Source organism: Pollachius pollachius (assembly GCF_949987615.1).
Source record: "Pollachius pollachius genome assembly, chromosome: 1".
NCBI lineage: Eukaryota > Metazoa > Chordata > Actinopteri > Gadiformes > Gadidae > Pollachius > Pollachius pollachius.
This window is the reverse complement of record NC_136934.1, coordinates 44,880,168-45,020,167: the sequence shown is the minus strand read 5'-3', so window position 1 is coordinate 45,020,167 and position 140,000 is coordinate 44,880,168. Positions and strand designations below refer to the sequence as shown.

At 44.3% G+C, this 140,000-nt stretch overlaps 5 protein-coding genes across 5 annotated transcripts in view; 1 reads left to right on the top strand and 4 right to left on the bottom strand.

The window, feature by feature from the left end:
• The window catches only part of col14a1a (collagen, type XIV, alpha 1a), a 104,578-nt gene extending 97,811 nt beyond the window's left edge, over positions 1–6,767 (bottom strand). The window contains exons 1-2 of the mRNA XM_079758318.1: positions 6,638–6,767; positions 4,056–4,144 (exon numbers count right to left, since the gene is read on the bottom strand). Of these exons, the coding sequence (XP_079614444.1) occupies positions 4,056–4,143 (88 nt within the window). The 5' untranslated portion in view covers position 4,144; positions 6,638–6,767. The remainder of the gene's footprint in view (positions 1–4,055; positions 4,145–6,637) is intronic.
• Positions 6,768–13,155: 6,388 nt separating this feature from the next.
• deptor (DEP domain containing MTOR-interacting protein) lies at positions 13,156–33,510 on the bottom strand. The gene is made up of 10 exons (XM_079753249.1): positions 33,230–33,510; positions 32,905–32,997; positions 30,600–30,778; positions 29,907–30,030; positions 26,196–26,374; positions 23,516–23,695; positions 22,803–22,940; positions 20,622–20,692; positions 19,521–19,625; positions 13,156–15,494 (listed from the first exon to the last, which is right to left on the bottom strand). Exons 1-10 carry the CDS (start codon positions 33,241–33,243, stop codon positions 15,366–15,368), a joined length of 1,212 nt encoding a protein of 403 aa, XP_079609375.1. The 5' UTR covers positions 33,244–33,510; the 3' UTR covers positions 13,156–15,365.
• A 3,296-nt stretch (positions 33,511–36,806) lies between these two features.
• On the top strand, positions 36,807–65,541 carry mtbp (MDM2 binding protein). Its single transcript, XM_079735923.1, has 23 exons — positions 36,807–36,947; positions 37,540–37,623; positions 37,744–37,817; positions 38,496–38,647; positions 38,778–38,836; positions 40,985–41,129; positions 43,432–43,546; positions 45,767–45,874; positions 52,143–52,237; positions 52,625–52,691; positions 53,185–53,302; positions 53,417–53,596; positions 54,003–54,104; positions 56,650–56,796; positions 57,149–57,242; positions 57,433–57,597; positions 58,694–58,789; positions 60,290–60,571; positions 60,842–61,008; positions 62,492–62,604; positions 63,588–63,701; positions 64,594–64,659; positions 64,768–65,541. Exons 1-23 carry the CDS (start codon positions 36,881–36,883, stop codon positions 64,819–64,821), a joined length of 2,664 nt encoding a protein of 887 aa, XP_079592049.1. The 5' UTR covers positions 36,807–36,880; the 3' UTR covers positions 64,822–65,541.
• A 5,022-nt stretch (positions 65,542–70,563) lies between these two features.
• Positions 70,564–99,750, bottom strand: sntb1 (syntrophin, basic 1). Its single transcript, XM_079747848.1, has 8 exons — positions 98,737–99,750; positions 94,077–94,332; positions 88,355–88,472; positions 86,936–87,025; positions 83,049–83,185; positions 79,400–79,599; positions 74,002–74,207; positions 70,564–72,539 (listed from the first exon to the last, which is right to left on the bottom strand). Exons 1-8 carry the CDS (start codon positions 99,308–99,310, stop codon positions 72,447–72,449), a joined length of 1,674 nt encoding a protein of 557 aa, XP_079603974.1. The 5' UTR covers positions 99,311–99,750; the 3' UTR covers positions 70,564–72,446.
• Positions 99,751–126,731: 26,981 nt separating this feature from the next.
• On the bottom strand, positions 126,732–131,478 carry has2 (hyaluronan synthase 2; the record flags this gene model as incomplete). Its single annotated transcript, XM_079738709.1, has 3 exons — positions 126,732–127,661; positions 127,885–127,986; positions 130,852–131,478. The coding sequence occupies 3 exons, from the start codon at positions 131,476–131,478 to the stop codon at positions 126,732–126,734; spliced, it is 1,659 nt and encodes a 552-aa protein (XP_079594835.1).
• Positions 131,479–140,000: the final 8,522 nt, after the last annotated feature.

Here is a 140,000-nt window from a genome sequence, read left to right as displayed (position 1 = left end):
TGGTAAGTGGTTACACCAGCTACCAAACGGCTGTGTGCCAATCACGCTAGCGGGAGACTCTTACCAATTTAACACTCATTGGTAAAACAAGAGGGAATCACACACAGCGTACGTCGAGGAGACAAAGGATAGGCAGAGGGGCAGGTGAGGCAGGTGTCTCATCGCCCTTTTCTGCCTCCTCCCTCTCTAAGCTCTCCATGCCACGGGGATATTCACTCCCCGTTCTCACTTTCTGTCTCTTTTCAGCTTCCATCTCTTCCTCCTTCTCTCTTCTCTATTTTATTCCCTCTCTCTTTTCCCCCTAGTCTCTCTCACGCCGTCAGCCCACACTTCCATCCATCCAATCCATTCTCTGTCTTCCTCCTTTGATCCCTTTCGTTGAAACTCCCTTCCGTTTGCATTTCTCCACTCAACCTCATCTCGTCTCCTCCCCCCTCGTCTCCTTCTACCTTGTCTCCTCCCCCTTTCTCCCCTGCCTGATAGGTTGGTATCATCTCTGCCACCGCTGTTACGTTCCCACCTGCGAGCGACTAAAGCTGTGGATTTGGGGATGACAACTCTGTGTGTACGCTTGTGTGCGTGTGTATGTGGATGCGTGTGCGTGCGTTTTCGCTAAAAGGCGTCTGCGTGCAGTCTGTCTATTCAATAAGGCGGCTCTCACGGCCCAGCGTGGCGCGTTGCTGTGCGTTTGATGTGGTGTGTCTGTGAGCTAAAAAAGCGCTCTGCTCCTGGAGATAAGGCTTAACCCCAATCCTCTCCAGGCCCTCCGTCTCCCCACCTATCTCAGCCTCTTTTAATGCATTTTATTTACTTATCTTAGCATGTCCTTTTGGTGTTGACCCCAGTCGCCTTAGTCTCCCCAACTCTCTCCTTGTACATCTACCTCCCTCCCCTCCCCTCCCCTACCGACAAAGCCCAGAACCTAGACCAGGAACAGTGTTTTTCTCCTCTCCTCCTTGCCTCCTGTCATCTCCTCTACCTCCCCTATTCTCCTCTCTCCTCCTCTCCTTCCTCCTCCTCTCTCTTCTATATCCTTTCCCCACCTCTCCCCTCCAGTCCCCTCTTCTCCTCTCTCCTCTCCTCTCTCCTCCTTCATCCTCTTTCCACCCATCCTCATCCTCTTCTACTCCCCTCTGTTTCAAGGCAAATACTCCACCCCACCCTTTTTTGCTTTCCAGCCCCCCCCCCCTGCACCACGACCATAACTACCACCACCACCACCATTACCACCCACACATACTTTTGAAATGTTTGCATGGGTGCCTGAGTGCATGGATGTCACTCCAGCTAAGTGAACTGCCTAAGTACTGAGATGTGGCTGGCCCTTGCCCATGTATGGCATGGTAAACCGTGTCCTAATGTGCTCAGAGGCTGGCAGTGGGAACCGAGCATAACCAAAGCCATGATTGATCTGATGGAAATAAAATAAAGAGAAAATGAAATATTCAGCAGGTTTCTCATCAGAGAGTGTGATTCAGTGTGTGACTTCAGTGTGGTTCTCTGTCTCGAGCAACGGGAGAATGCCTTTACACTGTTACACTTTATCGCAGGGAGTTGCTAGCGAGATAAGTATTTTCTGCTGCACACCACAAGTGTTTGTGTGGCATCAGGCAGTCAACTTCTAATTTAGAAAACCTTCCAATCTGTAATTGTGTGGACGCTGAACGCCACATAATTGTTTGTATTTTCGGTGTGGGTCATTGAACCCAAATGAATAGCCATTCCACTGGAAACCGTTTTGTTTTTCCATTCTCACAGCTACTAATGCTGCTTTGTGTAAAAACAATCTTGATAGGCAATCTTTTAGACAATGCTAGATTTTGCTATAGCACAAGCATTATTCAGTTCCCGTGGCCAAACGTTTTCATTATTTCCCTTTAATTTGTTCCTCAGTTTGAGAAGTAGAAGAGAGATAATGTGAGGGATCATCCATTGAATGATTTGGATGTCTTGTGCGTGGACTGTGACTGTGTAACGTTGTCCTGTGTAGATGGCGTGCATGAGCTAAGTATGACATTTCTTATAGTGCCAAATAGGAAACCTCACACATTGAACCATGAACGTCCCCAAACGTGCATAAAACAAAGCAGCAGGGTTTATGGAAGTGAACTCAAACCATTAGAATAACGCTGCTTGTTGTCAAATGTAATTGATCCTTCTGATGACTCAAACCAGTACCAGGTGATCAGGTGATGTCATTTGTCAAGCTAGGCATATTGGGCGGTAGCATCTGGCTTGCATTGGAGTATAGAGGAAACAGATTAATTGCATTAGGAGCTGTCTTTAGAGCTGTGTTTGGGCAGCAGTAGGCCATGGAAGAGCATTTTGCTCCTTTGTGATGGGGGAGCTCTACGTTAACCCGCTGGCACCCCTAGAGCCAGGGGTGGTTAATACACTTTCTGTTCAAGTCCCTTTTCTCTCAAACTGGACTTCATCATTAAGGTCATTGAAGATTCTTCTTTTCTGTTTGCATATTTGTATACACTTCTTAATTCTAATATTGGTAGTATAATTATTATTATTATCATATGTGTTATTAGCATTAACTTTATTATCAGCATAATTATTACATTTATTTAGACTATTATCATTATTGTTATGATAATTCCCCAATAAGAATCTTTAACAGCTATGGCCACAGGTTTGGCTGGTGATTGTCTCCTTGCCTGAGGAATGAAGGATTTTCTATTGTTTACTCCATTCCCCTTCCATTAGAAATGATCTTGCTGGCGACCCTCCTGTTCATAGTCATTTACTGAACTGCCGCTCAACGCCCACACACACACACACACACACAACTACACACATATATACACAAACACACACACACACACATACACACACACACACACACACACATAAACACACACAAACTCGGGTTAATGTGGCCTGAAGCGTTCATTCTGAAGCCAACATTTGCAAACATTCGCAAGAAAGAAAATAAGATTAAACCAAAAATATTCAAACTCAAATATCTGGAAACGGGTTTGGCAGATCAGGACTCATGAAAGAACCAAGAATCCAAATCGTAAAACCAGACCTTGCCCCTCGTTTATAGAGCTGAAGCAACAGCAGTGGCTCGAAGGTGTGTCTCTGACAATCTCCAGACTGTTGTCTGTGTTGTCTACACAAACATCCTCCCAACACCCACTGATCCTTTGGGTCCTCCTCCAGCGCCCCACGTCCTCAGCAGATGCTAAAGCTTAAAGGCTGACTGATCAACCTTATTTTCTTTGCTTCGTTTTTTTTGTTTTTGTGGACAGACTCAACCAAAAAGGCTGATGCCTCCCTCCTCCCTGCCCATCTGGCAGGAAGTCCGGTACGGTAACAGGGCTGACTGGGGCTGATGGTGGGTGGTGGTGACAGGGGGGAGGGGGGGGGGGGGGGGGGGGTGATGCAATCACAGAATGAATGGATTTGGACCGCGGGGATGGAGAGGAGGGGGGGGGGGGGGGGGGGGGGTAGAGCATGAGGGAGATGAGCAGGAGGGAATAGAGGAGAGGAAGATGAGAGGAGAGAGGGGGAGAGAGAAGGGAGAGGAGAAGGAGAGAGGAGGGCAAGGAGAGGAGAGGGGAGTTAAGGAGAGCAGAGGAGAGAGGAGAGGAAGATGAGAGGAGAGAGGAAAAGAGAGGGGGGAGAGGAGAAGGGAGGGGGAAGAGGAGAAGAGAGGGGAGGAGAGAGAATGAGAGAGGAGGGGAAAGGAGAGAGAAAGGAGAAAGGCAGAAGAGAGGAGAGAAGAGGAGAAGAGAGGAGAGGAGTGGAGAGGAGAGGAAGGGAGAGGAGAGGAGATGAGAGGAGAGAAAAGGAGAGGAGAAGAGAAGAGAAGAGAGGAGTGGAGAGGAGAGGAGGGGAGAGGAGAGGAGATGAGAGGAGAGAAAAGGAGAGGAGAGGAGAAGGGAGGAGTGGAAAGGAGAGGAGGGGAGAGGAGAGGAGATGAGAGGCGAGAAAAGGAGAGGAGAGGAGAAGAGAAGGGGGGATTGGAGAGGAGAGGAGGGGAGAGGAGAGGAGATGAGAGGAGAGAAAAGGAGAGGAGAGGAGAGGGGAAAGCCACTCACCTAGATTCTGCTCCAGCTCCAGGTTCTGGGCCTGGCCTGGTACTATGAAGACAGTGAGCAGCAGCACAGCGAACCTCAGAGCCCTCATCCTGTGGGTGGAGGGGGAGGGGAGGAGGACATGGTTAGAGAGAGTCACTGCAGGAGGGAGGATCTGTTTACAATGTGAAATAGGAGGAGAACAAAACCTTCTGACGAATGGTCAGAGAGTGGGTCGGACAATAAGGGTTTGTGTAAATACGGGAGAATGCAAAAAAATGAAATGTAGGTTGAGATAGAGAGGGGGAGGCAGGCGCTCGGGGAATAGAGTGGCTAAACATTTGCACACTTTGAAATATCCTCATAAAAGCCTTGGGTGCATTGGTCCAACAAAAAAAGCCCTTCCCTCGCACACGCACACGGACACACAGACAGACACATACACACACACATACACACGCGTACACACATACACGGACACACAGTAATGTAACAATCTACAGACGCCCACGGAACAGCCCATAGGTCTCCGCCTCCATAGTGTCAAGTGAAGACGGGACAGACGATGGCTTTGTTAGAGCCAGTGTGAAATGAAGAGAGGAATGAGGATGAGGAGGGAGAAGGACAAGTAAGAGAGAAGAATGAGAGAGTCATGGCCCTGGCCTGGGAAATAGTTTGATCCCCTCACCCCCAACCATTATCTCGATATGTGATGTGATAGCACTTTTTCACTGAACACATTTAATTGTGTAATGTATTTCAAGTTTGGAGATTTAACCTCATTTTTTATATATATATATATATATATACATATTATTAATAATAAAACAATTATATTGTTTATATGTTATGTTGTGTCTTATTTTATTTTTGTGTTTTTTGGCAATGTTCCGCTTTACACGTAAAGAGAGAGAGAGAGAGAGAGAGAGAGAGAGAGAGAGAGAGAGAGAGAGAAGCAGTGTAGATCAACAGCTAGCAGCAAATTAGGATTTCTTAAGGCAAATGTTCTCAAGCTTAGCAATATATCTGATAGCTGTGTATGTTGTGTCTTATTTTACTTTTGTGTTTTTTGGCATTGTTCCGCTTTACACGTAAAGTGAGAGAGAGAGAGAGAGAGAGAGAGAGAGAGAGAGAGAGAGAGAGTGAGATATTGAGCACCAGCAATTGAGCACTAGAGAGAGAATAAACAAAGCAACAGAGAGACCAACATAAAGAGCAAGTGTACAATAGAGGAGGAGAAGAACGGAGGAGAGAAAAGAGAAGAGAAAAGAGTCGCATTCAGAAAGAGCGGAATGCACAGACACTGCAGACCGAGCGCTGCTGGAGAGAGAGAACCAAAGAATGGAAGAAAGAAGGAAGGGAGGAAGGACGGACGGACGGAAGGAAGGAAGGAAGGAAGGAAGGAAGGAAGGAAGAGGGAGACTGTTTGTGGTTTAAGTTTACCACAGGGGGAGCTTCTCTCTCTCTCTCTCTCTCTCTCTCTCTCCATCATTTTCTGCATCTGTTGCCTGAGCCTGTTGCCTTGTCACACATGATTTTCTCCCATGCCATGTCTTCAACTCCTCTCTACTAAATCACGCGCGCACACACAAACACACACACACACACACACACACACACACACACACACACACACACACACACACACACACACACAAACTACGAGGAGCCTTAAAACGGGGAGCCTAATATTGCGCATTTACCTGGCAATCGATGCACCGGTGCAAATGATAATTAAAATAGAATAATGTCGAGGCCCGATGGGAGTTCAAACGAGGAGACCAGTCTGTTCAACGTAACAGTTTCTCACAGTTATCACGACATATTGACGATGGCTTTGGAAACAATCGTTTGTTGAGGTTTGAACCCTAAATGAAGAGCATTTAGATCATTAACACAATGCACAGAGGCCCGCCCGCAGGTCTGTCCTCTATCTGGATTCGTTTAGGGTTTCAATCATCATTCGAGGTTTTTTGTTTGTAAAAAATAACTTTGAAAAGTAAGAAAATGCTCTGAATGCCCTGACTTTAAGGTTATATTATGTTTTAACGCCACTTAAAACCAAATATCTGTCGCATTACCCAACCTATAATATAAAGTTTGTGAATGAAATGAGATCAACATGTCCTAAGTGGCCATGTACCTTCATTAGTCTGGTCGAGGTAAAACAAAAATATCAAGCTCATAAGACGGCAATTCAATTAGATTTTTGAGTTTGATGCTCAAAAGTTTTCCTTAAATTGTTTATTTGTCTTATATTGCTTATAAAAAAAGGTATATTTGACCTTTTACTGTTGCTGTTACAAATATAATATATCAGACTAGAATAAACTATAGACTATTATATTCTAGAATATCACTTTATTCCCCCCTATAGGTGCTCTCTGTCTAAACTCTATGTGAAGCGACTGATCCTGTGTCCTTTACTGCAGGCTGAAGTGGAGGTGAGCGATGTGCGGGATGGAGGTGAGCGATGTGCGGGGTGGAGGTGAGCGATGCGCGGGGTGGTGGAAGTGAGTGATGTGCGGGTTGGACTCACGCTCCTCCACGCTATCAGCGCTCTGCTGGACGCTCAAAGAATGAATGGAATCGCACCCGGAGCCTACCTCTTAAATCATCAATGCAAAGCGTCCTGCGTCCCCAAATCTCACTCTCTCCTTCCTTGATACGATCCTTCTGTCGTTTACGTCCGTGAAATGTTTTCTTTCTTTATCTCTCTCTCTCTCTCTCTCCTTGTCTCTCCCACTATTTCGGGTGCGTTCCGGTCAGTCGTCCAGACAAGAGCCCTTGAGGTGGTGGGTGTTTCTTCCTCTCCTTCTGGATTCCCTCACCCCCTCCCTCCCCGTCCCAGCCCTCCACTCCGCACAGATTGCTCAGGGCGCAGCCGGGACGCCAGAGGGAGGGCGCAGGGGGACACGAGGGATACTTGAGTCACCGCAGGGCGCATCGAGCGTGCTCTGCTCCCCCTCGGGGGGGCACTTCGGTGTCCGTCTGCCCACCCGGACACTTGACGGGGAGGGAGTAGACGCGAAATAGTCGAGGGGGTTTCAATGGGAAAAAAGCAATGAAAAAAACACCGACTATAAAAAAAACAGGTTTGTGACTCCGGCCGCCCTCAGGTTAAGTGGATGTGGTTGTCGTGCTCCGGTGAACGGAGCTCCGGTGAACGGAGCAGGTGCGGGGGATGAACTACGATGCGGTGCTCCGCTCTGCGCGCCTCCTCCGATTTGGAGAGCACGGCAGCGTCCCCGTTTAAACGAGCGTTTAACGAGAGATAAATGATGTTGATAGTGTCTAACAGACGTGTGAGAATGGCATCGTTTATCTGCATCAAGGGCTTTTTGCCAAGTGTTGCCGCTTCGTTGAGACTTGAGGACGGACCACTCTGCACATCTGCCCCATTACTCCGGTGAGGTGCCTTTTCTTAGGGGGCGTCGAGCTAATATGCATATGAACGATTGATTTTTGAGAACGTTTTAAGATGTAACCTTTGACATGAATATGATTCTTCCTGTCTGGAATAAGGATGGAGATATTTAACACGTTTGAAAACGCAGTTCATCGATACGAGTTCCTCCACTTCAGCAGACAAATAAAGACTGAGAAAACTTCACATGAAAGAGATCACTAAATAAGAATAGACTAAAGAGAAATTCTGCTAACTCATATGCCTTGGTGTAGAAGCCACTCATGCTGTCACTTGCCTGGGGGCAGAATGGTGTGTGTGTGTGTGTGTGTGTGTGTGTGTGTGTGTGTGTGTGTGTGTGTGTGTTAGTGTGTGTGAGAGAGAGAGGGGAGGAGGTGGGTAAGGGGGGGATGGGAAACAGGGACCAAGTGAATTGTGCCACAGGCACGCAAGTTGAAACACTGAACAGCTTCACTCCAGGTGTGTCTTTGGGGCACACACACACACACACACACACACACACACACACTCACAACCACACACAAAAACCATCCTTCTCTTAGCTAAACAATTGTCCAGATGCTGCACACACACTATAATCAGGTAGGTAATTATTCCAGCCCCTCTCCCCTCTCCCTCTCCCCTCTCCCCTCTCCCCCTCGGCCACCGGCTCCTTCCTTCCTTCCTTCCTACCTTCCTCTCTTCCCCGCCTTCTACTTGATCTTCAACCTGTCTTCCCGAGAAGCCTTGTCTTCCCTCCACCTGGGATTTGAACACAAACCCCCACACACACACATACATGTGCACGCACACACCTTCACAGACACGCACAGACACAAACGCACACACAAACGACACGTGCACACACACACACACACACATACACACCTTCACATTAACACTCACAGACACACCCCTACACATACACACACGCACACACAAAAACAGACACACGCACATAAACACCTACAAAGACACACACACACACGCACATACACACACCTACAAAGACACACACGCTCAGACACACACAGACACACACACACACAGACACACACAGCATTTTGGAGCCTGGTTGATTCAAGGTATGATTTGTCTTAATATTACCCCTGTTACCTACTGATTAAAAATAATTACAATAACATCACCCAAGAATTTCACTTGAGACGACCTTTGCTGCCGTTTAGGATGATGATTATGATGATGTTAGTCGAGACTCGCCTTGCTCAAGCACATTCTAACACCCTTGCAAGGAATATGATGGTTATTATACAAATGATATTTAAATGAAATATGTAATTAAGTGTAATAGGGTATGCTTCAACCCTGGGCGGTATGTGTGAACAGACAAAGGTGGAAAAGTGGAGATAACCCTAACCCTAACCTCAGGCTTTGTCCCCAACCACCACCATTACTACCACCACCATTACTACCACCACCACCACCACCACCATCATGAATCTATGCATCGACTGGTGCCCTCGGGAGGTACCATATAGACCAACTCTAAACGGGATCATGTGGTTTGTTCTTGAGCCACCGCCATGGAAATGACAGAGGAGATTGAGGAGGTCCTTAACCATTGGACTAGACAATTGGTTATTTCTGCGCCATTGACAAACAAGCAATGTTGCTCACTGAACGTTATAGGAGGAACTGTCCAAATACTACTTACAATACAAAGCAGAAAAAAGGGGGATGAGAGATAAGGGAGCTTTTCAAAGAACAGGGAATGTTTCTATCGTTCAACCTAAAATGTAATAGATTGTTACCAGGGTTTAGGTGAAACAAAATGTCAGGATTACGCCAATCTCCGTTAGTATTTCAATGTGTTTGATGTAACAATTTACTGGGTTATCATCTTACTGGCTGTCAATCTCTCATTACAGATTGCACTGAATGTTAAAAGTTACATGATGCACTTCTTTTTGCTACACAAACAGAAAGTCAACTAAAAGAGAAGCTTCACTTGGTCCGTGTTGATGTCTTATTGTAGACACACACATTCACATAAACACAGATACACACACACACACAGATACAATACACGCACACACACACACACGCACACATATAAATACAACCACACACACAAACACACAGAGCACAAACACATTCAGACACACACACACAGATTCACACAAACGCTGTGGTAAATAACTAACTTAGGTTTCCTTTGTAGAAACAGATAAAATGTGTTTATGGGTCAGAAATGTTGTGAGGGGCTTCAGTCTTATCTACCGATTTGGCCAGACATGGTCAAACATGAAGCAGGCAATCCACACTGTCTCTCTCACTCTCACACACACACACACACACACACACACACACACACACACACACACACACACACAAACAAGCAGAGTGCTAAAAGCCAGCATTCTCCGACCTCAAATATCAGTTTGTTCTGTTTGAACCCACTCTTTAGGATTTCCTTTGTACCCTCAGGATGTGTGCAACCAAACGCACACACACACACACACACACACACACACACACACAGCCCCTCTGCTCTTAGCATACTTGAGGTGACAGAGATAACCCAAGGCGCGGATCTCGGCACTCCGGAGTGACAGATGAGCTATAGATCAGGGTGACCCTCACTAGCACACAATGCACCACAGAGAGAGAGAGAGAGAGAGAGAGAGAGAGAGAGAGAGAGAGAGAGAGAGAGACGTTGTTTGCTTTAGAAGCAATGGAGTCCAGCTCCACAGTTTGTAAAGAGAGCAAAGCTGTGTTGCTGTTAAGAGCCACATATGTGTACACAGACCCCAAAACACACACACACACACACACACACACACACAAACACACACACACACACACACACACACACACATCTGCACACATAAAGCGAGAACTGGTCCTGAACCCGCAGCTAATAACAAGCGGCGGGTTAATAGGGGGGCCTGGAGGTCCAGCCTTCTGATTAGACAACCAGTCACAGTTATTAGTCAGCTTGTCATCTGTGCACTCCCCCCACCCTCACACACACAGACACACAGACAGACAAACAGCTGGAACACATACCAGGATCTGATGGAAGAATGTTTTCACCAGTTAAAGAGAGAATCCAGGCTCACTCACTGTAGTCATTGCGGTGTAGGTAACGGCACACACACACACACACACACACACACACACGGCTTGTGTTTGTCTGTGTAGTCTAGAAGGTTAGTGGTGTATGATGGATCCTTTGCTTGGGGGATGTGTGTGTGTGGGGGGGGGGGGGGGGGCACTGTTCTGCTCAGTGTCAGCGTGTTATCAGGAAAAACCCAGCGGTAGGATACCCTGACCCGCTGAGAGAAACCAACAGAGTTGCATTTCTGAGGTGGTGAGGTGAAGAGGCGATAACACTGGGTTTTAATGAGGGGAGGGGAGGAAGCATTAGCAGCTACTCTTGCAAGGAGATGCTGATAAGAGAAAGGCAAGAAATGACAGAAACAGTTGTATTTAATCATTTCAACGCAAGTACGGACGGGAGTCCTCTCACTCGTGGCCTGAGTGAAATAACAAGACGCGGATAAGCAAGTGGTGAACATAATTAGCTTTTCACGCATTTTTTGAGAAAAACCTTCTGAAATCCTGTGGGATCTCTGCAGGTGTTCCTGAGCGGTCATGTCCCAACCCGTCCTACTGCTTTGTCACTCCGGTCAGGAATTTGGAGGACAGGAGATGAGCGACAATTGAGTGGAAAATCCCCTCCTGTCATCCCGTTCCAGGGCTCTTTGAGGCCAGCAACCTCAGGAAGCAGCCTCGTCCGTCTTTTAAAGTTTCAAACTGTTACGTCTCCTCATTGTGAGGAACTTCTGATTAACATAGGCTGGGATTTTTGATTTGAATGAAGAGATATTTATTATGGTTGACATTATTTAATTTGAGCATTTTCTTATAATTAAATACTTTTTTGTATCTATTGTATATAATTGAATATTATTTATATATAGAAAATGCATACAGGACAGCTGATGAGTATATAGTAAAGTTTTGTTAAAAACAACTTTGAGAAAATCTTCATTTAAAGCCAGTTACAAGTCCAAACAGCAAAAGCTACCTCTGGAGCTGTCTGATCACATTCGTGTTGTTTCCCTTGGCTCGGCTCTATTGAATTATCCACGACGGAAGCATAAATTATTCCAATTCAAAATAACTAATAAATACGGATATAAAGAATATAAAGGTCGGTTTAGTCTTGTTCTGTGCCTGCGGGGAAAGTAATGGGGTAAAACAACTGCTAAAGTAATATCCTGTGTGTGTGTGTGTGTGTGTGTGTGTGTGTGTGTGTGTGTGTGTGTGTGTGTGTGTGTGTGTGTGTTCCCGCATACATGAAGCAGAGAGACGATGGACAGCGTGGAGGAACAACAGACAAACGGAGGAGTGCAGGTTGGACAGATGGATATCAGACTGAATAAATGACCAGGAGAGATGGGGTGGATATGGATGGACGGCTGGATGGGTGGGTATGGATGGATGAATGGCTGACAGAAATGGCCCTGTCTGATATATGTCCGATAAGGGCCTATTCCTGTGATGAATGGTGCTGAAAAAGGTGAGAAAGGCGAGTGCAGAAAGAGAGGTGTGGAGATTGGAGAAAGGAACACAGCGGTGGGTTTGGGTAAGGATTGCCGCCTGTGGGAAGTGATAACAGCATTTCACCGGAGTATCAGTTGTAGACTTTGTTATTATTTATTGTGTAGGCCTATGGTTTGTATGGCTTCAGTCAGTTTCCTGTCATAGCCCAAGTTTTGGATTCGCAGATTTAAACTCAAATCGACCAAAGTCAAGTTTATTATATATATATATATATATATATATATATATATATATATATATATATATATATATATATATATATATATAACGGAGGCGGAGAATAGTACAACACTGCTCTCTGGTGGTAGTGTTTATTTTCCCTCACCTTTCCACTGACCCGTGTGCGGTGAGCATTCACTACCTTCCATCACCATCACCAGACTCGTAATGGATTACATGATCCGATAACCCCCCCATCATGAAAGGTAAAGGACTTTGGGTGCCATGTTACATATTACTATTATCAATTATTATTTATCACAAAGGGACCTTTAATAATCTGTACGTCAGATGTTACTTTTAACAGTAATTAACCGGACCATTCTATTCTACTTAAAGAATACATGGTGGCGAAGTAAAATGACAATAAAGCCAAAAACATGACAAAAACCAAGCATTTTGAACTCGAAAACCCCAATCAAATCACATACTGATCAAACCGGTATGTTTATTAAACACATGATGAACCTGTAATACGTCTGAACGTCAGAATGCCTTGAAGCTGCTTCATTAAAAACAGACTACGGTACCGTGAGATCCTTGTCTTCACCTCCCTCTGACAGTGATCAAACAGCCGTGAACATCGCTGCCTGAATGCTCAAACCCCAGCTCACCCAGTCAGGAAGAGTGTCTTTTAACACATTTGTCGAAATACATTTGGTAAGTAATACAAGAAATAAGAAAAATAAGAAAAAGAGGACAGAATGGTTAGTGTCAGGTAGACGGTGAAGTCATTGTTTCATCGAACAGGATGGAGGAAAATTTATCAAGAAAAAAAAAGACTAGATTGTCTTTACCTATTATTTAAAGACTTTCATCTTGCCCAAGGAATACATCACTGATTTTATGTCAAAACTTCAAAAGAAAGCGTAGATGAATAATTATTTTTTAGAGAGAGAGAGAGAGAGAGAGAGAGAGAGAGAGAGAGAGAGAGAGAGAGAGAGAGAGAAGCAGTGTAGATCAACAACTAGCAGCAAATTAGGATTTCTTAAGGCAAATGTTCTCAAGCTTAGCAATATATCTGATAGCTCTGCGAACTACAGTAACCCAGCAATGACCAAACTAAATACTACTTCAAAAAGCTACTTTTACAAATAACATGAATGATCCAAAATAAACAAAACTGATCCACTTTTTTAGCATGAAAAACAAATGTTAATTTAAGCAAACTTAAACAAAAGATAACCTTCAAATAGGTCAGCATTGGTAAAACCGCAAAAGCAGAGTGTTGCGCTGTGGAACTTTAACCAGAATATTCTGGAATGTATGGCAACAGCTGTAACAAAATGGAGGACGGGTTTGGCATCAGCAAGCATTAAACAACCAAAACATTCACCGGTCCTATGAATAGCTTGTACAGTGTATTTGCGCACCTCACATACATAGTGGGATTTGAATTAAAAGCAAAAAAAAAACGGAACAAAATAATCTACCCGAATCATAAGTGGCAGAAGTCCTTCTGTACACCTCTTGTGCTCTGAACCCCCACTATGGGAGGAATCTGTTTTTACCGTCAACAAATAATTGCTTTATTTCCCGTCAAATTCTTAAATCCTCTTGGAGATGAATATGTCCTCCTGGATGATTAAAGGAAATGCTAATGAACAAAGTCTACATACAAAAAATACGCTACAACGATGCTAATAGCCGCAGCATGACTCTGGGAGCTAATGCTAATGCTGATGCTAATGCAAAAATAAAAATAAAAACATAAAAAAAAGCTCAGTCTACATGGTGTTCATCAAGACCAATCAACTTTAGGAAGCTTTTGAATATGTAGGCGACGGTTTTACATTGTCGTATTCTATGTACAAAGATTTTGTTATGCTCCAATGACACATTTAGATATATTCATCCTAACAGTCAGAATTGAACCAAAATTCAACATAATATTGGATACGATAATTGTCTAATTATAGCCAATTACCATGAAATGCTAAATGGACTTTTAAGTGCTTTGCTTCAAAACAAAAATCTGTCCCACAAAAGCTTTCACATTCAGATATTTTAGATTATTTTTTGTGTGGGAGATTATTGACTTGCAAAGCCTACCACAATCTAGGCTAGGAGATTTTTTTTGCAAACCTGAATGTGATCAGGAACAAAAGAAATTGCACTTCAGATTTTTAACCAATGTATTTGAAAGTGCCCAAAATACAATAGGGACAGATAATATTGGAGGAAATAAATGAATGGCATAGCAGAACTAATGCTATTGTATAAAACCATACATTTCTTCACCGATTAAAGTTTATATAAAAAAGGAACCACATCAACTATGCGTAACTATTTTACAAATCTGCTCCAAAAATTCACATAATAAGTTTTCAGAGATTTTCTTTTGGATTAAGTGCTTTAGGTCTTTCTGTATGGACGTCTTTTATAAATTGATTAGAAGATTATCATAACACAGTATGCCATGTTTCAATATGAAGGGATTCTTTCGGTCTCTTATCTAATACATCGTCCGTTCGGGATTAATACTTGGGATTGACTCCGAGAGTGGAAACATCTTCGGAGCTTTTGTGGAAACTCCCCAAAACCAATCAATGTTTTCCAGAGTGCGATAGATTTGGTGACAAGCTTCAATAAAAAGCGGAACCGTCACCTCCTCCCTGTGTGTTTATGCCCAGCAGAGGGCAGTGTGGAGCCAGTTTCCCTTTTTCTGAGGGAAGGTCAACTCAACCTTTCCACCCCGAAACGTGAATGAGAACTTACGGTTTTGAGTACCACCATTCACAGAGAGGGGGAGGCGACAGGAAATGCACCTTCCGAGAGAGTGAACCACAGAATACAAAGAAAAGGCTATGGAGGTTTTATATGAATCTCCATTCTTAGAGAGGAACACAATGAGCAACATTGTATGGCCTTCTGTGACCATTTACGGCCATTAAAGAGACACCAGCCTTTTACCTCATTGTTTATGGTGATTTATAAAGTTACCTGGCTTGGCAGGTTTTTTTTCCCTTTAAATACACCTTCATACGCCAGCGTTTCTTGAAAAGGATAGCATTCTGGGAAGAAAATGATTATGGAGGGGGGGGTGGGGAGAGGAGGGGGGTCAGAGTCTGCATGATGCACACCACGTCCATAACTCAAGTCCAGAAGGTGGGCTCTCAGCAGGTCGGCTCCTCCATCACCTCCATCACCACGGTGCGGGGGCCGGTCAGGATGAGGTCGCTGACGGTGCGGTAGTCCAGGGAGAGGACGCTCTGGCCGTTCACCGACACCACGAACTGACGCACCTGAGGAGAGGAGGGACCCGAGTTAGGAGCCTTTCGGCGGCGCCTTGGGTTGTGTGTTATAGGTCGTCGGGGTGACCCGGGTTCACACCTTTTTACCGCAAGCTACCTCTCATGCACGACAGACGAGCAAACACAAAGACGATTTCACAGGTTCTCTACGACAGCCTTCAGACAGTTTTCGCCATTTCCAAACAATCAAGGTACCTCTCCGAGGTTACGTCAAGACAACTCGTCACCCAAAATATAAGGAACGTAAACAGGCTTCAGACACAAAAACTGCTTCAGTCAGCTGAGGCAGATAAATGTATTCTTCTCGGTAGTCACATAAGGCAAACTAAAAAACAACCCAAAAAATTCAAAGTGTTGAGTTGCACCCTTTCCTAGAAATCGTTTGAACCCGTGGACACGTTTGGAACAGTGTCCTAGAGGCAACCTAAACAACAAGTTTGTTTAGGTGAACATGAGCATTCCGCAGCAACGCCCGAGGCCTTATCAATGTGTCGTCAGGGCTCCAACATGGCAGCTCTGATTAAAGATAACAGACATATAGACGTGTGCTTCTGGTTAAAAACACGGTTGAAAGACTTCCTACGTTGGGTCGATACAGCGCGGCGAGATATGTGAGCCTGCAGACGCTTCTAATTCCTTCAGCGACAGTAAAGGCGATTAGAAATATGGAGGACTGTCAGAGATAAGAGTCAAGGAAAGCTGATAAGGATAGTAGTTAAACGCTGTGCATGTGATCATGCATGTTTATATGTATTGGTTGGTCCATGTGTGTGTGTGTGTTTCTGGTTACAGGGTTTTTATGGGGGAAAGATCTGCAGTCTGTGAAAGAAGGTTAAAATTCATTCATTACAAACTTAATAAAGAGGAGCAGCGATTATTAAGGTTTTCAGCTTGAAAAAAGCTCCCGTTTAACTTGACTGACTGCCCTTGTTCACAGAAGCAGAGATCAGAAAGAGAGACGATAGAAGGCGAGGAGAATGAGGGAGTTGTGGGGGGGTCACAGATACGTCCCGTAGAGATAGTGCGAGTACTAAAACTAGTTAATTCTTATCACATCCGATCTTCACATCATGCTCACGGTTCCATAGTGCAACCAGACAGTCCTGTTCTCCCTTCCCCCACCGTCTTCTTATCTTAACACCGCTTGTTCTCCATCCTCCTCCCCAGGCACTCCTCGTGTTTCTCCACTCTTTAAGAAAATGATATATTTTTAACCCCCCCCCCCCCCCCCCCATCCATATCACTTCCCTTCCCGTTTCCGCCGGGCTTGCATGTTGTGCTTGGCCCCGGTCCAGCAGGACACAGAAGTGCCTCACAAGCAGAGCCTGTAAGGGTTAAGTGAGGTGGGAAAGATACTGTTGCATTCGGCTACAGGGTCTAGCATTAGCAGTGGCTCCGTTCACAGTACGGACCCCAAACCGGACCTCCTGTGTCCCAGGACCCGGATGGAGACCGGCGCCTAGGGAGTGAGGGTCTAGCTGCCCCCCGATGGGAGACCTCTAACACAGTGCTCCCCCATCAGGCATGGTCCTGGGCCAGTCCTCCTCGCCCCCACCCCGGGTTGTTTTTGTCATCGCTGAACGCCTCGACCAATGAACGAGAGAGAGAATAAAAATTGTTTTACAACTCTGGACGCGTGACTGGAGATATGGCGTCCCAGTCACAAAACACATGAACAATATGGGGTCAGGAGGAAGTAGGTGAAAGAGTAAGGAGCAGTTGGAAGAAGAACATAACAGCAGTATAGTTCAGTATGTGACACAGTAACAGGAGCAGCACATACATAAGAAGGGGGGAGGGATATTTTTTTCCCCCATAGCTTGTTTCCTCTTTTTGATCCAATCGTCTTCGGCTTTGCACCTCCTACTATATCTACCGGTCCTCATGTTGCTGGCTTCTCTCTATTCCAACCATACACTGTAAATGATATGTACACAGCTTTCCTGAGCTCCCCCATTGGTTTACACAGAACCATAGGAAGACTTGGCTTCTTCACATGTTTGACGTTATGGGCACCACCATTGCTTTTCTTTTGGACGCAGCACATTCAAGGGTCGAAATGGAATGGCCGCCTCACAGATGTCCACGGGGGAAACTCATTGATAATAACATTGATAATTAAGTAAAACGGGACCTCTCGAATAAAAAATATTAATATAGGCGATATTAAAAAATATCCATCTAAAAAGGAAAATAAAAATATCTTTATAAAACATCTATAGCCCTATACAAAAATATATTAAAAGTAAAAAAATATATATATATCTATATATGTCTAATATATATATCTATATGTCTGTCTTTATATAAAAAGTATCTATCTATCTATCTATCTAAATATAGACAAACAAGCTACTGAAATCAAAACAAACAACAAAAACATCTATGCGCTATGTATTGAGAGAATAAAATCCCTATTATTATTTTTTCATTGACTAAGAATGGACAATGGTGTTCGTTTTGCATCCAACCACTGCGAGCCGCCTACAGGCCGTTAGGTGAACTACATGTTAGGCCCTTCTGCATGGGCTTCACAACCAGCTGGCTATGGCTGCCTCTTGATAATAACACACTCCCCCAGCCTATTTATACACCACTTCCCTGTTTTTTTTTTTATAACCTGGGTGAAGTAAAGTTTAACAAGTAAACCTCACACTCGAAAAGGTTGCCATGTCGTTCTGTGTTGCTCAATGATCAGTCTCCTTTGATCCCAATCCAAACACAGACCAGGTCCGCACCCATCGGTCCGGCCGGCATTGAAACACCCAACGCACCAGTGAACTGAAAAAACCTACACTGCAAACCACAGCATACACATGCTGTAGCTGTAATGTGTCAAACAAGCAGGACTCTCAACGTCTTCCTAGATGGTCCCGCTCTGTTCAACTATCCACTCTTCCAATTTCATTCTGCTGCCTCTGTGTTTCTTTTCTTTTTCCTTCAATACTTCTCTGTTCCGGCCATCCTTCCTAATCATTAGATTTGCCTCCCTGCCTCTCTCCTACTTAATGCTGTGGGTTCGGTGACCGCTACTCCACTCTGCATTCCCAGCATTCCTTGCAGCCAATGTGTGTGCATGCCTTCATGCCAGCATTGTGGTGAAGTCAGGGCCTCTTCTGTTCCAACCCGGCCTCCTCTGCTCTTCCAATCCATTTCTTGAATCAACAGGGTTTCTTTTAAACACCTTTCACTACTCAACTATCTCTTCTACCATCATACGAAAGGTTATTAACAGTGACAATCATGGTACTGTACTTGTGATTTCCATCCATCTTCACCCCTTTTTCATTCAGATCTCTTTTCTTCACCCATGCGATGCACTTAGCTACCAGCACTTTACATTTAAATTTACATTAAGGTCATTAAGCAGACGCTTTTATCCAAAGTGACTTTCAATAAGTTCCTTTTTCATAAGAAAGTTAAACAATATATCGCTGTCAGTACAATAAGGATGTTCATAGTACCAAGTGCAAGGCACCAACAATCACTAGGTTAACCCATTCCCCTTATACAACAAAGATAGCTAGGTGAAGATGCTACATAGCTAAGTACTATAACTAAATACGACATACATTAAGTGCGTACAGAAGTGCCAGGACGTACAACATACAACAAATAGGAGGGAAGGGACCGGGTGGCAGTGCGGTGTCTAGGTGAACTCTGAACAGGTGAGTCTTGACTTTGTGTTCCTTCTTTCTGCTGCTCTGGCCTATACATACATCAGGGCATATACCATATAACCTATATCTTCTATGACCTATCTATCTCATACATATAAGGTTTCTCCCTATCTCCCACTTATATCCTATGTCCCGTATACTATATCCTACCCGTACATTATATAATTCTCATTATTTCTATTATATTATACTTGTATCCTATAGCCTACATCCTACCTAGATCCTATTTATTGATGATATTCTCTTGACACAGTCCAGAGTCCAGGTGGGGCCGGATCCTCAGCCAACCTTAACACGTGGGGGCCCCTAAACCCGTGCCCTCCCCAGGGCCCCATACCTTCATCCCGGCCGCTGCCGCCGGCCCGCTGGGGTCGACCGCCTGGATGTGGCACGGCTTGGTGCCCCGCACCACGAAGCCCCAGCCCACCGCGTCCCCCACGATCTGCCGGGGGGGTCATAAACACAGCAGTGTGACGACCAGGCAGGTAATGAACATGATGAGGCAGAAAACGATAAGAATTTATGACTGGAATATTATCCCAATCTATGTGCTGAGGATTCAAAGCTGTTTGCTGAGGAATTTGACTTGGTTTGTTATATACATATTCAGATTATTGGTTTGAATTAAACCAAGCAGAAAGTTCTTGAGGCGGACGACTGAAGAGTTTTAATAGTGGAAGCGTTAAGCTAAGTCATGCTAGTAATTCCAATACTTTTGACAATCGCAATTTGAACGAACCAAAAGAACACATGCAAATTCCAAAATAAATGTATAACGATTTCTGGTCTTCACGCGAACATTACAACACCTGTGCATGGTGCTGTCTCAATTCATAGATTAGAGTCTCAACGTCATTATTGTTTGACGTACACAATTAAGGGTTCATCATCGGTTGTGTTTCCTGTTCCTGTTTTAGGACTAACTGCTAGACATGGTGTCCGAACACACCAACAGGAGGTCTCTCCTTCACACTTTGCCTGCACAGAGACCCCCTCTTGATTTCATTATAGTTCAGCTTATGCACGTTCCATTTAAAATGAGTCAGTGGATTGGGTTCATCTACATTCACACACGTGCACACACACACAGCTGTTATCTTCTCGATGAGATGAGCTTTGAATTTAGTGACGTCCCCACACTCTATCCAACATTAACCCGGTTTAATGATTATAGCAATCAAACAAACCGCATTGTGTATTCTGTCCAATGGGTGACCTAGTGTGTGTGGGTGTGTGCACAGACGAGGCACATGCGCAGGCCCCAGAGGAGCATGCATGTGACACAATTTTGTGACGGTAATCAACCGACATTTTCAGAGAGAGTAACCCTGTGTGTGTGTGTGTGTGTGTGTGTGTGTGTGTGTGTGTGTGTGTGTGTGTGTGTGTGTGTGTGTGTGTGTGTGTGTGTGTGTGTGTGTGTGTGTGTGTGTGTACGCACAGTGACAGTCTTCTTTGTGAAAGCCCCTCCCGGGGCCTGGAGCTCCTCAGGGCTGATTTGTCTCTTCAAGACTAAACAGAAACAGAAGAAAAGCACACGCATTAGTTACTAGATACATAGTTAGATCATGAGGTGTATGACACACAATCCCAACGGATGACGTCATTTAAGAATGGTGAACCACACTGAGTGCTTTGTTAATCAGTGTTATAAAAACTAAAGCCATTCACATAACCAATCCATTTCAATTTGTTTTGAAAGCCTGGCCCAATATGGTACTATAAAGGCACATTATAAATAGATTTAACGGATTCGCCAAATTGAAGACTAACCAAGTATAAGTGGCAGTCGTAAAAAGCTATGAGTGAGTGAGTGAGTGAGTGAGTGAGTGAGTGAGTGAGTGAGTGAGTGAGTGTCAATGTTGCTTAACCGAGGCATACAACTTCCTGACCCACTCATGAACATTCACAACCTGTTATCAGGGCCCCTCAACATCATCACAACTAACTCGAGTCCTCTTAGATCTTTTCTGTTCACCCATGTTTTAGGCGATTTGAGCTATTTCTCGGGTGAACCGTCATTTTCCGGAAAGTACAACAGACGACTGGATTAGCTGCTATCACGCCTAGCCTAAGCCTCAGAGGCGAGCATGGGGCAGACATTTTCTAATTTGAGGTTCCAGATGGTTAGGTTTCCATGGAAACTTCCAGTTATTCATAATCAGTTTTCATGTTAGATATTGTATTGGGTGTTATTTAGGCATGTAAAGATCCAATGGAGACATTGCAGACGTTATGTGGTTCTGTATGGTACAGAAGGGTCAGTGTAGAACTCTGCATTGATCGAAGAAAAGCCAGTAAGCTCACAAGACACACAACAGCACATTTTGTCCAGGACAATTGCGTCTGCAGGGATGAGGCAGATGTTGGAGGGATTACAGAGACAATTCACCTGATTTTGGGTCTATTTAAGACCCATGTGACGTGCGGGAAAGCCAGCATTGACCTGCGTGATCAATATAAATGAATAGCACTACTGGGAATATAGACCGGCATTGGCTTGTGTTATCAAAATAACACTAGACTATATTTCAATGTAGAATCAGAGATGAAGCAGAATGGAAAAGAGTGAGCCAGTCTATCTTCACCGACAAAGTGATCCTCCCACTTGAATAGCCTCTTCATTTGGATGTTGGATGCTCTAACACAATGTTCAGGTCAAAGCAACAGCCTTGGATAGTGAGTGTGTGAGTTTGAGTGTGTTTGCGTGTGTGAGACATTGCCTTCCTTTCCTGCCTATTGTTACTTTCGGTTGGACAAGGCCCAGAACGAAATTTGGGAAGGAACCGAATTACACATCAAACACCAGGTAACCATGCTGAACACACACACACACACACACACACACACACACACACACACACACACACACAGTCCATCTTAGCAGTCTGAGGGGGAAAACATATAAGAATTTAATGTGTATAGAAGTTCAATTTAGCAGCTTTCCCCAGACAAATCTTATATTGCACCCATTTCAACTCGGTCTTTCAATCATTATAGCAGTTTGAAACTTGTAGCAGTATAGAGTCGAGTGTTGTCTGCATAAATAATAAAAAAGGGTGTAAATCTCACTAGAGGAGAATAGTTTTAATGTAGTATCACAGTAGGGGGGGGTTCTAGATTAGACACACACACACACACACACACACACACACACACACACAGATACACACAGTTAAATGTCAAGGACACTTCATTGGGCAGAGGGGCCTCGCAGTAGGAGGGCCCTTGAGCTAGATGGGCCTCCACTTCTGCTTTTGTGTGCGTGTGGGCACAAGATGCCAGGCCAAAGCATTAAGCTATTGTTGATCTGTCTTTGCCTCTCAGGGGGACCTGTTGGATGCATGCGGGTTTGTGAAACTGACTGTACTGTGTACTATTGTTTTTTTCCAAATGCAGAAAAACTGAATTCTTGCTACAAACGCAGTGCATTTAATTTAAATATAATAACAACAATAATAATAATAATAATAACAATAATTACATACAACATAATGTATTTTTATAAATGAGGCTGAGGCACACCGATGCCTTTACAAGTCCAGAAGTAAGCCTGCAATGGAGATTAAGTTGTACCCCTGAGTGTTTGTGTGTGTGTGCGTGCGTGTCCCCCCCCTCTCACCAGACTTGGGGTTGCACAGGACTGGGGGGCTGCTGCTCAGGGTAGGGCTGCTGCTATAGTAACCGCTGGAGCCACAGCTGCTGCTCATGCTGCTGCGTCTCGCCCCCCCCACCACCTTGATCTCCTTGGTGGGACTCACTGCAGGGGGGACGGGGACAGACAAGATAAGACGTAAGCATTAATCAAGTCACGTGTACAGCCAGGAGCACACAGAGCACGTAGTTCGTTTCATATTCGTTTCAAGATGAACACGGAAAGCGTGAAGGTAGTGTTCTCTCACTTCGCAGAGGAACCGATTCTATTTTTGAAATTTTCGAAAAACTAAAAAGGTGACCTATCGCACCACCAGGTTACAAGCCGTTTTGAAAATCCGCCTCTTCTGACATCACAAGTGGGTTAGCGCACATCTCGGTGGACATGCCCACTTGTGATGTCACAAGGGGCGGATTTTCAAAACTGCTTGAAACGGCTAGGTGCTATAATATGTAGCCTTTAAAATAAGATTACTTTGCGTCTGCCCCGCCCGTCCGCGTGCCTTGGGACATACAGCAAATTAACAAACGCTAGAATAGGAATACAATACATACACAAAAATAAAACACAATAATAATCCCATCAATACATAAAGAAATGTTTAACAGCTAAATTGTACGGCAGGCTGCGGAGTGCCGTCCCCACTCCCCATCAGCCCAGCAGCAGCAGATCACACCCACCAGAGAGGAAGCTGGTGTTGCCCCCGTCAGAGTTCTGCTTCCGCAGGCAGAAGGGGCTGTCGTGGCTCTCTGGGATCCGACCGCGCTCGGCCAGCAGCTCCATCAGCCGCCTGCGCCGACGGAAATTCATCCTGAACTGGTAAAGCAGAGGTCCGTCGCCGAAGTGGTGCTTGTTGGTCACTGGAGAGGTGGTGGTGGCGGTGGAACGGAAGCGAAAGATGGCGGAGAGAAGGGAAAAGGAAGGAGAAAAGTTAGAAGACTTTATGGGAGTAGTAAAGGCATAGTTATGGTTCCACGTTGACGCAACTCATGGGGTCTTACGGACCCATTACGTCCCTGCGGACCCTCCTTGCGTCAAAGCGACGCAGCAGCAAAAACTGAATGGACCGCTAACGTAAACCCGACTCAGAACCAAAACAGGTTCACCACTGCGTCAAAGCGACTGCTTGGTCATTGCGTTGCGTCAACATGGAACCATAACGAAGCCTTAAGAGAAAAATAATTACAGCAACACAGTGTATGGAATGGAACAATAAAAGCAGATCTCAGGTTAAATGCTGGTACCCTTACCATACAGGCTGTGGGTTAAATTGTAGCGATGGCTTACCGTTGAGACCTCTTTTGACCCCTTTACAGAGGTTGCAACCCATTTTCAGTACGAGCTTTGTTCAACCAAGTATACCGAGTGGTGTCATGTGAGGGTTGTTTGTCTATTATTCAGATTGACCGTTTGACAGTATGTCATCAGAATGGTTTTGCGCAGCCAAATAAGAAGGATTTAGTTGAATTTTGAGCAGTGTGTGTGTGTGTCTTTCTTCTGTTAAATCTGCTGTGAATTTAAATGTGTTTTTCCTGAGTTGCAGCTGCTTGTGTTCTGTTTTAATAATGCAGGCTAATGTAAATGTCAGCCTACCTGGCAGGAGAAGCGGAAAGTGTTTAAAAAAAACAAAAAGAAGGTATCATGCTGATAGGCTGGTGCTGGTGATGGGGACATTCTCAACACCACCCACAACAAAGTAGACCCATCTGGAGCTGCCAAGCTATTGTTCCAGTGTGTACTCTCCCTCTCCCTTTCTCACTCACTCACTCTCACTCCATGATGAATAAACATCATTTTATCGCTTTTTACATCGGTCATGTATGTTTGCTCTCCGCGACGCGTGTGCCAACCGCAGGCGATCTGTTTTAAGGTGTCCTTGAGCAACACGCAGACCTTTGTCCCACCGTTGGTACAATAAACCGTCCACTAAATGTTAATGCTGACCACGACTCGACTCAATGTTAGCACAGTCTCGTTTTGGAAACCGCAACGGACACAAAAGGTTAATAAACATGCTTCGGTCACCAATCATCATATTGGATTGTGCCGTTGAAGGATATATTGTATGATTAGCCTCATTCATTGTTTTACAAATAATGTTACATATAAATTAAAAACATTTCCCTTTAACAACGGAAACCAAACTTTAAAAAAACATGCTATTACCAACGCTTTTAAATTATTGTTAATGTACTGTCCTGTTCATACAGGAAATTACGTACCAGTTGAAATATGACGACGGCTAGTGAGAAGCTCAGATATATTGTGGGACAGTTAAGAGGGGGATGGCTGCCAAGATTTCAGGAAGCTTTGGGGAGTCAACCCTGAGAAGTAGGTTGATGTGCCAACACAGCCTGCTCCAGCCAGCTTGGCCTCTGCCAGGTCTACACACAACTCAACTGGACTCAACCACCATAGCAGTAGAGTTTCAGATCACAGTCCTACCATAGCAGTAGAGTTTCAGATCACAGTCCTACCATAGCAGTAGGGTTTCAGATTAAACTCCTACAATAGCAGTAGAGTTTCAGATCAGGCTACTTCTGTAGAAGTAGAGTTTCAGATCACACTTCCACCATAGCAGTAGAGTTTCAGATCAAACTCTACCATAGCACGACTAGAGTTTCAGATCACCCTCCTACCATACCAGTAGAGTTTCAGATCACACTCCTACCATAGCAGGAGCGTTACAGCTCAACTCTCGCAGCATCATTTTGGACGGAAGGTCATGGATCACGCAACATGTTTGGTCTGTAAGCCACACGTCTCCCATATCGTCTGGGCTGCAGATAGCACACGGCGCTGTGGTTTTGGCAGACGTCACGGCACGGGGTGTTTCATAAAGCGGCATGCCCCAGAACGATGGCAAAGAGCGAGGGCAGAGTGCTTTCTTTGGTGCCTGATTCGTCACAAAGAAAAGCACGTTTTGGACACCACCCATCTGTCAATAGCGTGACTCCAATTGGGAGGCAGCCGTCACAGTTTTAAACCATATTTCACTGTTCTCAATGTGACCTATAAATAAATACGCTTGATTTGACAAGTGCAAGAATGTTTGGGTGGAATTAAAGTGGAACTGTACATTTTGCGTTTTGGTTACACTTTAAGTACATGAACCTCAAAAACCGTCCGGTTCTCTAGTGTGTCTGAGACGTGTGACTGTAGTGTGTTAAAATGCTGAGGTCAGCAGCGCAACAAAGCAGCCCAAACACAACAATGCTTTTATTGTGCGCTTCTCTGTGGAAGTGAACAGCAGATTGTCATTGGGAAGCAACATGGCTGCTCATGTCGAGCTGCTAACAAAAAAAACTGGGGGGGGGGGGGAAGCATAGCCTGCGTGTTACCATGACACACGCCCCTCACCGTGTTGGATGATGCCGTGTTCTAGAAGTCTCCGGCCTAGCTGCTCTGCCTCCTGTCTGGTCGCAATCTCTCCCTCCTGCAGCAGCCAATCGATGAACTCGGAAGCCACCAAGGTCTGTTCATAGGCCGCGTCCTCCTCCTCCCTGGTCTGTAATAGGTTGTTCTCCATGTTCATCAGCCTGTGGGAGAGGCAGACGGTTGATCATCCAATCCCCACCAAGAACAGGTTGTAAAAATAAATTTAAAAAACAAGAAATTGTGTTCCTTGCATTTACATCCATTAGTCGGCACGATGCTGAAAGTGGGTGGTATGCAACTTATTCCGCCAGTAGACACTCGACTGAAGTGGATTTTCACCATTTAAAACAAAATGAATCATGTTGAACGATGAAATGTTTACTTTAGGTCGGTTTCTCCAGATAATGTAAATAGAGAGACGGAGAACTAGAACAACCAGCTTTTTCATTTTGTCTGGGACCTTGTGTGCTAAAGCAACATGTCCAGGCTTCACCCCTCTACCCAGGTTCACACAACCGGCTGCTAATTTTGTATTCTTTATTTATTCCTTCATAACAAACATTCAACACATATCTTCACTAAAACCTTAATATCTAAAAGTTTAAATAGTTACATAGACTTTATATTATTCTAGGGTTAAGGAGCCTTATTTATTTGATGACAAGGATTTATTTTGTGCTTTGCATCCCTTGGATAATTGCGGATACAGCTGGTCTGACTAGAACTGACATGGCAACAGTTCAATATTTCCTCAGTTCATTGAGTGCAGTTGTCTGTAATCTAGCTTGGCCCAGCCTTATCAACCAGCCTGCTCAGTGAACCAGGCAGCCTAAACAACAGGCAGCAACCCTGGATATGGCTTTATTCAATTTGTTTCAAATTGAGCATCGATGTCGAGCAAGGGAGTGGGTGATGGACTTTATATAAGAAGATTGTGGTTTTCAGTGGAAGGACTACAACAATAAGTGAAGCCTGAGGTGGAATTATTAAGAAATGTGATTGTACTGCATAATATTACGCAAGATAAAGATGGGAAATGATTTGGCGATTTTAAGTTTAAAATAAGGAACAGAGCTGTTGGTTTGGATAGTGTTTCCAAACCTTTTTTGTCCCCACAACCCCTTTAGTATGGATAAGGGTACCTCTTCATCAGGACAAACCCAGAAATATTTACCTTTAAACTGGCTAATATTATACTATTATCATTTATTTCTTTTTCATAATTAATACTGTATACTGACCTTGGCAAAAGTTGAGTTGTACTTATATTTCTCGACTTCAAAAATCAAAATAAAAAACACACGTTTAATATTTATTACACTCAAATATTAATATTTAAAACCGTAATTTAAGGTAGGTTGAACAATGCATTGCTTTGACTTAGCCCTACTTAGGAATCATTGATTTAGTACCAATCCCTCCGTCATGAATCTAAAGTGGTGATCTCAAAGACTTCTGTTTCGTTCTCTTTGCCAACAAGTTAAGATCGATTTTTCCCCAAGGATCCAAACAGTCTTGTCGCCAAGTTCATAACATTCATAAAACTGCAAATAAAAGGGCTTTCATCAGTGAGCTAGGCTCAATAGCTTCATTGTGTCATCTCATTCTGCGATAGATAGTGACTTAACAGATCTTTATTTCCAGAAAAAATGAATGAAATTACCCCATACTTGATTATTTCACTTTGATACATAACTTAAGGAACTCTGGACACACTCTACGGTTTCAACAGAGTGGCTTAAACCCCTTCCTTCAGAGGGGGATTCATGCTGACGATGTCAGCAGTAGTTAGTACACGGTGCTGCGTGCATCACCAATGCAAAGAGCTGCACTAATCGGTATAAAATGAACCACGTCCCCTTTCCCCGCACACACCCAGGATCACCAAATTTGTTCTGCGATATAAAAGTTCACACACTGCAGCGATTAACAGCCTCTGTATTTATGAGACGGATGCAGACTTTATGGCAGTTAGAGGGATGGTCTCAACATGATGTCCTTGAACAACACGATAAAAATCATTCCTCTGCTCAACAAGTCTCTATCGGCCCGGCTTGAACAATACGTCGTAAAAAGGTGACGTTTCAAACCAGGTCTTTGCGTTCCAATAATAGACACTCGCAGTCGGATGAAAGCATTAATGGCACGTATCTAGGACGACCCAATACGAGTGGCAAGGCATGCTGCCATGGCCTACATTAGTAGTCCGTGGACAATCCAGTGAGCTAGCTCTCCAGCCCCATGTAGTAAAGACACTTTGATCCTATTTTAGTCTGAATATTTAAAATCTTGAATACTGCATTTTGGACTGTGTGCATAAAAGCATCTTATCTTGCATATATCTTTTAAGAAGGACTGGGAGACTAAATTAAACAACATTAAACGAATTGGAGGAGAAAGTAGGATGGTTTTTCTAAGATGTTTCCCCTGGAATCGATAACAGAAGGCTGTATAACAACTTTGATTTATACAGTTGTTTTTAATGATTTTATTTTTATGCATGTGTGATAAATGACAGACGTCAGAAGACTCTAATGGCTGCCATAGCAATGGAGACAGATGGTGTTCTTTTTCTAACGGTTCAAAATAGATGTTCCCCTCGGGGCTACATGCTCATACTCGTCAACATATAGTTAGCCAATACCACAGATGTAATCTCAAACACACACACACACACACACACACACACACACACACCCTTAGGCCTGTCCATCCAGATGTGTTGACGAAGACCATCTACCATTGTGCTCTCACTGAACAACAATAATCCTTTATCATAGCAAGTTGTGTTATCTTTAGTCCACCAATGGTGATATTTCCTTAGGTTTGGTGACTCTTTAAATATTTTCGTTTCTGTGTGTAGATGTTTCCAACAGGGTATCTTTTGTTATACTTGTATTACTCAAACTGAGTGTACTTAAGAGCTGTGACCCTGGCTGCAACAGCTCTGGGAGGATCTCAGGGCAAGAGGACATTGCGTCTGGAGAGTGGGGTTGTTTGTGTGTTTGTCCCCTGATGCACCATGGCGATTACATAAACAGACACGAAAGAGAGCAGAGACTGGCTCTTATCATAATGTCACAGCTCACAACTCCACATGTCTGTGCGTGTGTGTGACTTTACTTAATGACATTAAGAAACACTTGATCATCAGTGGGGACATTCGATTATTTTAAGTAATTAGTTTGGAGCCCAAGCACTCACAGAGGTCATGAAAAGAAGATTGTAAAAAATAATATTAAGTACAACTTTTAACTGTATATATATTCAGTTTAAAATGGTGTGTTTATCTATACTATGGAGCCATTGGGCACTGAAAGATTGACAAGATAGAGAACTGACGAGACGGAGAACAGAGAGAGGGAGGGACTGAAAAGGAGAAGAAGAGCTACTCCTTGGGGATATAAGCAACATCATCCATTTTCTGTGAAATAAACAAAAACATCCCCCCCAAAAAAAAAATAGAGATAAAAAGCAGGCATAAGCAGTAGCCTCTGTCATACACACTAGAGTGTTCATGAGTCACCTGTTGTTATTGTGGACAGGGTGTTCAACTTCCTAAAAAGGCGGTGCACACACATTTGACATCAACCCATCCATTAGATTTAGTACTTGTGCTTACATTTTCCAATAAACAATTGACGTCAAATGCGTGCGTGCGTGACGGTGGGTGTGTGTGCGTCTTTAACATACTTCTCATAAATCCTCTGTCCCCTCATGAAGACCTTGGCCTCATGGTCCAAGGGGAAGGTCCCATCATCTTTCCGGAAGCGGTAAAACAATTTCAGGTCTTTGAATTCCCTGTGCTCGTCACATACTGAAAATCAAACAAAAGTGCCAGGCATGAAGAAACACACACACACACACACACACACACACACACAGTTATCTTATGATCCATCAAAATACAACGTAAAATAAAAAGGATCTGTACACAGCGCGCAGGCTGTATGCGCGCAGGCTTGATGCGCTCCACTTTTTTCTGTGGAGAACCAGCGCCTTGAATATTTACTACAGCGTTCCTACAGTTCGATGCGGTTTCGCAATGACTCCATCTTTACGGATATATTCCTGAACCGCATAAAACGAAACCGGATCGTTATTGTCCGTTTCGGCTCCGGGCCTAAGCATGAGCTAGCAAAACTGCATCCATCCATTGGTATCAGTTGCCGCACATTTATTTCAACATTTATTTACGCATCTGTGAAAGAATAACTGTGAACCCAACGGAAACACTGGAACAGTATCTGGCCTCCATTGGAGATGTGATATGATAGTCTACCATTGCTGGAGTCGGGGCAACTCTGTTATGTCAATATTCCCCATTTTGTGTGGATCCTCCGAGCAACATGAGCAAACAGTCCTCACATCTCCCCCCAGCCGTACCGTGGTGAACGATGCTCTGGTCCAGCAGCTTCTGCATGATCCTGATGGCCGTGTCTCTGTCCGAGGCCTCCTTGTGTTCCATTAGCCAATCGATGAGCTCCTTGGCAACGAAACAGTTGGGGTAGGTTCTCAGGTGGTGTCGACGATCTTTGATCACCTTCGCTTCGTGGAGCCGCAGCCTAAGATACACAAAACGTGTCGAAGGGAAGGGTGGTTTTTAAAGTACACACATAAAGAAGGTGCTCTGATTAAGGACAGACGTTTTAAGGAAAATGTAAAAGCTTATGTATTATGGTTGATAATACATTTATGGAATAATGTAGCATAAAATGTCTGCCTCCCCTGTCAAAAATATGTTAACATATATTTTTGCAACTACCTTTCTACTATTGATGTTTTTCATTTTCGACATTATCTGCATAGTTGTTTTATTTTTTATGTCTTTTAATTCTGATGATCTGTATTTTTTGCTGTGACACCTGCATTTCCTATCCGATATTAATAAAATATCTTATCAACTGCTTAACTAAATCAAGCATTTACATGATGCATGTATTCCTTCCCATTATTGCAGCCAATAGCTTAGGTAGAAGAAAAACACTTTCTGTCCCACAGTGTGACCTCTTCCTGACCCAAGTAAAACAGCCCATCTCCGGCCTGGGCCAAATTCCCTGCCGGTAACTAGCTGCTCCGCGGCGGAGGGCAGCCTCACTAAGGATTAGCACCGACCGCCTGCCTTCATCTGGCCGGGCCAGACCCACCCCAGTAATACCCCTGCTACTAAATCCTCCTTCCTCCTGAAGCCAGATGTAGAGTTTCATGTTAACATTTTCTACACGTACACTCTCCTTTGCGCCTTAGAAAATTGTGCGGCTTTGCCTCCAACGAAATATGTCATTGTGGTCATTAGCTATTTGTAATCATCTGAATCATTAGATTAAACACAGGGTCAACGAAGTGGAAATCAATTGAACAATGGAACGGTTTAATTTACAAAGTACATTGCAATTCATAGCCACTGTCGTGCGTATAACCTTAACAACCTATCAGCAAACATCCTAGTTTTGCAAAGCAGACAGATCAGGAAATGCAACAAGGTCTATATTTAGAAAAGAAAAGAAGACATAAGCATACCCCACCCTTCTAAAATACACTAACGTTAAGCTAGTGTGCACACCATCAGTGTAGCATGCGCAACTAAACACGAGGCATCTACCATTTGTAGCTAGGCATCAATAAAACATGTCCTATCCTTGCTTTTAGTATGATTCATTCATTCATTTTGAAAGCCCAGATTCAATCAGTGCTTCCGTCCTGTATCGGTTTGGTCGGGACAGTTACATATGTATTTGCAGAACACACAGGCCATTTGGCTGCCTCTTATCAGGGCCCTGTAATCAGGGTCAGTAGATAAGGTGGCCTCGTGGGTCCAAGGCGTGATACAAGGCTCCAACCATGGCACCGACCATGGAACGCCTAGCCATCCTCTCAAATCCCCATTGATACCAATATTCCTTTTTTTGCGGAATTTGTGTGCACCTCTACACAGCGGTAAAGGGAAAAAACACATAAGGCGGCTACTGAGTGACAGCTGTCAGCTTGTCTTCACTGCCCCCCTCTCTGGAGTTTGCCCAAGGAAAAGTAAACTGACAGAACAGAATCTCTTGGAAGCTTGGGACAGCCACCTCTACTGAAAAAAACTGCTTTATTCCTGCCAGCTGGGAGGAATAAAACGCATGCACGCGCACACGAAAGAAAGCCTGTACTACAATGTACAAGTCTAGGTCATTGAGTGTGAATTGAATAATTATTGAATGGCCACTGCAATAAAAGTTAAACTTGTATGTATCCAATCAATAGTTTAAACTTGTAGCGTCTGCAGTGGACTGAATAAACACAACATTGGCATTTAGTGACGGGTTTACGCTTACAATACAATGGCACTGCAGTGTTACGCAAGCCGTAGTCCTTAGCTTGCAGCGGATAGTGAATGCATACATACATGCATGGTATGTATGTCTAACCGTGGTGAGCTGAATGGGAGGGGCTTGTGCGTAACGTATGGACGCCTTTGTTTGACTGTATGTACAGCGTTGGGGTTGGGTACTCAACGTCGACGTTCAACTCCTTTAATCTACATTCTAGGTCAAATTGCATGCATTCGGGTTCAATGCTAAGCGTATGCACAGCGCTGGGCGTTTTAAATGCACAAATCTTTAAATGGACCCCTGAAACACCATTCGGGCCAGAAAAACATGCGGGGGTTTTCACCGTAAAAACGTTTGTTTTTTTGTGGTCAGCCTACCTCAGCTGTTCTCCAGTGACCAGCACCTCGGCCATGCGCTCCAGCTCGGCAGCCTTCTTTTGCATCGTGTTGCCGATCCCATCCATTATTTCTCTGTCAAAAACATGTCCACGTTAAAAGCAAGCAAATGCGAGAACGCACCACAGAAAATTAGCATTGTGTGAAAACGTGTTTTATGTCTGACAGCCTGACACATGATGTGAAACGCACACCATGGCCAATAAAGAACTAGTTTTCATTCTGACAGATGGGATTTCTTAACACTAAATCAGAGCGGCATTGGGTGGTGCAGAGGTTACATGTGTAGAATCGTTAAAGGTCTTACCTTTGCAGTACCATCGGAAGATAAGTAGTCTTCAGTATAACTTCAGGATTAGGATATATTACATTCCAGACCACGATTGAAGCAATGCACACGCTCACAAGTGACAGCTAGTCCTATTTGCCAATGAACCATTTGCAGTATTCCATTGAAACCAGGCAAATAAACGAAGCAGCAACTTGGCCCCCTTCTTTTTTTATAGTGTAGAAACAATGCGGTGCATGTTAATGAACTGTTTTAAAAAGCAGTCTACCCGCTGACTGATACATCATATCGTGTGTGTTTTTCACACCCCACAGGATGAATACATGCTTTCACCCACCGCTCACTAATTCACATCCAGAAAGCCACCGCATTGGGAGGATTCACATGTCGTCATGGGGGAGTCAACCAGGAGGGCGGAGACACGGACCGGAGAAAAGTTAGGGCTGGTTGGGCTAATAATTGTACACAACATGTTATGCACTGTTGTTGCATTGCTATTAGTAGATCGGTGAGCGTTTATTCGCCTTAACATTATTCAGAAAAAAACATAACATTGGGCACCGCCCGTGGTCCGATCCCGCTGGTACACCGTAGCCTATACTGTGACCCATAGTAGGTGTGACCCCACGGGGTCGCTGTTACACCGTATTCTGTGACACATTGTAAAGTGTGACCCTAGGGGTCGCTGCTGCACCATATTCTGTGACCCTTCGTAGAGTGTGACCCCAGGGATCGTTGTTAGACCTTTTTATGTGACCCATCGATTGATATTACAATATCAGTGAGCATTTAATCGGAACATTATTTCGGCCGAAAAAAAAAATACTGGACAGCGCCCGTGGTTCGATCCCGGGAAGGGAAGAGCGTATAATGGTAATGTAGGAAGTAACCACTGAGCTAAACCAGCGCACTAGAACACGTTGGTAACTTTCATTATATACTACGTGCACAGTATGTCAAGTTTCTAAATGTCGTCATACGGGAGTTGATCAGGAGGGCGGATGGACCAGAGAAAAGTTCGGGCTGGTTTCACGAATATTTGTACACAACATCCTATATTATCCATTGTTGGATGATTGCTATTAGTATATCAGTGAGCATTTAATTGTGAACATTATTTGGACCAGAAAGTTTATAAATGTCGTCATGAGGTCATGTTGATGATCAGGAGGGTGGAGACATGTAGGCCTACTAGAGAAAGGTTAGGGCTGGTTTGACAAATATTTGAGCGCAACATAGCCTACTTAACAAATTATGTCTTTTTTAAGGATTTATATTAGTATCTCAGTGGGAATTTTATTGCGTTAACATTAATTTGAACACATAAGACTGGACAGCATCCGTGGTTCGACCCCTGTAAGGGATGGTACTACATAAATCGGTTTAGATTTATTTTAGGAAGTAACCACTGAGCTACACCAGTGCATTTCTTAATAGTGGCTACTTGCATTATATACAACATGCTAACTGTTTTTGGAGCATTTACTTCTGGAAAGTATGTCTAGTTTATAAATGTCAGAGAAGAAGAGAGAAGTTAGGATGGTTTGACAAACATTTTATCAACACACATCACATCACGGCGCAGTTACTCACAAAAGGGGACGAGATAATTGAACTTCTCGGGATGAGTCTCTCTCTCTCATTCCCTACGGTTGACATGCTATATTACCCCCTATCTTGACTGATTTCATAAACCCTGCTGGCTTTTAATCTATCTTAAAAATGTATTCTAACTATCACTTGTTCTACTGTCCTTAAAGTATATCATTGTTCCTATGGTATATAATTCTGTCAAACAATTTATGTTCATTTATGTTCATATCATGTTCATACTCTCACTGTATTTATATATTATATATATATATTTAACAAGCGACAACACTTTGCACTAATTATGTCCCTACACTGTTTACCTTTGCACTACCACCGCTACATACTCCTCCACCATAGCACCTTATCATCATGGGCAATGTATAACGGAATCTATTTTTATCAGGCCTAGTAATCACTCCACATGCTCTGTACTCCTTACTCCTTACCCTTTAATTGTATGTACCTGTGAGTGTTTTAGATTCCTTTTATGCGTGTGTGTATATATGTTTATGCTACTGGATGCCTAAAATGTCCCTTTGGGATGAATAAAGTATCAATCAATCTATCTCTCTCTCTCTCTCTCTCTCTCTCTCTCTCTCTCTCTCTCTCTCTCTCTCTCTCTCTCTCTCTCTCTATCTATCTAACATTTGTACACAACATAATATATTGATAGAGGATTGCTATCAGTGTGTCAGTGAGAACTTAACTGTGCTGGTTTAGCTCAGTGGTTACTTCCAACAACAACAAAAAATACTATTTTGATTTCCTGTACCATCCCTTCCCGGGACTGAACCACGGGTGCTGGCCAGTGTATATGGCACCTATTGCACTCTGGATCATCCCTGGAAGGAGGGATCCCCCACTCTGGGTTCCTCCTCAAGATGTCCTCCTTGTTGATTGAGGGAGATTTTCTTGCCCACTTGGTAAGAATTTTATAGCATTAACATTATTGTGAATAAAAAACGGTGAACAGCGACCGTGGTTCGATCCCGAGAAGGGATATGTACAGGAAATCGAGTCGGATTTGATGTAGGAAGAAACCACTGAGCTACCCCAGCACGCTCAGATAGAGCAGTAACATGCACTATATACTACGTCCACATTTTAGTTGGAGACTTGTTTTTCTTTTATGGAATGTATATCTAGTTTATAAATATCGTCATGGTGGAGTGGACAGGGATGGCGGAGACATAGACAAGAGGAAAGTTAGGGATGGTGTGACAAACATTTATACACAGGATCCTATACATATTATGCATTGCTAAAGGATTGCTATTACTTTATCACTAAGTACTTCATTATAAACATTTTTTGGCCAGAAAAATAAAAAACACTGGACAGCGCCCATGGTTCGATCCCGGGAAGGGAAGGTACAGGAAATCAGCAGAGATTTTTTGTAGGAAGTAACCACTGAGCTAAACCAGCGCACTACGCTGGTGAGGTAACTAGCTTTATATTCATTGTGAGAATAACAAAACTATACACAGCACAACTGGTTCGATTCCGGCAGTCGTACATTAGGTACACAGTTGCAGGGTGCTGAGTGGCATCTTTGTACATATACATTGCAAACTTCGATATGAGTATTACGACACAGTTCACCAACGTCATCAATGCTTCTACGTAACTCGCTGAGAATGGGTTGGATAGAGCCGGCATTTGTCAGTCTAAAGATATTGCGCGAAACTTGGAAACGAAGTTCCGGCATTGACTGTGTGTGTTTGATCTGTTTCAGTTTAAAATAAAATCCCTTTAAACTATGATAACGATGAAAAGCAATACAAACATTGATTCATATTAATAAGTAAGTAGCCTACTACATGTTTCCTCAGGCATAGTTCATATTAAATAGTTATCATTGCACCCTTTCAAAGCACTACGTTACCTCTGTATTCAGCATATAGCCCGCCGTAGTAGATAATCGTATGTCTTTTATTTTGAAAATGTCGGTTCGGAAGTAAATCTGCGACCGCTAGCTTAGGCCTTTAAAGTTTAGCGGGAGTTTTGACACTACGAGAAGGCTTTTATCACATTTTAATCGCAATTTTTGAAGCGTACATTTCATAATTATTTGACATGGATAAATACGTGATGCTTTTATCATTCTGTCCTCGGTTATCGGAATGTCTGGATGATTTTAAACGTAAGCCATAGCTACTAGCCTACTCTTGACAATGTCCTTAACTGTACATGCTATCACGTTATCTCGAGCTTCGAAACTACAGTCGATAGAAGTAATATGTCCGTCACTACATAATGTAATCAATGCATTTAGGCAATGCATTAGACGCACTACGATTGTTGTGAGTAGTTCAATCTATTACGGCATAGTGGTTGTTCCTCAATGTTAGCTCGCCCAGCTATACCAATGAACTGTAACGTTACAGTGGAACTGGGTCATCGTACTGGTACATGCTCGCCAGTAATGGTAGATATTGCTGTAGGTTATGTCATGTTACTCAGAATATGTGAAATATCACATTATTTGTGTGATGGTGTTTTGTGGTCTATGAGCCACTGTTATGTTATGTTGTGTGATTACTGTGGTATGTGCTGACTTGCTATTTTTGGTCGTATATTATACTGGGCTATTGTTATGATCCACGCCATACACTAGTTTGCACAATTAGTATTTTTGTTTTACTTACGAATATACTTGTATTCATTATTTATGTTTTCTTTCACTTATAACATGATTGTATGATTGTGCATGCCTGCCCTGCCATTTATCCCAGCTTTGGAGAAAGTGAAGCAAATATATGATGGTCTAAGGGGCATCTCCTGTGACGAATCTCTACAGAGAGTCTCCGCGTTCCCAGGTAGGACTCAGTAGGCATACTTTGACTGCCAGTCGTCCTTGTATGTCCAGCTTTCATTTGACTGTCAAACCCATTGTGTGAATATTTTCAAATCCCCTATCCCTCTCTCATTTCCTCTAGCTTGTTCGCTTAGTGGCCACCCATCAGGGCAGAGGTGGTTCTTTGCCATCCAGGCTGTCCATGGATTTGGTCAGGTAACTACAAAATTATATACAATCATTGAGTCCCACATTCCAACAGCAGGCAGTTATACCCATGAACATTTGGAGAAACCTTTGAAGTCTGTGTGTGGTTATAAATGCTTAATTAATAGTGTTCAAGTCAGTAGGAAGGTCAGACTACTGGTTATTCCTCTCCCAACTGAAATGTCCTGGTTTAGATTCCTGACATCTCAAAACCTTTTGTATTTGCTTCTTTATACCTCAATATGAATGACTGTATAAAGACTATTGCCCACTAAAGTCGTTCAAAGGTTATGCTCTGATGTTGCCAGGCCAACATGCAATTGATGTACGACAATATGCATGCACTAGTATGTAGACGATATACAAATAATGACTAGCCTTTATCAATAATACATCATTATACTTATAGGATTAGAAGTATTTGTTTGTAGCTCTTTTTCAAAAAACATGTATTCAAAATTATAACACAACAACGTGACACATTTAAGAAGAGCTTGAAACGTCCATCCCTCCTTGGATGTGAAAATAATTTTAAGTGGCCTTATAAGTAGCACATTGTGCACGACTCAGTGGATGTCGCGGCCAAATTCAGGAACTAATAACATTGTTCTTTTCCATGAATTGACTTGAGTTGAGTGTGTAGCTTCACAATGCCATTCTGTGCACATGTGTGTGTGTGTGTGTTAGTATTGCAGTTCAGAGTGGGAAGAGGGGAGAGCAAGCCAACCGAAGGGGGACAGTGAGGAGGAGAGCCCAAGCGCCTGGCAGCTGTGTCACAGCTCTCTGCAGGACCAGGAAAGAGAAGGGGAGACACAGGATGAGCAGTCTGCACTGGCAGAGTAAGTTATTCTTTCATTTTGTGCGTGGATGTGTCGTATGGGCATGTGGGTGTGCGTGCAAATGTGTGTGATCACGTGAAGTATTTTATCACAGTCTGTTCTCCTGATGTGAGTTTTGATGTCCTGACAGGTTGTTTGAGGAGGCAGCAGAAGGGCTCCATCTCTTGTCAGACAAACTACCACCACCAGGTATGTAGAAAAAAAAGTAAGGTCTTTAACTTTATCGTCTTCTCTGCTTTACTTTGCCTGGCATATGGTGCGGTTTTATGCAAACAGCATTCGCAAAACAATTCAATATCATTCCCTCTGGGGTACTCTTGGGGACTTGGTTATATAGGGTCTCATAAGATATTTAAAATAGCTGACACGGTTAAGAATAGTTGACTTTTAGAGCCACCTGGTGGAGCTGATCAACAATTACAAGGGGAAGAGAACATGAACATGTTTATAATGTAAAAACTGAGTGCATCAAGCAGTGAATGGAGACCAGTTAGCTGGTCTCTAACATTTTTGCATATAACTAGTGACTTATTTTCTCCTACTTAAAAGAGTTTGGTGAAACTAACACTGCTTATGCAATGTATAAAAGAGAACTCTATTAAAAACCTCTGAGGATTGATTTTGGACAGGTGTATTAGACATGCGTTTCCACCACCATCCCTGAAACATTGAGAAGGTTCTGGCTGATCGTGGGGCCAAACGCCTTGCAGTACCCCTGGAGAGTTCAACCTCAGTCTGCTGTTCTATTAGAAGTCACACATGGTTGAAAACAATGTTATTCCTTAAAAAAATTCCCCTGTAATGGGATGGGTAGAAGAAAGTGACACTGTGTCCCCTGACTTGTCCAGTAGTAGTTTCAGAAGATTTACTGACAATAACGTGGCACAATAGTGCACGTGATGTGTGTGTGAGCAAAATAAAGCAATAGATTCGTTTTTAATAATTGGATTTTCAGTCCTCCTCTACGTGTGGGTAGTGGAGAAGCATCGGTGAAGTACCCAGTGTTTCTGCTGGCTTAAGTGACAACATAAGAAAAAAGTTTTTATTTAAACCCAACATCAGCTTGTAATACAAACAGAAGATCTATGAAAACAACCCTAATGCAGACATTTACGAACCATCCCAGTGCTGACACAGCACTCAAACTTAAGTTTTTTGGGTGACCAAACAACAGGAATTACAACAGTTTGGAACTCTTCCATGCAGTGTTTGGGACTCCAGGCCAGTCGTTCAGCTATTAGCCTTAAAAGCTGCCTCTCGTAATCCCTTTAGGAATGGTGTTCTCCTCAAATGGAGAACATTTGAGGAAAGGCACACTCCACTGGGACGGAATTGAGGCTCAGCCATTTATACTTTTCAGATAAGCTTTAGAAATGTTATTGAGTTTAAGATAGAACATTGTTTTTTGTTTATATTCCAGCACACACTTTCACCGTTGTCTGACTCTAGGGAGGAGTTTGTCATTGCTTTAATTCCCAAGTTTGTTTTTCGTGCAATAACTATCCATATGGAGGTGGTTAAAAAGACAGTTGGAATGTGTTTTGTGTTGAGGTGCATTTGATGCTCAGATCAAATCAAAATGTTGCATAATTAATTTTTTTCAAGGATGACAGAAACGACTAATTGCTATGTGTGTTGCCAGCCACTGTGAATAAATAACTTGTACTAGTGGTATATTATCAGAAACGGAAGACTTGCTGACTGCTATAGGTAAGCATACAGGAACTAGAGCACATTAAACACACTTGGCTTATCGTTTTATTGTTATCAACAACACGGCCTGCCAGAATGACCTTCATGCCATCCTTCATGACCTCCTTATGCTGATAAGGAGATTGATTCATACACTACAAGCTGTCTTAAAAATACATTAATATAAAAACTGCACTGTGACTTTCTACTGCAGATTAATATGCCCATCAACAACTGGATCCATCAATGGAGCTATTCTCTATAAATTGTTTTATAGACCACCGCCACCACCCCCACCCCCACGTTGGGAAAATCTCAGACGACAGGCTAGAAAAGTATATAGGCAAGGCAACTTTAACTATGTAGCACTTTTCATACACGACGCAGACTGAAAGTGCTTCACGTTGAAACATCATCAAATGATAAAATGAAAGAATAAATAAAATGGATAAAGGAAACCAAGGCAAAGTTAAAAAGAAAGTGCAATGTGTTTAAGATTTAGCGGAAAGCTAAGGCCAACATACAATGAAACAATATACAATAAAGCTAGAACCATAGCTATGTTTCCACCCATTAGAGGCTGCTAATGGTGACAGCTACAGAGTGCAGGTCTAAAGGTTTGCTGCGTGTTGTCTTTGTGGCCAGGTAAAGCCCTGGTGGACGTGCTGGTGCTCTGTGGGTCTCCTCCTCCGCCCGCCCTGAGGGACCTGCTGCCTCTGATGGGTGCCCTCAAACACATGGGGTGCTGGCACTCCGCCAACATCACCCTGGTGACCCCGCATGCTGATGGGTGAGCTCCACATGCAGCACTACACATGGACGTAGGGATTAACCGGCACTGTGCCACGTTTACTGTATAGGTGTGATTTTAAAATTTACATTCGCTCTGTGTTGTTTGCATGAGTTCCTGAACTTTCTGAAGAGGAGTTGATGAACAAGTGTCCAAGGTGTCATGTGTACTGGCTGGGGATTTCTATTGTTCCTGGAAATGGCAACATTTTCTCTCCCGGCAACTGAAGCAAACTATCTCTGAAATCCTGGGAACTGCATTTATTTTTTTTTAATTCAGCTACAGTCAAAATGCATTGGTCATATTTCTAGTAACACTTAATGCCAGAAGGAAATATGTTCATAAACCTATGGGTTCCCAACCTGACCTTCAGCTTCAGTGTATTATTCAGGGATATGAATTATTAGTAAGGCCATTATCTGTATTTATGTCAATCAACATTAGTATACACATAATGTTCACTTTTGTATGCAGCTTGATCTTCACTTTCGCTGCAAGGATAATGAAATGCAAAAGTCATTGCATGTGATCCATCTTTGTTAAAGCAAGTCATTTTGGCATTTTGAACGTCATTCCTATAAGCTGAGACGGATTCAATGTTCTGTTGGGGAAGGCTGCTGGTGCGAGCCTTATGTAAAAGCCAAGCAGCGTGAGATATATAGTAATAAAGTCAATCATCACCCAAAGTCAACAGACCAATTTCTTTAGTTTTACTTCAGCATTGCAAACAACTGCCGATACAGGGGATTGAATATGGCTTATAATAATCCAAAATTCACAGCATAATCACCCAAAATATGCTACGGCCGATTTTAAATAAAACAGACAGCAGCCAGTCATAAATAAAATGGATATGACCCTGATAAAAAAAACAAACTTTGGCCTGCATGTCAATGCATGTGCAGACTGCAAATCAACTTGTTACACATTTTAAGAACAGAACAGGCCTACTACTCTCTTGCATTATGACAAAATATTAGACAAATAGTCATAGGCTTGTAACAACTGACACTGCTTAATAGAAATCTTGGTTGACTTCTTTTGTTGTTGTTTTTTTAAAGTGTGCTTTCTAGCAATTAACTCGAAGGACTTTGTACTCAAAAGATGGTCCCTGTACAAAAATGCTCCATGCCTTGACTGACGTAGCCGGAATAGTGGCAAGAACGTCTTAACAGCTGCTCCATATGATTGTGGAAAGTAACTGAAGACTTGCATATTTTACAGATATAGGCCTATTCTAATATGATCTAAATGTAAACAAATAAATATATATTTATTTCCCAGGAAATGGGAAGTAGTTTGGATGGGTAATGCTGTGAATCACGTTTCCAGGGGTTACACCCTGTTTGTCTATAGGTTAACCATTCTCTCAGGTTGTCACAGTGAAGAGAATACGAGTGAAACAGTGGAGAGCTGTACAACCCCAGTAGATCATCCTCCCTCAGCTGGCTGTGGATGGAGGTAACCTCCAGATTTTGGTCTTCCTGTAGTTCACCGGAGTACGATGACTTAAGGGGAACAACATGGAATGCAATAATAATGTACCTTAAACCAGCATCGACTGATTTCCCCGATGTATCACCTTCTCATCTTCAAACCTTGAAACTATCCCTGGCAATGACCCAGGATGGAAGGAGAAGTTTGTATGGGCCGGCCTTTTCCAAGAACCCCCTGCTTCTAGGGAACGTTCATTTGAAGCGCAGTATCTGGCCTTTCCTTCACAGAGACGTTTTAGTTATGCTTCCTAAGATCCAATATCTTGTTTCATTCTGTTTTTATATACATATTTACCATTCCTGGAAGCATATCAGAAGTGGTCATGAATACAAGGACATGCTCCGTCTTTAGGGAACGGTATGTTTTCCTCAAAACTGTACGAGCAGTGCCATCTGTTCAGCAAAAAGGCCCATTATGGGTTTTTTGGTTTTGTTTGTGCTTTAGGAAATGTTTGACTTCAGTCCATCAGTCTGGCTTGAGTGAAGCTAATTAACACGTGTAAAGATTTGGAAATATTGGAAAGGAGGGTTGGTTGGTTAGTTAATTTTTTCAGCTTCTTTTTTATTATTGTCTGATCAAAAATGGATTAACCATTTATCCAACCACAAATTCCCCAACCAGCCCTTCCTTTCAAGCCTGAATAGTTATATCCACGCCAAGTGTGAACTTTGCCTCCATTCCCTATAGCATGCCTATCAAGCAACCGATCCAAGTCCCTTAACACAATGATAAAGTTTGGATCCTAGCCTCTGGGATCCCTCCATGAATACAACTGAAGACCCCAACCTTATTATTATGTTTGCAGGTGGCAGAACGTGGCTTCCTCTCTGAGCGCCGCTGTGGTGGGCCCTGCTGAGCTGGACAGCTGCATAGACTCCAGGGAGCAGTGGCGAGGAGCTCTGCTGATCAGGGAGAAAAAGGTAAGCCTTCACTTGAGGGCGCCTCATCGTAGAGTTGAGGTGCAGGTCGGGTCAGTCTGCGAAACCCCTTTTGTCGTATTTGCGGGGCCATAGGCTAAAGGCTTGGTTATGGTTGGACGTCGACGCAACGCAATGACCACGCAGTCGCTTCGACGCAGTTGTGAACCTGTTTTGGTTCTGCGTCGGGTTTTAGTGAGCGTTTTAGTGCTGTGTCGCCTCGACCCAAGGTTACAATTTTTGGGAGGTGCATGTCAGGCCCTTGCGGTGGATGCAAGGAGGGTCCACAAGGAATTAATGGGTCCGTAAACCCACTTGAGTTGTGTCGACGTGGAACCATAACTAAGCCTTAAGTCACTGAGGGAGGGATGATGGGTGCTAAACTGGGTTGGATGCTTCTGAAGTTGTGGCTACATTTGAGACTCTAACTCCTTGTAACCCCAACCATACACCACTGTTGAACACGCAATGCCAGAGAGGAACCCTGCATAAAATAACCTTTCTGTGCCCCATTGTGGACACCCATGGTAGTGTGTCTCCCCCTCTGCTGCTAGGACATATAGAATGGTTAGCATTATTGATTTAGTCTTATGTAAAGAAGTTTGACCTGAATAGATGGGGCTGATCGAAAATGAATACAAAGTATAATGGTCATGCTAAGTGGAATGAATGGAGGTAAGTCCATGTGATGCTCTGCCCTATCAGTGCCACCTCTCACCTGACCTTAAACACCCCTCTGGACTATGATAGTTTGAGGAGGGAAGAAGGCAACCAAACCTCTTAAAAATTATTCATTAGAATAAATAATGTGTGTGTGTGTCTGTGTCTGTGAGTAGGTGTGAGGTACAAACCTTGCATGTTGTGAGTTTTCAACAGTGACACAACATTCAACATATTCCCAGACATTCAATGCACTCCGCCTCTTTCCTGTCTCGGCCTGATACGGGTGACTGGCTCCATCCAGCTCCCTCAATGAACCCAAGCAACTAGAGAAGAGCGGCAAAGAGACTTTCCACTTCCCTAAACTCTGTCGACAGGAGTCTAACTGCGTGAGCAGAAAAACTCCCACAGCTTTTCAGGATTGCGTCCATCTCTGCCCGCACTCCGAGACACAGCCATTTCCTTGTCTATTAGCCAACGTTTTCACGCCATCGCTTCCCTCGTACTGGGGTTGAGCCGGGGATGCTGAGGCAGGCAGACGGACTCCTCGCGTCCCTGCCGCGGTGACCTTTTCACCAGGCGTGCTTTGAAGAAGTGACAGCCGCCCAGGCAGCCTGCCAGTCAATCAGCTGGGGCGTCACCGCGGGAGAGCGCTGCCAAACAAAGAAGAAGAATTCCCCCAACCCCGAATGCAAAGGAGTCGGCCGTGAATAAAGCTCTCCCGCGCTTCACCGAGGCGGTCCCCTATATAATAAGAGACGGCGGTGGCTGCAGGTGTGTGTGTGTGTGTGGGGGCGAGTTACTGAGCATGCACGGTGGTTCAGTCGCTCAGTCAGCAACGTCAGTGTGGGGAGGAAGCAGGCTCTGTGTTGGAGGCCGTTCAACTCGGAGTGTCTTTCTGAGTGCTGGGTTTCCTCTGGCTGCTCCGGTTCCCCCCCCGCACCTCAAAACATTCAAGATGCCACCACTTCCCTGCCCATTACCGAGGCAGGGCGCCCACAACTGGGGTTGGTTCCCGGGACCCTGTGTGGCAATCCACTGCTCCTGTAGCCAGTTAGGATGGGATAGATGCAGAGAATACGTTTTCTCAATAATTAATTGATTCATTGAGTTGATCTTCTATCGTGTGTCGGTCTCTCTCTCTGTCTCTCCCGGTCTCTCTGTCTCTCCCTGTCTCTCTCTGTCTCTGTCTCTGTCTCTCTCTCTGTCTCTGACTCTCTCTGTCCCTCTGTCTCTCTCCCTGTCTGTCCCTCCGTCTGTCTCTCTCCACCTGTCTCCCTGTCTCTCTCTCCCTGTCTGTCTCTCTCTCTCTGTCTCTCTGTCCCTCTCTCTCTGTCCCTCTCTCTCTTTGTCCCTGTCTCTCTCCCTCTCTCTCTCTCTCTGTCCCTGTCTCTCTCCACCTGTCTCTCTGTCTCTGACTCTCTCTGTCCCTCTGTCTCTGTCTCTGTCTCTCTCTCTCCCTGTCTCTGTCTCTGACTCTCCCTGTCCCTCTCTCTCTGTCCCTGTCTCTCTCCCTGTCTCTCCCTCTGTCTGTCTCTCTCCACCTGTCTCTCTGTCTCTCAGTGTGCCTCAGAGCTGAGGTTCGAGGGCTTCTCCCTCCGTACTGCAGAGGGCGACAGGCCGACCAGGTGCTCCTCCTCCGGCCCTGCTGGCCAGCGCCTGCAACCCGAGGTGAGTCGGAACGAGTCCGTCCGGCCCCCACGCCTTGAGGGGCTCAACCTGACACACACACACACACACACACACACACACACACACACACACACACACACACACACACACACACACACACACACACACACACACACACACACACACACACACACACACACACACAGTGCTATTTTGGAGCGTGCCTAATGTGATCTCTTGGTTGGTTTTATTGTAGCCTAAAGGTTTTTCACTGGCATTGGTTTTTTGGCAATTCCTGTTTTCCATTTTCATACTCCTTTACTTTTGTTGTGATAAACACCAATCTCTTTCAAAAAAGACAACACTTGGCAGTTCCTATTAAAAAATTTAAAAAAAAAAAGCATTTGACAATTGTTCTCAATACCCTGAAGACATTCCCTTCCGGATTTTGACACACACGTCCGTGTGTTATCCACATAACACAAAAACCATTGTTCTAATAATGAGTATGTACACTGTAGCCGTCTAGGAGAGAAAGGTCAATGAGTGACAAGCTTGTAATCGAGCACAGCTTATCGTAGCACTCTGACGTAGCAGCCAGCTCCTGCTGTTTACATACCAAAGGTTTAAAGGTGATATATTATACCACCAGGTGTGAGTGCGATTAGCCGTTTGAAAATCTGACTCTTCTGACAAGTCAATCACAAGTGGGCGTGTCCACCTAGCTGTATGAAGGCTAATGGCTAATCACACTCACATCTGGTGGTGTAGTATGTCACCTTTTAAGTAATCGTCATGGTCCGGCTCTGACCAGGAGGTCATTGGCTGCAGCACGTGTCCACCTCACACAACGTCCAGTAAAATACATTTTAATTTTCGGACATCGATTTCTAGTCACCCAAAGGGATTCCTCAGTGGAATTGTAAATGGCTTACAATCTACAACATCACAATTCTAATGCTAATGACATGATTAACAATATGTAGTGTTCATCATAAACATGTCTGTATACATTATATGTAACTATTGCCTGTTTCCAAGTATTTGTTTACCATGATGATAACTTGGAGAACTTATTCTGTGTGTGTGTGTGTGTGTGTGTGTGTGTGTGTTTCTGAGTGTCTGTGTGTCTGTGTCTGTGTGCACGCAATATGTGTTTAAGCCAGAGTACTTTGTGACCGCAGGTGGGTTATTCATGCGATAAGGTGTTGCGTGACAGTGTGTGTGTGTGTGTGTTGCAGAGAAAGGTATTTCATTAGATCTGCACCCTGCCAGATGGCTTTGTTCTGGCACCCAACGACGGGTACATACTCTTGACAGTCTTCTCAACTGCCTTCAATTGAATACCTTTTCCCTCATGGAGGAGCTGTTTATGTCATTTGTACCATGAGACAGAAAGACATAAACACCCACACACAGAGACACATACACACAAACTCACAGCCTCATAACAGGGATGATTTGCTGTGTGTGCAAATTGGAACACTTTGACAGTTATGTATGTATGTATCTTCTGTATTTCTTTTCCCCACCGTGTATACCCAATATACGCTGTTTAGGGCTGGTATTAAAGAGTCTTCTCAAGTGATAACACAGGAGAAATATCCTATTTAAATGCATGGTTAGCTGTTTTAAATGCATTGCTTTCATTTTGTAGTAAATGGTTATGGAAGATTGGGCTCACTCAAGGGGCTGATACCAAAACCAAACGTTATACTATTTAAAGTGTGGGAAAAGGGAAATAAGACGCAAAGATGATGTATTCTGTTCTTCCTATTTCTTCGGCCAGCGATTAATGGGGGAAGACCGCCACAGAGGCATGGGATTGAGACGCAGTAGGTAGGCCGAGAGTGGGCAGGTCATGGGATTGAGACGCAGTAGGTAGGCCGAGAGTGGGCAGGTCATGGGAGTGAGATACAGTAGGTAGGGCTGAGAGTGGGCAGGTCATGGGAGTGAGATACAGTAGGTAGGCTGGGATTGGGCAGTTCAGTCCGGTCATAGGAGTGAGATACAGTAGGTAGGCCAGGAGTGGGCAGGTCATAGGAGTGAGATACAGTAGGTAGGCTGGGATTGGGCAGTTCAGTCCGGTCATAGGAGTGAGATACAGTAGGTAGGCCAGGAGTGGGCAGGTCATAGGAGTGAGATACAGTAGGAAGGCTGGGAGTGGGCAGGTCATGGGAGTGAGATACAATAGGTAGGCTGGGACTGGGCAGGTCATGGGAGTGAGATACAGTAGGTAGGCTGGGAGTGGGCAGGTCATGGGAGTGAGATACAGTAGGTAGGCTGGGAGTGGGCAGGTCATGGGAGTGAGATACAGTAGGTAGGCTGGGATTGGGCAGTTCAGTCCGGTCATAGGAGTGAGATACAGTAGGTAGGCCAGGAGTGGGCAGGTCATGGGAGTGAGATACAGTAGGTAGGCTGGGAGTGGGCAGGTCATGGGAGTGAGATACAATAGGTAGGCTGGGAGTGGGCAGGTCATGGGAGTGAGATACAATAGGTAGGCTGGGATTGGGCAGTTCAGTCCGGTCATAGGAGTGAGATACAGTAGGTAGGCTGGGAGTGGGCAGGTCATGGGAGTGAGATACAGTAGGTAGGGCTGAGAGTGGGCAGGTCATGGGAGTGAGATACAGTAGGTAGGCTGGGAGTGGGCAGGTCATGGGAGTGAGATACAGTAGGTAGGGCTGAGAGTGGGCAGGTCATGGGAGTGAGATACAGTAGGTAGGCTGGGAGTGGGCAGGTCATGGGAGTGAGATACAGTAGGTAGGCTGGGAGTGGGCAGGTCATGGGAGTGAGATACAGTAGGTAGGGCTGAGAGTGGGCAGGTCATGGGAGTGAGATACAGTAGGTAGGCTGGGAGTGGGCAGGTCATGGGAGTGAGATACAGTAGGTAGGCTGGGAGTGGGCAGGTCATGGGAGTGAGATACAGTAGGTAGGCCGAGAGTGGGCAGGTCATGGGAGTGAGATACAGTAGGTAGGGCTGGGAGTGGGCAGGTCATAGAAGTGAGATACAGTAGGTAGGCTGGGAGTGGGCAGGTCATGGGAGTGAGATACAGTAGGTAGGCCGAGAGTGGGCAGGTCATGGGAGTGAGATACAGTAGGTAGGGCTGAGAGTGGGCAGGTCATGGGAGTGAGATACAGTAGGTAGGCTGGGATTGGGCAGTTCAGTCCGGTCATAGGAGTGAGATACAGTAGGTAGGCTGGGAGTGGGCAGGTCATGGGAGTGAGATACAGTAGGTAGGGCTGAGAGTGGGCAGGTCATGGGAGTGAGATACAGTAGGTAGGCTGGGAGTGGGCAGATCTGTTCAGTCTGGTCTGTTTGTCATGTTGTCTGCAGTCAGGTTGTGTCCTTGAGAGGAAAACACAAATGCCATGGTCTAAAAAACAAATTATATTCTGCAGTCTGGCATTAGGGAAGTCTCTTTTTGACTCCTCTTACTCTCTACGTACCGCACCACAATTCTTCAGATTTACAAATAAACCAAGCATATGTTCAGTATGAAACCAAAGGGATTAGCTTAAAGGCTGGGGATCCGGTAGAGTCGACGTTGATGTTTCATCATCATTATTATTATAATGAGGTATTCACAGAGTATCTGTGGATACCTAGTTGTCCTTCATCTGCATGCTGAACAATTTTGCCTCTCGGACCTACAATGGCTGTCTGTTCCCAGAATGTCGTACCCATGCTCTATGGACACGCCCCACAAAAATGGCAATATTATAAGGAAATCTAAATTGTTTAATATTCAATCAATTAAAAATACAGTTGAGAAGTGGTTCAGTGACTGGAAACTTCTTGGGGACATAGAGCCCCCCCCCTCCCTTAAGAACTTCAAGGTTTTGGGTCGATATTTAAAAAATGAACTTTGAATAAATGCTAAGCTTTATGCCTAGACTCGTTAACAAGTCTGAGTCAGAAGGAGGCAGGAACTGGAAACTGTCCATGCACATAGAGGACATATCCCTTAACATGTGTTGAACGTTTTGTGTTTACCTTCTTCCAATGACGTCACAGTGTCCATTAGAGTAATTGCTCTTGAGCGTAAAGCACCACTGCGCCTGCAGATGGCCCAGAATCACACATAGTGTGTGTGTGCGTGTGCGTGTGCGTGTGCGTGTGCGTGTGCGTGTGCGTGCGTGTGCGTGTGCGTGCGCGCGCGTGTTAAATAAAAAATACCCATTGCTGAAAATCAAAGACCCCCCCCCCCTGTCCGAGGCATAATTGCGTCTAGGAGTAATGACGTGCCCCTGTGAATCTCTTCAAAAGGGCGGTTGCTGGGGTCGGCGATGCGTGGGCAGTGAATACCTCCCGTGACGGCTCGCAGTCAGAGTGGTTTTTATTATTGAAGCTTTTCCGCTTCTTGCAGTAAATAAAAACATCCAACACAGGCAGACCATATGAATCCAGTCTACTTAACCACCAAGGCAGAAACCATGGTCTTTTCATGATGGTAAATGGGCTGCATTTATATAGCGCTTTACAATATTGCCTTACATTCACCCCTTCATGCACAAATTCAAACGGAGGAGGTGCTCCTCCGATGGCGGAGTCAACCACGAAAGGCGACAGCCAGCTCGTCGGGAGGGGTAAGGTGCCTTGCTCAGGGACACCTCAACACTCAGCTAGGAGGAGCCGGGCATCGAACTAGCAATCTTGCGTTTACCAGCCAACATGTTCTACCTCCTGAACTACTGCCGCCCATGATTTGCAACTTCCTTGTCTGTTTAGCTGTGTTAATATTGTATCAGTTTAGAGAAACGGTTGGGGTTTTATTATTAAATTGGTAGGATTGTTTAGCCTGTGCACCGCCACCTCTTCTCTGGTCTGTTGAAGTCGAGCCCTTTAACTAGCGAATGCTTTGGCTATTGGATAATGGCAAAAGCACAGTTGTTCCCGCTCCCTGCCCCTATGACCCTGATCTCATTGAAACCCTGCTGCCGATCAGCCAGGGATCGGCCGTCCCTTTTTATCATGGACCAAACGAGACAAAGATCTCCTTCCATCATCGTGAGTGACAAGCTCTGAGAGTAGCCCCATGTTTTATTGATCCAACCCTAAAAAACAATGTGAACAATAAATAATTGATTGACAGCAGAGCGCTTTTAGAATGTGTTGCCGTTTGCATGCCTTTGTTCCCAAACCAGTGTTTATAAATGATTATTGTGCATCAACAAGGCATGGGTTTATTACTTTTTTATTCAAGGAAGTTATTGGTGCTTTTGTCAGTGCAATTTTCTGGCTTTCCCCGAGAGCTTGGTAGGTTGTAAAGTTTCGTACAAGATGCCCTCACACAGGGTAACTCGAGTCCCTTTTTTAACCTTAATCAAGTCACGGTGGATTTTGGCATATTGTAATGTCCAGGTTGTGTGTTTAACTAGTTGGAATTTAGGGTAATTTGTGGCGCAACATATTTTTTATTTTTGCTCTCCTGAGCCCTCTTTTATTTCATACCCACTCCCTACATGACAAGAAAAGCTACAGGATTCAATTAGTGTGGACGAGGTGTGGGAGAATGCGTGTGTGACTGGGAGGCACAGCCAGGCGCACACAGGCTCTGATGCAATCTAGTAACAGTGACAGGGATTGAATGGTCATTCCAGTATCGTCCTGCGTTTCCCCCATCAAAGTAAATTGGCAGCGAGTTTGGCTCCGCTTCAACAGTTCCCAATCTTCTGGGCTTGTCTTGAGGGCCTGCGAGATTGATCTCTATCTAATTTTCTCTGGGTTGCTATTCATCTTTTTATATATTTATTTATTACCCTGTCTCGCCGCTTGCCGCCTCCCTTACTGTTTTTTCTGTCTATAAAGTTTGTTGGATGTATAGAGAGTGTAATGTGAAGAGCTACACCCTGCACATTGTTAGTGATGATGCACGCACACAGGCCCTCACACAGCAGGCTAGATGGGCTTGAACAAAGCTGATATTGTAGTCTGAGGGCAGGGGGATGCGTGTCAAGGTTGATGGCTGTTCTGCGTGTTAAGTTTATGCTCATCAAACTCCACTCTAGCAAACTTAACTCTGGACTAGTAAGTCAATTACATGCTGTTATTAATTGGAAATTTGAAAAAAAGGGAAAGGTGGCACACTGTGTTCAAATATGCCCAAAGCAAATGCTGCCACAGTAAGTCTCCATAGAGTATATGTCTTGGTAGCTCTCCTCTTAGGTGTTTATTGTGAAAGACAATCGTGCATTTTTCAAACAGTGACTCCGATATTTGACTTTTCAGGCTAGAGTGGGAGCTAGAACACAAGCCCTCTTTCTGACGCCCCCTTTGTTATAATCCAGTGTTGTTCTTCATCCCTAGGTCTTCCATCACTACAGGAATGTCTTGGACCTGATGCAGATGGTCTCCCTCAAAGAACTACCTGACTTTCTGTTGTCCAACACGGAGTTCCAGCTGTATCCTGAAGCCGTGTCTGTGTCTCTGTGTATCTGTGTCTCTTTGTGTCTGTGTGTGTGGCGATGTGTGTGGCGGTTTGGTGGGGCAGCCTGTTTTCTGTGTGCAAAAGAAATTTGGGAAGATCCACGCTTTTATTGTGGTATACGTAAATGTAATTTGGTCACTCTTACAGTCCCTTTCACCCCCTTTTTGAGAGTCCATGAATCATAAAGCACAGCCCTTTTTTGTAAAAATCTGCATATCATCTCGGTGATAAAAATAATATTAATAATTTAAATAATTGTTTTTCGGCCTCATAATAACAATTTATAATAATAGTCCCAGAATTTCCATAGTTGAGGCAAACCTTTTCAAACAGTGTATAGTTCCATCATTCACAAGCACAGTCGCATGTCTGGGAAGTCCAAGAAGTGCAAGCTTCTGTTGGATCAGCTGTCATCGCTACATGGAGAGGTAACCGCTCCCTCTCTGGTCCCTGCTGCTACGGGACTCATGATGTACTTTGCCTTTCTTTGCTTAAAGGGGTGATATCATGACACCAGGTGTGAGCGTGTTTAGCCATTACAAGTAGTTTGAAAATCTGCCTTTTCCTGTGTTTCAGTGACATCACAAGTGGGCGTGTCCACCTAGATGTATGATGGCTAGATGAGCAACATTTGCTACAGTCAGCTGGGCAGACTGATCTATCCAGCATGCATTTAGGTGGACTTGTGATGTCAATAAAGCACAAGTAAAGGCATATACTCAAACGGCCTGTAATGGCTCACACTCACAACCGGTTGGATAAAATCCACCGTTTCGTTTTTTTTTGTTGTAGTCATTAACTTCCGATTGTTCATTGCACATTTTGCGCCTCCTTGACATTGCATTTAATCTCCTACACCTTTAAATAAAATAAACGTTACATATATTTTGCACACATATAAACACAACCAATCCCCAACAGGTAGGAGCATTGTTTTGCCTGTCCTGTGTGGTCACCCCCATTGCCCAGCCAGTAGCCAGCCAGCTGAGCTCCCAGCGATGGAGGGACACCCTGGCCAAGAGGCCCAGCTCCCTGCCTGGTAACGCAATCTCTTCCATGAACACACTGCAGAATGAACTGAAGATACTCTCAGGGCAGGCAGGCTGGACACTAACTCCTTCACCTCTGTGGTGCTGCTTTGTCCGGGGTGTAGTGCCTGAGGTGGAGGTCAAAGGCGAAGGCGCCCACTACTTCCTGTTGGTCCAGGGCTCGGAGGAAGGTGGAGGCGGAACCTGCAGAGCCCGGATGCTCCACTCGGCCAATCAGATCAATGGAGCTGCTGCCGTGGCGACCGTAAATGGGCTTTTGAGAGAAAAGTCTCTGCTCTCATCAGGTATTTAGTGCGTGTGTACTTGTGCACGTGGGCTTTACTCCTTCCTTGCCCGTGGTGTTCCACATGAAAGCTTTGACATTTCTGTTGTTGACATTTTGCAAACCAGAGAGGAAAATTTTTAATCTCGTGAAAAAGCACTGGAATGCACTCGTGTATGGCAATCTGTTATGGAAATGCATTGGCCTGAAATCCTGGTCAAATCTAGTGTGTGTGTGTGTGTGTGTGTGTGTGTGTGTGTGTGTGTGTGTGTGTGTGTGTGTGTGTGTGTGTGTGTGTGTGTGTGTGTGTGTGTGTGTGTGTGTGTGTGTGTGTGTGTGTGTGTCTGGCTATTTTTCACTCTAACCTTTCCTGTCTCTTTCCCGTCTCCCTCCTCTGCCTCCCCCTCTCCCTCCCCCGGCGCGAGCAGGAAAGACAGAAGGACGCCTCCTGGACTCGCTGCCCTGCTTCCGTGGAGACGACGTGTGGCGGGCGAGCCGGGCCCAGACGCTGGTTCTTAAGGAATGCCTGAGTGAGTCCTTTATCCTCCTGACACCCAATTAGACTCTGTACATGTTGAATGGCAGAACCTGTGGGGAGCGTTGCTAAACCCATGTCGATGTGAGGCGAGAAACCTAGGTCGCCCCATTTTGGAGGGATAAATTCTTCTTAAAGTTTGGCAGGGGGCACATGGAGTCCATAGCTGCGTTATTGATTTGTAGACAGCCAGTGACCTTGGGCATTTCCACTACAGATAGAACAGAAGGAGACAGCGTTTTAAAGCCCAGATGTGGTGGATTGTATTGTGTTGCGTTGGTGTTTGATGTTTTTCTGGATTTGTCTGACGCAACTTCACAACATTGTCCACTGATGCCCCGCCCATGGAGCCGGCTGATTGGCAGGTTTCTATTTCTTCCTGCCCGTTAAAAGCCAATGGCGAGTATGACGGCAGAGTCCTTGAAATCCTCCACAGAATGTTAAAAAAGCTGACTCACTCATTACCCTCACCTGTTCTGTACGCTGTAGCTGTTGGCTCTAGCCTCCTTTCACATACCCGATATGAAATATTACTCCCTGTTGGAGTAACATTGGCCCTACAGTGGGGGGAATGGCACAGAATATCATCAGGAGTCATCTGTTGGATCTTCAGCCTATCGTTCTCCTTCAGGGATCGCCCTCAATGTTCAGCTTATTACGTTTTCAATAAACGCATGTTTGTTTGTTTTTATTTTTCCTGTTTGAAACGCAATCGTTCCTAACAGCCAGAATGCCGCCGAAGAAAGTAATACGATTGGACGAATGCGTGTTTTCCGAAATGGGCAACAAAAATGTTTGCTTTCAATCCGGTCCCTGCTGCAATTTGTAGCTGCACATATCTCAATCTTCATCCCCCCCCCAAGCTACACCGCTACCTATGCCTGTGACATATTGGAGGTTTGCTTTATGGCGGCGGCGGCTTGTTTAGATTGGATTCAGATGATCTGCGCCGCTTGTTAAAGACGTCGCCTGAGGAGAAAGACGGGTAGAGGGGACCCAACGTGAGGCACTCAGCTCCTCCAACCAGAGAGGGGGAAGGAGGTGGAGGGAGGAGGAGGAGGTGGGAGGAGGGAGGGGGCACTCAGCTCCTCCAACCAGAGAGGGAGGGGGAGGGAGGAAGAGGAGGAGGAGGAAGAGGTGGGAGGAAAGAGGGGGCACTCAGTCTCTCCCCGACACCGTCTCTGGAACATCCTGTGGGCACATCATTATTTCAGCGGGCCCCCATTGTGTCCTCCAAGTGTTCAAAAGACCCTGGCTGGGAGTCAGGTGCAGACAAGCCAAACAAATGCAGAGGCTCATCAAAGCGCCGGGTGGCTTCCCAGGGGGATTGATGATCCTGTACCGCTGGGGTTGGAGGCAGCGTTTTTTTACTTGGAGAACGTCCCAACAGTGTAGCGATATTAATTGTGGTTTAAATGCCAGCCCACACTTCACGACACATTCGCAAACACTGGGCTTTTGGAGGGAATTATCCCGTAAGGTAAAACGTATGTCATTACCTTTTTATACACTAGGATTAATTAATCTTAAGGAGCCAAATACAATCAAAAAATAATGAACACCATTTAACTTTGTACTCCTATTTATGGCTATGTTTAGTTTAGAACAGTTAATATTAGAGCTGTCAAGCGATTAAAATATTTAATCATGATTAATCGCATTTATGTCATAGTTAACTCTGATTAATCGCGATTAATCACAAATTCTTTCCTATGCTAAATATCCCTTGATTTCTTTCTCATTTTAATGCTCTTATCAACATGGAGAAGTGCATCAGCTTGCCTTGTGCAAATGTAGGTAAACTAGGACTCAGCCTATAGTGCAATCAAACAAACATACTGCCTTGAACATTGCAGTCAGGCTACTGCTTCTTTCGTGTGCTTGGCCATTAAGTGGTATTTCAGACTGGACGTGCTGCGATGATAGCTCAGTTCACAATGGCAAATCACACATATTACTTTGTTCTTGTCAATGGAACCATTTGGCAACTTTTTAAATATAAACTTTCCATTAAGAATCGTTTTGGCGTCCATGTCTGACTTTACATTAGCTTTTGGCCGTGGCTTGCCCCAACCGGTTTGTGTGCGGCGTGCTTGATGTTTTGTTTCCGGTGTAGCTAGATCCGGTATGGTGTAGTTTTTCTAACGTGACTAAAAAATAATATATAAATATATATTTTGCGTTAATCGTGCGTTAAAAAATTTAACGCCGTTAATATTGGTTTGAGTTAACGCCGTTAATAACGCGTTTAACGCACAGCTCTAGTTAATATATTTATTTTTTTAAGAAATATTTATTTTCATTAAAAATGTATGGATTGCCGTACCATGGGCTATGTAATATAATATCGACACTGTGCAGAAAGTCCTATATTTTATTGGATCTAGAATCTTTCATCCTGTGGGAGACTCTTCAAACTCGTAACAACAGCCTGTTATTGCAAACCAGCAGTTTTGGAGACCCTTGCTCTTGCAAGCCGAGCGAAACGCTTGACTTCTAGTGAAGTTTAGATATGACCTTTTATTTATAATTCCTTTCAGAGAGGCGAGGGGAAGCCCACTCGACGGCCACGATACCGGTCAGCCACATAAAGACCCTGCTGAACCGGGCCAGAGAGCGGTACCTGAAAGTAACCACTGCCCGCTGCCTCCCGGAGGACCACCAGGGCAGCACCCCCAAGGCTCCAGGTAGGCTGTCCCCTAATCCTAATCCTAGATTAAAAACACATCAGTTTACCTAAAAGGCACAATGTCCTCACAACCGCCTCGGCCTGTATACACGTAGGGAGAGTTTAGGAGAGACCCAAAGTACAGGTACAGATTTTCCCCTCACTCAGGGTTTTCTCCACCTCCGGGAATGGCTGCAAACATAACATAGCTTCTGATGATGTGGCGAATGGGGTGTGGATGATTTTAACCAAAATGTTAACCTGAGGGTCCACGGGCATGTCGTTGGGTGGCTGTGCGGCTAGTTACCGTTACACATCAAATTGGCACCTCACGACTTCCTGTTCCAACACTTCTCACTCCGCTTGTGCAGAGACCCGGCGAGGAGCCGGCCAGCCGTCGGAGTGGCCCGAGAGAAGCGTGCTCCGCAACGTGGAGAACCTCCGGAGAAGGCGTCAGAAGAACCGGTACGCGCCGCTCTAACAATCCTGTAGAAGTCGTTCGATTAATGGATGATTTCAAGTCGGGGGGGGACGCGCAAAGTTAATCCGCCGTGAAACCACTTCTGTGCTGCGTGTGTTACGACGCAGAAAGGCGTGTCGAAGCCACCAGGCCGTTAAGATGTGTCTTTTTTTCCTCGCCTTCCCCACGCCTCAGCTTTGGTCCGTTGTCGGCGCCGGGCTCCAGCGACAGTCTCCTGGGGCCGAAGGACGCGAGCCAGCGCGTCTCCGCGGCGTTGCTGGACGCCAAGGAGCTGCTGAGGCACTTCAGCGCGGACGGCACGCCCGCTGGGGGTCTTCAGCCCCTGGTGGTCTGCAGAGGGTGGGTCTATGTGCACAGAAGGAGGTCTCCCTCCCGTTTATAACGTCCCTATCTGGGGTGCCCCGTGGCTCACCAGGTACAGCGCGTCCCATAAAGGCTCAGTCCTGAACGCAGCGGCCCCCGGGTTTGAATCATGCCCCTGGCCGTTTACTGCATGTCCTCCCCCTCTATCTCCCGTACCTTCCTCCCTATCTCAGTCTATATTAAAACATAAAAATGCAACAACAAAAAAAAAAACGAATCCATATCTGCAGCTCGTACCTCATTAGTCGCATCGAGTGCGATTTGGAGGAGATGCGCTTCCATAGTCATCAACTACTACTAAGTTAATCGCAGAGCTTCAGTTTCTCGATGGCAAACGCCGGCATTGACTCGCCACTTTCACTCATAAATTATCCTCATAAACGTAACTTCAGCCGTTGGATCGGATGTATAGATGGGTGCGTACACAATGGTGACTGTGAGTTGAGCTCTCACGGTTCAGGTGCTAGAGGCGGTTCTGATGACACATTGTAATGGGTTTTCTGTTGTTCTGCAACCTTAATGCGATGAGCCTTAAAAGAGGTTGATTGTGCACGGGGGATTTTCCTGGAAAGGCTTGAGATAAGATTGCCTTAAAGGAAAACACTCTTCCCAGATGTAAGGGACTAATGCAGACAGCAACTTCTGGAAGGGGTCCAGTATTGAGTCAGAACGCAGTAGCCATAGTCCTGACAGTGTACGTCCTCTAAAAGGGTTTGTGTTTGCCAGTGACAGGCAATTCTATTCTAACATGGAAAGGATTCCTACAGAGTAATTAAATGTGGTAATTTATCTTTCGCTTAACACCCAACATGGGCTGAATATAGAATGCAGGTAAAAAAAATCACAGTTTTCCTTTGAACAATATTTAAACTATTAAAATATATCTTTCCTTACTGCATGTACACAGGTATTTTTCTCTCTCTCCATTGTCTCCATCTTTCCTCCGTCCCCGACCACACCCATCTGCTCAACGGTTATTTCTGTCTCCCCCATTTTGTGGATCGCCCTCTCTCTCTGTGTATTCCTCTTTCAACTCTCTCTCTCTCTCGTTCCTCTGCTCTTCCCCTGGCAGGAGCAACGTGTTCCAGATGTCTCCGGACCTGTCTCCCGGGCGGGTCAGCCAGTTGCCCTTCAGCAAGGCATCGGCCTCCAACTACCACGGGATAGAGTAAGCTCCCTCCGTGTCCGCTAGTGACGCTCGCCCGCCCAGTCCCGCCCTGCGACAGTTGGCCAGCGTGCCCCACATGATTGATGTCCTTTCCTGTCGCTGCCTGTAAACCTATACAAGCACACATTTGCAAGAGAAAATAATTATGGGTCTTTGATGGGGAAACATATACCGAATGCTAATTTCCCAATCAGCGTGCGAGAGATGGTTCTCACCGTCGCTCTCTCTCTGGCTCTTGTCTCTCTCTATCTCTTCCTCCTTTCTCCAACTCATGGGGACAGAGCATTGATTCACTTTGAGGCGGATTGAATATCGGGCCTTGAACACACGACCCAATCACAGGCGTGTTCCTTTCCTTACCGTCGGCACTGCATAGCGTTTCAATGGGGGATGGATAAACACATCACAGACCCAGCGACGGGGCTCTGGGCCAGACAGAGCACATGGTTACCCCCTGACCCCAGAGTAGTGTTGCTTTCCTTCGGCCCAATATACAAACGCAACAAAGAAGAAGTAGGTTCTGCATCATCAAGGGCTACAGTAGCTCAGGAGGCAGAGGGGGTTGGCTGGTAACCGTAAGGTTGCTAGTTCGATCCCCGGCTCCTCCTCCTAGCTGGGTGTCATGGTGTCCCTGAGCAAGGCACCTAACCCTAACTGCTCCCGGCTGTCGCCTTGCATGGCTGACGCTGCCGTCGGTGTGTAAATGTTTGCATGAATGTAAAGCGCTTTGGGTGGCCACTGCTTACAAAAAAAGCGCTGCATAAATGTATAAATCTACCATTTACCCACTGCTGGAAATGAAAGAGGGATTCGTTGTGCAAGTGGGCCAGTGCGATTCACCCATTGGTGGTGGTTGGAGACTTGTGGGGATTTTGAAGTTTGACAGGTCTGCAGCAGACACCGTCGGCCAGGACTGTAGTCGGGTGTCGGTGGTTGTCGTTGGTTGTTCGAGCTGAACGATTAATCTAATTCAAACCGACATCGCAATGTAATTGAAGGCTGCGATTTTTTTTGGGGTGATTTGTTACTGTTACTGACTGGAGATCAGTAAGATTTTATTTTTCCTTTCCCAATTCAATAGTTGAATAGAGATCAATTCATCTCAACACATAGGCCTGGCTTAAAGGAAAGAGCAGTTTTATATGTTGACTGCTTCCAATGTTGTGCTGATCATACTATAGAATGATTTATTGCTTGAATGAAATAAATGATGTTTTTATTCAAGCCTTGGGGAAATAATCTATTTGCGATTATTTCGACCAATATTGCGATTGCGGTTTAGCATGCGATTCTTCTTTAAAGTTGGGCCTTGAACACGCGACCGCAAAGGATCGCAAAGGAACTTTAAGAAGATAAATCGCATGCTAAATCGCAATCGCGCTATTGGTCGAAATGAGCGCCAATAGATTACAGGATAGATTATCAAGAGAACAGATGATTTCCCCAAACCGTTCAGCCCCCCCCACGCGGTTCCTTAGTGGCGCTCTTGTATCCCGTCAGGTTCTGCCTGGACCAGCACCAGCTCAGCGCCCTGGACCGCGACCTGGGCCTGGTGCGTCTCCAGTCGCGCCTCATCCGCTTCGAGACGCAGACCACCTGCTCCAAGGAGCCCCTCCCCTTCGCCCTGAGCCCTGCCCCCCTCGTCCCCGCCCCCTCCCCTGCCGTGCCCTCTGAGCCGGGCAGCGTGCCGGACGGGGAGACCCTGATGCAGCTGCAGAACGCCGACGTGGCGCGGCTGAAGCGCCGGTCCCGTGACACCGCGCTGGGGGGGCCGCGCAAGAGGTGGGTGTGTGTGTGTCGTGTGTGTGTGTGTGTGTGTGTGTGTGTGTGTGTGTGTGTTCCATACATATTAGTATCATAAACTTGCTTTGAAGTATGTGTGTCTATGTCCGTCGTGTGTGTGTGTGTGTTGGTTCTATGAATGTTTGAATCATAAACTTGTTATGATGTATGTGTGTGTCTGTCTTGTGAATCGTCGATACATTTTGTGTGTGTGTGTGTGTGTTGGTGTCAGATGCTAATCGCGGTGCTAATCGTCTCCGCTCCCCCCAGGCTGGTGAAGTCAGAGAGCAGTGACTCTCTGTGCTCCCAGAGCAGCGGCAGCAGTGGGACACACCCCTCGGTGAGGTCACTGAGGCAGCAGCCAATCAAGTCCCAGTCGACCTCTGCCTCCACTCTACCCAGCTCTCTGGGCCCTCCCCCCAGACGTCCATCATCAGGTAGAGGGAAAAATCTGGGATTTCTTTTTTTTATTTCAAAATTGTATTAATGAAAATGAGGCGGTATGTTGTACATACATGCTACAGGTTTACCACTTCTCTCCTGTTTGCTGATATTTGTTATTCCATTTCATTTTAACATTTATTTTTATGCGTGACTTGACTTTATTCAAATGAATACATTTTTGATGTAACTATAGTTCAATGCTCAAATGCTGAAAGATATCCCTCTGCATTCAAATATTTCACAGCAGAGTAATCATAAAAAGGAATTCCAACCTCCACTCAAAGAATGCTCACCCTCCTCTCGATCCCTCATTTATTGAGCATCGGTAGTAAATGTTCAAACGGCCTCTGACCATGAAAATAAGATATGAATGCTGGAGATCCAAAGCTTTTGTTCAGAATGTAGTGCGTACGATAGAATTTCATACATTTGGTTGTTACTGGTCGAGGGGATGTGGACAAAGCGTTCCACCTTTGACCCCTCAACAAACCACGCTCCAGAAAAAGACCTTGCTGGCTTACCTCAGTGTTGACAAATTATTACCAAGCCTTCTTTTCATTGTAAATGGGAAAAAGCGGCAGCCTACAGCTGGCAGACTTTACACCCGCAATGCACTGTAGATGTGGCTCTTATCGGCGCTAACAGTCCCTCTTAACAGAGGTCATCGTAGGACAAGGTGGCTCTCATTAAGGTAATCACGGGGGGTTCTTTACATGACCTACCAGGGCACAGGTAGTAGACTAGGGCTGTCCTCCAAATCGCAGACATTTTCTTTTTGTACTTTTTTTATATGTATTGCAGCTACCCGTACAAGGTACGTACTGTTGAACACAAAGTGTGCATACAATCGGGACACACTACAGGGGATTTCAATGATTAGCACACATGTTGCCGCGGGCTCAGGTGATGTGTCGTATCTTCTGCTTAGCAAAGGATTGTGGGGAAGAATAGCCAACAAAGCACGCTGGCTTGAATACTGCGAAACGCGAGCGAATGTAGTACAACGGAGTTCGAGTAGAATAGAGTGTCTGTGTTTGGGAGGAAGGCCGTTTATAGCTGGCCTTCTTTGCACATCAGAAGCCGACAGAGTTTTGGGGGTTTATTTAAACCTAAGAAGATGTCTCTGTTAGATCAAAATCCCCCTCGCTGAGACCTTGCCTCAAGGGCCACAAAGAAAGTAATTTTCACCCACCAAAGAGCTCAGAAGACGACGCTAATAGAAATATCACATCAATATTTATGATGATTACCATATTATTATTATTTTGCTGCCATGCACTATTCGAATTGAGTTGTGGCTTGTACTCGCATTATCATATCGATGTGTCGTTTAGTGCTCTACTGCCGCGGTCACAAACACGTTTCCAAAGTACCCGTGTCATCCAAACAACCACATAACCCACATGGAATCTATGGAAGACAAGACTGACCATGCTGCCCATCGCTCACACCCACCGCGTCTCCGTTCCCTGCCAGGCCAGCCTGCCGCGGCGCCGGCTGACATGAGCGGACCCAACCACCAGGGGACGCCCCAGGTCCACAGCCAGGACCAGCAGGCCAAGGAGTCTCGCTCCCAGAAGCATCACAGGGTAGGGGGGGGGGGAGGATATCTGTATGAACAACGTGGGTGTCTTATGGAGCTTTAATGCTGGAGAACCGTGTTCTAATTTGCTTCTAAAGAAATGTTTGATGGTTCCCTTGAGTTTTCCACACAAGTCCTACATTGGCATAGGGATGCCTTTTCATTCTCCTTCCAAATCTGCACTCTTGTCAAGCTGGTGATCAGGATATAAAGCACATTTCAGATCCTGCTCCTTTTCAAATAGACACACATTAAACACTGATGCTTGGTGGCACTGTAACACTCACTCCGACACACCGAGGCATAATGAAGTACATTTTTTATAGGATTCGATGTTCTGCGGACTGAATAAATTGCATCAGGACTGCGTCCCCTCAAGCTAAACGGAGCAGGATTTGCGAGCGTGAGACAAAAGGCCGGCCCACATCAGTGACTTGTGAATGATAGTACACACACACACACACACACACACACACACACACACACACACACACACACACACACACACACACACACATACACACACACACACTAGCTCCTCATGCGGTTCCACAATCTGAAGGCATCCGTGGAAGACCTTGAGCTCTGCTGATTATTGTGCAAACACACTTATCACCCAGACATGAGTTCAGAAAAGAGCAAAAAAAAACAACGAAATATGCGGCGCTGTGAGATTATTTTGGACGTAGATAAAAAGGAATCTGTGACCCTTTGTGTTTTGAGTCTGTAGGTTTCAGTGACGCATTGAAATGTTATTTTTCTTTCTAAAGACGCTATCCCTTTTATGTTTTCAATAGCGACCCCTGTTGTAGAGTCTAGCGCTCACACCAAGCAGTGAACGGTCGGCCCCGCAGTACATACAAGTAATTGCACGTGACTCTCCGCTCGCAGTGATGGTCACGCTAAGGCTTGTGTCAACCCATCGACGTGTAAACCTGAGTCACGGCCTGTTTGTTGTGGTGTGTGTTTGTTGTTGCCTGCGCGTCCCAGATGCTGAAGGAGGTCGTGGCTAAGACGCTCCAGGCCCACGGTGTCACCGCCCAGCACCCCTGCTTCAGCGCCTGCAGCAACAGACTGTTTGAGATCTCCAAGTTCTACCTCAAGGTTTGCCCGCTCACCTCCCGCCGGCGCTCTCTCTCACTCCGCTTCCCCTCTGTATTAAGGCTCAGTTATGGTTCCAGGTCGACCCCAACGCAATGACCAGACGGCGGTTTTAGTGAGCGGACCAAACGCAGCCCTTTTTGCTGCGTCGCCTCGACCCAAGGTTGCTCATTTTGGGAGGTGCACGTCAGGCCCTTGCGGTGGACGTAAGGAGTTGTCCGCGAGGACATAATGGATCTATAAACCCCCTTGCGTTGCGTCAATGTGGAACCATAACCAAGCCTTTAAACTGAGCCCGTTTATGCCGGTGGTGGACAGGTAAATGGACAGAACGCGATGATGGCTTTATTGCCCAAGGTGAATACAACATATTCAGGTTGGGCAATAAAGCCATCATCGCTTCTTAGGCAATTAACTGAAGGTCGGTGTATATCCACAAATATGATAGAGTAAACTAACCTTTAAGTAAAGTTAGTTAATTGAATGCCTGTTGGATGGATGCTCAGAAAGACAAAGAGTTTGAAGTACAAGGGTTAAAGTAAAGGCAAAGCTTCAGGTGAAACACAGGTGGTTATATGAGATTAGATGGATACTTTCTCCATCCCTGAGGGGGAAGCTGTGCAGCAGCATGTCAGTACAACCTTTGCTGCTCTTTAACTAGAAGGCCGTCCATGGCTGTTGGGATGTATTCTGAATAACACCATAGGTTGTGCTTCATATTCATTATCGCAAGCTAACCTTCAAGCTTAAAGTTTACACTTCAAACGTGCATTAGAAACAACAAGGTTGCCGGTGTTCAATCCGGAATAGTTCAAAGTAAACTGGTACCACATCCAGAATAGTAAGAAATAAATGACAATGTAAGAAAATAGTCCAAGTGCTTCTCTGCTCCAAGGATCTGAAGACGTCTCGGGGTCTTCATGACGAGATGAAGAAGGCGGCCAAGAGCAACGCGAAACAGGTAGGCCTTCCCTCCTCGGTGGCCTGGGCCTGGTCACGGAAGCTCTGTCACTGAACTGACCCTATGCAGCGCTCTAACCGCGAACCCTCTGGTCTGAACCCCCCGTAGGTTATCGACTGGGAGCTGGAAGAATCCTCAAAGAAGCAGAAAGCGGGGAAATAGAGAACATTACATACGACTAGTCTTCGGAGGTCATTAAAGACAGGGCTCCATCCGTCACCGTGGCAACGCGATGCTCCGAGCGCCCCTCCAAGTGCTTCGCGTCGGAGGAAATAAGGCATTGCGTCGACATCGTGCCCACTTGTGTCGTTAAGGACGCCTGCTGTTTTTTGTTCTCGGTAAGGGAGGACGACAACAAGGCCGTTTGTTCAAGGACCTCTCCCCGTACAATACTTCTGTTGAGTAATTCTCCAGACCCCTTTGATAACGTCCACGGCCGATTTTCCCCTTTCATTAAGTGTGGTCAGCCGCCCAGGGTCTGGCTTCTTCTACCTACTTCCTACCACTAAATTTCTGGTCTTACGCACAGCAGTGTTTTCGTGTTACTTTGAAGGGGAGCGCAGTCGGACCCGACACGACCGCACCGCACAGACTCATGGCCCAGCAGGGAGCCATTGGGAGTAATTGCCTCATTTTCTTAAGTTCTCCTTTTAAAGTTGTCTTGTGTTTGTCTTGCCTGTTTTAATCAATGCAAACCTTAATCGTGTGCTATTGTTTTTACTCCGGAGATTATATCATTATTATCAACGTCCATTATTTGTTTCCCTTTGTGTTTTGCCGTCAGGATTTTTGTTAGTTTTTTTTTGTTTTTATGTCCCATTTTTATTTTCGCTTTTTAAAGTTATTTTCTAAATTATTTGTGACGTTATTTCCACTGGTTTTATCCGCTCTAAATGTTATATCCTAACAGATGTGTCATATTTATCCCTCCTCAAGGGGACAATAAAATGATTTTATAAATGTTATCTTCATCAGCAAAACATTTTCTGTGTTCATTCTTCGTTTCTGTCATCGGTTTATCTGCGCTGTTCGCGCTATCTCTCTATACCCTGATGCACAGTGTGGCTCCACGCTGTTTGAACCGGGTTACCTCAGCCCTCTTCAGCGATACATTCGTACTGCATGGGACTGATTGCGGAGAGCTGTTCCTCCATGTATGAAACAGATAATGTTCCTCAGATGGACGTTTTCCATCCCCTCTGACAGACTTTATAAGATAAACTGGGATCCTCTCTTTTAAATCCATCTGTTAACATTTATGTTCATAACCGCATTACCATAGCACTGATTGTGTTCGACTGTGAAGCCTTTCACAAGTCTTACCATAAAGATAATATAAAGTCCCTGATTAAACCCACCATGATCCCAGGCTTGACTTGTGCTGTAAAATTAATGGGATTCATGGTCATTTGACCCATATAGGGATTTATCTTTCATTCTCACCTTCAGATGATGGTGACTGGCAGTAAAACCAGGCATGCTAAAAAAATTGCTCAGACAATGGATTATGCTAGAGTGATGAAGAGAAGGAACGAGAAATAGCGATACTTTCTCATCTTGTCATCTCTTTGAAAGCTTTCAGATCGTGGGAGTCACAGAGGTGTGTGTGTGACTATAAGTATCATAAACGTGTTATGAAGTATAATCGTGTGTGTGTAACATAAATTGTGAGAGTCAGAGATAGGTGTGTATGTGTCTCTCTCACAAAAGTCCCCAACACGGCAGGAGAGGTGTGTGTGCATGTGCACATGTCGAGTGTGTAACATAAATCCTTGTCCTCATAAAGACAGGTTGTGTAATCTTCTGTATATATATGCAGCACAGTGTCTGCATGCTGATGGCCTGGCTCTCCGTCTCTCCTCTCATTCCATGTTGGTGGAGAATACAACACACCTGACACGGAGGGTCAGCTCAAGCGTGAAATCAACAAACAATACAAAAGATTTACCTGCGTCTCCCGCTGAAAAACTAGAAACTGGAGAAGATAATCTCTCCCTGAGTCGGATCTCACTGCCGAGTGGGGAGTCGACCGTGGCCACTTGACAACCACAGCATGGAAAATTGTAATCTGCCTCATAGGACCAGAGGCTAACATTTTACAATATGACACACATAGTGTGTCTCTTATTCATCTGTAAGGTAACACGAACATATTAGTCAGTGATTACTACGCCGTCAGTCCACTGCTAATTACCGGTTAGTTAATGCGTATGACTGCATTAACTAATGTTCATTAAGGGTTAATCCTTATTCAGTGTTACTGACCAAAGCCTTATGACACCAATGTTCTGATGTTGGCCCTTGATGCTTTACTAGGGCCTCAGGTTTGGTTTGGGGGTTCAACACACGGAAAAGGCAACTCCTGATAATGGGGATTTCGTAGAGTTAAAGCGAAAAGGGAAAAAAGTAGCATAATACATATCATGTTCAACATTGAAATAGGCCTATTGCTAGACAAACTAATCCTAAACATAGTAAATAAATGAGTGAATTATACTTTTTTTTTTCTGCTTTTGACACAGCGCAATTCGACAAATCCTTCATAGGTTTATGAACATTGAACCTCTCACTTTTCTGTAGCTCCAATGCTGCTAATGCCATAGCCACTAATCACTCCGACTCCACTGCTGCTGCAACTGCAAAAGGATGGCAATGAAAAATTAAGAAGGCTGCATTAAACCCTGATTTAAAAGGGAATATATAAGTGAGTGCCTCTGAAATGCTGAGCTACGTATTGCCGGCAGATTGAAGTGAAGGGGACCAGTGAGAGATCATTAGAGACAGGGAGAGCTTTGGGGAGACGGCGGGGAGCCATGCTGATGCTGTAAGACACGCGGTGGCTGTGTTTCACTAGCCGAGAGAGAGAGACGGCTCAACGTGGAGTAAACTCATACAGGGGCACCTCAGCTGGGCTACTTAAACACGTCTTCACACGTGTCTACTTCTTCCATGTTTTCCTCGTTCTCTTTTTACAAGTTGTTATTGATTTCTGTCCGGCCCCCTGTTATCACACACACACGCAAAGCTCACATATGCTAACACACATATATACAGGCACTTTGTTGCTTCGGGGCTCTAATCAAACATGATAAACCAGCCCCTTCTCTATCCTAAGTTGATCTTATTTCGCTGCATGGTGTTACCCAGTGAGTCTATTATGGTGCTGCATTATTGTTATTATATAGAGGTATACTGATGAATTCTAAGATTTCAACTTGGAGGATCGCGGGTTCAAGACAAGTCATTGGCTGAGGGGCTACTGAGCATGTGCATAGAGAGTCGGGTGTTATAATAATGTGTATCATTAATAATAATGTAAATTGATAATTCATTGGTCCCTAGGGTTCTCTGCAGATGAACTGAGCCGGCTATGCAGAATAATAGATAATATAATATAGAAAGGTCTTTGCTTAAACCTCCTTCAGCTTGGCATGAATATAGCAAAATATTTCTTGGTGTCTTTTCAGCAGTCTTTCAAAATTACTTTTTAACCCACCCAGCGTGAAAACAAACAAATGATGCAGTGTGTAGGATTTAGCGGAATGGATGGTCCTAAGACGGCTGTGATTGTGCTTCTAGCCTGCAGGCACATCTTTCTCTTGGCGTCCCATGTTTTTTCTTTCTTTCTTTCGAGCTAATTTTAGGATTGCCTCCTTCAAGAAGGTTCTAACGTATTGAGTCTCTGGACCTCGCAGTTAAGAGAGTGGAGATGTAAAGGCAGCTGACTAGGAGGCCTACATCACCTGCATTAACATGGACCCTAGGGAATGATGTATGCTTTGGCCTTTTAGTTTTCCATGCATGCATACATACATTTCAATCATTTTAATTATACTTCTATCTATAATGAGCACCGCATTCTGAAAGCTTCTTTTTTTTACCATATTGCACATATGGTGAAAACAACAATACAGAAAGTGTGCAAAAAAAAATAGTAATAATAATTTGACTGACAAAGACCCTAATTAGTTTTCAAATCTTCAATCCGAGATTCATTACAGCTTTTGACAGTGTCTATTGTTCACATCCTCTTTGTATATTTGGGATGCACTTGGTAAGGTGGCAAAGCCTGTAAGCCTGTGAAAACCTTTCGAGTAATGATTCCCCGATGGCAAGATGGCTGTCCTCTGTTCCGCATGCTTTGCTTGGCAGTAGTAAAACGAGGAGAAACCTAAACAATAAACGACCCAACAATAATAACCTGCATCTCTTTGGAATAACAGGATCTTCAAAACACAACATGGGGCTGAACATGAAAGTGACTATAGAGATAACAGTATGACATACAGTGATTGAACCTTACGTAAACACACACACACACACACACACACACACACACACACACACACATCCTCTCCTGCCATGTTAGGGACTTGTGAGGACCTGTCACTGAGGAGGAATGCAGCAGGAGACAGAGGACAAACAAACGCCATTCATTCACACACACACACACACACACACACACACACACACACACACACACACACACACACACACGAACATAGACCCTTTGAGGGGAAGTAGATACAAGCATAACTCTGGGTATTGTTCAAGTGTCCCCCTTCATACACACACACACACACACACACAAACGCACACACAGACACACACAACCACTCACACATGGACTACTCTATTATGCTAATTGCCAATTTGGCAGTTACCCAATGCACCAATTGAGAAGCTTACGGTCCTATTCTCCCCGTCTCAATAGAAAACACTGATGTGTGTGTGGCTGTGTGTGTGTGTGTTATCAGTGAGGCTTCAGAGTTGATCTCTTGTGTGTTAGGATGTGGATTTCTCTCTGGCTCAGTAGCACAGCGATGTTCTCTTTCATTAGTTTGGACTAAATGCACACGCTCTTCGCTGCCAACCCAGCATCAGTGTTCCAAACGGGTGGTCTTCTCGCACGTCAGCTGTCCCCTGGGGGAAAATTTTGTTTTAAAATTTGGTAATGAAATCAATTGCAGGACAATGAAAAACGAGTGCAATCTAATCACAAAGGCAATTTGTAGTTTTGCTGTCCTTTCAGCACAATGTAGGCCAAATAAGTCAATGGTAGCCTATTATGTGTGTGTGAAAAGGGTTTAAAAAAAGATATATATCACATCGTACATGTGGGCTTTTTACACAGTACTTACTGTGTCACAAAACTGCAACATTAATGCTACTTTTAATTTATATCTGCATTTCTGCTGATGCGACATCTTGATAAGACGGTTTGAGGGAATGCCTTGCATGTAGTGCACTTATACTTGCCTTGTGAGTTTGTCTGTGTGTGTGTGTGTGAGTGTGTGTGTGTGTGTGTGTGTGCGTGATTGTTTACGCCCACAAGCAGAAGCCATTGTTATCAAGAGGAATGAATGGAATGGAGCCGGAGGGATAGACATTTGAATGAGTATGTAAACACTTTTTTTTGCACCCTCAACGATATGATTAAAGCACATAATCATCCAGAAACAATAACTGTGTTACGCAAGCTCCCCACTGAGTTGTGTGTGTGTGTGTGTGTGTGGGGGGGGGGGGGGGGGGGGGGAGGGATCATTTCCCTTCGACATGTATCTGTGAATGCCAGGTTTGATCCATGAAGACATCTCCTTGTTTCATTGTGATCGAGTAACAATGTGGATTGTTTTGGTCATCGTCTACTTAAAACTCATTCGTCCTCCATCTCTTTCGACCGGGGACACAGTCTGCTGAGTTGGCTTATCCCACCCTATCTAATCAAGTGTTCAACTAACGCCCACACGCACACAAGACAGACACATTTACAAGACACGCACATACACACTCCCACACACAATTTTTTTCCCTACAGCATAATCCCCCCAAAAAGTAAAATAATTGCATTACCTTCAGAAATCGTCTTTCAGGGCAAATAAACATTATTTTCAACAGATCAACAACTCTTTTCCACCTGGCAAACAATTAGCCACCACATGGTTTTTTATTTTTGGTTGCAATGAGTGACAAACTTTTTACAATCAGGTATTTGTTAAATACTTGATTTATGTGCACAGCCTTGGATGAAACGCTAGGTTTCAACATCCTTAATGAAGGTACAACAGCTGCCAACGACATCCAATTACCTCTGACGTCGTCTCTGAGCGTCCCAGAGCACGCCATGATCCGATTGAAACAATATCGTTTTGAAACTCATATTTGCCAGCCACTGCTATTCAGCAGATCTCAGTGATGAATGGTACGATTCGACATTTAGCCGTGCCATTCCTCCCCGCTGCCAGGTGTGACTTGACAACGTAAAATGTTATTTGTTATACATCTGTCTGGCATTAAGTAAAGTTGTGAGTTAACAAAATATAAGCAATAAATCATTTGTGTTCTTGCCTTTGAAACTGTGCTCTCATACACCGCCCTTTTGACCTCTGTGAACCTGCTACAACTTTGTGACATCACATTTTCAGTGGGAAATTAATATCAGAAATATTCTCTGGACAGCCATTGGAAGGCACAAGGAATGTTCAGGCAAGAAGATATTTTGAGGACACAAAACACTATTTGGTCACACATTTTCAAGAAACTAGTTTGACCGTTGCCCCTTTGCGCACCGATAGTGTTGCTATGATTGGAATTTTATCGGGGACGATACTTGAAATACAACGGCATCGTACTTGAGAATTACTCATTATACAGAAGTCAAACACAGTCGGAAACATTTTAGGAAATGACTTCCACATTCTCCTATCCTCATGTCTAGTCAGACCATGACTATAGGCCACATGCATAGTAAAGGTTTCTTCTCATCAATAATATTATACATGGTTAATCAATGAGCAGTCTCGATACCAGGCATAATCCAGGACTTTCTGCAATTGGTTCATTGGTGAATGTTTAGAAAACTATAGGCTAAAATAGGAATGATTTAAATAAGGTTGCTGATAAATCAACCAAGACTTCAAAATATATTTCACTTATGTGCTACAAGTCAGATACACTCTGTGCTAAAAAACCTGGCAGCAATTTAATTTGATCAGATGTCATGTTGAGGTTATTGAAGCAATTTGAGCTTAGCTGAAAGAAGGAAATGTTTATCATTAACATTTTGTAAGGTCACAAAATGTTAATTGCTAAACAATTTCTCATATTACCATCCCTGCGATAATAACTCAAATCCAAAACATTTATGCCAGATGTTGGCTTATGATAATACCTATTTTACTTGAAATTTCAGGAGAAACTCTGCATCATTATTCATCATCATCCATTGCTATTCAATTTATGTTTGCAGTTTTTGGAAAATAAAATATTTCAACAAACTCTTCACATTAAATCCTGTACACGGTCAATTTTTACAATCTAGTCTTTCTCCCGGCAAAAAGACAGATGCATATTCGGTTTCTCTAAATAAAAAAATAAAAATAAACCACTTAAAGTCCAAGTTGTATTGTGGAACCCTTAACACAATGGATGTGAACTCAGTCAGTCAGTCACGTCTCCACGGCTCCACTCCTTTGAAAGAGACGCGACCGTGGTGTCTCACGTCCTCACTTCCACAGGCTCCTGTTCTCCTCCTGCTTTCTTCCTCTTAGCTCCGCAGGGAAAGAGGTGCACGTCCACACATTGGTCCCAGCATCGGGAAGAGCAGAAAGACAGAGATTTACAGAACGTCATCATACGGGTCAGAGACCCAAATAATAACGTGGACTTCCCTCACACAACCTCCCTCCCCGGGTCCAGAGAGGTTCTCAATAAGTCACTTCTGTGGTTCCTTTTCGTTTTTTTTTTTGTTTATGATAGAACCACGGCCTCTGAGGAGAAGGGTGCGGTCAGGCCACGAGTCCTAGGCGGCTGATCTTGGCGGAGAGGAAGGAGTGGAGGATGAAGACGATGGGCTTGGGACACGAGTGAAGGTCCAGTTGCTGGGAACACAAAGCGAGAGGAGGGGAGAGGGCAGAAGGAGGTCAGGGATGCAAGGAGGCCCATCCGAGAGATAAATGTTTCAAAAAACTGTTTGAACAGAACGGCGCGTACTGTCCCTGAACACAAAGGCGCCCACACAGAACACAGAGAGGAACAGAATGATACAGAGAATCCAACAAATAAGTCACTAGCCAAGTGAGTCAGGGCCAGGTTCTATTAAAGATTAAAACAAACAAACACACAAACACTGTACATACAAAACCACTCGCACCATCAGCAATTCCACCTGCCAGGCATGGATGATAGTTTCAACCACAAGGTCATAGCTGTAACTTCATCTAACTTCACATCCACACACGCTATACGAGTGCAAACAAAGCGTTGTTCGTAAAGGCGATTGTTTCACTCTCCTCAAATCGCAAATTGAAAACAGCTGTGAGATAGTGATGCAAAGAGAAATGAGTTTCTCCCTCTAAGCAGGCACGTAGAGAACCGTGGTCTCTAAACCATTTAAATCCTTTAAGATTACAAAATTGTTGAATTTAAAACAATTGAAGATCTGTGATGTTTTGACTATGTGAGGGGGCACACTCACACACACACGGTTCATAGTAAAGTAATCCAAAAAAATCTAGGATGGTTTACATTTCCTCACTAACTCGTTCATCAATGTAGTATGAGGAACCCTTGTAAAATCGAAAAAAGAGAAAAACGAAATGCTCCTTCTTTCCAAAACAGATCAAATCTTTGGCTTCATCAACCTGTCAAATAAACTAAATGTGTTGTTTCTGTAATGAAACACCTGACATGCATAATCATACTGGTGTTAAAGCGACAATTATGTCTCCAGACATGGTTATGGCTTCTCCATTCCTATTTAGCCAATGCAGAATCACAACTATTAACTAACAAATGTTGCCGGTTGTTTGCCAACCCAGTCAACTTTGCCAGACCAAAATGATTCAAAAAAGAATAATCCTAAATTGGTGGAGCTTGATAGCTTCCGATACTTTTTCTATTTACTTATTTTACTCCGTCAATTAAATCAAGTAACAGCTCACTCTGAGAGATATGCAAATATGTCGTTTATGTTAGGGATTATGTATAGAACGCCGGTCATTATCGGAAAAATAAGCCCCGACAGGACTTGCTTCGCCCTGAAGGGGCTTATTTTCCCGCATTGTCAAACATTTTAAATTTGTACAACAAATTTTTTGCAACCACTGGAAAATACGTTAACGAATGAATTCTTCAATATATTGTGTTCACGATACATGGTGCCTTTACGTGGCATCCCCCAACAAACACCCCATACACTGGCACAACACATTTAAAACTAATTTGTATGACCCATTTTTTCCAGCGGTTGCAAAAATGGGTCGCACAAATAACCGTCTTGAATATATCGCGCGAGTGTTGACTGAATCCCAGGACCGACTACAGAGGAGACCGGACACTCACGATCTCCCCCTCCTTGCCTCCGAAGTCCAGGCACAGCATGCGGATCCCGTCGTCGGACGACATGCGGAGCTTCTCGAAGGCGTAGGCCAGCAGCGCCGCCCGCCCCTCCTTCCCCCCCGCTCCCCCGGGGGGGGGCTCGGCCAGCACGGAGAAGCCCTGCTCGTAGTGGACCACCAGGCGACACTCCTGGCCCTGGTACAGGCAGCCTGGAAGACACACCACAGACGCCCCGCCCCCCATGTTTTTAAAGATTTATTTGTGCACTTTTGTGATTTATGATAGGGTTAGAAAGACAGGAAGGTATGGGAGGTAGAGGGGAGGTCATGCAGCAAATGAGCACGGGCAGGAATCGAACCCGGGCCCTTTAGGTAACGCACTCTACCCGGGGAGCCACCGGGACGCCCCAAAATCCCCCCAAGTTTTGGTGGGTTTTTGTTGGCTGTTTTTTGGTTGTTCTCGCTTGTCTCGATTCAAGGATTTCTTTTCCTCAGCGTTGTAAGGAACGTGTTGGTATAGTGTGACTATTACCACAATTTGGATTTTGCCATGTGACCAGACTTAACATTGACAGACACTCGGGACAGGTGATGCAAATACAATCTCCCCCCATTACGTTATGCTGTATTGAAATGAACACTGGGACACTTCCACCCCCTCTCCGTCCTAACTAACACAGTTCCATTCTTACACTGAACAGAAAACAGCAAACACATGTGGAACACATGACCGTGGAAAAAAGGTTAGATTGACCCAAACAATGACCCCATAAAGTTTCAATTGATTGATTGAACTCTGGAGGCGACCACCAATGCTAGGCAAGCCTGGGTAGGGTAGTATGGTAGGCTACCATCCTACCCCCCCCCCACACACAACCCCTTCAAGATTGCAACATCAAGCCCAAAGCCCACGGCCGTGTCGGTACACAGAAGGATATTAAGGCATTTTTTGAAATGCAAAAACAGACTTGGGTCCTTCATGAAGCGAGTGAAATGGCACAGCCACGCCACATTGGCGCTCTGTGTGGTTTGTACCATTAAAAACCACAGGATTCCAATTCTTTTTTGCGGCTCGCACTAGAAATATGCACTGAGATTTATGCTCCGTGTGCTTTGGGCGTCATTCATAATAGAGGCGGCCAGTCTCTGTCACGCTCCTCCAGTAACCTCAGCGTTCTTGTTTGGTCTTGCAGAATGCGGGCCGATGCAATCTCTGTGTAACCAACGGCTCTCTCTTTGCTGTAGGGGCCTCGTGCCCGTTCTCACTCTGCAGCATTGTTTCCCGAATATATCAACATGTGCACAGCCCAGCTGTTATCACCACACCATCACTCTCCCACAACATGAACACGCCTTCTCTCACTCTCTACCCCCCTATCTGATATATCTTCATTTTTGTTGTTTGTGTGTGTGTGTGTGTGTGTGTGTGTGTGTGTGTGTGTGTGTGTGTGTGTGTGTGTGTGTGTGTGTGTGTGTGTGTGTACACAACTAGAGAAAGCACATTGTTTACCCCGGTCAAGTGATACTCGTCTCCAGCTCCTCAAGGTAAATGAGGAACTTGGAGTATTTGTTCAACATTGTGCTCCTTTCTAAACTTTGAGAGAATCTAAACAAACAAGCGCTGCTCTAGGCTTTAGAGAACACAGCGTTCCTCATATACAACAGCAGATGGATGGAAGAGACACAAAAACATCTTTGCCGTCATCATTTGAACAATGTCCTGACGCACTTTGACAACCACGTTAGTGCTTGGCAATAAGGACAAATGTACCATCGGGATCACTAGTGGTGATTCCACAAAATGATCGTTAAATATCACGATGTGGTTATGATTTCAAACAACCATTCTTAAACAGTCTAACTGTTGCTATGATTGGCTGTAGGCCTATCTGATTGTGTCCAAAGGCATTTTGGTCTTTGCCTGTTGGTGATGTTCTGTGGAAATTGAAAAGCGGTTTACAGATTAATTGCAGTTTGCAATTCTTCTGGCGATGTCAGGCTAGCCTAACTGAGGGTCATTACACTGAAGTATATGGACATTTAAAACTGAAGCTAGTTTTCCTATTCTCAATTTCTAACCTCAGATTTGATCATTTGATATTGCCATACCTTCTCATCTTAATTAATTTATACTATAAAACTGGCTATCAAGATAAGATGATATCGTAATTTCATGATGATAACGAAATAATAATGAAAACAATGCTTCAAGTCAGAAGGCCTATTTTGTATCCCTGTAGTCCACGTTTTTAGGCTTCATTAGGGGTTGATAATTAGTATTTTGGACAGGTTGGACAGGTCGTTGTGTGAGGAGAACAACAGTTCTCCTCACACAACAGATCTCCTCACACAACAGTCCTCTGCTCCTCCTCTCAGCCTCCCAGCTCCTCCTCATTGTGCTGATGTCACCGCTCAACAATACAATACAGATGAACGGGAGCAGACAGCTGATCGTCTCCTAGCCCTTCGCTGGGATGGCTGTAGCATCATACACACCAAACACCCAATGGATGTCCAATATCTTTTTATCAATCTATATTGATGTTTGACATCCATTGTGTGTGACTTGCACACAAACACACATAGCCACCAGAGCCTGCCTCGTGTATGAAATTAAGCTGTATAGTAAAGTCGCCTTGCCTTTCTCTCTACACCAACACAGTTCCACACATGCAGGGCCTTGCATCGTTACAACGGGGGTGACAGGGGCGGGACTGGTGGTGGTGCTGGTGGTGGTGGTGGAGGAGGTGGAGGTGGAGGAGTTGGAGGTTGAGGAGGTGAGGTTGGGGGTGGAGGAGGAGGAGGAGGTGAGGTTGGGGGTGGAGGAGGAGGAGGAGGTGAAGTTGGTGGAGGAGGTGAGGGTGGTGGTGGAGGAGGTGAGGGTGGTGGTGGAGGAGGAGGTGAGGGTGGTGGTGGTGGAGGAGGTGAGGGTGGTGGTGGAGGAGGTGAGGGTGGTGGTGGTGGAGGAGGTGAGCGTGGTGGTGGTGGTGGTGGAGGAGGTGAGGGTGGTGGTGGTGGAGGAGGAGGAGGTGGTGGTGGTGGTGGTGGTGGTGGTGGTGGAGGAGGTGAGGGTGGTGGTGGTGGTGGAGGAGGTGAGGGTGGTGGTGGTGGAGGAGGAGGTGAGGGTGGTGGGGGTGATGGTGGAGGAGGTGAGGGTGGTGGTGGTGGAGGAGGAGGTGGTGGTGGAGGAGGAGGTGAGGGTGGTGGTGGTGGAGGAGGTGAGGGTGGTGGTGGAGGTGAGGGTGGTGGTGGAGGAGGAGGTGAGGGTGGTGGTGGTGGAGGTGAGGGTGGTGGGGGTGGTGGTGGAGGTGTGGGTGGAGGTGGAGGAGGTGAGGGTGGTGGTGGTGGAGGAGGTGAGGGTGGTGGTGGAGGTGAGGGTGGTGGTGGAGGAGGAGGTGAGGGTGGTGGTGGTGGAGGTGAGGGTGGTGGTGGTGGTGGTGGAGGAGGTGAGGGTGGAGGTGGTGGTGGAGGAGGTGAGGGTGGTGGTGGTGGTGGTGGAGGAGGTGAGGGTGGTGGTGGTGGTGGAGGAGGTGAGGGTGGTGGTGGTGGTGGAGGAGGTGAGGGTGGAGGTGGTGGTGGTGGAGGTGAGGGTGGAGGTGGTGGTGGAGGAGGTGAGGGTGGTGGTGGTGGTGGTGGTGGAGGAGGTGAGGGTGGAGGTGACGGAGGTGGTGGTGGTGGTGGTGGAGGAGGTGAGGGTGGAGGTGGTGGTGGTGGAGGAGGTGAGGGTGGTGGTGGTGGTGGTGGAGGAGGTGAGGGTGGTGGTGGTGGAGGAGGTGACGGAGGTGGTGGTGGAGGAGGTGAGGATGTGATGTTGGTGGAGGTTAGGGAGGAGGTGGTGAAGGTAAGGGCGGGGGTTTGGGAAAAGCTGTGCTAAAAGACATCGGAAAACAAAGTGTGATTGCAAAGAGACTCCCGAGAGCACAACACAACTTTAGGTTAGAGGAGGAAAGTGGGGTTGCCATAACGACCGGTGAGAAGAAAAGTTATTTAAGGATACATGACGATTATTTCACGATCCGTCTCCACCACGTTGTGTTCGTTACGCACAATAAGCGTCATGCTCAATGTTTACGGGACTAAATCTTCCCGAGCGCCGGTGAGAACACGCTCCCTCAGACCTAACCTGTACACGTACTTGCGGCAAAACATTGTTTGTTCTAAAGCATCTGTTGTTGAATCTGTGCATTTTAAAAATCGGCTCTGGCGACGCGAGAGAGGAGCTACGCTACGCTAGTCGCAAAGAAGCGGGCAAGCTTCCAGAGCTATTAACAAGCAGTTTGCAACAACAGACTCACTTTTGTTATTTGTTTTTTAATTTGGGGAGAGCATTTTGTTGTTATGTGTCACATCCTGAAACATTGAGAAGGTCCACCTGTTGCTGCACTCTTGCATAGCCAGGACTTGGTGACTCGAGAAGGTGTAATTATAGATAGAGATGTGGGACCGTAGGGAGACAATAGAGCTGCCACAACAACAATGTCCTAAGAAGAAAAGACGCATAACGAGAGAGAGACATGGTGCGAGAGAGAGAGACATGGTGAGAGAGAGACATGCTGCAAGAGAGAGAGAGAGAGAGACATGGTGAGAGAGAGACATGGTGCAAGAGAGAGAGAGAGGGTGTGAGAGAGAGAGAAACAGACAGAGAGACACACACACACACACACACACACATAGAGAGAGAGACATAGCGAGAGAGAGAATCACATACCGAGAAAGAAAAAGAGACTGAAGATATTGTCAAAGATACCAGGACTGCCAGTTTCCACTGCAGCACACAAGCAGACGTAAGACACTCGTACACATAGAAGGATATCCCCAAATCCCTTCTGTAAATAACTGATGTTTTGTCCACATTGTCCATATGGCTCAGAAATGCTTGTTTTTTTTGCAGTTGCAAAAGAGAGCACTTAAGTGTAGTGTATCGTGTGCATATTGCCTTGCAATTTTAAAGTGTCTTCAATCTAAAGATGATTGTCCATTCTCTAAGGGTACGTAAACCCCCATTAGAGCAGCGCTTCTGCCTACAAATAATAAACAAAATCGATTCAAGAAGTGGTGACAGTTTGAGCATTTTTTAAAAAGAACAGACACAATGGCTTCCATAGGAGCAAGTGCGAGGGGGCGTGGTCAAACGTTGTTTAAAACCCACGTCATCCTCGCTTGGGCTAGGGTGGGCATCCAATAGGAAACGACCAATCTGGAGAAGAGGTTTAAGCCAGAAATCATTGCATTTAACAGTATTCCCCCCAATACAACACAGAAATGTCCACCGATATTCCCTTAAGACCCAAAAGGTCTTCTTCTACTCCTGCGCGGCTGTGTCCCCGTTCTTTACACCTGTGCGGTTCAAGAACAGAGTTTACAGTGTACACGGTCGGACCCCCAGCTGCTGGACCACTCACTGGTGCTGACTTCCCGGATCATCTCGGCCGAGGCGTGGCAGCCGGTGATGATGTGCCTGGTCCACACCGACAGGTCCTGGGTGGTCTCGGCCCGGAACAGGTGGGCCTCGATACCCAGCCGCGTGCCCGTCCGGGTGGCGAAGGACAGCTCTGTGCCGCGATGGGGCGACCCCCCCCGGTCGGGACCGGAGTGGACCAGTCTGTCACACACAAACGCACACGTCACACTTCTAAAGAATTATCTTTGAAGGTTTAATCCTTTTTAGTGCAGAGTAAGATAGACAGGAAGGTATAGGAGCAAAGGACCGCGGTCAGGAATCAAACCCGGGTCGCTTTTACGAACTGAGGTAAGGACTGAGCCTTTAATGGTGCGCGCTCTACCCGCTGAGCCACCGGGGCACACATGCACATTGGTGTGGGAGAGCCTGGAGCAGGACGGAGCTGGAGGAGATGGTGAAGCTTTATTGAAGGGGGGACTCTTAGACACGCGAGAGCGGTCTGACCTCGCCGGTTCATGTTTCCATTTCCCGCTAAAGATCAGATTTCTCACATTGAAGTTTCTCGATGAACACCACCTGGCCAGTAGGATCTGTCCTCGCCAACTCAACTTTCCAAGCGGGTAATGTGGATCGAGCAATGAGTGTGGGGGAAGCTTAGGCTAAGGGTGCACAGAGCCACAGTCTGCTGCATTTCAAAAACAATGGCAGTGTCCGACAAAAGTGTAGCAATCGACGAGGCAATCGAAACTCAATTATCTGTAATCGACCGAATAACCATGTTGAAAGATGAACTGAGCTGTACCCTGAAGGCAGAGGAGATTCTATCGCTTTTCTTCCAACTAGACTTGGAAAGAGCGGCATTTAGTTCTTTAATCTGATTGGCTGGAGTTTTCTTTAACCGCGTAAGACTGAGTCCATATGTTCGAATCAATTACTGGCCAGCCAGACTGATCTTTAGCCAGGGACTGAAATGTGAACTTTTGAGATTAGGATGGTCTCACGAGGCTGGGTTACGCACCCCTCTGGTCCCATACTCATACTGGTCCGGTGGTTAGGATTAAAGAGGAGCTTACCATAGGTGCTCCTCAAAAGGAACACGTATGCAAAGGGAAAGAAGATGAAACACAAATAGAGAGTGACAGGTCCAAATCATGTTCTGTGCAGAAGCAACCTAACAACTAGTATAAGTACATAAAAGCCTGTCTGTGTGCAGAAAGCGTGAATAGCCAGGCTTAGAATTAACTCTGGAGTTGCTTTGAATGGGGCGGTGGGGGAAAAAATACAATAGAAATACCTTGGAGCCAAAGCGCATTTTACGTGGACAAACAAGCACAGAATAACGGTGAAGATCAACGTCATGGAGATCAATACACAAATCACAAATGAATTCGAAGATGGATATAACGATAATTGAGTGAAGATTTACAATCTCAATAAGCAAAGTTTCCAGAGTTACCAAATGTTGCCCACGACTACCATGAGACCGGTGGAGAAATGCCACCAAACAATGGATTGCATTGTAGGATGGCAGACGCAGTAAATAATGACAGAGTCATGACCTCATCCTGCAAACAGCTGTTTCCCAGCGCCTGCTATGTGTCCTGTCCAACAACAACTGATGCGAGCCAGCATGTCAAAGTAGCTCTCTGAGATATGATACAACACGGCTCTCAGGAAAGGGGCTCTGGATTTATTTTTAAGTATATTCTTATTTTTTCTCAACATGACTAGACATTTAAAGATTTGCCAGTCACGCTGAAGCAGTGTGGAAGTTGTATGGGATGCTTTGGTTGAGCTGTTTATTGTTCCTTCCTTTATTGTTAGGATTTAGCAAATCCATGTTTCTTTGAAGATAGGGAGTGTTTTATTTTAAATATGCAGTCCATCAGTGCCACACGAAAGACAATTCAAGGTTTCTTATGTTTAACAGTTGGTAGGGTTGTATTGTGGGGTGTGTGGGTGTGCGCGTGTGAGAGAGCAAACAGAGAATAGGCGTGTGTGTATGTTTGCTTAAGGTATGATTGATGTGTTTTTTCTGTATATAACAGTTAACAGACCTAACTGTGTGTGTGTGTGTGTGTGTGTGTGTGTGTGTGTGTGTGTGTGTGTGTGTGTGTGTGTGTGTGTGTGTGTGTGTGTGCGTGTGTGTGTGTGTGTGTGCGTGTGTGTGTGTAAGCGACTGAGGCTGATGGTTTAGGTATACGTGCATGTGTGTGTAATAAACCTGTTTGTGTAGTAGACCTGTGTGTATAACAGAGGTCGAGTGGGTGTGTTTGCCTAATGTGGTAGACCTACAGTCATGATTAGGAGACATTGGTAGGTTTTTCCTGTGTTGCCACCTCTGTCCTGTGAAGATCACTCGAACCATGGCTGAAATGCAATGTATTTACATTAATCACTTCTGAAAAGACAACTTTACTTTCTGCTGTATTCGGTTTTTGCTTTGAACATGGTTTAAAGCATAATATCCTACTTATTATATGATCGTGCACATATTAACGTATGCCATTTTGTCACGGTAACTAAACTAAAACTGTATTTTAGAGATAACAGGTGTCTCCCCAAAACACGAGGTAAAAATTCCACCTTCAATCGTACGTGGGTAACGGTCTTTTTGTGATGACTTTGTTAGTCGCTGTGTGGAGCTCTCTCTGGGCAGTGGTTGACCCAGAGAGAGTCAGGCTTCCCAGACACCAACAGTATCACGCGTCGGTGTGTGTGGATGTGTGGAGCTCCGTCTGTGCAGTGGTTTAGTTTGATGTCCGCGTGCAAGAGAGGGTTCGTCTTCTCAGTATAACACCACTGTGACTGGCGCATTTCATATACACAACCCTCACTATGTCCCTCGTACACAATGACGGTACTAAAAAGTTGCCATTGGTCGAAACACAGAAATATCTGTTTTAAATCTCTCAGTGTTCGAATTCCAGCTGGGTTCACTGGCTGTTTATTCGACAACATACTTGAGCCAACTGTGTTTGGCCTGAAGGTTTAATGAAAAATGCACCTGGAGCCCATCTCATTTCTAATCAAACTGTCTGTGTTTTTGTCCGTTTCTGTGTGTCTCTGTCTTTGTGTCGGTGTGGGTTTCTGTGCTTCTGTGTGTGTGTGTGTGTGTGTGTGTGTGTGTGTGTGTGTGTGTGTGTGTGTGTGTGTGTGTGTGTGTGTGTGTGTGTGTGTGTGTGTGTGTGTGTGTGTGTGCGCGCACCGTGTGGCTAACAGTGGGTAGGTGTGCTCAGGGCTCCCCCAGTGTGTGTGTGTGTGTGTGCGTGCGCACCGTGTGGCTAACAGTGGGTAGGTGTGCTCAGGGCCCCTCCAGTGTGTGTGTGTGTGTGTGTGTGTGTGTGTGTGCGTGTGCACCGTGTGGCTAACAGTGGGTAGGTGTGCTCAGGGCTCCTCCAGTGTGTGTGTGTGTGTGTGTGTGTGTGTGCGCACCGTGTGGCTAACAGTGGGTAGGTGTGCTCAGGGCCCCTCCAGTGTGTGTGTGTGTGTGTGTGTGCGCACCGTGTGGCTAACAGTGGGTAGGTGTGCTCAGGGCCCCTCCAGTGTGTGTGTGTGTGTGTGTGTGTGTGCGCACCGTGTGGCTAACAGTGGGTAGGTGTGCTCAGGGCCCCTCCAGTGTGTGTGTGTGTGTGTGTGTGTGTGCGCACCGTGTGGCTAACAGTGGGTAGGTGTGCTCAGGGCCCCTCCAGGCCTCAGGCCTCCGAGGCAGACTGCTGTACAGCAGCAGGTCCTTCTCCGTCACCACCACCAGCACGGGCTTCCACTGCTCCTTCTCGTTCTCCGTCTGACACACACACACACACACACACACACACACACACACACACACACACACACACACACACACACACACACAGAGTGAAACACAGTGAAACATGATATGCTTCATCGTATGACTCATACAAGTTAGCAGAGTTAAAATACATGTCAATACTTTTTTGTTGTGTTTTAGTGTACTTTATATTATTAGGGTGTGTGTGTGTGTGTGTGTGTGTGTGTGTGTGTGTGTGTGTGTGTGTGTGTGTGTGTGTGTGTAGCCTGGGAATAAGATGAGTCTGCGGGCTGGTATTTTATTTGCTCTGGCAGATGGTCCTTCGGTTCTGACAGACTCCAGCTGACCAGGCCCGGGTTAGGCAAATCACAACCGTTTGTCCAATAGCTTTTCTTTAGAAGAGGAACAACTGCCCTTGAATATTCTTTTCTTGATAAAAATCCTGCGCTTTCCGCACTTTTGACTGGATTTGGTCAAAGTTTAATTTCAGCTCGGAGCTACATCACACCTTTTGCTCTGATTGGTTGTAGGACTATCCAATTGTGTCCGGAGGCATTTCGCTCTGCCCCCTGTTAATAAAGCCCCTTGACTTAACAGAGAGATTCCAGACTACTTTGCATTTGCGACTTCTATGCTGCTGTAACACCGGCATTCCCCTTCAGGGATGAATTAAGTGCTCTTATTGTATCATAAATGTATAATGATCTATAGATATATCTATAGCGGCGGAGAGGGATGTGCCATGGGGAGAGAAAGTGAGAGGAAGCACATTGTTTTTAAAAATGTGTTAAAACTTGAATGTCACAATAGATTATATAGTTTCTCCAGCTGTGCCCACATCCACTATTGAAATATGCCTTGTTAAAATGGTTCTACAGCAAGAGATGACATCTGAGGAAGGGCCCGTCGGCCCGGTAGAAAGCAGAGCGGCGCCGAGGGTCTATTCCATTGATACAGACAGCGGTAACTGCTGGTGTCTGAAAGTATTGAGACCCACTTTGGGGCTTTTTCTCATTTCATTCGAATGCATAATACATCTCTCACTCTCTCTTGAGAATCGGAACAATATTATCTTTCGCATGTCACGATTTGTCAAGATCTGTGAATAAGGCAGTTACCTAGGTAGGTATTCAGGTAATCTTTGTGCGGCATTTGATCGTGAATGGGGATATTGCCATCCTTGAGGCGGAAGATGAAATATAATTTACAAACTCACGTATTCAGAAAGGTCTCTGACAATGCCTTGAAGTATTTCAACAGACCATACATTTGTCAACTTAGACTACAGCAGTTTGGTTTTGCTACTCTCCCTGACCGTATATTAGACTGTAGAGGACTGCTGGACCTTCATCCAACATCGCTGGCCTTAAAATAGTGGAGCAAAGAATAGAGGAACTGAGAATATCGACTCTGCATATCAAAGTCTAGTTCTTCTTTGAGACATAGGGTGCAAATTCAATTGAGCTTGAATCCCAAATAGGGCTTCACTCACTAGAGGAAGATAAATCCTCTTTTTGTAGTAGATGTCCTTCATCAACCCTTGATGAATTAGCCTCATGGTAGCCTCATTCCAAGTCGAATGGTGCAATCAAAGTAAAAGGCAACTCCATGATACTAAACTGCTGCATTGGCCTTGGAGGGCCATTGGAGATCTATGGATCTGCAGACGGGCGGACAACGCAATCTCCAATTTCACTGAGAAGAATGGTCGGGATTTCCTCAGCCCTTAAGGGGCAGAGCCGTTAGCGGCTGCTGCCACCCGATCATGTGTGATGTCATCAAAACAGCTGAATGACACAACAATGACCACTGGGAAGTGATCCACTGCCCACTCTCCCCCCTCTGGCTGGAAGGAAAATCCACTCTGCAGATAAGTGTGTCTGCAGTTGCCTGTGTTTGTGTTGCATTGTGACCGCGGGCCATGATACTAAGATACCACAGCGACTGAATGCGCTAAGCGCAGCACAACAGGGAAATGCCCTTATATGACTTTGTGTCTTACTATACGGCCAGCAGATGATTAAACGCTGACACAATGTTTACCAAATACAGGCACGCAAATGCAATTATGTACACGGGCAGACGCCTAACGTTTAACCTAATCTCCCTGCCCGGGTTTCCGAACACGCACACGCCCACGCTCACACGCACAAAGAAACGTTGGAAACATAATGAGATTAAAAAGTAACGCCAACACAAAGAACACTGCACAAGTGAACGAACAGCTCCTCCATCATGGCCATACACTGCTTCTCTAAGGAAAGCCTAGACCTTCTAATGGAGAGCTGGGGAGGGTCAGTGCAGACCCACCGGCCCCGGGCCGTCCGCCCAGAGAGGGCATCACACGGCTGGGGTCTGCCGGCTGCAACACACTCGCTACGGACCAGGGACGACCAGGGACCCCAGGCAGCAATAATACCAAGGTCCACGAAGCAAGCATTCTGAAGGACGCTGAGTAATGATGACCTAAGGTCTGGAAGAGGCAACAAACAAAAGATGAGCCAATCTACTGAGCGGCTGCCAGGAGCTGAGTGTATCCCACCACGAAGAAAGACGTGACAGCTGATCACACAGGGTTAAACTGTGGGGTGTCTATACTCTCTACTCTCTAACATTACTTAAAATAATAATCATCCCCTGTAACTCTGGCCGCCAGACATCACAGAGATCACCACGGAAACCAGACGAGCAATACGGTAATCCTCAATGGCAGACACTTTTATCCAGGATTCATAAGGGATGTTGGTTCTGTGAATACCAACTAACGGGAGCAGTGATTTCTCAACCACCGGGCTTTAAACCCATACTGGGCTGTGGACCACTGGAAACCTGGAGAAAGAGATTTTGAAAACAAGCCTGAAAACAGTAAACAAAAAAAACACCTAATGAGGACTTCCTTAAAATTCTAATATGTTTGATTATCATTTGAACAAATGATAATAGAACATATTCTATTTTTATCGCAACCAATTAAATTGAACAGCAAAATGAGCATATGGGTGTCATCAGCCCAGCTATAATTGCCCAAATGGTATGTATGTTTGCATCAAAGCCATTAGTCAACCAAATAGGTCTCATATAATATGCATATGTCCGAATAAAGGTTTTTCACAGCCTGTTACTATGCCGTTTGCGTTTGTTAATCATGATGCACATCCCATATAAGGTCACAGTCTTACATGGATCACTGATCAGGGACCGTAATTAGCTCTCTTTTTGTGGTGGATGGACGTGTTATACATAACTAAGATAACAAAAAAACAGACTTTGATCGGTTCATTTCTCTGGAAAGAGTTTGACGCCACACAATAATGAATCGGTTTAATAAATAATAATTTTTCTTTTTTTATTCGTACTAATGGTCCCACGATTGCTGTGTTTACCTGAAAAGGCATAGAACGATGGTCAAAACAAAAATCGCAACCCAAACACATTCACCTCCACCTCAAACACAGACACACAGACACACACACAAAGACCGTCATTTAATTGTAATGCTCTACCTGCATTGTGCTGAGCTCAGCTGAAGGACAAGAGCTGCTCTTTGTAGCAACGTTTCAGCAGGATTTTAAAGTTCAAAGTTCATGGTTATCTGTTAAACATTATGCTAAGAATGTGTTTCTGGGTAACTGTATAGGTATTCATTGTATGGAAGGCACAATCACGGAAGGTTAGTTTTAGTGTGAGCGTGCGTGAGTGTATGGGTGATAAAATGTGGTTGGAAACCTGAGCAGAGACACACACTGATACCAGAATCTCTACCTTTCCTGCGAGCCATCCCAGGTGGCGTATCTCCTTGCTGCCTGAAACACCCGCCCTCGTAGCGTTATGGACAAACTCCGCCAGGCCCCGCTAGCATAGGGAGACAATCCATAAATAGGGTTAGGGATCGTACAATAATCCATGGACAGGGTTAGGGATCGTACAATAATCCATGGATAGGGTTAGGGATCATACAATAATCCATGGATAGGCTTAGGGATCATACAATAATCCATGGATAGGGTTAGGGATCATACAATAATCCATGGATAGGGTTAGGGATCATACAATAATACATTGATAGGGTTAGGGATCATACAATAATACATTGATAGGGTGAGGGATCATGCAATAATATATTGATAGGGTGAGGGAACGTGCAATAATACATGGATAGGGTTAGGGTAGGGATCATACAATAATACATGGATAGGGTTTGAGATCATACAAGAAAAACTATCTTAGGTTTACACTAACACTTAACATTACAATGTAGTTGTACACATGCAGGTACTGTCTTATAAGCAACATAACATCATGCAAAAGTATGTACTCTACGGAACAGCACAGTACACAAATACAAGGCAAAGGTAAAGGCGTTACGGTAAGGAATAGCCGAAGAAGCGAGCTCCACTCAAGGGTAGGTTTGGGTTAGGCTGGTCCATAACATTACAAATGAATTACATGCGGTTATGGGGCGTTGCATTGTTTATTACATGTGCAATTACACTAACAAGGACACTAATGGAAAGCATTACCCTATCTTATGATCGCATTGCAACTGCAAACTATTAACAACATTTACTTAAAGTGACCATGCACTATACTGGCCCATTTGCATCCACGCGTCACTGAATGACCGAATGACAGCTCAGAAAGGAGACGACAATGGAGAAATGGGGATGCGTTATTTAACCATTTAAACACTATCAAACCCTTTGGCCTGACGCAGTCAAACCAAACTCTTTAATCTGTTAGAGTAGACTCGGAAACATAACGAGCGATAACGTCCCGTAAGCGGAGGTGATTAAAAAGGCCAGCGGCGAAAACAGCTTTGATCTTCAGAGGCAAGATAAACACTAACACAAACCAACAAACATAAACAGAAGCGAGGAGAGGAGAGTAAAGGGGAGGGGTGGTTTGGATAAGGTCTGAGGTATGCAACACACAAACACACACGGTGGTGTGTCTTCAGGAGGCCTCGAACCTCTGTGGAAGCCTACCTGTGTGAGTGTGGCGGTGGTGGCCTACCTGTGTGAGTGCCGAGGTGGTGGCCTACCTGTGTGAGTGCCGAGGTGGTGGCCTACCTGTGTGAGTGCCGAGGTGGTGGCCTACCTGTGTGAGTGCCGAGGTGGTGGCCTACCTGTGTGAGTGCGGCGGTGGTGGCCTACCTGTGTGAGTGCCGAGGTGGTGGCCTACCTGTGTGAGTGCCGAGGTGGTGGCGTGCATGGCGGAGAACCAGGCCTGGCTAGTGGCCCGGTCGGGGCAGCGCAGCACTAGGGTGTGGCGGGCGTCCGAGGAGTGCAGCTCCACGTGCCTGCAGCCGGCCACAGGAAGGGACGAGCAAAACATGTGCAGTTCAGATGATGTGCACATCTAGACAGTGTGATTTGATCCATGAGAAGTAATAATAATAATAATAATAATAATAATAATAATATGTTTATTTCATATAGCGCCTTCACACACTCATCGCTTTACAGTGTCATGAGCACATACGGAACAAGACAGCACAACACGAAGTTCAACAACACATACAAATAAAAATAAATACTATATACAGAGGGTCTATGCAGTGGTGGAAGAGGAGAAGTGTTCTTGAAACAGAAAGGTCTTGAGATGAGCTTTAAAAGAGGGAAGGAGGGACAGTCACGGAGGGATTGAGGAAGGGAATTCCAGAGTTGGGGGGCCATGGCACGGAAAGACCTGCCACCCAAGTAATTGCTTGTTGTCCGTGCGGTGTCAAGATAGGAAGCTGATGTTCATCAGCACCTTGTTTTCGGTTTATTTTTGTGTGTCCTGACAGGGCTTTGGGATTTTTTATACATTAGTCTACTTATGATCATTTACGATTAAAACTGATTGTTTCTTCCTGCTTTTGGGTTCAGTTGGTTTGTATTGCAATTTAATCGTCCGCAATGTATACATGAATGTACAAGATCCATTGGTGGTTCTTACAATAGTATATATGTTTACCTCTCTTCAGTCACAATCAGACAAAAGCAGAAGGCTCTAACAGGGAATCAGAGAGAGCCATACGTGTATGTCTTACAGACGCCAACTGATTATTTAGTAGGGCAGTATCAAAACACTCACGGACAGACGGTGGCCAGATATTAGCGAAATAATATTTGCAATTCTAGCGAATAAATATATACTTTCAGCGGGATTCAGCCAAATAAACTACAGCATACTAATGCCTGCTGTAGTAAGAACTAGAATTGCATGCAGACTCGCCTCAATTGAAGGAAAGTAACGTTTCATGGGAAAAAACACGGTTGATATGGGATGCGAGCAACGCAAAAAAGAGTGAATGGGTGTTCTTCTAGATATCATCCACGAGATTTATAGGGGATTTTTTTTTACCAGTATAAAACTCAGGGCAAAACCCCTACTAAAACCTGACAACAAGATAAACAACTGGACCCACTGCCAAATTACCTAATATGGAGCGACCGAGACAGGAATTAACTGTAAATTAATTTGGTCCGGCCTGACAAATCACCTTAAAAGGTAATCATTCTTCCCTTTCTGCCAAATAATTGTCAAACACAGTCGATACATTCTACACACTGACAGTGTTGACAATGATATGCCGCAATCTTCCTGAGATTTAAAACTAACATGTTTTTATTAATAAATTAAAAATAATAAATTAAGGTTAAATAAAAGATAAGACATTATTTTGACATTCTGGAGCGGAGCCATCAGCGATGTTCTCTGTTGCTATGGGGATAAACTCTCAAAGAGGGCCTCTGAACCTTGAAGCGAATACATTTTTTAAAAGCATTAATATGTCTTACATGATCTTCATCATGGTTATATATGCCATTCTACCACATTTACTTCACTAAGACCAGAATTGTGAGAAAGCAGCTGTCAAATCCTAAGGTTTGGCAGTCACCACCAACCAGTTTGTGAACATCCTACACTCTGCTCCAAACTTGCGTTCCTTTCGAGACGTCGAAGTGCCTTTTCACACCGGTGGCGAGGTGTGTGTGGACGGTCGGAGCTCTGTCTGGGCAGCGGTTGATGTTGATGTCTGCATCTGAGAGAGGGCTAAGCTTCTCTAACACTTATAGTAAAACGCCACGCATTGGATATACAACAATGGGCCTAGCCTAAAGAAATAAATCACCACGTTGCCGTGGGTCCCAGCCATGGGGACACCAGGCACCTCCCCTTCCTAGAAGTCTCAGCTGGAACAGTGGGGTTTAGTTACACTTAGAAGAAACGGCTGACTCAGATGCTAAAAATACTCAACCAAGTAATAGCTGTTCCATGCTCCCCAAACCTCCATCCCCCTTCATATTTTAATGTGTAATTATTCCAAGACTCTGGAAGAAGAAAAGGGAGGAAAAGATAAACACAATTCACGTGCATCCTATGTTCCCTCTACTGTGTGGGCTGTGTGGGGAAGTCTCTCTCTCTCTCTCTCTCTCTCTCTCTCTCTCTCTCTCTCTCTCTCTCTCTCTCTCTCTCTCTCTCTCTCTCTCTCTCTCTCTCTCTCTCTCTCTCTCTCTCTCTCTCTCTCTCTCTCTCTCTCTCTCTCTCTCTCTCTCTCTCTCGAGCTCCAGGTGTTCCTGGGTTAAAAATAGATTAAAATGAGTGTGTGTGTGGGGGGTGTGTGTGTGTGTGTGTGTGTGTGTGTGTGTGTGTGTGTGTGGGGGGCATTGAGGAGGCTGGACCAGTCTTGGCTGGGGGATGTCTGCGCTGGAGTTCTGTAGAGTGTGTGTGTGTGTGTGTGTGTGTGTGTGTGTGTGTGTGTGTGTGGGGATGTGTGTGTGTGTGTGTGTGTGTGTGTGTGTGTGTGTGTGTGTGTGTGTGTGTGTGTGTGTGTGTGTGTGTGTGTGTGTGTGTGTGTGTGTGTGTGTGTGTGTGTGTGTGTGGTGGGCTGTCAATGCTGGTGCTTGTCCCAGAGAGGGAGGCTGACTGCTGGGTGGGTGGGGGCCAGACCCACGAGGCTTTGAAAGGAAGCACTGGAAAAACGACAGCAAGGAATCCGTTTAGGAATCGACAGAACCCTCTAGACTACATAGAGGACTTCATTCAGATGACATGTCCTTCACATGTCCTTTCAGCTCAGAAACCTCTCGATATCCAGCACACCTTGATGTTTCTTCAAACCCACATCAGAACTGTGTTCTCATCTTTTCCCTGTGGGGCTATTGGTCCTTGCTTGTGTTGTGCTTTTGCAACTTCTACTTGCCCCTTCTTTCACTGGTGAAAACATCAATTATCGCACTACATTTGATACACCAAAGCTTAACATATTGTCCAGAGATACTCAAGAGTATACTTTATTGTGATGTGAATGAGACTGCTGTACACGGTGCTATAGTATTCTAGGTTGGAGCAACCTCTGGATATAGTATTTGAAAGCTCTGGGCTATTTTTACCCTTAAGTAAGCTCTAAACTAAACCGTCTAAATAGCATGAGAAAATGTCAAACAGTGGCATCGTTGTTTAGATAAGGCACCGTACAAAACTTCAATGACGTCAATGCTGGGTAGTGGTTGTGAAAGTGTAAAGAAGATTCTTGGACCAACGATAAGTAACTTAATAGAAAAGACTTTATCCCAACGTAAAAATGACGTAAAAAAAACACAACTTCTTTCCCTTTCCATACTGTCTCTTCTGGGTCTCGCCTCTCATGTCAATATTATCCTGTCTTCCATGCTCATCCTTCCCCTCTGCAATCGTGTTCTCAAGCTTCCCACTCATTTATTTATTCTCTTTTTTCCTTCTGTGTAGTTCCCCCTCTTGCTTTGGCCCCCTCTCCTTTAGCTCCTCTGCACTCCAAAATAAACCCCAGCCTCATCTTCAGCTGTCTGTCAGCGTATGCTCGTGGGTGCTCGCAGACATCTGCCGCCCAGAGGAAGATGCTATTCCACGGGGAAATGCAGAACATTACTAATTATAGTAACGGGGAGACAAGCACCCGCTTCCTTTCTCGTTCCATGTCCTTCTCGGAGGCCCACATGCTCAACCGAGTTAGTTCGCCCTTTTGACCGCTCCAACTCCACCACTGGCTAATGTTGAATGAAACACGGGAAACACAGCCAATCAAATACAACGGCTCGGATTCTAAGATGATTCGGTTGGGGCTAAAGTGTCACGAACATGTGAACGCTGAAAGTTGAAGTCGAGAATTTAGTTTTCTCCCTCGAGGATACTGACATGAAGATGTGCGAACATCAAAAGCCTAAGGGTTTGTGTTGTTTATTGTGTTTTTTGAGTGCGGTAACTCTTAAACATTGACCAAACGGAACGCTGACTGGACATAATTGTAGCCTAGCACAGCGAAAATTTTATTAAAACATAATACACGGAAGCCAGTAGTCAAATGGTAAATTAAACAACCTTAAACAATATTTAAAACTAGGTGATGAAACCAATACTGGTCTTAAACAGCGAAGTTCCTTGGCAAAAGAAAAAATATCCATTTTATCTTTACTTTCTGTACTTAAGCTCCAAAATATAACTTGCTTGATAGAATGATGGACACATTAAACCAAAGCAAGGCAATCACATCTAAAGAAGATACAAGTCAGATGAAATTTATAAATTATTTAGGAAATAGGAATTCTATCTTCATGTTTTACAAAGATACTGAGTTTATAATTGGATACCTTGCTTTACGGCATTTGCACGCTATTGTTGAGTTCAGTATTTGACAATTTCCTTCCACTCAGGTGTAGTCACTTCAGTCACATGACTCGAGGTACACAGAACACATAAAAACCCCAGGTGCTGCAAAATATCCTAGCAAATGTTATTTTGCTTCTCAAATTCCCCAAATATTACTTGAGCTGGAACTTGTGTTTCCTTGCCAGCAACAAAACAATGTAACTCATCTAAATTGTCATTGGCAAGAATGCAGCACAAATACAATGCGTTTTATTTCATAGTTTTGCTTCTATTAAAATACTTTTGCCATAAATGATGCCAACAGCATCTCTGGAGAAGCCTTCTCATCTTGCCCACAAGTCCTGACTTGTGTTTGTGTGCTTGTGTGTGATTGTGTGGCAAGCGTTTATGTTGTTTTGCTGCACATTTAAAGTGTTAAACAAATCTTGGACGTGCCAGGCATGAAATGTAACTTTGAAGCGTCTGCTGTGTATTGTTGCAACGGGACTTTGATGCGGTCTCTGTCAACCAATAGCTTTGGAGGAAACGTGAAATTGAACTATCTGAAAGGCTAAGCCTTTTTTTCAACAACAAAAAAAACATGTGTATGCAGCAAGGACGCGGATGCGCACACACACACACACACACACACACACACACACACACACACACATAAGCAAGCATGCACACACACAAGCAAGCTCTTATGCCCCCAGACACAACAAGCAAGCAGGTACAAACACTCACTCACTCTGCAAATGGCTGGGAAGAGCAGGAAGGTTGGGAACGAACAGTGGATGGATCAGAAACCGACCCGAATTGCAAGAAGCAATACAAAGAAGCAATATTTCATCCCCTTTCCGTCTCGTATGTTTCTGATGAATCCCCGATTTGATGAATACTGTTATTGTAACCTTTCCATGCTAGTTTGGTATTTGTTTGTCAAGTGACTTCATTAAGTTTAGGAAAACCAAACACAAAAGGGCAAGAGGCCAAGAGGGAGAGAAGAGCAGATTTGTACTGATGGACATATTCAGTTAACTAGTGATGGAAAACAAAGACCTCCAGAATGGGAACACAAATACACAAGGGAGGGAGAGAGAGGGGGAGAGGGGGTAAGACGGGGGACACAGAGGAGAAGTAACAGAACACGGAGCTACAGAAGGAAAGCATTCTACCCAAAAATCCAATATACGCCAAGCCAACGCCCCTCTGGAGAACGCACCATGACAACAACAAAACACAGGGTCTGTGTTTCAGTGGGTGTCGGTGTGTGTGTGCCTCCCCCCACCTTTTGTCGGGGTCCACCTCCGTCAGGGAGCGGGTGACGTAGCACATCTTGAGCGGTATGCAGCGCCGGTCGCCCTGCAGGGGCAGGGGCAGTGACCGGGGTGGGGTTGGGGCGAGGCCGGGCGGGGCCGCTGGGGGCCTCTGGAAGGGCGGAGAGATGCTCACCCGGGGCGACTCGGGGGGGGGCGTCTCCCAGCCGATCTCCGACACCGGGGAGCCTTTCTTTACGTAGGGCGTGGCCTCACGCATGTACTTCACTGGAAGGGAGAAGGAAGCTTCAAATTAAAAGTTCTCATATTTTTCCTTAAGAGTGACCAGCTGTTCCCTAATACTCTCTCTTTCTCCAAATGTTCTGAACTTTTTCCAAAAAAAGTTCACACCTTTTTCTCTCAAAATGGCCCAGACTTTCTCCTCGATACCAAACTCACTTCGATTGCATGGAAAACGCCCCGTTCTTCATCTAATTAAATCACAGATCTGTGATGGGTTATGTAACACATGACTTTCACAAAATGAACAAATCATAAATCATATCAAAATCATTTTCACAACCTCAATGCTGCAAAAGCCTTTTCTAAAGGTTATTAGAATATAAATGCGGCACTATTACACTGATTTAATTGGGTTTGGGGGAAACCACAGTCACACAGAAGGTCATTGGCCAGGTTATATTTTATTGAAAACATTTCCAACATGTTTGTGTGCGTCTTCTTGCTAGTCAACACACTTTTGACTAGCGTGTTTTTTTTAACAACACGTACATCTGTATTCAAGCCTGCCATAGATAGAAGTCTTGACAGACACGTTCACATCTTCTGAACCCACACAACATTTAGTAGGACTACTTTCACTGCACTGAGGGGGAAGGCGGAACATCTTTGTACAAACACACATCCAGTGTGTATCCCTCTTTATAGAACATAATTTAGAATTCAGTTTGATCTGAACACAAACTAGTTCAATTAGCTTACTCAGTGCATAAGGTGGTAATTTTAATCTTCCAAACCTGGAAAATTCAATCTTTACCAGAATGAACTACCTTTTCCATATCTGCAAACGGGAACTCGGAAAGGATGCCAAATTAAAAAAAATAAGAAAATAAATAAATACTGCAGTCCTTTTTTGTTTTGTTTTGTTGCCCTAAATTCTCTGGGACTCCCAGAATGCCCCGGTTGTTTAATTGGCATTTCCCAGTGTAGTTGCCAGTTATAATTGGCATAATGCCGTTGGCATTTGTGGATCCAGCAAGTAATCTATTCCCCTGGGCGACAGAGGGGGCAGCCGTGCAGCAACCCAGTAGTGAGAGTCAGTTCCCACAGCAGTCCATATAAAACAAGGCTGACTGCAGTGCCAACCTGCAGGAGAGAGGCAGGGGGATAACAAGGTGAGGATGCACCAAGGCCACTGAACAATGAATGAGTGTGTCCTGAATCCGACCCCAGCAACGATGTGTTCCAGTTTCACATTCCAACATAACTCACCGCACGCTCACACACACGCAGACACACGCACACCTTGCCATTGGGTGAAAAGTATTTAAAGAGAGCATGGGGAAAGTGAACATCAGTGATGTGATGTAATGCCTAACAACTGGCCATGACTATATTTCCAGTGTGTATAGAAGGAATCACTAAAGAGGTGGATGTTTAAGCACTGTGGGAGGAGATGGTTTGTGGCTACATGGACTGGAGGACCCTACGACATGAAAGTGATGAACAAACCAAGGTCAGTGAATCACAAACAGCGCAGGGGGGGGAATTCAGACCCGCTAGTGAAAGGGAGTCTGCTATACAGATAAGACCCAGTGACTGTCCTCTGGGGGAGACACACACACACACCACACACACAAAATGATGAAGGGCCCTAAACCGGTACTTGGATCCAAACACTGGAACCCTAATAACATATGGACTTCATGACTACATGTGTCTGGCAGAGAAAAGACAGAAATTATTTCCCATTGAAAATCATTAACGTCTTTAAAGACAAAACGCAACAAAGAAAAAATTGGTTAATTCACACAGAAGGTATTCATTGAATCTCCTGTGCTAGTTATGGTTCAGACCTTCTGGATAGGTCATGGGTTTTTTCACAGAACTTGTTCATGAAGAATACATAGGCAGGCTCAGCTAGTTGGCTACAGTGGGGGCAAAGAAAGTGCATTTCTGCATGAAGGAGACTCAGTCTTTCCTTTCCCGTGGAGGCAGACCACCGATGGGGTGGGGTCTGCATGCCTGTTAGGCTGTGTGTGCACGTCCTCTGGGGCCTGTTGATATTTCATTAAGGGAATGAGAGTAAGTGTACATGAACTGCTGCTGCCTACTCTGTGATAATGAGCCAAACATAACCTCAATATTGTACGATATATCAAAATGGGGGTGGGGAAGAGGGGGGGTGGTTTGGGACCACTCAACCGTCTATTCAGAGCCGTGGCTGAATTAAAGCTTTATTTGCACAATTATGAAGGATAGAAACTTTTAAATGAGGTTTCGCCCTCCACCCCAGATTTGCACACAAACACGCAAGTTGTTTAACAAACCCAAAGGCGTCCCTCCTGTTTCCTTCTATGTATTAAGTCATTCAGAGTAGATCATCAGAAATATTGCTCATGTAATAGCAAAAGTTTAAAGCTGAATACAATCCCAGACAATACCAGAGTCACAGCCATTAAGAGTTCCATTGAAGAGCTTCATTTCTTCACACACTTGCCCGAGTTAAAAAAACTTTATTTGCTTTATTTGTTATCGTCCCTTTGTTTATCAGAGGTGTTAATAATTGATACAAATAATGTACGGTTAGTGTTCAGACATTAAAATTGCCTGTTTGTGCACACGCGCACACACGCACACACACACACACACACACACACACACACACACACACACACACACACACACACACACACACACACACACACACACACACACACACACACACACACACACACACACACTTCATTTGTTGGCTGTTTTGCAGCATTAGCAGCAAGCTTGCTAGGGCAACCCAGCCCTGATGGAGGGCATAGTGTGTGTAGACGCCACTTGGGGAGCGCACAGGGCAGGCAGACAGATAGGGCCAGTTACTACTGATAATGCTTAGCCAGGTTGAACCCTGTTGGGCCTTGGGGGAAACAAGGGAATGGCTGTGTGCATGCATAGGGGTTAGAAAAGTTTCACTTTAGGACTTTTCTCTTAAAAGTGTGAGAGAGAGGGGTGGGTTGGGGAGGGTGGAGGGGAGAATAAGGACCCTACTATAGCTCAATCACAACGTTCTGATCGAAGCAACATTTCTTGGCCAACGGGTAGGTAGGAGGAACGATACCAATGTAGGTAGGTAGATACAAATGTATCCTCCTGGGAAGATTGGTGGCGCCAACTTTTTCATTTAAACTCACTCGGTTAAATGAAAGGTTGATTTTTCTAAATCAGAAAATCTATCATATAATCAATTTGTGATTCCACACGAGCAGACAACCACTTGTGCTCAGCGATTTCCAAGTAGTTGGATAATTATTTGGCCTTTAAAGCATGGTAACCAATGTGACGTGATTACGAGAGAGACCTCATTTCCGCTGGGGAAGTTTTGGATTCACTCAGGCATGGCCATATCAGCAGAGCGATAATTGCGGAAAGTGTTATGACAACTGCTGTCCATGCATGTGTTTTGGATATGACAGAAATTTGCAGTCTCAGCTAAAAGTGTGTCCAAAGCACGCCGTCTATCTACAAACACCGGGATGGAACAGTTCTGCTAAGACCAGCCGGATAGGCGCCATCATCTAATACCTATGAGGAAACACTCAAGAAAACAGTCACTGAGCATTTAAATGTTCTCAGTGACCTCATCAGATGATTATAGGTGGTGCATGTACATTGATTTACTAGAAACAGGTGGTGTCTCTGGTTCTGTGATACAAATGCAAAACAAAGCTCAGTCCTATCTCTACTTGTATGAGTAGGACCTGGGATTCACTGCAGGGCATCAGAGTCTAGACTGGACCACTGATGACTGTATGTGTGTGTGTGTGTGTACATGTCTGTTTAGATATGCACACACACACACACACACACACACACACACACACACACACACACACACACACACACACACACACAAACAAATAATATGACAACAGGATCAGTTGCGGGCTCACCATGGAGAACCGATAGTGAGTCATTTCCTGTCAGTTAACAGGAAATGTATCGTTCCAGCTTGGCTCATTTATGTTGGTAGATTAACGCTGGTTGTTTCTTGGCCTAAACCTTATACGTGTATTACTATTTGTTTGTTAATGGAGCACATCTGCTATGGGATATTGGATTGAGATCCTGAGAGTTTGTGGTGTCTCTAATGATCTAAAAACACACATCAGTACACAGTTTGACATAAAAAATGAGTCTTCCTTGCAACTGTTGCCAGATATTTTGTAAAACAACAAGAAAGAAATTAGGTGGATAACTCATTAGATAAGCCTATCAATTTGACCACCCAAACCACATATAATACTGCTCTATACCCCCCCCCCACACACACACACACACACACACACACACCAAAATATATATATATCATCGTTTCTAGATACTGGAGCTCCCACTCCATCTGTCACATTAACCAATAGCAAAAACAGTGCCCTTGTCACACATACACACACCGCATACCTTCAAGGATCACCTCTCTCCCGGCTTGCTTCAGAGCTTGAACGGCTACGTCGTGGGTCGCGTCCCGCAGGTTCGCACCGTTCACGGACAGAATGGCGTCCCCGACGTACAGAGCCTGGGTCTGGTCCGCGGCCAGCCCTTTGAAGATCTTGCTGATGAGAATGGGCATTTTGTTCTCCTTCCCGCCTTTAATGCTGACCCCGAGCCCGCCGACCTCTTGCTTGGTCACCTTGACGCACCTCTTCTGGTTGGCTATCGCTTCAGACACTTGCTCAGGTAGGTCCTTGAGGGCATCCCGCTCGGTCCCGGTTTCGGGGCTCGTGTCGGATTCCGTGCCGGGGTCGCCGGGGTGACCGGCGGTATTGTTGTTGCCGTTATAAGATCCGTTAATGAGGCTGTTGGCGCGGACGGCGTCGTTCGTACCGGTGTCCCCCTCCTCACAGCTCAGAGTCAGGGATTCCTCGTTCAAGTGTGCCAAAACTTTGTGCCACTTCCCTTTGACCAAAACTTCCAGAAACCCACTTTGTTGAACTCGGCCGTTACCTGGAACTCCCGTCGTCAGTACAACCGCCATCTTTACAGTAAGCCTTTAAAAAAAAAAAAAAGAAGAACTCGCGTGTGATTATCCGGTACAGTGCGACACACTTGGCTCACACCCCGAAGTGGACTTTGGCCCCACCGAAGTTTTCCGGAGGACTTGCCAAGAGTGTCGACTGGTCAGCTGTGTTGTGGCACCGCCGGGTCCGCCTGCCCCAAACCCTTTCTGCTGGGTGGAGTTAGTTCCCCGCCGTTAGCCGATCCCATCTTCAGTAATCCATATCTTTTCTGTTTTTCCGCCACACACTCAGAATAATTCAGACCGCAGAGCGATGGAAACAGACGGCATAATGTAGTTATCCAAGTATGGGCGACAATTGAACTGCTTCATCCATGTATGGGCGACAGCGGTGTTGAATCGTAATAGTATTTGAGAGACACGCGGGCGCCTATATGTTCATCTTCTGTGACCGTCCAACTCTCCTCTCTCTACATGCTGTGTGTGCGGGTCAATATTTATCCACGTGCACGTTGAGTAGGTACGGGGGCGCGCGTAAAGGAATGCGCCGTGACAGGTAATGTTGCTCGGGAGAACACAGAACAGACCTGACGATATCTGGCCCCCGGGCAATATTTGAATGTACCCATTGTTGTTAAAATGCACATTATATGTAGGCTGCATCAATCAATGTATCTGACATCTATGTATCGCCCTGATCGGAAATGCATGCCAAATAATACATGCCTGCAATGTTGAGCGCAAGTGCATTCTGCGGGTGTTCTGTGTTAGTGTTTGATTAGCAGATTTTGCATATTTGGTCACTGCCATTTGGACCAAAAACTAAATGCTACTGCAATGTAGTATATCGTTATTTGTGGCACTTTTGTAATCGACATACATACTTGTTAGTTATTCTCGATTTACATCATTTGTGTATGTGGAACTTCAGCTTTCTCATTCTTCACTCAAAAACTCTTTTAGATTGTAGGTCTATGGTTGCATGCTTTATGCAGACTTATGTAGTAGCAGAGGTTTGAGAAAACCACTTAACTGTGGTTGAATAGTTATTTCCTGTAGGTTTCTCTTTCTCAGGCCTTATTGTTATAGTCTTTAAGATAATGATACCATGTATAAATACTGTATACATCAACCAAATGGCATATTATTAGGCCTATTATTACAACGCAGCAAAGTAATACTTTTTAAACTTGGCTTACTGTACATTATCCCTTACATATAGTACTCCTCCAGAATAAATATATGTTCTAAATAGATAGGCCCATAGGCCTAATTAGTTTAAATCCAACAACATTTGTTGAGTGAGTTTTAATTTCTAAAAAGCTCTTGATCTTGATGCTGTTTAGTTGAAATGATGCAAATGAAGGCAAAGTTGCAATAGTAATTTCAACAGTAAGCCATACCCGTATGAGATTCAGAAGACTGCTAACGGCAATTGGAGATTGCTTTTGGATTTATAGAGTTATAGAGTTTTCCTATTTTAGCATTATAGGCCTAAAGGAAATCATGTCTATAAAGCAAAAAGACACTCGCATAAAAACTTAACTGTCATACATTAATGACAGGCGAGACAGGCCACTTCTAAAGAAGTGATGTGTTCCATGGAACAGGTACACAGAAAGAAAGACAAACAATTCAGCCTTGACCGTTCGGCAGTGTGGGATCGCCATCTACTGGCGAGGGTAGTTTTTGACATGCTTGACCTTCCATAAAGTAGGGGTGACCGATTTATTTTCATTGTCTCTTCAAGGAAATCTACTATCGACGTTTATTATTGTACAGTTTTGGATAATTGTATATTTGCACGAGTGCGTCATAAAATATGAATCCATAAACAATAGGAATAACTGCAATTATTGGGTGTATCTGACTGAATATATATTTAATGCAACTGTAATTGATTGAAAAATACAACTCAGGTAATAAGACAGACTGAGAAAGAGGTGTGAATGCCCTACTTAGAGAAAAAAACAAAGCTAAGAATAAGCTTTACCATATAATGAGGCAGAATATTTATTTATTTCACTTTCATATGCAAATGACTCATCCAATAGATAGACTTTCTTTGTAGTGGTAACGACCTTCAAAAAGAAAAATACGATTGCAATGTGACTAACAGAAATAGAGAAAAGGTTATAAGGTTCCTTTCTGAATCTTTATTTACCTGTCCACATTATACAACAGGACGAGTAAGACAATAACAGTTTGTGAGTCTCTCCTCTCCAATTATTTCTGTCAGACAAGTGGATACTGAATTGAAAGGAGTTTCCCCAAGTTGGCCATTCACTTCAGTATCCAAGAGCACTTGCTCTTGGAATTGCTCCATTTTATGAAGCAAATCAAATGTAAAATTCATACAACCAAAACAAAAAGTATGCTTTGATCTCTCCTTACCTAATGGAAATATCTCTTCCATACTTATACATATAAAACAGGAGATTAATGAAAAAAAGGTGAAGCGTTGATGTATGTTTTTGTGTGCATTTATTTACATTTTGAATTATTTGTAATGCACAAGCAAACCAATCTTCTCCTCCACATAAATACGGCATGTCTGTTTTCCAATGTATTTGTGGGATCTACCTCTTGTAATAAAACATCAAATCAAGAATGGACAGATCTTCTCGATGAATCTGCACGCCTGTGAAAGAGTCGATAAGAGCTACTTCTAAATCATGGAAGGAAACCAGCCCTCCCCTGTAAGCGACAAACACCCCAAACGGGCTTACAGGCCTTTGCTTCGATGTCTCAGAGACAAATTAGGCCTATTCACTTCAACGTCAGGTCGTCATTTCTACACATGGGACAGTGATGAAGGGCATGGTCTCAACATTTGGTTCTGCTCTCCTTGCAGAACTTGCGTCCCTGTGGAGTAGGAACGTGGGTTCAGCGCAAGTTGTTCCTTTGTTTGATTGGTTGGTTGTTAGATGGTTGATGTAGAGGGGAGGAGACCATTATAAAGTATGCATTAGATGAAAGTATGCAACGGGGGTCTTTGACGATGCCTGAACGTGCACCTGAAGCACCTCATTAAACAGTTAAGCTACACAGAAATAATGTTTCAACTACTTAACACTTAATTATAGCACCCGGTTTTGTCCGAAGCGATTTACATCAAGTGTATTCCATCATTAAGATGCAACCGAAAATGTACAATAGTCATTCATCGAATGTTAGGAAATGGTACAAAACGTACGAGGACATTAAACGAATAAAATAGACGAACTGCTTCCCATGCTATACATTATAGAAACAAGAGATGTGCCAGATGCAGTCTGAACAGATGAGTATTCAGTCTGTGACGGAAAATGTGTAGGGTTTCTGCTGTCCTGATCTCAACGGGGAGTCCGTTTCACATTTGTGGAGCCAGGACAGCACACAATCGAGGTTTTGTTAGGCAGCATCTGGGCCCCCCTAGTAGAGGGACAGGCAGGACGTTTGGCAGCCACACAGCCTAATGCACGGGCTGGGCTGGAGAACCGTGTGCTGGATGTACGATGGGCCGGAGGGGAGCCATGATGAGCCGTACTAAAACCTGTAGTAAAAGGGTATGGTGAGTGATGAGTTAGGACCCGAATGCAGATGAAGCAGAGAGGAAAACAGAAACACAGTCAATGCGAAATTAGGTAGCAAAAGTACTAACTGAATAAACTAAGCTATAAGGAACGGGCAAGGCATGTCAATCACAGAGAGGGAAAATATCATCAGGACTGACAAAGGGGAATGAAACTAGAGACTTTATTTCACATTGTGGATAAGATCATCTAATTCATGTTCTGGAGCGCAATCAATGAATACAAGGGCTCTAAACTTAATAGTTAGGCCATCTAGTGGATGAGGCAATAACTACAGATACAAAAAATATATATATATAACTGCATCCTCTCCTTTCATAGCTTTTTAACAAGGCAAAAATAAGTTGTAACATTTTCTTAAATTTTAGCAGTGACTCACAGCTTGACTATATGTCCCTCTTTTCTTCTTACACAGAGTAAGAAGAAAAGTATATACTATCAGTAGCTCATGCCTATGTCTCGATAGTTTTATTTCCTATGGAAAACAGGCATTTATGTTTTTGTTTGCCTCACCCATCATTTTATTGAGCGCATTTCTTGGCTTTTTCAAATCAATTGATTGACTGAAAAACGTATGTTTGTTTATCATAAATCTGGTCAGTTTATCAACTGACCAGATTTAACAACTGATCTGCTCTGTTGTTAAAAGAGCATATGGTCTACTTGAGTTGCGATTCTTTCACATGAATTGAAGATAGAGATCCACTGGTATTGATTATTATCGCCCACTAGAGGGAACACTCTGCACATACATAGATGACGTACTACTGTACTTCGCAGCTGTACTGCATAATGGGGTTTGTGTGTGTGAGTGTCTGCGTGCGTGCGCGCGCGCGCGCGTGTGTGTGTGTGTATTGTTTGCTGCTTGCCATGGTAACAGATGTGAATGAAATCTTGCAAAGGGGAAAACCAAACAGTATAGCTTGGTCTATGCCAGGAGAGGAGAGCGTTGCATGAGTCTTCAATCTAGGGGACCAGGATGCAAGCCAAAGGAGACATATATCTTCTTCTTCTTCTTCTTCTTCTTCTTCTTCTTCTTCTTCTTCTTCTTCTTCTTCTTCTTCTTCTTCTTCTTCTTCTTCTTCTTCTTCTTCTTCTTCTTCCTCACAAGCCAGATAACATTTGTTGGAACAATTAATTAATGTTCTTAATGAATAATATATTGTATTGTAAATAAAAAATGACAGGCCATAATTTATGAAATTATATTTTAAAAAATAAGTACACACTATATACAAACAAACCACACAAAACACTTTCATTGTGTATTTTCGGATTATGAATATGTTCAGATTTGGCAGATGAGTCTCCTCTGTGGGGCAGGGGACCTTGAAGCCCCCTATGCTATCATACGATTCCTTTTCTCAAGTCATACGGTTCATGAAATACTGGGCGACACCAAAAACCATCTTTGGCATGGTGTGCCATGCCTTGTGTGGCATTTAAGAAGTGACTCTCCACAAGAATACCTTTGGTATGCATATATGCAGCCACCTTGGGTCCTCTGCACTGACCCCGTTCCTGCCCATAAGATGAGGTGTGTGTCTGTCTATGTGTCTCTGTTTACGGGTAGCCTAGAGTTTTTCCTTTCATTATTGCACCGGCAGCTGTAGTATGAGGTCACACTAACCTCATAATGGAGCTCCTCATTCTGTCTTGTTTAAAGGAGAAGCTTAGGGACCGGGTAAATCACGGTGTATGTTTAGGCTGCGACTTTGCAAGTGGGCACATGGTTGCGTTTCAGTCTTTTCAAAAATCCTCTGTGAACTAGATATTGACTTCGATAGAAACATGGCCACTTGGAATCTGTACTTTATTGTGGTCTGTTTGGACCGCTCTTCAGTTGTCTCCCCGCTGCTCTCTCTCTCTCTCTCTCTCGCTCTCTCTCTCTCTCTCGCTCTCTCTTTCCCCCCGTCACAGTGGTAGTAAACACTTTGGTGTTCTCAATGAGCGGCATGCAATCCTGGTATGCCTTCAGTCTGGCCTATGTAATCCCCTGTCAATCAACTCCGCTGACATTTCTCCCACCGGTCTGTGCCAGAACGGGTTCCTGGAGCTTTGGGATAATGTTCCAGGTGGATCGCTGTTCTCCAAGTCCTACTATCAGCGGTTCACCAGTATTTATTTCACCACCGTTTTATTTTCTCTTCTTTTTTTCTCTTCTTTTTTTTTTTACAACCGGTGAGAAGAGTCTAAATGTTTTATATTTGTTTATTTCTGTTGATAAAAAAAAACACTGCTATCACTCTTAACAAATCCTCTTTTGTTAACAAGTTCCCATCGTATTTAATGTTAAGGCGCAAGTAAGTAAACTAAGAGTAGGAGGATCTGGATTCAAGTACTAATGAAGGCCATTGAGGCTTCTACATTCCCCCAACTGTTTGGCTTAAAAGCATCAACATCCGAAAAAGAGAAGATAAATCTGTCTACCGAGTTACCCACAGTTAATTGGAAATATATTACATTTTCTATTCAATCTGGAATCATTATCACCATCCCTCTAAATAGAATATTCACTCAATGAAACTATGAGTACAAAATAATTCCTTATGTAAAGTATTTTAACGAATCTAACAGATTTATTTGAACCCTGCAATTTAACCCCTTGATCTTTATTTCTGGTACTGGTAGAACTCCTCCTTCTCTGTCGGTTTGTATGGTTACAGCAGAGCAGTTTCAGTTGGGGGTCCGTTGAGGTTGAGAAAGCCTGCTGATGAATTCAGATGGAGAATCGACTTGGGTTCTGGCCTCCAAACACAGCAACACCAGCCGCACAGCTGCTGGGACACTGCTTCCATCCCTTCCTAGAAGCATTACCTCACCCCCACCTGGAGGTGTCACTAGAGGTGACACTGGGACTGTGTGTGTGTGTGTGTGTGTGTGTGTGCGTGTGTGTGTGTGTGTGTGTGTGTGTGTGTGTGTGTGCGTGTGTGTGTGTTTGTGTGTGTGTGTTTGTGTGTGTGTGTGCGTGCGTGTGTTTGTGTGTGTGCGTGCGTGCGTGTGTGTGTGTGCGCGTTTGTGTGCGTGTGTGTGGTGTTTATTAGAAAGGAAGAAGGGCATGTGTGTGTTTGATTGTTTTAGTGTGTGCGAGTGTGTGTGTGATTGTGTTTTTGAGAATGTGTGAGTGTGTGGTGTTTTTCAGAGAGAGAGAGTGTGTGTGTCTGTGTTTCTTTGTGTGTGTGGTGTTGATGTCACAGAGAGAGTGTGTATGTGTGTGTGTGTGTGTGTATGTGGTTGTGTTTGTCAGCAAAATGAGGGAGAGAGTTTGAGTGTGTGTGGGACAGACAGAGAAACAAACAAACAAACAAATAAACAAAAATACCTTCTAACAGCTGTTTGGTGGGGAGCGGTTCTGAAAAGCATCTTATCTCTGCCTCCTCCACCTCCTTCTTCATCGGTAACAAACATGCCATCATCAATTCGAGTGCGTGTCTTTGGACCAACACAGATTTCAAAGTGTGTGCTTCTGACGAGGCGTCGATCAGAACTTTAATAGCGCCGTCACCCGTCTGTGACAAGGCGGCGATCAGTGCTCATCATCATCCATCCAAGGTGTTATTTAATACTAAGATACCCCTCTGTGGTGACAACCTTCATCACGCCCGCCGCACTCCATTAGCGCAGATTAAGGCTGAAACTAAAACAAATCTACTGCTGTCCATCGAGGACTCTGCGAAACCTTCCAGCTATCTCTGCGGGTTGCCTCTGCACTTCTGTCATCCAAACAAACGTCAAGACCTGGATCTGGGAGAGCGGTGGCATAAACAAAAGGTCTACATGAAACACCCCTGGCTCCTCAGGGCCACCCAGGGAGACAAGTGGACCTGACGGATATCTGTGACTCTCCCCTTCTGGTCACCATTTGTCTTTCAGGTGTCCCCCTTCTTCTTCTCCGTTTCCTTGTTATTCTTTCTCACTCCTCGTCTCTTCCCCCGTCATCTCTCATCCTGTTTATACCCTGTTGCCTTGGTGTTGACCTTTGTGTGTGTGTGTGTGTGTGTGTGTGTGTGTGTGTGTGTGTGTGTGTGTGTGTGTGTGTGTGCGTGCGTGTGTGTGTGTGTGTGTGTGTGTGTGTGTGTGCGTGTGTGTGTGTGTTTATGTGTGGGTGTTTATGGCTGTTTATCTGCACATCTGTGTGTTTGTGGCTGTGTGTTTGTTTGTGTGCGTGTGTGTGTGTGTGTGTTTCAGAGTGGGTGTTTATGGGTGTCTATCTGCATATCTGTGTGTGTGTGTGTGTGTGTGTGTGTGTGTGTGTGTGTGTGTGTGTGTGTGTGTGTGTGTGCGCGCGTGCGCGTGCATGCATGTGTATGTGTCTGGGAATTTGAACTGAAACCAGGCCAGGGAGATTGGTAAAGAGCTAGATGTGCCTGTGCCTGGATTTATTTGTTAATATTGTGTGGGAATTGCATCATCTGGTAACCAATATTAAAAGAAATAAGAAGTAATATAAGCAGATTTCACTGCTTTGGACTGCTTCACTCACTCAGTAGATGTGGTTGAGTCCCATTACCCTTGGGAAGACAGCAACAGCCAATTGCAGACACACCAAAAATGGGCAGCTTTTTCGACAGTTTATTATTTTTGTTTATCTTAAAGTTATTTTAGTTTAAATTAACCAGAGGAGTGCAATCATTTTCCTTTCATAATATTTGGCAGATATTTTTTGCACTTCTTTACTGTGAGAGCTTATGGGGGGGGCTGGGTGAGTGCATGTGCACATAAGAGGATGATTATGAAATATGATGTAATGGTGTGTGCTGGTGTTAGGCCTTAACCGTGCATATGCAAGCAGACACACTCTCCAACATACACACACACACATACGTCACACTATGTTGGCATAGCAACATCCATAGTAAATAAAGATATTTAAAGGGGCTCATACATTAACAAGTGCTTCTAGAAACACATACACACACCCACCCGTTCCTCTTGAAAATCCCTTGGAGGTGCAGAGTGTAATGTAAGAGTGTGTATTTGAAGGGACCATTGCCTTTTTATGGTCAATGTCTGGAAAATTTGCGTCAGAAAAGTAAGGGGGGTTAAAAGCAGGCATTATGCTCGCAGACTAGGCTAGTTTATTACAGATTACCCCAGATCAATCAGGCTCACAGTCTGGTACCTCAGAGTGAATAGACAAAAAATGCAAAACAATTAAGATCGTAATATGGCGCTACCCGGTTGGATTTTCTTGGTGCTGTGTGAATGTTGTTGCTGTGTGAATTTCAATTTCAGTAGATGGGCTTCCATTGCCAACTACATCACCTGTGATGTAGGCCAGCATTACCCCACAAAATACAACATTGTAGTTGCTGATCAGTGCAAATAACTAACAATTAAGTAATTTATTTTCAACATAAACTCAATGGACTGGAGAGCAAAGAGAAGACAGGATAGTGGGCTGGAGAAGTGAAAGAATGGCATGTATAGCATACAACGTCAGGTCGGTATCAAACCTGGGTTGCTCCATGGAGTATTGATGGTTTGTTCATTAGTTGGTAGACTCAAGTCCCCCTAAATTTAACTTTATCATTCAGTGGAGACACAATAGACTTACTAGTGGATAAGAGGGATTAAAACAACGTTTATTTCAGACAACAGGGACATTTGGCTGGGTTTCTTTAGTTTGTGGCTCAATGTGTCTAACTTGTGGTCGAGTACTTTTTATTGTTCATTAGGATACATCTTTGTGTATAACCCTGGTAAACAACCTTGTATTCTCATCATTTTGAATATTAGAAGATTTTTTTATGGGATGTTTTGTTATTGTGTAACCTAAGACAAATATGCCTGTGAACGAAAACCAATTTTCAAAGATTTGTCTCAATTGGAAACACACAGCATCTAGTGTGAGCATTGAATGATGCGCGATCATTCCATTAGCAGGAGGCAGAATAATCAGGCCAAAACTATGAGTGTTGCTAGAAAACTTGTTGAACTTGTTGGGAAAGGGCTTGTTGTTTACATGGAGGTCTATCTGAGCACAGATACTTTAAGGATATATTTTTCATCTGCCTCTTCCGGACAGCTCCTGTCATCATTGGAAGAGAAGGACCGAAAGGCATTTAGGCTTGAAAGTTTATGCACATTTCATTAATTTACAGTAAATTACAATTGTGTTTTTCCGTTTGTTTCTAGTTCACAAACAACTTGAAGAAGGTAAATCAAAATGTCATATCCTTTTCATATCCTTACTTGTGAAGAACAGCCCTCCCTAAACAAGTCCATGTGTATATAAAAACCATGAAACAAACATATAATCCCCTTGTAATTATTTAGTTCCTAACTTTATATCTTCTCGCTACATGATTTAATCCATGCTGCATGCTCATGCCACACCCAAATAACTCTGTAGTGGAGGTAAACGGCTTGGTGTTTTGGGGTTGTCATGGAAACTCACACCTGGGAGCTCTGCCAAATTGAGGAGGAAGGGTGTGTTGTTGGTGTGTGTGTGTGTGTGTGAGTGTGTGTGTGTGTGTGTGTGTGTGTGTGTGTGTGTGTGTGTGTGTGTGCGTGTGTGTGTGTGTGTGTGTGTGTGTGTGTGTGTGCGCGTGCGTGCGTGCGTGTGTGTGTGCGTGTGTGTGAGTGTGTGTGTGTGGGGGGGGGGTTCTATTGGTTTTATTTGTTTCGTCCAAATCTTGAAGTGTTATACATGCTTTGAGAGACACACGTGTATGATAAATGTCTTGGGTGTTGTAACTGGATGGACATCAAAGATATTTTAAAGTGTTCATGTAATAGATCGACTTTATAATAAGTGCCTAGCTTTTGTAGTTTGGAGTAGTTTCACCCAGGGTTCACATACACTAAGTATACTGCTGGACCGGGTTCTGTTGGCTGTAGGTGGTTGAACACCTCCCAACATCTCCTATACAAATCCATCTGTTGAAGCCTAAATGAAAGGGAAAAGATGAAAGCATTCGAGGTGTTTGTGTGTGTATGTGTGTGTTTGTGTGTTTGTGTTTGTGTGTCCTTCCTACACTAATATATACACCTCTGTACTGCCAACCGACACATCCATAATCTGAGGGGAAACTCCATAACCGTACAGTAGTTTCCTTGAAAGTCACAGCAATGACGTGAAATCGCATGGCGGTCTGTTTAGAAATAGCCCCCTCCCCAAAAGGCAACTGGCCTTCCAAGAGCAGTGGGAAGAGACTCTTTATACCGAGGGTTATTGACGAGAGCTGTTTAGTCTAGACCAAGCCTCCAGACCGCAGAGGCTGGGAGTCAAATATCTTGAAGCTCAGCCATGGGTCAGCCCAGGTCAGTGCCCCAGGCTCATTCTCAGCCTCCACACATACGCAACTTACACACACTTACACACAAAAGAACATGTCCACTTAAAAGAGCCATTGGAGCCTTCCTGAAAGTAAGACATTCAGAGAGAATAAAACTTAAAAAAGAAAGGTGTCATAAGAAGGTAGGACTGTGTAGCATAGTACAAACATAACATGTTTCCTCCATGGGCTAGCTACTCAATAATGCCAGTAAATACACGGATAAAACTGTGTCTGTTTGACTTCCTGTTACCTGCTCCCCCCCCCCCCCCCCCCCCCCCCCCCACACCAGGGGTGCATAGGTGAGTTTCCCAAACAGATTTGGGGCTGTGATCCGCCACTGTTGTTACCACGGATACAGAGGCCGAGGGATTTCGACACGGTTAACTGAGCTGTTGGGAAAATAACCTGTTCCACTTTTCACCTGGGAATCAGGATACTTTAAGCATCCAGAAGGATAGAGTGAGAAAACCTCAACAGAGCACCATGTGTTCAGAAGCTGAGAGCATGTGAATGTGATTATATGCGCAAAAAGTGGAACATGCTCTAAACTGTATTAAATGAAATTAGAATTTGTATCTGTTAAGCAGATATGTGTTCGTGTCTGTGTGACACACACACACACACACACACACACACACACACACACACGCACACACACACACACACACACACACACACACACACACACACACACACACTAACATCTGTTACTACTTTGTCTTAAGATCTGGGAGACAATCGCTTTTACTAACCTGGCTTTTTGCTTATCTTTAAAGCTCCAGACGAACATATCCCCCCACACACACACACACACTCGAACACACACACACACACACACACACACACACACACACACACACACACACACACACACACACACAATGTCTTCGCTCTATCTCTGCCACTGTCTCAGCCATGGAAAACTTTTATTTTTTCTAACAAGCTGTGGTCTGGGAGCTAGTTATTGAGCACCAATCATGTGCAAAGAGCTGGAACAACGAATGAACGATGGCACGGCGAAGCGCAGGCACCAACAGCAATGGATGTATTAACAGAAACATCCATTCCCGCCATTACTTCTTATTACAATGATGGCAGAGAGACAGGATGACACGAACATTCCCATGACTTCTTTGGCTGTAGCGGTGTACACTGCCAGAACAGCCAGAACCTAAGCGAAAACCAGAATCTAGTCAATTCTGTGCCAAAACAAAGAAAATGGATAAGGCAAGGGCCAAGTACTTATAAATATATTTTGTGTGATCATTTGGGAGCGTAAGCGAACCAAAGGTGTAATGTTTATCTGAACAGCAGAGGAATAATGTATGTTTGCATAAATGTAACAAAAATGAACAGATAGTATTTACGACTATGTTAATTCATGCATTGTGACATTGTTACTAAACCACTCAATTACTACTGCTAAAATACAAAATCTCTACTGAATGAGTTCAGAGATGTCATTGTTCCTCAACCCAGCCTGCTGTTACCATTCATGTCATGGTGTTGCACTTTGTGGTAGACCTTTGTTTGAAGAAGTGGGTAGTCATTGCAAGTGTCTGTATATTTGTTTTACATAATTACAGCTCGTCCTTGAAATTCATTTTCGGTGTAGCACAATGAGCTGTTGTACCGAGAGAACTAAGCTGTGTTGTAACTTTAGACTGGTGGTAAAGACTGTGAAACACTTTTCTTTAAAACGACACAAGGACATGTCATTTGAGGATTGCGTCGGTTGGTAGAATATGTAGGTAATATACCTGTAAGTGTGTAATTATTAGCTTAAGTTTTTCGCCTTTTATTTAAAGAATGGCTTTGATACAACTACCTTACATGCTGTGTACAAGAGATGGTATTCTCTGCTTTAGTTATTACTCAAGTAGAGTAGAACTTACAATGAGTCTTTGAAAGAAATAAAGTTGAAATCTTCATCTTAGACACACATACACACACACACACACATAGACACACACACACACATTCAAACAGAACATATTTGTGCGTCATTGATTCAGGAACTAGGATAAAACATCTGGAGACAGAATCTCTGAACCCCTCCCAACAAATACTGCGTGCCTTGTATTCGTGTGTATGTGTTTTTTTTTGTGTTTGTGTGTATGTCTATTGAAGTATGTCTGAGTGTGTGTGTGTGTGTGTGTGTGTGTGTGTGTGTGTGTTTGTGTGTGTTTGCGTTTAGGAAAAGCATGACCCAGAAATGTTTTGCATGCCTACCCTCACATCATTTTATCTAGTTTTATTAATATGATTCAGAGAGTTGCCCAATTTGTATTTTCTTTGCTTTACAGAGGTTATTTCTATATCAGGCTGCCATAAAGTAATCTACATTAGTAGAGTTGATGCCTTAATGATATTATCTTTTTTCTCATGGGGTCAAAGTACCCCCATACAACCAATATCCTGTTGTCTGTCTTGTAATGCCAGTAAATTCCACCAGCTTTGGCTGTGGGGTCATTCAACTTTTGACCTGAATGCCCTTGTGCATGAAGCTACACAGCCATAGCCAGTGTTGTGTCTGAACGCGTTCATTAAACGATAGTTCATGAAATCGCGAACGTGAACTGAACGTTGGAACTGCGTTTGGAACGTTTGGAACTGTGAACGTTGTCAGCTTACTGTTACATTAAACTGTAATCAGAAAACGTAGTTATATGCTATAGACCCTATAGTATCTGTGGTTAGGCTGGGACGAATTTCAAATTATAAATATGTACACTTTATGTTGAAAGTATAGACCGTCGCGATTCCCATTGAAACTTATGGCGCAGTGATTATTCTTCAAAACGAGAGCTGGTAAATTGTGAAAAATGAATTAAACTGTAATCAGACAAAGCGGTTATATGCTATAGACCCTAGAGTGTCTGTGGTATAAAGGCTGGGACGAATTTCGAATTATAAATATGTACAATCAATAACGTTAGCTCTCTGGCTCGATCAGCGGACTAGAATACCACCTAGAATCGTTGCCTGTTGGCCGGAAATGGAAAGGGGGGCTGTTTACGTTTGATTGTAGTCTTTTCGCTCGGTTCTCTGCCTCAACAGTAGGGCTAGAACCAAGCCAAAAGACTACAACCAAACGTGAACACCCCCCCCCCCCCCCTTTACGTTTCCGGCCAACGAGCAATGAGTCTTCCAACAGAAATCAGTGGGATTTACAAAATGCGCTAAATGTGCAATAAAACACGATAGAAACTGTATTTTGCTACAATACTTACTTTGATTCAACCACTCTATTTCATCCTAGACAAACCAGAAAGGGGGCTCAATGTTCAATTTACCGGAAAAGAATAATAGGTCACAGAAACATATTGAAAAAAAGAACTATGAACTAGTTCATTTTTGGAACTGTGAACTTAGTTCAAAATTTTGAATTATGAACGTTTAACTGAACTAGTTCATTTTAAAATCTGTGAACTGAACTTTAAACTAGTTCACGTAGAAAGTGAACTTTCCCAACACTGGTCATAGGCAATATATTTATGACGCCGTTCAAACTGCTAACCATCTGACAAAGGGCTTCTTAAGTTTGTAGCCATTATAAATGACATGTTACCTTAACTCATTTGACACTGTTTAGAAACGGTGTATTCCCTTTTAATTTAAGACCAACAATGTCTACTTCGCTGAGCTCTGCACTGACAAGACAAGGAGACAAACTAGCTGTTCCACTGTGTGTCAAAGTGCATGTGTGTGCCGCTCCAAAGTGTTTGAATGTGTTTGTATATATGCCATTATTCCCCCCCGTTCCCTGACCTCTGTTTCACAAGATCTGGAATGAAACCCTTGTGTCATGGCCAAAAAAACACCTTTCAATACCAATACCCCTTTCTTCTCCCTTTCCTCCTGCCCATGCCCTTCTCCCCATGTTCTCATCCCTACGGGAGCGGGCGGGAACTAGTCACACACAGCCACCAGGGAGCGGTCAGCAGTCGGCTGGGGAGCGAGAGAGACTGCTGCATCCGTCCACCACCAGCTCTCAGGTGTATGTGGATCAGCACTGTTCAATGATCCAGCGCTACATCCGGCTTCACCCCATGTCAGGGTGCAGGAAGAGGCCGTGCAAGCAAGGTGTCGTCCCTCCAACTTGTGCCAGCGCTCTACAAGTGCACTACGTTGGGACCTAGTTCTTGGCTTTCTGAAAGAAGCCCTATGAAATAATTCAGTGGGTCGCAGGAGTCAATCCCAGGGTGAGGCAAGCAGGTTAGTTAGGCTAGTTTGACTAAATGCTGTGCTCAATTAGAGACTCAGTTTTGAGTGAACAATTGCCCAGGTTTGGTTGTTAAAACTGCGTGGAAACAATTCAAGAGTAGAAAAAAACCTGCCGTGCACAACCAATCAAAAGTCTTTTGGTTGTGTGTGGATGATTGCTGATTAAGCAGCCATTATCCCCACACATATATAAATGTATATGCCTCTCATTGTCGTCGGTCATGTCCCTGTAGATACTCGACATCCCAGTGTTCTGCTTACCGTCAGTGAACTGTCCATGAACCCTTTGTGTTGGGTTGGTGACATGCAGAAGTTGTGTGTGCTTAATAACACTGTCGTACAAATACGTCTTTCTTGTCCTGGGTTAAATATAGTTCAAACCGAATATAATCAAATAATGTAACATTGCTCGGGACTTAAATAGCTTTCTCTGTATGACAAATTGAATGGAGGGAAGGTTTATTTTGCGGAAACTGTCATTTCCTATAAAATGTAAGGGCAACTAATTCCTTTCAAACGACTCATTTAGAAATCCCCAGACGTTTAGTAGGCGGCCAGATCTCTGATCGTCTGGTATCCTGAGACTATTCGCCATTCAACATAAACAAACATGTGTTCTCCACCAAGCCAGGATGCACCCACTTGATAGGATATCAGATAAGTACCATGGTGGAGTCGTCCATCAGCACCCATAGAGGCACTCTAGAAATAGGAGAGGGAGTTAGGAAATGTTGGAGTGGTGTCATTAAAGAGTCACACACACACACACACAGACACACACACACACACACAGACACAGACACACACACACACACACACACAGACACAGACACATACACACACACACACACACACACACACATGCGCAATCATGCACACCCACCCACACAAGCTTACATCTTGTTTCTGTCTGCAACAAGGCAGGAAACCAGCCAGAAACAGCAGGTAGGGACTTAACGAAGGAGAACCCCACATGAGTTTCTGTTTCCTCATGTCCCCAAGAACAAAGCTCACTTCACATCTTTTTGTCATCAGAAAATGAGAAAAAGGGGGTCAGATAAGTTTGAAGGATTCAATTATACTTGAATAATTAGAACCTTTATCGCCCTCTTGACCTCTCCATTAACTGCCTGCTGGGGTAAACATTGGGAGAGATAATCACAGGATTAAGAAAATACTTCTATGATGATTTGTTTATCGCTTAATTATTTCATTATGTATCCCAGACACGCTTTAACCAAGTACATATGGTGCTAATAATTCATTTCCTTAACATTTGCACTCTATTAATGTGGGTTGGACAATCAATCAATTTCATAGATGTGAAAGGATATGTATCTATTCATCCAGTAAAGTTTTATTCAAAGTTTGAAATGACAATGGTATTTCTTATAATAAAATGTAATGGCTGATTGATGATTGATTAAGCTAGTTAACAGGTCACTTTGCTCATTAAAGAGGCAGACAAGAAACCAAACATTTACCTCCATTCTTAAGAAATCAAACAATGAAACAAAGTCATGGTACAAAAGGAATTAATTGGACAAGGATTTGCTTACTTGAAGAGTATTTGGAATATTTAGCGAGGTCTCCAAAGCCTGAGAACCGTTCAGTTGTGACAAGCAGTCTACGTGACTTCCTCTCCTGTATACTCTAGTGCTGACCCCAAAAGAAACATCGTTCGTTTCCGTCCCTCTCAATGCCTTTTGCTCAACCACTTCAATGGGCTGTGTGCTGTGCGGAGGATGAATCCATCTCTCTGTTATTTTTCTTGTGACTTTCATTAAGCTTATTGTAAAAAGCCCCGCCCTTTCTCCCCATCCTTAGAGGAAAAGGGGTGGTAATTACATCCAAGAGATGACCCTGACCTGCTGAGCCACAGCAGTTCATGGACGGTAAGCAGAACACTGGGATGTTGAGTATCTACAGGGACATGACCGACGACAATGAGAGGCATATACATTTATATACAGTGGGGCAAAAAAGTATTTAGTCAGCCACCAATTGTGCAAGTTCTCCCACTTAAAAAGACGAGAGAGGCCTGTAATTTTCATCATAGGTAAACCTCAGCTATGAGAGACAAAATGAAAAAAAAAATCCAGAAAATCACATTGTCTGATTTTTTTAGAATTTATTTGCAAATTATGGTGGAAAATAAGTGTTTGGTCACCTACAAACCAGCAAGAATTCTGTCTGTCACAGACCTGTAACTTCTTCTTTAAGAGGCTCCTCTGTCCTCCACTCGTTACCTGTATTAATGGCACCTGTTTGAACTCCTTATCTGTATAAAAGACACCTGTCCACAACCTCAAACAGTCACACTCCAAACTCCACTATGGCCAAGACCAAAGAGCTGTCAAAGGACACCAGAAACACAGTTGTAGACGTGCACCAGGCTGGGAAGTCTGAATCTGCAATAGGTAAGCAGCTTGGTGTGAAGAAATCAACTGTGGGAGCAATTATTAGGAAATGGAATACATACAAGACCACTGATAATCTCCCTTGATCTGGGGCTCCACGCAAGATCTCACCCTGTGGGGTCAAAATGATCACAAGAACGGTGAACAAAAATCCCAGAACCACACGGGGGGATCTAGTGAATGACCTCCAGAGAGCTGGGACCAAAGTAACAAAGGCTACCATCACTAACACACTACGCCGCCAGGGACTCAAATCCTGCAGTGCCAGACGTGTCCCCCTGCTAAAGCCAGTGCATGTCCGGGCCCGTTTGAAGTTTGCTAGAGAGCATTTGGATGATCCAGAACAGGATTGGGACAATGTCATATGGTCAGTTGAAACCAAAATAGAACTTTTTGGTAAAAACTCAACTCGTCGTGTTTGGAGGAGAAAGAATGCTGAGTTGCATCCAAAGAACACCATACCTACAGTGAAGCATGGGGGTGGAAACATCATGCTTTGGGGCTGTTTTTCTGCCAAGGGACCAGGACGTCTGATCCGTGTGATGGAAAGAATGAATGGGGCCATGTATCGTGAGATTTTGAGTGAAAACCTCCTTCCATCAGCAAGGGCACTGAAGATGAAACGTGGCTGGGTCTTTCAGCATGACAATGACCCCAAACACACCGCCCGGGCAACGAAGGAGTGGCTTCGTAAGAAGCATTTCAAGGTCCTGGAGTGGCCTAGCCAGTCTCCAAATCTCAACCCCATAGAAAATCTTTGGAGGGAGTTGAAAGTCTGTGTTGCCCAGCGAAGGCCCAAAAACATCACTGCTCTAGAGGAGATCTGCATGGAGGAATGGGCCAAAATACCAGCAGCAGTGTGTGAAAACCTTGTAAAGACTTACAGAAAACATTTGACCTCTGTCATTGCCAACAAAGGGCATGTAACAAAGTATTGAGATGACCTTTTGTTATTGACCAAATACTTATTTTCCACCATAATTTGCAAATAAATTCTTTAAAAATCAGACAATGTGATTTTCTAGATTTTTGTCTCTCATAGCTGAGGTTTACCTATGATGAAAATTACAGGCCTGTCATCTTTTTAAGTGGGAGAACTTGCACAATTGGTGGCTGACTAAATACTTTTTTGCCCCACTGTATGTGTGGGGATAATGGCTGCTTAATCAGCAATCATCCACACACAACCCCACAATATGATTTATGAATAATTATAGTTATATCTTTATGTATTTCCTTTTTATACCCCAAAAATACCCAAAAAATAGAATAATGTTGTTTATGATATTTGTGTGCATTCTGGTTGACGCTCAATAACCTGAGAGAGATTTTCAAATTACATTCTGTTCAGATAGTGATGTTGCCGTAAAAAAAATAATGCTGAATGTATAACGTTGCATCCTGGATTCTCAACAAACTCAATAAGAAGGTGCATTTTTTAAATGATTCAATAAGGGACTAATTCGAAGGACATGCGTCCTGTCATCTTCTTATGAGTGAATTTTAGAAGAACATTTGGGGAGTCTTCAACCAAAAAGCATGAGAAACTTTATTTATAACATAAGCTCAAAGAACCAATTAAAATATACAGATGCATACAACGTTTTATATATCCAGGGTGCGATTTGCCGGTGGGGATGGTGGGGATTATCCCCCCCTCTGGTTTACACGTCCTACCCTCTGCTGAATTATTTTTATCCTCGGTGGGGATAAAAATTATCCCCCCCACCCAAAGTATTTTCACCATTACATCGTAATAATTAACAACCAAAATACACAGGGTCCGTCTTCATTTTGAAACATTTTAAAATGTTTCTCAAAATTATCCCCCCCTCTGGTTTTTTCACAAATCGCACCCTGTATATATATATATATATATATTTACAATTTTTTTATATATACATACTGCATATATATGTATCATTTTTTATAGATATATAAAGATATATGTATATATAAATCAAAGTATGCCAACAGTTAGACGTTTTTCAACATTACCTTGTAGCTAACGTTTGGCTAACACCTTCAAACGCAAGAGGTCTGTGAAACCATCAGCCGAACACGTCACCAGGGCCGGAGGACTGGATCAATGAAGACGTAAAGCAGAGTCCCTAACTCTGACGTCTAACCAGGCAGAATCACTCCCACTCTGACGTCTAACCGAGCATAATCCCCCCTACTGAGAGCTGTTCTGTGAATCCGTGACCGTGTCTGTTGTCAAGATGTGTGTTTGCCCCGACCGTACGGAAGAGGGACGGCTGAACAACGTAAGCAGCCTCCTGCTGCCCTCACCTCAAGGTCCTCCCAGCAGTTAACATGTGGTGTCATTTTTTGACAATAATTGTTCCGTTGTTTGTCCCGATGGGGATTTATGGGTTTCAAACACACAAGCCCTCCACTCCAACATTACTCAATATTGTTCCTGTTGCCATTTCCATATCCCGTTCCTTGCGACTGACATTCGCTCATGGGCCAGGATTGTCTCTGTGCAGCCTGGACTCGCAAGACTGCATCTTGGTGATGCATATATATATATATATAGCACTATATTATAGCACTAAGAAGCAGTTGCTTTGCTTATTTTGTGAATTTTTATTTAATGGAAGGCCTTTTTGGGGTATATCTTCATTGTTGAATGCACTTACTGTATGTTGCTTTGGAAAAAAGCATATGCTAAATAAATGTAATGTAACATAATTTACTGCAACATAAACTAATACACAGCTTGGCCTACACTATAAAGACTTTACAGTGAAAAGATGAAAGCCCACTCCAGAAAGATGTGCTCCATTAAACTTCCCTGCATGACTTTACTCCAGCCAATATTCTTCTCAATTAAAAGTATGAAATGCTTGTTATTAAATGTGCTTAATGGGTAAAAATTAACTCTCAGGCACCATGCAGCTTGGGTTGGACTAATGGGAACAAAACACAGTTGTACTCTACCCCAAGCCCCCCCCTCATGAAAACAAGCGTGCTTAGAACAGAGACTTTCCTGTAGTGTGGTGTGGTGGAGAGTCTTGTTAGTCTATTGTTATTCTGTCTTGCCAAGCACCTACAGGGAAAGGGGGAGGCAGATGTACGATTTGTCTACTAAATGAAAAAGCCCCGTAATGAGCCACAATAAAAAGGTGAATTGGTGATGCAAATAATATCATGAACTCTTCAAACACACACACACACACACACACACACACATTCACATGCAACACAGAAACATACAAAGCTGATTAGGCTAGGACGAGCAGACTTGAGGGTGACTGTGTGTTCAGCTTAATCCATTGTGCCTTCATGTGTCCAACATTGAACGGTAGGCCTTACTTTCAACACTTGTGTAATTCATGATGGGAACACAGTCAAAGTCAAGTTGAATGTGTACCCAGTCAACTTGACTTTGACTGTGTTTCTCCTCTCCTAGTTTTATCTGTAGGAGTGCCGTCTGTTCACGGTTTACCAAGCATGATAAAATCATGATCATCTTAAAAAATCACTCACACTCCATTGATTTTCAACAAGATGCAATACGAAGTCCTAGAGAAATCGAGAAATCGTGTGTGTGTTGATCAGTCCCCCCCATCAGCTGGGTCCAAAACTCAGATTTCTGATCACTTTTATCTTACTGTTTATCTGCTATTAATGCGTTACTGGATGGAAACACTATGAAGTAGCTAAGAGAGAGAGAGCTGGTGGAATCATCCTTGATACAAGAATGAAAAAGCGTTGGGTGGCCGACATCTGGGCCCAGGAGAGTGGGGTAATTTGGGAGTGTGTGTTTGTGTGTGTGTGTGTGTGTGTGTGTGTGTGTGTGTGTGTGTGTGTGTGTGTGTGTGTGTGTGTGTGCGTGTGTGTGTGTGTGTTTGTGTTTGTGTGTGTGTGGGGGGTACTCTACCCAGGTCAGACTTTGTCTGGACTCTACCAAAGTCAATCACTGGAACACCACTTAACAAATCCACAAAACCTGAAAATGTGGGCGACTAAAGGTTGGCAGACATGTTGAAACTCCAAAGGACTGTTGTCATGATGCAACGATTTCATTTCGGCACTGTGACATTTTTTGGTGTTTTTCTTATTTGCTCCCAAGTGGCTCTGCTTTTTGGAAAAGGTTTAAACACTTTCCTAGACATGGGAACACATGGGAGTTTTTGCAGGCAATTAGCCCGGGTGAATAAGGCCCATTATGTGGTTAGAGACATCAGAAGAACGGAAGTGGAGGACCGAGGAAGGACTTAGAGCAGCCAGGGGGAGGCAGGAGGGCACGAGTTGGGGGGGCGGCTTGAGAAATGAAGACAGAGACCGCAGGGAGATGAATGAACCGCCAGAGAGAACAGGACACCAAGAACTATCAAAGAAGTTGGAGGATTCAGGAGGTGCGACCACGAACTCAGAAACAATAAAGATCAAGGATTTGCGGGTGTGGGTGCGCTTTGGAGAGGGGTGATCCCTAAAGTTGCTGAAGTTTAACTTCCTCTAAATCCAAAAGTGCTGAAAATGCCTCCAGACCCACCCAGGGCTGGGCTGAAAGACCCAGCTACAACAGGCTCTGCGCTGAAGGGTCTCTATGAAGACGTACAAATCACTCCGTAATGACTTACAGAAACTGTTACTGCCATATTCTGACCTGGGTGACACCTGACAAGCCTGCACATTGAAAGTATTTAATAGTTACACAGTGCACATACAACAGCAGGCAGAAAGTAAATCTTAGGATGTCAATTGCTTGCTTATGAGCCAGAACCAAAGAATTGTACTGCCCTATACTTGTATGTGACATAAATGATCTTGACTCTTAGCCAACGCAGGCCAGGAAGTGCATTACAGCCACAGGTAGATGTAGATTTGAGCGGAATGTAGGCTTCGTTGCATCTATAGATCTTTCTCACAAGAATCATCAATCTGACAACGTGACCTTGTCGCCGTTTATCTACTGAAACCGAAAATAAACTCAATCTAACTACCACCACGCTTCGGGGGTACACTATGTACGCTGGCACAAACTCTCCTTCCTCTGCCCTGACTCTCAGGAACATGACCCTTACCCTTGGCCGACCTGGGAGGAGAACCCTAGACACCAGGTACACAGGTTACACAGGGAACACGAATCCAAGTGGAGAGAGTGCAGAGTAATTGAGTACGGGAGTTACAACATTGTTCTTTACAGAGCAGTTTGGGAAATATCAAAAAATGCTTGCATTTGATGATCATAAAATATGCTGTGCTGCATTCCTTTGTCAAAGATATCGCCAGTTCAGTCTAACTTCTGGATTTTTTGACAATTGAAAAGCCTACCAACAGAGGGGACACGCCCTCCACTCTGAACCCATTGCCCAGGTGCCCCGCCCTGCCTGATGCCTTGGACCATATGGACAGCAGTATGGAGTACAGCCTCGGCTCTTGTTATATTGTAGTTTCAATACCTCTGTTTGTATAGATCTGCTACAAACACAAAGGGCATTACTTTCCTTCCCTTCTGGGGGATTTCCCCCTCGAATTTCCTGCATGTGAAGATATATGGTGTTGAATGTTGGTCAATTCAAGTACACTTCATGAAAGTACGGTCAGCTGCAACACACAATACATGTGCAGCATTTGTGTGTATGCCAACGCCATTGACCTCGATACAGAAATTGCTTCCACACTAATCAAAGTCAGAGTCATCAACTCATCAGCGTCATTCCGTTATGGGTGATGTCCATTTCACCTCACTATACTGAGTTTGAAATGTTTGCCCGGAACAATCAAAACTTTATATATTTCTAACATTATTATTTTCAACTTGTTTGATGAAAACATACGTGTATGTTACATGAACAAGTATATATTCATACAAACAAATGACCAATTTCAAATGAACTTCCTCACCTTTCCCTCAGTTTCTGTCAGGCTATGGGAAACATCTCTAACAAGTATCTTTTCACCATTGTCATAAGTTGTTGGCAAATTGTCACCACCAGATGTTGCATGAACATCTGGCAGTAAAACATTTTCTCTGGGTCAAAGCTGTGTGTATGTGTGTGTGTGTGTGTGTGTGTGTGTGTGTGTGTGTGTGTGTGTGTGTGTGTGTGTGTGTGTGTGTGTTTATATGTTTGTGCATTCATGCATGCGTGGGTGTGTGCATATGTGTGGGTGTGTTGGGCCGAAACGGAGAAATGGGGTAAAATGCTGCACTTTTTGCAACATGTTTCGTCAAATTTCAAGATGATGAATTGGCTTGGGAACAGGGATAATCCTTCCAATGCAGTATCGGTCAACATATATGTTATGACGCAGTATGTTATAACATTATGGTTTATGGCCAATAAATCGGAAATCAAACCAAAAGTGTTCATTAGCTATACACAATGTTCATAGCAGCAAACTCTGAACTGACGGCATTGCGTAAAGTAAAGGTAAAACAACCTTATTTTTTGTATCGCTCCATAATGAGACATACTTCATATGTCTCATTAGAAGTCATACAGGATATGAGGGTGGAACCATTGGGGAATTTGATGATTCTGTTTTGAGATTTCCCCAGGATGCAGGCTGGAGGTTTTTTTTTTTTGTATATTTTCCCACCATTTATATTTGGGCCGTCTCCCCGCTAGGAAAGTTGGCCAAGTTTTTGAATGGATCCCCGCCTTCAGCGACATGATCCGTCAATATTAAGACAAAGAATAGGAAAGGCGCTGGTCACCAAGATTTGAGCTTGTCTGCTATCAGACTTTTGATTATTAATCGAAAGTCTGATTTGTGAGGCTATGGATTTCTTCACTCACTACAGCGGGTAAAGCACAAAGCTATCCACAGGGCAGCTGAGTTGTCAGCGGGGATCCGTTAGCTAGCTAGCCATAGTGCTAGAAAGAAAAGCTTGGCGGATTCCAATGATGTTGCTAACTTTTCCGAATGTGGCTAATGTTAATTTGGCTTCACTTCAAACCCATTCCAGTTCATTCATTGATAGACAGGGAAAACACTGAGTGTTGGGACAACCTTGTAACAGTAATCGTGCTAACAATAAGCAAAAAGGGACAAACTACCGATTTTTTTTAGATGAATATAGTTTAGTTTTGTCTGCGATGGCTACTTAAGGCAGAAATGAGGCATTAAGGCATTTTGTCCAAAAGTCAGTTTTTTCTGTTCAATGATTACAGTGAATATATACATCTCATTTTTTTAACTTTCCAACACAAAATTTTTATGCAAACCTCCTAAAAAAAATACTTTAAGAATGTGCAATTATTCATAACTATCAGATGAATACAAATAAATGATATGTTGCTTCAATACAAAGTAAATAATTGAATGTGAAATGTGAACACGTCTGACATTTGATGTAAAAAAAGACTCTGCTGACAATAATTAAAAAAGGAATTTAATAAGCAATTCATTACACAGAAAAATACGAAAAACATAACACTTAATTTTATTTGGCACAACACAAAAGTGCTTTGATAACACTGCCCACATTATTTGACATGAACACCTTGAATTCATCACTAGTTCCCATATATTATAAATTGGTAAATATAAAATCTTTCCTCAAATTAAAACATTTGTCCTTTTTAACTGCTCAGTAAGGCACACGGCTTGCATATCATGGAAACAAATACACATTCATTCATGTGCAAATACTTGATTGTTTTCCCGTATTGTGTGGTTTTAATGAAAAATATTTTCAGAAAAATTAGATGCAGGTCCCCAAATGCGATAGGAGTTCCGTTAACGTTAACTCTATTCAGGCTTTGATTCTGAACTTTCATAATGATGTCTATGTATTATTTTGCTGCAAAACAAAATGTTTTGCTTTGGTTTAACACTTCTAATAACAGTTATAACACATTATCAAAAAATATTTTGCTTTGGTGGCTTTCTTTGCAGTGTCATAAAATATGACAAATATTTGTCATATACAGTAACCTATGGACCAAAAAACACTATTACATAAATACATTGGCTTTCTATCAAAGCACAGAAAAACACAGGTTCATTATCCTTCTGGTAATCAATAACTTATCCTAGAAATTGCATCTTTATTTTGTTTTTATTGCATACAATCCCCCAGCTCATAATTTCACATTGTTTGGTCATACAGGTCATTGTCAAACTTCCAATTTTCATATAAAAAAAAGAAAGAAAATAGAGAATCTTTGGTGTCAAAGCAAAACAAATAAAATAGATGTCTATATATAAAAATGCAATGAAATACAATAGGTAACGTACAACAAATAACAGGTCAACGGTTACAGCAAAAAGGCCAACAAGGCGAAGGAATCCAGCTTGGTCTTAAGAAGGAACTGCGTTTAAAGAAGGGCATTTATAATTTTATATATATGTATCACAAAAGATCATAAATTACACAAGACCTTTGAGAATGTGCCAGTCTTTGAACAGCATCCTGGCACCGCGATGCAACGCAAACAGATCCACTGAGGTATTTCATCCCATCAACTATGTGTCAAGCATTCTGCAGGACAATTGGAGAGACATAAAAGTGCATAGGAATTAATCTCAAGCCCACTCCTTGTCCATAGGAAACAAAGGACTCATTACATTCCAAAATGCCTGTTTCCTTAAAGAGTAAGTGCCCTTGTTCAGTTCCAACGTTGACGTTTTTCCTCCTTCTATATATTTTGTATGTATGGTGGTTCACTCACATAGCACCACCGCGCACATGTTTAAAAACAAAACAAAGAATCGATCACCCCTTCCTTATTGATCAACTGCCAGAATATTTAATGTCTATGCCACGATTGATTCACCCACTCCCATGACTATTTGTCTGTGAAGGAAGTAAGTTAGCAAGGGCAGATGTAAGGCAAGACGATGAGAAACTTTTTGGATCGGAACAAGCCCAAGGTGGCCGCAAGATGATTATCTTTCATTTTGCCATAAAGAAAAAACTTTCTGAAATATACGTTGGATACACATGAACAAAAAAAAAAGAAATCCATTGATTTTGTTAAAAACAAAACAGTCACAGCAGCAATGTTACACCATTTATCATTCTGGTCACCTGGTCACCTATCCAGAGGTTTCTTATTGTTCTATCCATCGGTGATCAAATTAAGATGTCCTCCCTTTGTAAACGTTGAAAGAAAAGAGCAGCTGAACATGCTGTTAAACTTTCTAAGCTTCTAAATCTTCTCCCGAGGGATACCGTAGATAATCCCCTTAAAATAAACTAGAAAAGAATAGGAGGATGTACAGTAAATCTTTGTTCTGGCAGTTGACTCTGGGTGCAATGGATCCATTATTGTGAAGCAGATCATGGTTTGTCTATCAGATTGTCAGTTGCCAAAGGCAATTTGAGTGGTATGATAATAGTAGAAGAAAATAATACGTTAAAAGTTTGTTAAGATTGTGTCCTCAGAACTCTCAATGCACTGATATGAAGGATGAGCAAAACTAAATTATTTCAAATACATTAAAGTTTCTGTCAAATAAAAAGAAAATTTAGGAAAAGAGAAATCTTGTTCACAACCAAAACTTGCCTTTGGCATAGAGAATCAATGTTGCTCATATGGGTTGTACATGTTATATCATACCAAGATAAACTTGGTATATTTTGTAGTACTTCATACAATTAAGTAGAAAAAAAATGCATATGGGTGGGTGTATTTTTTTCACTCAAGTTTACTTGAATTTGAGTGGACACAACCTTTCAAGTAACTTAGACATAAGACGAACATTGTGAATGATTATATTGGCTGGTGTAGTGACCAGGCAGAAAAATAGCCCTGTACACTGATTGGTAAAAAATCAATTCTTAAGTACACGTATTAGGATGATTTGTATGCACCCACCGGTGCTATATTTGTCTGTCGCTGAATGTTAAAGCCAAGGCTTTTGTGAGGCTATCTTCATGTGGAGTTGATTTTGGGGGGCCTGGTTTGTTTTGAAAGTAAGCAAGTATTCTCAAGATAGTTCAAAGGACAATACAGCCGCTGGCGATGTGTCATACGTCCAGAACCATGTCATAATGTGGCTCTTTCTTTCTCTTCCCACACTTGTTTATCAGAACCGAGTACAAAGTCAAAAGCATGACCCAGTAACTGGCATACACGATGGCCCCTATGATTAGAACAATGATCTCAGATTCCGGAAAGGGTTTCCTAGTCTCCTGGATCACCGTGTAGAGGATTCCGACAAAGAGTATGGTGAACCAGATGGAGATCGGAACCAGGCCGATAAAGTTTGTGACGATCGTCTTCCGTCCCGACGTACCCCACCCGGCTTTGTTGATCGTGGCGATGGCGAACATCTTGGCCGGCAACAGACTCGACATGTACAACACAGAGTAGAAGGACATGAATACCATGACGATGTTGCCCCGCAGGCAGCTTGCAAACGAGGACTTAATCAGTGCGACGGCCTGCACGATGAGCAGGAACAACAGGATATTCCACAGCCTCCCCTGGTAGAACAGCTGTATCGCCGTGGCAATGAGGAAAAAGGGAAAGAAGCCCGTGATCACCGCCTCATAGGTCATCCACAGGTGGTGCTTGTGGAACCACATTGAGTTGTACAGCCACTCCCGGAAATAGGACTTACTCCAGCGCGTTTGTTGGTTGAGCCAGCGCAGGTAGGTGATGGGCGTCTCGGTCAGGCATTTAGACCGCGCCGTGTATTTGGTGGAGTAGCCCAGGCTCAGAACCCTGTTGGTGAGGTGGCGGTCATCCCCAAAGCTGCAGTGGGATCCCATGAAGGTCTGGTTGTACCAGGCCTCCATGAACTCGTGCAGCAAGGAGTTGCGGTACATCCCCAGAGGTCCGCTGATGCACTGGACACAGCCGAAGTAGGATTGGCACGCGCGCTCGATGTTGAACGCCATCCAGTAGCGCACACTGCTGAGGAAGGAGATCCAGGACTCATACTTATTCAGGATCTAGGGATGGAAAACAAGATGAGTCTTCCATGACCCTACATTTGACTTCTGTGTTAAGAAGGGAACATGACTTGGTAAGACTTCATAGATTTCCTGATCCAGACGTAGTCGATAGTATAATAAGAAGAAATACAACCACTGCATGAGGGTTTGTATTTTGTATCTAAGAACGGATTCTTTGAAAATGACAGAATGATTTGGGAGTTCTATTGATTTTCTTTACCTGTACATCGCCTCCTACGCCCCCAACCATGGGGTCTTCTTCCAGAACCTTCACCATCTCCACCGACGATGCCGGATCCAACATGGTGTCCGAGTCGCACACCTGGAATGAAGCACAGCAAACACACATCGTTACATCTCAGAAACCTGCTCACTAAACGTTTTCACCAGGTAGAGTTAACACACGAGTTGTGTTGGGGAGAATTAATATCATCTGAATATGGTTTTCTATGTAGCATATGAGGATGACAGTACGCAAGTTTGGTTGAGAAGCCGCGGCCTGCGGTGCCTGAAAGGGGCCTTTCATGAGGCCGGTGTTGTCATGAAGGTGAGGTCATTGAGGCCTTGGGGACGTCTGATGATTCATAAAATCTCACCTCACACACTCCACCCCCGCCCCCCCTCTTCTGAACGGCTCCTTGTGGCAGCAGAGTGTGAATCACGAGGAGAGAATGAATCTGACTTTCTGCGTTTCAAAGATTTTTTATTGTGTATGTGTCAATGTTCACTGTAGGTATGAAGATATTTGTTTCTCCATGCATGGAAATTGGTCTCTGTTATCTAAACCTCAAACTAGACTTCAATTAGAGGTTTAGAGGTATTTGCGATAAACAAACACCAACAACACTTTATCATCATTACCTTTCGATTCATCTGTTTTCTTTTATTGCTTTCCGTTTCTTTACTAAAACTAAGTGCCTCTATGAGCAGTCCATAAAAGGAAGAAAAAATTTGCCTAACTTTAAGAGCTTGTTCATTCCTAATCTAAGACTAAAACAGCAGATACCCAGCATCTGCAAAATAAACACGTCTCATGACAGCAAAAGCCAACTTTAGCTAAAACAGCTAGTTTTGAATTTTTGGAATGGACATGAATAAGTGTGTTTTTTTTAATTGCCTGGGAATATTTTTGTGGTGTTGAATCTGGCATGGTTAAGTATGGTTAGATCTTCTGATGTGATATTGAAGGCATAAAGTACTTTGCTTCGTGCACTATTGTTCATCCCACTGTAGCTAGTGTACAGTTAGGAGGTCTACAAAGCTGTCCCCAAAAAGAGAACTTCTGGAAAACGTACTATCCCAAAAAGCCTGGCTCAGCAACAATTGGACGTTAATCCCGAAATATTTCCATTCAGACATAATCAATTCTACACTGCGTTGTTTCAACCCAATTCCCATGGCAGCATCGCGCTGTGTATCAGAAGGCCAGGGAGAATCAGGGCATCTCATAATAACACAACCCCGTTGGGTGACTAGCCTCCAGGAAAACTATCCCAGGTGATCCACCGGCTGACCTGGATCTGACATAATTGAGTTTGTAAAGACCCAAAGCTAAGTCTTCTTCTTCTTCTCTTGAAGAATAATCTCTCACCCATCGGTCCTCTGTGAAACGGATCAAATGGGTAGCGTAATGACCAAAAGGATGCTGTTATGAGTTAGACCTGATGGGAAAAATAGCTCTGCCCTTATTACTTCTTCGACCCTCTTCCTCCCGGTGCCCTTGCGTAAAGCACTTAACAACCCAGCCCCCCCCCCCCCCCCCCCCCCCCCCCCCCCCGACACACACACACACACACACACACTCACACACACACACACACACACACACACACACACACAGATTTAGCAGCGAATCACCTTGGTGGCCAAAAGGTGAACACTGTTTACGTTCCCAGGTGTGAGCCTTTGTAATGCGATAAGGTTGAAGCATGCAGACTTTCTGGGAGAATAACACGGAAAGACACATCACTGAGCTGAAATTGCAGCTCTCATCATGCAGTCGTTTCTTCATTGGATTATGGCTGAGCTTGAAACTAATCTTTGACATCTACACTGTAATTAACCACAGGGTGTATTGCAAACAAGTTTGACTTTGACAGAAAAATGACCAGAAAGAAATCCTAGCAATCATCATATTTTGGGGCAAAAATCGGCTAAATATTTTTTGGAAGATGAATGTGATGTCATGATATTTGCCGAAAGGTAAACCTTCCATTTTTTTAAACTTCAATTATCTTAAACATGTTGATTTTAAGCAAGCCAAGGCATTTTTTATGTGCTTTGCTGTTTTGTGATGTAATGCTACCCATGTTTATAAACTATAATCCTACATGTCACAAGTGCAACATTTATTTTGTGAAATACATTTGACTTCAAATTCCACCAGAAGGAGCACTCATAACACGGCACATGTCTGGTTACCGATCCAACATTGTGTAGCTCTTTGTATAAATTACGTTATTCTCAATATTCTGGAGGAGATCTGCAGTTAGATGTTAGTTTAGGGCTACTCGTGCTGATTTTCACTCTGTGCTTCATGACACAGTGCCTACAGCCACGACAGCACAAAAGACTCTTTGTTGCTTTTGTATTTATCTTGGCACGGCCCCTCCTCCCTCCCTCTTCCAGGCATCCCATCATCCTGCTCTCTTTTCCCTTTAGCTCTATGCTTTACTCTCAATCCATCTGTCTATCCATCCAGCCTTCCATCAATCTAATTCATAATTCATTCCAGTTCTCTTGACATAGTTGTGCTATGTACATTCAACCACAACATGTTCAACCATCCATTCATCATCTCAAGACAATCCCATCTGCCTTCTACCCGTTTGCCTATGACTCAATCTACAGGTCCCCCCCAAGATCGATCCATCCCTTTATGGATGGCATGGTCCATCCATCCATCCATCCACACATCCATCCATTTATTCATCCATCCATCCATCCATCCATCCATCCATCCATCCATCCATCCGTCCATCAAACAAACCCTCCATCCATCCATTCATCCATCCATCCACCCATTCATTCATTCATTCATCCATCCAACCATCCATCCATCCATCCATCCATCCATCCATCCATCCATCCATCCATCCATCAAACAAACCATCCATCCATCAATCCATCCATCAAACAAACCATTCATCCATCCACCACCGTCTCCCTTCTCCCCCCCATCACTCACCTGTACGTAGTCCACGCTCCTCCCCAGCGCTTTGAAGGCAGTGTACATGACCTCCCGCTTGCCGCCCCACTTCTGCATGATGCACACGCACTTGTTCCTCAGCACCAGCTGCGACACGTACTGCAGGCTCTCGGCGTAGCCCTCGTCCGTCTCGCCGGGCCCCCGGAAGTGGAAGTTGCTCCGCCACACGTAGGTGGACACCTTGTCCCAGCCCATGACCTCCTTGAATATCTCCATCATGTACAGGTCGTCGTCGTTGTTGCCGTCGATCACCATGATCACCTTGATGCCCGGGTAGGTCAGCCTCTTCACTGACACCAGGCACTTGCGCAGGTATTGAGGGTCCTCCTGATAGGCAGCGATGCACAGCGCCAGGGACTTGTTGAGCTTGATGGGGGTCTCCAGGGAGCGCCGCATGTTGCGGTGCTCCAGCAGGGCGAACAGGCTCTGGATGACGAGGTGGACCACCAGGATGGCGCCGTACAGGCCGAAGGACACGTGGTTGCGCTCGGTGGTGAAGAACTGGTAGCCCATGATGTAGGCGGTGGAGATGCCCACCAGGAGGGAGATGCCAAACATGGTCGTCCCAAAGATGCGCAGGTAGGTCAGTGCTTGATCACATTTCATCTGGAGGGGGGGGGAAGCGTGGAGAATGGAGATTATGGTAAAAGTAGTTTGTAAAAACGATGAATGAATGTCAAAAGGCGCACATTAAAATTCCATTGATGGAGATCCATATCTATTGCGATAAGTCCTTTTAGTTTAAAGACCTTTTTGGGTAAAATAGCAACGATTCCAGAGATATGTATTTGTTTTTAATGAAAACCAGGGGGACATAGAAACATCAATCGGATAGTGTATCATTAATACAGATAAACGTTGTCTATGGCCTGACATTCTCACTCTCTGGTTTCTTAGGGAGGATTATATGGATGTAATTGAACGGCTTTGTGTACAGTTTGTTCTTAAAGCTGTTTGTTCATAAAAAGGAATTTATACTACAGTATGCGGCCAACAAAAATCTCGCTCCCTCTTTATTGCTCTCTCCACCTCCAGCTTCATACAGCGTCCCGTAAATGTCAGACCCCGTTTACTCGCCGTCTGCTCTCAACACATGTGGGGGGGGGGGGGGAGGCTTTGCCAAAGTTTGTTGACCTAATGAACAGCAAAACTGGCAACGAATCCGGCCAAGTCCTCGATCCAGGTACTTGGCCGGAACTTTTTACTTTTTACACACTCTTTTCCACCTTATTGTACACTTTTTTTGTTTTCTCCGGTAAACACAGAGCGTGGTGGCCTTTGAAGGGGCCGAGGATGAACAATATACATTTTTCTTTTTGTGCAGCACACTTCGAAGACCACCCTCCCCTGTGTCTCCCGGTGGTGTGTCAGCTTCTAGGAGCTGTGTGTGTGTGTGTGTGTATGTGTGTGCGTAATGGTCCTGCGTCGATAAAAGCTTGTAATGTTCTGCGTGGGCCCTCCCTTTGCTGCTATCGCCATCTGTTTGGCAGGCCGTCGGAGAGACACTCTCAACATGGCCCGGCTCGGCTGCACTCGCTGCGCAGCGCGGACCACCCTGTGATGTCATCTGTTTATATCTCCGTGGGAAGAAGAATAGGAGAACGTTTGGGATTCGGGAAATTCATGTTTTTTGTTTTTTTTTGTGGAAAAAAACCTCCACTGACTGACGGTTTTCCCAATAATTTAGTGTTATAGCCGCCTGCCTTAATGACCTGCTCCGGAGGGCACGGAATTCACACGTTCCCGTAAAGCAACAGCCCAGCTGAGCCGACAGATCGCATCGATTAAAGAAGTAGACCGAACACTCATCAATTACGATTGCCTTGGGGGAAACACATTGCAGGACTTTCTTTTACACCTGGGATCAGCCACCATTGAAGTTTGTGGGTTCAGCAGGCAGCCGGTGCATTCAACAAGTCACCCTGTTCACCGAGTCAGGGAGATGCCCTCTGGTGGACGGGATCTGCTTTAAAACAGCCGAGTGTCTCTTAACACAGTGGCTCTCTCTTCCCTTGCTATCAGATCTGGCTAATGTGCAAGCTGGGGGGGGAGTGAGGAGGGGGGGGTAAGCCCCTTCTCACAATTTAAAAACGGAAGGAAGGGATCGCTTATGTCGGACAGTGTGCACGGATCGGCAAGCAGTTCTTCACACCGCAGGCACACTTACACCCAACAGACAGAGAGGGTCCACTGAGAGAGAGAGGGAGGGAGAGAGAGAGGGAGAGAGAGAGAGAGAGAGAGGGGGGAGAGAGAGAGAGGGGGAGAGAGAGAGAGGGCGGGGAGAGAGAGAGGGGGGGGAGGGAGAGGGAGAGATTGGGAAAGAGAGAGAGAGAGAGATGCCTGGCATCGTAGCCTACACTGATGTTGCTCACGTTCCCTAACGTGCTATTAATTTGTCTTTACTCCACACCCTTCAGACTCAATCATTGACAGACAGTGAGTGGTAACAATTAGGTGGTGAGAGGCAGTGTTGAGAAAGTTCACTTTCTACGTGAACTAGTTCAAAGTTCAGTTCACAAATTTTAAAATGAACTAGTTCAATTAAACGTTCATAATTCAACATTTTGAACTAAGTTCACAGTTCCAAAAAATGAAATAGTTCATAGTTCCTTTTTTCAATATGTTGCTGTGAGCTATTCCTTTTTTCTGCTATTTTGAACATTGAGCCCCCTTTCTGGTTTGTCTAGGATGAAATAGAGTGGTTGAATCAAGTATCGTAGCGAAATACATTTTCTATCGTGTTTTATTGCACATTTAGCGCATTTTGTAAATCCCATTGATTTCTGTTGGAAGACTCATTGCTCGTTGGCTGGAAACGGAAAGGGGGGGGGTGTTCACGTTTGGTTTTAGTCTTTTCGCTCGGTTCTAGCCCTACTGATGAGACGGAGAACCGAGCGAAAAGACTACAACCAAACGTGAACAGCCCCCATTTCCATTTCCGCCAACAAGCAATGATTATATGAGGTATTGTAGTCCGCTGAGCTATGAGCCAGAGAGCTAACATTATGGATTGTACATATTTATAATTCGAAATTCGTCTCAGCCTTTATACCACAGATACTCTAGGGTCTATAGCATATAACCGCGTTGTCTGATTACAGTTTAATTCATTTTCCACAATTTAACAGCTCTCGTTTTGAAGAATAATCACCGCGCCATTCGTTTCAATGGGAATTGCGCCGGTCTATACTTTCAAAATAAAGTGTACATATTTATAATTTGAAATTCGTCCCAGCCTTTATACCACAGATACTATAGGGTCTATAGCATATAACCGCGTTTTCTGATTACAGTTTAATGTAACAGTAAGCTGGCAACACCGCAACTGCAAATTAACCACGCGGAGATAACCATGGCAACCGGTCAAACAACACGGCGATCTACGCGCGCATCCGCCGTGTTGATAAACAAACAACCCCCCTATTGCACGAAGTTAAACCGAGTGAGCGTGCCGTTCACAGACACCAGAATGAACAATTTCACAGTTACATTCATCAGGCAGTAATACAGTACGTTCACGTTTGCCCAAAATATGAACGAGTTCATGAACTATTGTTCAATGAACGCGTTCAGGCACAACACTGGTGAGAGGGGAGAGGGAGAGAGGAACGAGCAAGAGCCAAGGAGAAGACGTGACAGAAGGGACTCCTCATCAAATGAACGGGCGAACGAACCCTAATGGAATACGAAGGAGCAAGCGGAGCGGAACAAAGAGAGTTGAAACAACAAGAGTTGAAAACGAAACGGCGACAATGTACGAAACATAGGGGAAGACAAGTTAGAGCGAGTGGTTGAAATGTAGAGCGAACGGGAGAGAGAGAGAGAGAGGGGGGACACACGCCCCTTGGCTCGGGAGTCAGGCCTCTTTCATTTGATCGCTTGATGAAATGACCCCTGCCAGAGCAACTCCTTCTGGCACGTGGCGGGCCCTTTAACGTCAGACTCATTTTTACAAGACCCCCGACACACACACACACACACACATACACACACACTACAGCCGCCGACAATCACACACACTGTACCCACACATGCACACACTCGGCGAACATAAAATGTGCACATAAACACCCAGTTTAGAAAGGAAAACAAGGGAGGGAGTGACCCTGCCCGTGTTCTTAAAGATGGAGCGAAGAATCTATAAGTGAAAGAACATCAACGTGTGTGTATGTGTTTTGTTGTGTGTGTGTGTGTTTGGTTATGTGTATGTGTTGTAAAAAGGAATGCAGGGCAGAGTAAACTCCATCACCCCAGTTCCTTTCCCTCCTGTAACTCATGTAACCACTGTAAGTTACAAAAACAGGTAGCACCATACAATAAGGGTTCATTAATGAACCATCCATTAACATTAGATAATGCAGTTCTAGATATTATTATTTAGCATTAGCACAGGGGTCAGGGTTAGGGCTAGGGGTAGTGGGTTAGAGTTAGGTTTGGGTATTGTAGTTCAGTTCTTCTTAGTTCAAATCGCTTAGACCGCACACCAGGTTCTCCAATCCTTAATACCATTAGTTAATGATTACTAGAAGATTAATTACCTGTTAATTAGTAAGTAAATGCTTATTTCTGCATTAACCTTAAAAGTTAACTAATGGTTTATTTATGTGACCTTATTCTAAAGTGTTACCCGCAAAAAAAGATTGCAGATATTCAACACATATCTAATCTGTATGGTTTTATATCTAGATATGGGGCCCGATGTTTACTTTTTTGGTCAACCTTTGATTGAACTTTTTCGCCACCAGCGACGACTAAACTAAGTATAATGTCGCTATTCAAATCACATGATCTACAAGACAGCAGTGTGATCTCATTCAGGGCTTGGGTAACCTTTTTCAGATGAATCACTCTAATGTGGAGCGATGTTCTTTGTCCGATCATGGCTCTACATACACATCAGAGTTCAGGATGTCCAGGGATTACATATAGGGGGAATGAAAGTCAGTTTCACTTATGTTTGTCCAAGGAGACCCTGCATCCTATGAGATAAAGCCTCTAATCCAAGAGCCATCTGTGAGATAGGAGGTCCCTGTGGATGAGTCATCTAGGCGTAGTAGTGTGTGCATATGTTTTGTTTTCTACGTCTGCATGTGTGTGTGTGTGTGTGTGTGTGTGTGTGTCTGTGTTTGTGTGTGTGTGTGTTAGTGTGTGCCTGAGAGTTTGTGTGAGTGTGCGTGTCTCTGTGTGTGTGTGTGTGTGTGTGTGTTTGTGTGTGTTAGTATGTTTCTGAGTGTGCGTGTGTGTGCGTTAGTTTGTGTGCGTATAACTACGATGACTATGGTTTTTTTCACCAGCACATGTGGATAATATCAGACCACGTTATGTTTTTATGAGTGGGTTCGTTTCATGCCACAAGTCAATGTTTTAATCCCTCCCCACATCCCATTGTGTATGGATGCATGTGTGTGCGCATTTGTGCACGTGTACGTGCGCGGGTGTGTGTCTGCATGCAAGTGTGTTTGAAACCTGCTTGGTAACCTTGGAGGGGCTGCGCTGCGCAGTCTGACGTTATTGAATATTCCCTGAGGCCACACTCCCCCTGGCTCTGGATTAGTGATAACATGCGAGGGCCGTGTTAAACGTCAGATGGACTCGGAGGACTGAACCAACTGACCGATTAAAGATGTGCAAGGCCTGCTCTCAGCGTCATCGCGATGCTGCCTGGAGTAGAGGAAACCATGAATGCGCAGACACAAAGTGAAACTAAACAGATGTATACAAACAAACAGATTGAAGGAACCAACTTTGAACCCTCTGGAAACATATTCTGGATGATGATTCTTGATGGATCCCATCGGCGGAATGGATCCCATCTGTTTATAACAGACAAAATAGATCGACGGTTGGTGGGCGCATCGGTTGATACTTGAGGGTAATTGTCACTTGTTGATTGCTGACAGCTGATTGGTTCAGTACTTCCAGGTTTGGCCGATCACACTGACATCAGGAATGCGGAAATGGACCGGAAACAAACTGCTTCCGAATTATTGCAAGATGCCGACAGACTTGACGACAGCATCGGGAGTGGAAGAGGAGAAGTAAAGTATTCCTCACAGTCCTCATGGTGACTAAGGATTAACAACCCAGTCCCGGCAGCATGAAGACCGCTTACGCACAGAGAATCAGTTTCAATGTCGTCGAAAAAATTCTGTTAAGGTACCATCACGGGGAGACGTGTTGAATTAAAGACCCATTCATTACCCATTGATATACAGCATCTTAAAAAGAATGGGGGGTTGGGGGGTTGGATCCACAAATCATATCATGGACGGTATTCTGATTTGAAAACAAAACCACCAACTGGTTTCTGTCATTTAATCTCACTCACATTTTTGGAAACACAAGCATTAGCTATCTCAGGGCCTGACCTGCTCTCACAGCACCATGCTGTTTGGCTCACCTAACAGGGGGGAGGAACGTGAAGAAGTGTGTGTCATACCATCTGAGAACTGGCCTAATGTTTGAGAGACCGGGGTTATTTATGCAGGCTGTCTGGAAGGGCAATTAACTTCTCTCTCTTGTTGCTGCTGCATGTGGTCCTGATGTATACATGTGCTTGTTTAATACATGTGCTTGTGGATGTGTGTGACTGTGTGTGTATGTGTGTGTTTGTGTGCATGTGTGTGTGTGTGTATAGATGTCTGTGTTGGCGCGTGTGTGTGTGCACCCGTGAGTGTGTGTGAGTGTGTATAGGTGTCTGTGTTTGTGTGTGTGTGTGTGTGTGTGTGTATCAGTGTAGGTGTATATGTATCTGCGCAAATTTCGTGTGCATGGATGTTTGTGTGTGTGTTAGTGTGTTGTGAAGAGAGAGTGACTAAGCAAAGAGCAGAGGGCGAGCAGTTGAAGCATGATCAGCAGGGAACAGGAAAGATCTCCAGCCTGCTATGGAACATTTAACATGGCAAAGCTCGCCAGACACAGACACAAACACACACACACACACACACACACACACACACACACACACACACACACACACGTGTGTCTTTACGGCATGCTCCACACCCAAACTGCGTAAATCACCCAGACAGTTATTTCCTATCCCTAATAAAGTCGAGCCGTATATCTCATGCATTTTTTAACTATACAATTATTCAGCAGATATTTTACACGCACATAGAGAAATGTTTCACCAGTAGGAAGAAGAAAAAAAGCACCCCAAAAAAAACAAGAAGACCAAATGCCGGGCCAGATGTGTGCCAGGCCCAAATCACACGTGGCTGTAGCCCTGGCCAGGGAGGTGGCTTGCAGCTGGAGCTGCTACAACGTCACTGGAAATATATACCATGAGATGGAAACGTTTCAATGGTATGGGCCTCGAACTGCAACTGTATGTTCGATATTCTTCACCGGATGTTCCCCGATGTTCATCGCTCTGACAAACGAGGCTTGGAACTGACCCTGAATGATACCGGATGCTGTCTCATCAAATCGGAGAGTATCTTGTGCTTTTCAAATTCTTTAGCCTTTAAAGCCAATGGCTAACTTACAAAGTAATAAACTAACTCACTTGTCATGTCACACACGAGTCCCGTTGCATATTTATTGTCTGGTAGACACAGACTATAAGGCGAATGCTCATGTCCCTTCACTGTGCGTTTCCTCTCCTGTACAGACATGGGATTCTACTGTATCTATACTCACTTCTAGGTCTGGTATTCAGTTCAGGACTTGGGTCTTGGCATTGCTTCCTGGATGAATCATGTGCCTACTATATATCTTACATTATATGTGTAAGAAGGGAAACGGCCAACAGGTTTGCACAGATGTATGTACTTATGTGAATGTCTTATGTGGGGTTGCACTGGGCTGGACCAGGGAGGATGCCTTTGGATGCCTTTAAAACCCAGACAGCTCTCAGGATAGATAAGAGAGAGTGGTCCAGCTCAGGTCTACCCCTGGCCCTTGCTTCCCCTGAACACCGAGGAGATGCTATGGGGAATATATGATCTGCTGGTAGCTATCTTAGCCTGGGAGTACTATAAACCATGAACATCTGTCTGAGAAAACAGCACTACTAAATGTAGGCCAAATTTTGGTGTAAAGTGTGACAAAGGGCAACGCAGTGAAGCTGCTATGTGTTGTAGTTACATGACACGGCTGTTTGTTTGAACGATCAAAAGCATTTTTTAGAAGTGGTCGCCTCGTAGATGTGGTCTGTGCGTACTACAAACGTTGCCGTAATGTACACTGCACTCATGTCATAATCTACTCATACGGCATGAGAAGAAGGTTAGGAAAACAATGAGACGATTGTTTTCAGTGGGCACAAGAAGCACGTCCACACAAATTGAACCCACTTGGAAGCACTTTCTCTCTCTGTCTCCCCCCCTGCCCCACTCCTCATAACTGTGAACCCAACCCATTATATGACAACGTGCCGTTGTGGTGACTCCGTCACCAAAAGAAGACAGCTCCACAGAGCAGGCCTCTACGGACCCTCTACGCACGAGAGCGATTCCTGTTTCCCTGTCCTTCATTTTCCCTGATGCGTGAGTGGCGGGATTTGATATGGCTCTACATACAGCCCCGAAACATCCCCGCCAGAAATGCTGCAGCCGCGAGCGCACAAGAAACACAATGTTCCGAATGCGATGTGCGGAGGGCAGCCCCAAATACGAGCCCGTCTCTAATCCGTGACCCGCTTGTCCTCTTTCGGTCACTGTCCTCCAAACATGCTACTGCCCGGTGCTGTCCCTGATTGAGCATTAATTAACCAGGACGTTTCTTTTTAATTGAGGTTTGCTGCATGTGATGTCACTGTAGACGTCCATCATCACAGTTGTGTTGGTATTTGACTCTTTTTCCTTTTTTCTCCCCCAAAGCCTTAGCTCTTTCCGCTCAGTTTGCCTGCGGTGTGTCCCCCAAAACCTAGAAGGGAGTTTCCTTCCATCTTAGATTTCTAACACCAAACATCTGAGACTCTGCAGGCCATGTTTCTGAAGGTGTTTCTGAACGTGTTCCCAACAGGGAGATTATCTCTGTGGTCGGGGTTATCCAAGCGGTTCTGATCTTATACCAGACCGAAGCAATGAATGAGGCTTCATTTAAATGAATGGACGAACGTACACAGTCCTCTGTATACGTGCAAACCTTGCATACCTGCATAGGATGTTAGAAAGTTACAG

Bases quoted from the DNA above. Each gene is read 5' to 3' on its own strand.
- mtbp (XM_079735923.1), top strand. From the start codon at position 36,881: ATGGATAAATACGTGATGCTTTTATCATTCTGTCCTCGGTTATCGGAA. The intron at 52,692-53,184 runs GTAACCGCTCCC...AATCCCCAACAG, and splicing joins TGTCATCGCTACATGGAGAG to GTAGGAGCATTGTTTTGCCT. The intron at 62,605-63,587 runs GTAGGGGGGGGG...TGCGCGTCCCAG, and splicing joins GCTCCCAGAAGCATCACAGG to ATGCTGAAGGAGGTCGTGGC.
- deptor (XM_079753249.1), bottom strand. The intron at 26,375-29,906 runs GTATGTTAAAGA...CCTCTCCCACAG, and splicing joins GGACAGAGGATTTATGAGAA to GCTGATGAACATGGAGAACA. The intron at 23,696-26,195 runs GTGAGGGGCGTG...CCACCTCTCCAG, and splicing joins ACACGGCATCATCCAACACG to TGACCAACAAGCACCACTTC.
- sntb1 (XM_079747848.1), bottom strand. From the start codon at position 99,310: ATGGCGGTTGTACTGACGACGGGAGTTCCAGGTAACGGCCGAGTTCAA. The intron at 94,333-98,736 runs GTATGCGGTGTG...TCTCCCTTCCAG, and splicing joins GAGAGAGGTGATCCTTGAAG to TGAAGTACATGCGTGAGGCC. The intron at 88,473-94,076 runs GTGGGGGGAGGC...GGCCGGCTGCAG, and splicing joins GAGGTGGACCCCGACAAAAG to GCACGTGGAGCTGCACTCCT.